At 40.9% G+C, this 142,778-nt stretch overlaps 6 protein-coding genes across 11 annotated transcripts; 4 read left to right on the top strand and 2 right to left on the bottom strand.

Moving 5' to 3' along the window:
• Positions 1-41,291: 41,291 nt before the first annotated feature.
• On the top strand, positions 41,292-48,481 carry FAM210B (family with sequence similarity 210 member B). Its single transcript, XM_074843258.1, has 3 exons — positions 41,292-41,492; positions 44,707-44,879; positions 46,340-48,481. Exons 1-3 carry the CDS (start codon positions 41,340-41,342, stop codon positions 46,554-46,556), a joined length of 543 nt encoding a protein of 180 aa, XP_074699359.1. The 5' UTR covers positions 41,292-41,339; the 3' UTR covers positions 46,557-48,481.
• A 485-nt stretch (positions 48,482-48,966) lies between these two features.
• On the bottom strand, positions 48,967-55,748 carry AURKA (aurora kinase A). Its single transcript, XM_074842882.1, has 9 exons — positions 55,635-55,748; positions 55,269-55,356; positions 53,862-54,144; positions 53,217-53,295; positions 52,326-52,517; positions 51,532-51,670; positions 51,063-51,211; positions 50,266-50,440; positions 48,967-49,668 (listed from the first exon to the last, which is right to left on the bottom strand). Exons 2-9 carry the CDS (start codon positions 55,320-55,322, stop codon positions 49,483-49,485), a joined length of 1,257 nt encoding a protein of 418 aa, XP_074698983.1. The 5' UTR covers positions 55,323-55,356; positions 55,635-55,748; the 3' UTR covers positions 48,967-49,482.
• A 190-nt stretch (positions 55,749-55,938) lies between these two features.
• Positions 55,939-65,469, top strand: CSTF1 (cleavage stimulation factor subunit 1). 2 transcript variants are annotated; one of them, XM_074842880.1, is made up of 7 exons: positions 55,939-57,026; positions 57,652-57,822; positions 58,562-58,757; positions 60,164-60,441; positions 61,241-61,438; positions 62,011-62,401; positions 63,898-65,469. In XM_074842880.1, exons 1-7 carry the CDS (start codon positions 56,907-56,909, stop codon positions 64,155-64,157), a joined length of 1,614 nt encoding a protein of 537 aa, XP_074698981.1. In that variant the 5' UTR covers positions 55,939-56,906; the 3' UTR covers positions 64,158-65,469. The 2 variants fall into 2 exon arrangements, with proteins under 2 accessions (XP_074698981.1, XP_074698982.1); XM_074842881.1 differs by lacking the exon at positions 57,652-57,822.
• A 2,105-nt stretch (positions 65,470-67,574) lies between these two features.
• On the top strand, positions 67,575-91,776 carry CASS4 (Cas scaffold protein family member 4). 4 transcript variants are annotated; one of them, XM_074843342.1, is made up of 7 exons: positions 67,575-67,977; positions 80,495-80,923; positions 84,102-84,206; positions 85,212-85,361; positions 87,177-88,502; positions 89,303-89,362; positions 90,078-91,776. In XM_074843342.1, exons 1-7 carry the CDS (start codon positions 67,933-67,935, stop codon positions 90,489-90,491), a joined length of 2,529 nt encoding a protein of 842 aa, XP_074699443.1. In that variant the 5' UTR covers positions 67,575-67,932; the 3' UTR covers positions 90,492-91,776. The 4 variants fall into 4 exon arrangements, with proteins under 4 accessions (XP_074699443.1, XP_074699446.1, XP_074699444.1 ...); XM_074843343.1 differs by lacking the exon at positions 67,575-67,977 and adding an exon at positions 71,425-71,586; XM_074843345.1 differs by lacking the exon at positions 89,303-89,362 and having other exon boundaries at positions 67,576-67,977.
• A 356-nt stretch (positions 91,777-92,132) lies between these two features.
• RTF2 (replication termination factor 2) lies at positions 92,133-120,089 on the top strand. Its single transcript, XM_074843507.1, has 9 exons — positions 92,133-92,276; positions 93,409-93,503; positions 93,607-93,700; positions 93,877-94,016; positions 95,293-95,371; positions 112,812-112,925; positions 115,986-116,040; positions 116,121-116,213; positions 118,618-120,089. Exons 1-9 carry the CDS (start codon positions 92,208-92,210, stop codon positions 118,800-118,802), a joined length of 924 nt encoding a protein of 307 aa, XP_074699608.1. The 5' UTR covers positions 92,133-92,207; the 3' UTR covers positions 118,803-120,089.
• On the bottom strand, positions 101,549-108,682 carry LOC141931416 (putative beta-1,3-galactosyl-O-glycosyl-glycoprotein beta-1,6-N-acetylglucosaminyltransferase 7). Of its 2 annotated transcripts, XM_074843505.1 has the most exons (5): positions 108,254-108,682; positions 105,678-105,805; positions 103,269-104,300; positions 102,701-102,796; positions 101,549-102,162 (listed from the first exon to the last, which is right to left on the bottom strand). In XM_074843505.1, exons 3-5 carry the CDS (start codon positions 104,242-104,244, stop codon positions 101,936-101,938), a joined length of 1,299 nt encoding a protein of 432 aa, XP_074699606.1. In that variant the 5' UTR covers positions 104,245-104,300; positions 105,678-105,805; positions 108,254-108,682; the 3' UTR covers positions 101,549-101,935. The 2 variants fall into 2 exon arrangements, with proteins under 2 accessions (XP_074699606.1, XP_074699607.1); XM_074843506.1 differs by lacking the exon at positions 105,678-105,805.
• Positions 120,090-142,778: the final 22,689 nt, after the last annotated feature.

The following is a 142,778-nucleotide window of genomic DNA, read 5'->3' as shown; positions in this document are numbered from 1 at the left end:
GACTATTATATCCTCGAATTTTTATTTTAGTTTTTTAAACTGGAATGCACTGATCAATGTACTATTTGGTATGTTAACAAAATAAGTCACAGAAATCTCCTTTTGATAAATTGTCACCAATGAGACCCATCCCTAGAAAATTTTGAAGACTACACAGATCTAAACATAAGGAATAAAATTCAAAACAGTTTGTATTTAGCCTTGTGTAAAAGCTGCATGGCTAAGTTAGGTACCTGGAAGAAATATGATGTGTATGGCAGATACGACTTCTATGCATTGGGAAATATATGGTTTAGTTCAGTCCATTTTTACTTAAAGAGCTATACACTGAGTTTGATGGATGGACACTCCTGCACTGGAAACAGGAAAGCATCATGCTGTTTGCAATCATTTTCAAACTCTGTGTGCAAGTTGATGGCATGTAAAGCACGTAAATTCAGCTACAATAATTTAGTCTTTGTCTCTGCTTTTTATAGGAACAAACCATGTAAGTGGCCTTCAAATAGCATATTGTAACTGAGCAAAGGCTGACACGATTTGTATATATTACAACATACGGGCAGTATCACAGACAGTGCCAGACAAAGAAAACACTAAGCCTAAAGTCTACTTAGCACCTTTGTGGTATCTCACTTTTAGGAGGGGCAGTAACCTGAAACCCTCAGGGTTGTCTATGCTTTCAAACAACTAAAAGATCTCATTTGACTGAAGATTTTTTTTTTTCTTCCCCTTCCCTTATTTGAGTGGAATTGCTAGGTTGCTGTTATTTCTGGGGTTCTCCTTTTGTCAGTTTAGTAACAGTTATCCAGACCAGAGCTTCCCAATCTACTCTGCCTCCAGTTCTGCATTCACACACTAGTCCTGGTACAACCCAGACTGATGGTGTTTCACTGCTACTGCCTCCAGAACCCAGCTCTGACTGTCCATGGGGAAGACATGTCCCACAGTTTGCAAATACTGACCCCTGTTTGACTGGGTTTTATTCTCAGCATCCTACAATCTGTGTAGGGGAGCAACCTAACTTCCCAATCCTATGGAGTGTATAATTTTCACGGGGCCAAGAAACATCTCTCCCTGTGCTCTGGTTATACTCTGCCCATCAGCCCAAACCAACGTCATGCTCCCTATTTCCCTTGTCCTCTGATCACATCCTAAATTCCCTAATTGAGTTCTCATTTCCTCCCATAATCCCATCTCCAGACTTCCACCTTCCCAACACTCCCACTGTTCCAACACTTACCTAATATCATAACTTTTAATTTAAAAAAAAAAAATAAACTAAAAAATCCAAGGTCACTGTGGAGCACATGACAGAACAGACACAGATGAATATTCTCCACATTTCAGGTCGAGATGAGAGAAAATCCCAACAACTGTCAAGTAAGCTAAACGTGAATGCTTTCAGCCTTATTTGTGTCTCACAAATTAATGTTCTGTCAGCTCAGCCTGTCTTACTTCTGCAACACCTGATGTGGCGCATTAAGATGAACTGAAACATCAGCATAGGAAACCACACAACTGGCCTTTCATGGTGTGAAAAGACTGTACCTACTTGTAAAAAACTCTACGTGTTGTCAGTGTTATGTATCTTTATACTCTGGAGCATGGTTTGCCATGATATTCTGCCTCAGGTTATTGTGTATTTAGCTTTTATTGCACCTGATGTCCTACTTATTTCTCTTTTTAAAAGTGATTTTAGATGAGACTGATTCATACTGTGCTTTGCCTTTAAGCAAAACATACATCTGTTGAATAAAACAATCTGAAGACATCACTTAGAATCATGTTTGCTTCTGTCAGAGCACCATGACATGTCAAACCACAATCCTGGTGGTCTGGTTCACAAAACTAGAAATAGAGTCTAACACCGGGCAAAAACCTCTTAATTCTACATTTTGTCCACAGAGCTACACAAAAATGAGCAAAAAAAGCCAGACTTCTCCATCCCACATGCAAACATGATAGAAAAAGAATCCATGAAATCCCTCAAAGATCTCTCACGCTTTCTGGCACCTGCCAGTGAAAGTACAGCTCCTCCCCACAGGTTACCCATGGAGACGGACAGTGGGTTTGTCCAGCCCCAGTTCCAGATTCCCAAATCTAACTCATACTTGGGAAATCTATGGTGCAGTCCTGTGCATGGAGCCAGGATGGTAGCCATCACAAGCCCATCTGTGATGGGAAGGGAAAGAAGAGTCATGGGACTGAACCCCATAATAGGAGGTAGGGAATGAACACTAATAGCTACAGCTCCAGGTGTGAAATGGAAGGGAGGGGAAGAACAGGACTGCACTCTAAGGAAATACCACTGCTATCAGTTGTGGGACTGATCTTAATGCTTCAGTGAGAAGGGAGTCCTGGAACTGGTGTGCAGCCATCCTCAGTCCTCAGTGACAGAGCTGAAGCTCAAGTCAGGACTCATTTAAGAGATATGCAAGGACTGGAACATCAGCAGAAGCCCCCCAAAACAGTATCATTTCCCAGCAGTGCACCCTATAGCTGTGTACATACAGCAGAACAAAGACTTCACAGCAACACATGCTAGTACAGGGCAGCAGTCCTTAACATATGCTAGTAACCAGAGCAACATTTGTACCTGCTGAGAATCTGCCTCTGTTTATAATGGCAGTGAAATTTGAATACTTTCAGAGTTGTTATTATTAAGGATAATGTAAAATCTGTAAGAAGAAATGTTTCTTCCTTGGTAAGAGTACTGGGCTGAACAAGACATATGCAGTTTCCCCCTAGACAGTATGAAAAATGGCAGACCGAGATAATACCCTTTTCATCTAAAGGTGCCATGTATATGGATTTATTGATTCAGCTTTTCTGCAAGAAAATCAGGCAGTTCATGAGCACTATAAGATTACAGCTCAAAGACTGGTTAGAAAACCCTCATATATTCAGACAAATATTTGAATTCACAGGAGCATGAGTTATCCTGCTATCTCAACACAGCATATTCTGCAAATTACAGCCAGATTTGTTTCTTTTATATAAAATTCATCACTGTGCATGCAATTTTCCCATCAATAAGGGTCTAAATATTTTATAATTTAAAGCATTTGGCCTAATGGCTACATAACAAAGACCAGGCACAGAATTATGCAGTCAACCAAGGTCAGCACAGAATTATGCAGTCAACCAAGGTCATCAGTAGGGCCATTAGTACAAATACCTTGATTACCTCTTCACTGAAATAAGATGCTTCTGTTTGTTGAAGCCTAGTTTGGGACCAGGGTTAGCTGTTTGCTTTGGTAGCTATACCTTAATCACATTAAGGTTATTTTGATGCTCACCAACAAAGGAATACTGCTTCACAACATACACTGGAAACCCCTTTACTGGGCAACCCAGCCCAATCTCAGTTCCACATCTCTGAGATAGTATGACAGAAACCAGGTAACCTGGGCACTGAGACACCCACCATGGGTACAGCAGATACAGCTGTTCCAGAACAGCTTCTTCCTTCCCATCTCCACCATCCAAGAACAGAGGCAGGCTGCACTCAGACCGATTGATATAAGATGATCCCTTCTGAATAAGGCATAGAAATTTGGAGAGCATTCAGTGGGCTACAGCATGCAGGGCAGGGGGGCTCACGTCGCTTGTATTAGCAATCTGAAGGTCAGCTCCAGATATCACTGTAAATTTTGCTACCAAGTCACAGTAGGGCTCTCTGGTGTTCCCTCTTCAGAAGAACTCTGGTTACAGGCGTGGATCTAACTTTTTATCACAACTATAACACAATGCCCACGTTCAATAAGCTTTCAGGTGGATGGCAGAGGAAAGAAACAGCCTTCAAAGAACACTACAAAGACTAATAAAACTTCCCATCCATATATATCTCTATGAAGAACATTCAGATAGTGCTGTTCTGCTCAGTTTTGAAGGTTAAAACTTAAAAGGTTAAAATACAGCCTTGTTTTTAAGTAGTTCAATTATTAATGTACATTAAGTGGACAGAGGCATAGAGGAAGGAAGGTAAAGCAGATTCTTAAGGCCAGAGCTACAGGTGAAGCCCATTTGCACAGGGGAAGCTCGCTGCACTGGGAGCAGCACAGCATCACAGCTGAACATTTCATTGTGTTCTTTCCTAGGCTGCCACATAATGAGGTCACAACTCAAGTCAGACTTTACACTGATGAATCAAAATAAGCTCTATCAGATTCACTCCAAATAGAAAAACATAGGTTTTGATGCTTTAAATCTGCTTGGAAAGCAAGCATTTTTTATTCTTCTTGTTTAAAATTAATTTTTCCAGAAAAAACAAGTGTAGGGAAGCTTGCTCCAAACCCACTTTTCATAACCATCCACCATCTTAACATCATCACAATCATTATGTATTTCATAAGCAATTTAAATTGTAGCACAGGACTATGCTCATTCATCTCTCATAATATACACCTGTTAGAGTCAACCTAAAATCACTGGGTAAGGTACCAACACAGGACCTTGCTACTGGCACCAGCGCTGACTGGAGCAAAAGGGCTATTTCCATCCCACTCACTGATTCAGTGCCATGCAAAGGAGCCCTAAACCCACCTGGTATGGGGAGGCTTGTACATCACAGGCAAAATGGAAATGGCTCTGAAACAGAAACCATAAAAACTGGAACACAGTAAATTTGATGTTTGTGCAATGCTGTGTTGGTCTAATGGGGCAGAAGTCCAGAAGAATATCCTTTACCAGGAAAACCAGAACCAGGACTTTTAGGACTTAAGATAAATTAATGTTCACATCATTCTGAAAACATTAATGACCAGATTAGACCTACTAGCTATTCTTACCCATTTAAATGGCTGCACAAGAAGAAGACATACCTCCTTTTTCTGAGATGGTGGTGGAAAGCTATTTATTACCTACTATTTTGTTGGTGTGAATGTTCGTAGTGCCACAGCTAAGTCTCTGCCCTAAGCAGTTATGAATTTCCAAGGGGTTTTTCTCTTGTTTTACACTTTTCATTTCTTTGTTTATGGAAAAAACACACAGCTTTTATTTCAGGCTATTCCTCTCTTGTGATTACAAACAAGGAAGGCACTGCTGAAGTGATATTTACTTAGAAAATCCATAAATCCACAATTCTACTGCTCAAACTGCCTCCATTGGTAATAAACACAGTCAGTATTCACCTAACTGATGCAATTTTAGTTTGTTCTTTATCTATTACTTATTCAAGGTCAGAAATGAACATTCTAGGAAAAAAATTAAAATATATAGAGCAGTCCTCATTCACTGTAATGGGTGTAATAAGCAGCACAACACTTTCAACACATTACTGATATAATCATGACGATTATAAGGATGCACATTGGGGGTAAGCAGCAATTGAACTACAAAGTTAGAGGCCAAACATGATGGACTTAAGACTACTCTCTGTTGACACATAAATATTACAACTAGGTATTAATTGATGTAACAAGAAATATGGTTTAAATTAACAGGATGAAGTCTTGGGTTTTTAAAATAAACACCCATACACTGGATCAGAAACACTTCCAGCTATTCAAATTCACTAACTTAACTTGAATTAGCCTTTAAGCACAGGTAAACCTACAGACAGCCTGAGAAACGAGTGTTTCTTTAGACTTACATATTCACAGAGGTACAAGAAACTAGGTGAGGCAAAACAACTGCAGACCTCCTGCCTATACACACCTGCTACTACACATGTTCCCCTTCAAGTTTGCTCACTCAACACAATCTCATTTTATACAAGCAGCCGGGTAGCAATTGCAGTGCCTCTCCACCTTCAAAAGCCATGCTACTGAAACAACCTACCCCAAAGGGGCCATTATACCAAGTGAGTTGATAATCAAGGCAGTGAAAAGGTACAGCTGGGAGAATCAGTCTAAAGAGTTATTTCCTATGATGAGAAAAGGCAGTGAGGGCCTATTAGCACTCATTTCATTAAGGGTTCATATTACACCTTAACAGAGTTTTGCATGAGCATTGGTGTGTATGACTTAAAGCATGCTGAGAAAAGCGTAATTCAGAATAAGTGCATTAAGAAACAGAGTACTTCCTCTGCCATTAGCATACAGCTGTGAGGGTCATCTCAGGATATCTTCAGCTCTAAGTGTATTTAATTCTTTTTCCCATTTTATAATACCTTATTGCATGGGGGTGAGTATTCCCAAAGGCTAATGTTGCAGGTGATGAAGTTCCTCTTCAGCAGTCACTGAAGAGGATGAGGTTCTTTTACTCACTGTTTAGAAAAGTCAAGATAGGGCAGGAACAACTTTCTTCAGTTGACAGGGACTGCTAAAACTTAGCACGCTAAATGTTTTTACCTAATTTCTAGTTTTGTCGAGGTAAGCAGCCACACAAGATTCTATATTCAGGAAAAAACAGAGAAGGAGCATGACTTTTTGAAATAACTTGCTTGGGGAACTAAGGAGTCTTTTCATCTCTACCTCAGTGAAAGACAGTGAATTTCTACCCAACCTTGAGACCTTGACCTTCACAAATTTGAAATGAAACAGTGGAAAATTTACAAAGTTGCATTTTTATGGAATGTGTATATGATGGAAAGGGTCAGGCAGAGGCATCTCTATCCCTTCTAGTTATGCCATCACCTCTGACATCATAGAGAAAATCTGGTTCTGAGACTGCCCAAAGCTGAGAGACCTGGAGCTATAGCACTGACAGCAGGCAGGAGTCCCAACATGCAACAAGCTAATTCCATGAGTCATTGCAATTCAGATTTTCATCACCAGCAGGATCAACACCTCTAAGAAAATAATAGGCAAAAAAAGAGAGGCAAGAGAAAGTTGGATGGGAAATTAAAGTCTGAACAGCTGTGCAAAACAGCTACTGGAGGCATGTAGTGACATTTGAGACATGAGAGGGGGCAAGATCTGAGGATGGATATCTTTGGTGTCTATCAGCAGATAGACACCAAACCATTAACTGTGCAATCAAGATTCTGCAGCTAATTAGTACAGACTTCATCTGTATTGTTGTTACTGTGTTAATTCACAAAGCCTACATGCTACTCCTGTCTTCAGCCTTTAAGAACAAAGCCCCTCTTCACAAAACACTTATCTCTCAAAATGAGGCTGAACTTATTCTTCATTTTGGCAAAACACCAGACCAATCCTTGTAGCCTTTTATTGCCTGTCTCTTCATTGCAGTCAATTATGTGACACCTGTGAAAAGATCTGCCTTTAGTAATCTTAAAACTGTACAGCATGTACTTGGAAATGTGCTCGAAATCAAGGACTCATAATTTAAAGCCCTCAAGTGGTATAAGGACAGTAAATAAAGACAATCTTTTGTTTTCAGATTTCTCTGCATGAAAGCAATTTAGGCAGACTTGGGAATTCAAAACTTCTGGTAAAACAAATCAGGAGGCAGGACTAAACATGAGGCATGCAGTAAACTTACCTTCATACATAAGAAAGCAACTAATTGATTTGCATATACAACTTGATGTACAAAAATTAAATAATAAAGTCATAATAAAGTGTACTGCACTATATTTTTATGATTATGTAATAGACCATCTATTTAATCAGAAAGGCATGTTATATAACACAAAGGTTGTTCTTTAACATATAAAGGTGCTCCTAAACTTAAAAGAAAGTGGTGTTATGTAGACTCTGTTACTATATTTACAGGTTTGTGGCCAGGTATGGTGGGGGGCTTAGTTCTTGGCTTTGTGACTACACAGCTTTTCATCTCCTTCTGAGTCAAGAATGCGTGATCAGTAACTGTGGCCGTGTATTCCACAAAAGCTACCACAGGCACCATTGACCACCTTCCTATCCCTCATTCGAGAAACCAGCTATGACACTTCTGTGCTACAGTTTCAGTAATGAAAAGCATTTGCATAAAGTCATGAAAGTTTAATGCTTAAACAAGCTTTAAAGGGTATTAATCATCTAGTTTTTCTAAGAGATCATGGGCAAAGTAAATCAACATGTGATGTAATTTATGGTGATGAGCCATGTAAATTGCATAAAGTTGGTGGGATGCAAAGAAGAAAGTTTGGGTAGGCCTGGTACAAGCTTTTGAATGTCTAAACAGATTGGGTATATGTTAATAAGTGAATACTGGGGGGGAGGTGTTTGGATTTTGATGGTGGTGGTGGTTAGTTTCATTTTGATTCACAAGCAAAAACTGTTTAGCCTAGAAAAAGATGGGGGGGTTAAGAAAAATGTATTCCCTGACCAGGTTGGTCCTGACATTTTTCATTCAGGAGTCAGAACATACCACACAGATAGTCTTGGGACAGAGGCCAGAGGTCTTCCCATTTTAAATAGATATCCATGAGCCCAGCCTGTTTCTTCTGAAAGACACAAATGTCTTTCTCAGTACCAAAATCATGGACGCAGGTGCTACTTAAAAGCACAGAACAAGGGAGAATACCAACTCCTGTATTATGCAATGACTGAACATTCAGTTCTAGGGGAGGGGAATAGCAAAGAGGGGCAGAACGTCCATCAGCAGACACCAAAGCAGTCTTAAAACAGATCTTAAAACAGACTCAAATGATAGCTGAACAGACAAATAATTCACCCTATTTCCTAAGTACTATTTGACACTACCTCCCTGTTTAATGCCATGCATAGCAAATGGGAACTTCACAGGATGAAGTCTAAACAAAAAAAACACAATAATCCACATATACAACTGGTGCAAACCTGCCATTTCTATAAATAAACCTATGACTGGTGGCTAGAGTTCATATGCTGGTGTGTCATTACTATTTGTGCAAAAAAAGCAGGTGCATGAACAGAAGTCTGAGAAACTTCATATAGGCTAATACACTTTGGAGAGTACAGAAGTAAACATTTAAAATCAACTTAGGTAAATGCAATTAGTCAATAAGACATGATATTGGATTATTTATGAAATCAAAGAAGTTCCCATTGATTACAATCAGACTAGATGAAGCAGGAAAAGGTGCACAGAGAATGTTAAATTTGGAACCATGTGTCTATTTGTATACGAAGTGACAGTTGCATATTTCAATATTAAAAAGCTTTTACTAATGAGCAATTGTTCTGCTAACTGCATTTAGATCAGAAAACACGGGCTTTTTTCTTCCGACTAAGCATGCTAAATTGAAACTGCAATCATATACAAGCATATACAACTGAGAGCACACACAAGTTGATCTGTGGGTGTAATAACAATGCAAACATTGTTTCCATCACTGATTCATATAACAGCCTTATTATGGATGATCTAGCATGCAATTTGATAATTCGATCATATTGTTATTGCCTAAAATGCATATATTCTTCTGTTGTTAAAAAACATATCTTAAAATTATAAACCAGATATGTCATAAATTCTGTTACAAAGTTAATAACTATGAAAACCTAAATTTTAAATCAAAAGCTAGAAGAAATGGGAATGACATTGAAACAAAAGCAAATTTTCATAGGGCAGTGACATTCTATGAAGAGAAAAAATATTGTATTTCTCTTTTTTTTCTTTCAGAATTTCTACAAGTAGGTAGTAACTAGTTACAAAATCTGTTGAAATGAAATCACACATACATGGAATCAGATGGTGCACAAATAAGTTACTAAATATTCTTTTTAAAAATGAATTCACCAAGTGGAAAAACATGATGTTCTCAGAGTGCCGATTCATCCTTTTCTTCTCTCATCTCATATAATATTAATTTAAACTGGTTTAGGTTAGATTTCTACCACCTCTGATTATTTATTGTGTAGTGTCACTAGGAGCTGACATGTCACTTTGACTTCACGTTGTAAAGATTTTTTTCTCTTGTATTAAAATAGCTTCTCTGCTGGCTTCCAAAGAAACTATGCCAGATGCACTTAGCAGGTTCATACACTTCCAAAGGCAATCACATAAACGAGACAAGGGAACACTTGCCTCCACCCAGTTCTGCTAGCAAGAAGACTTTATGTTATCTTACCCAGAAACAAGAGCTTCCAGCTGGTTTAATGGGAATTAGTCCTAACCTTTGCTGACTCACAAAGGGACAGAAAGAGAAAACCTCCAAGAGATATGGGAAAATTTTGCCCCGTAGCTTTGGCCTCTATATTTCGGTATTCTAATTTGTGTTAGCTAAAAACATACTGTACTTGTAAGGGCTAAATGACAATTAAGCCAACAATATCCTTTAAAACTTAAAGCCTATAAAATACAGACATTTAAGGCAACCAAGACCAAATAACAATGTTACTTAGAGTGCAATAACCACAATCTAGATTCCGTATGATAACATCAGTACAGTGAAAATCAATACACTTTCTGTTAATGAGACAGGGTAATCAAAGTGGAATTAATTATTTCTCAGATATGCTGGATTTTAAATATCATTTTTTGACCTAAGTGCAGCTCCTTACCACAGTCTAAGAGTAGTGAAATTACTGACAGTCAGAATGTACGAGAAGTATCCAAAACCAGCTCAACTATTATCTGAAAAGCAGGATGTGAAGAGATACTGAATATTGTACTGGACACTTTTGGTTTGCTTTGCTTAAGGAAAACTGGAGTACGAGGCTTTGTTTTTCCCTTGTCGCTGGCTTACAGACCAGAATACTACTTAATTGGTACTGTGGGCAGGAGCATCTTTTATGTACTTCCCTGCTGTTGGCCCCTCCTAAATGAACAGGATTTCTTATTTAGCCACTAAAACATGCTGCTTATAAGTTTTCATCTTTGAAGGTTCTGTAAAGCTGAGGGAAGAGATCGGAAAAGATGTAGGGGACCATTTCTTAATTAATGTCAAATAGTGAAGCTAGCAAAGTTGGCAGGGAGGATATTTAGTTCAGGGTACAGTATTTTCCAGATTGTAATAGCCAAGAGACAGCTCAGGAAACAGAATTTTCTGGGATAGCTGGAGCTGTGTGACAGTTTTGTGTCTTGTTTTCTTAAATGCTGTCCCTTTGGTAGTTCTCCTTAATTAAAATTTATTCTGATATACTGAAGTAATACTTTACTTCTAATGTGACAGTTACTCACAATTTGTTGTATAATTACTAATCAGAAAAGGCAAATAGCTTCCTAGGCATATGCACAAATATTGCTATTTAGAAAATTAATTCACTCATACACTACCCACTTTCTTGTTTTATTGGTAACTGGTAAGAGCAGAACATGTAACGCAAGGTTTTAACATTACTCTTCCTGAAGAGATAAGTACATTAAGACAGCTCTGTAAATGGTGATTGAAAGCTCTCCATGATCAAAACCACCACATCAAAGAACTTTGAGCAATCAGATTTTCTGAATAAAGAGGAAGATGGAATTAACTAAGAATACAGTTCACACATTGATATAGCAATGAATACAAGATCATTAAGCCATCTGCATAATGAGTGAGCATGTGTTAAAAGCAAAAAGTAGTTTTTGTAGGGGAGGAAAAGTCTAGAAACAAGCCATATCTTAATGACACATTCTCATTACGAAATAGATATTTGAAAAATATTGCTTAGCATGATCATGTTAATGTTGTAATAAATTCATTTTCAAAAATCTTTTTGTTTACACTGTGAATCCAACAGCACCTGCCCATCGTGTCAGCACCTATGTAATCAGACCCACATTGGCTGTACATTCATGGTGTCTAAGTAGCTAAAATGTGTACTTTCACATCCTACAGTTAGTAGCTCACAGTAAAAAATAGCAGTTTGTTAACATCTTTCCCATCATCATGAGTTTTATATGTATATTTAGATATGTATCTGTGCCTTTATACCTGTATGTGTACAAGCCATATATTCATTTTCTTTATGAAAGCACATTCACTGACAATTCACAGAAAATCTGGAATGAACTGGTTTTTGCAGTCATGTTTGTTCTTTGCATGTTTGAAAGTGTTATTTATTTGTGTTCCTTTAGTAAGAAGTTAAGCATCCTTGGTTCTGCTGCCTGGTTTACATCTAGATAGTTTGAATTAAAATGTGAAAAACAAATGAGATGATACACAGATTTACAATGGACATTTTAAGACAAACTGGCACAAAGCAATCTAGAATGTACTTAGAAAGATTAACCCTACTGATACAGAGAAATGATTACTTGTTTTAAGACTTATTTACTTATTTACTTATAGAAAACTGCTTAGCAACTTATTTCCTTACTTATAGCAAGTTATAGTATTACTTATAGTATTTTTTAATATTGCTAAGAATCCTGCTTTCCCAGACTGTTCTGTGGAATTTTACCAAGGACTACTGTGTCCATCAAAACAAAGCAGTTTACTGTGAAAATCTACCAAGAACTGCAGTGTTCAGCAAAATAATCATGTTTTTGTCCTTGAAGAACAGGTGTAGTCTAACTAGTTGGGCCTCAGTAATGAGTAAAGATAGCCATATACGGATGGTAGAAGTTTCATTGGTTCCATTAAATAAGATAGGATGAGTAAACCAGCTGAAAAATATTTTTTGTTGTTCAACAAATTAGCTAAGAGAATCTGCGCATGCTCCGAGGGAAAAACAAGGTGAGAAAGACTACGAGCCTTCCTCCCGAAGACGTCCCCAGGAGGCAATGCGCAGGTGCAAAGAGAACATAAACTGCTGACATCAGCCTTTCGAACTAACCCAGCCTTACTCATGCATATGTATGTTTGTGTTATGTAATCCGATGAATATGTATATCCACACTCTATAAGTTTTTGGTAAAAAGTGCTGTTGGTGTGCAAGCTTTGTGGAGAAATCCCCTTGCACCCCGGCGCCAGAGTAAACATACCAGCTTCATAACTCTATTCGAGTTGTAGAGGCTGTTTTCCGCGAATCACTACCTACTTCTTGTGGGAAGCTTAAACCTCAACAGTTCTCTTCTTGACCCTCTGTCAACTTAATCCAACTGCTGTTTCAATTTTTATCCTTATTTTGTGGAATTACAACATACAACAGTTCTAATGGAGAAATTAGAAAGCAAACGCAATTCCTTTTTTCATTTTTCTCCCTTTTAGTTACTCTGTGTATTTAAAGGGGCCAAATTTGTTCAGAGAGCTGGGAACACTGAGTTCTGGAAGAGTACAGGATCTTGACCATAAGCACCACAAAATGTGAACTGCTGAGTGTTCCCTGGGCAAATCCAGCCGAAGTCTGATTGCAAATCTAACTCAGCAGGTCAGCATTTCTGAAGAGCTCAACATCCTATTTTGGAATAACAAAAAAAGTGACAAGCCTTTCGAGCAGCTTGGCACTGCTCCACAGCAGAGCACAAACCTGCAGTTTAAGCTCAGCGGGGTGACTTGTGCAAGCTAGAGAAGGATGATCTGGCTTTCACTACACACTACATCTGCAGGTTTGCACATCTTTTCCCCAGATTGTCACAAATCAGGCCATCCACAGATGGCCACCATGAGCAGGTTGATGTTGTGAGCAGCTTGGTGTGCCACACCACGGGCAGGATCAGAGGCATTCAGCAAAAGCACTATCTTGCAGGAGTGCCTGAATTCAAACAGATCTAATCAGCAGTTCAGGCAGGGCTGCGTTCTCCACCTGGCCAGAAGTGTTTGTAGACAAAAACAATATGCTAGTGTTTCCCTGACAGTCATGCTAATAAACTGTGGAAGGAAATCAGCATTAGGAAGCAAAACAACATATAATTGCCATAGACAAGTACTGCAAAACAGCCAATTTGTCTGTGATTCAAATGAAAAATTACTATTACTCTGCCTTCATTTGCCATCTTCTGTATCAGAACCTGTTATTAATCATATTCCCAGTCCAGACTCCAGGAATAATACAGTTTAATACCCAGCAGGAAGTGGGTATGTTAACATAATAACCAAAGTGTATATATTTTGGATGATTAATTACTTTCTTTCAAGGGAGGAAGGTTATGGAGCCATCATGAATCATTGACAAAAAACTCAATTTTAAACAGTAAGGCACCATCATGGAAAAAGTCACTCAAGTGGAAAAAGATAGTCATTGGATGCAACAGTGTACATTAAATGATAATTAGAGAAGTTTCTTATTAAAAAAAAAAAAAGGCCACAAATCCAATACAAATTACAAATCAATTACCTCTTACTGTCAAGCACAGGAAAATTAAGGCTTTCTTGACACCATATTGTGAGATACTGGCAGGGGTTTTTCTATTCTGTATAAGCAAATGCTTCAAGCCCTGACTTATTACACTGGCCAGCTTCAGACCTCCAATAACAGTAATAAAAATGCTTGAGAATGTCACCTAATCCCAATAGGATGAATTATTAATTGAGGGGAAAATCCTAATCTGCTCTGGAAAAATTATCATGGTCGGTGTTCTTGTACCTCACTGCCAGGGGCCTCTCCATCCCATTGCCAAAGAACTCAATCTGTGGCTGCTCCATGCCTGAATCTGGGATTGACCTACACTGCTACAGAGCGTGGCAGGCAGCTGCCTGCCTTCTCACTCTGCCCGCACAGAGCAGCACAGCAAGTTCCATGAAGAAAAGAAAACTCTACCTATAAACAAGTTAGGCTCTGTGGTGACATGGACTCACATCAATGAACCACCTGCGACTGTCAAACTCTGAGAGAGCAAAAGACAGGAGCAAGAATTTAGAGAGAGACACATAAAACTAGGGTGTCATGATTCAAACCTGGCAACACTCCAGTATCGGGAGTCTTGCCATTTAGGATTTGCTGAGCCAGATTTTTCAAAAGAGATCAGCTCCCATCTAAGCATCTAAACAGCAAGTTCACTACTGAAAATGCTACCACTCCTAACAACTGTCAGTATGCTTCCCAGAGGGCTCAGTCTGCTGACTGCTTCTGGAAGCCTCACTGGAAGAAGCCCTCCCAGAAACACTGACCAGTGGGAGTGGGACCAGCTAGAAGACACTACAGCAGTACAAGTGGCCCATTTCCCTATAGACTCTTCTGAAACTGGCTGATAAAATGCAAGTATCTACAACTACTTTCTCAAAATAAAACTAAACTGCTTGCAGTTGATAGCCAAGTATGTTGAAGGAAGTGTCCATGGAGAATGAACGAGAGCAAAGACATTTTCAGTGCATCAGCATTTCTTAGACTCATCAGTAATTTGTTTTCATGCAGCTTTTACTCTCTTGGTTGATACCAATTGTACCTTTCCTGTACTTTTTTCAGGAAGCAAAGATTTGTGCATTGGTTGTCTCCTGGCTGCTCTTGTTTATAACATGCTGCCATAATTCCAGATTCATGCTTCTAATTCTACTGTTCTTGTTAGAAAAGGTGTTACTTTTTGACAATAGATGATCATTTTCTCTCTGGGGTGCTCCTGCAAAGCAAAAAAACAGATGCTGTGAGGCTCACGGTGTTGTTTCTGAACAAGAGGAAGAGGTCATCTAAGCACACTCCAATTTACTCAGACTGTGCCAACCTGATAACACTCTCACATCTCAGAGATGCTGTCACTTAAAGGTTTGCCATAATGCACTTGAAAGGGATTTTTTTTTTTCCAGATAATTAAAGGAAGAAAGACTGGAAAAATACTGCCATTTCTGTAGACAAAAGCAGACTTCATACACTGTTTCCCAAATTATAAGACACTTTTTAAAATAAACAACACAGAAGGACGTTGTGATTATTGCTGCCAACCAGTAATGTCTGAGAACAGTGTAGAATGGGGAAACCAGCAGAACTGTCAAGTGCATGGGCAAGATCTGACCTTCAGGACACTGGTAATTTAAAAGAGGAAGGCCTATGTCATAGACAGTGAATATTTACGCAGAATTTGTTCTAAGAGACCTGTTTTCCTCAATATCTTGTTCCAGCTTCCATTGCAGGACAAAGGCAAAAGCTACAATGAATTCAGGGGTTTGGAGGGGGGAGGTAGGTTTTGTGGTTTTGGTTTGGTGGTTGGATATTTTGCAACGCTCTCAATGACAATGACATTGTTTGGTAGACTGATCAGTTATAGATCAGCCCAATTTGATCATCAGTTTCCCCTAAAGGTTCAAGATAGCCCACTGCAAGAGGAGCTACAGGAGAGTTCCTGCTGCAGTAACTAGAGCAAGTAGAGAGGCACAAAGCAACAGGCCTCTCCAGCCCCTTCAGAAACTGAAGAATTAACCATTTTACTGGCCCTTCCCAAGGCTTTTGATTGTCTTTGACAACATGAACTCCAGCCTGACAGCTGTGGTTCCAACAGTTTATGTCCTATTTGGAAAGCACGACTGTTCCCAGTCTATCATTGATGGTGCAGCTCATGTCAAAGACGCAGCTCGTGTCATGCCATGATGCAGCTCATGTCAAAGACCAGCAGTTTTACATCAGGACTGGATACAGTTATAATACAGATAGGGACAGTAGCAGGCCACAGATCATGAGTGAGCATGACAAGCACATACACTGTCTTGTAGTAGAGTTCATAATGCTTCCCTTTCTTCTCACTCTGTTTCTTCTCACCCAGGAGATAAATTCATGTTTTATGAAGAGATTTCTATGCTACAGAGATAACATAACTACAGAGTAGAATAGTCAGAAGAGGCCAAAAATTCAAAGAACCATGAAGACTTGGTTCCCTTCTTTTCTAGGACCTACGGAAGCAAAATCCTGGAGTGTTTGTTTTGATTTGAACACCTCTACTATCAGTGGCAAAGACCTTTCTCCCAGCAGTTTCAGCAGTAGGAGGTAATTGAAGGACATAATATAGCACAGTGTTTGCAAGGAAAACTTGTTTTCAGATACCTGCTGAGCACCATAAATGCATTCGTTCTCGTTATGCTGATGCAGTCAGTCAAGCACAGACCTCCAACAGGGACTGTTCTGCTCACTGACAGGTGCTGAGGATGCTTTTATCATCTTTAAATATAACTCACTAGTGAACATTTCTGGTTTGCTGCAGTGCCAGAAGAACTTGATTTGGAGTGTCCACCTGGTGCCAGATTACACAGTTCATTACCAGCATGTAGGAAATAGAAACAAGCAAAGAAAAATCATTTGTGTAGATTGTTTTTCATTACAGTGAAAACATGATTCTTCATGGCAGCTTCAAGTCAAGTACTACTTCAATAATCATGGAAAAAACTAAAGATGGGTAAATATTTGCAGCCATTTAGTTCTGTTGCACAGCACAAGTAATTGACCTCCACAACAAGAAAATCAGATGGGTACTTGCAGTGCCAGGTGGAAGCAAAATATATTGAAGACATTCCAGTCTGACCAACTCTAGAACACCTCATTCATACTGCGCCAGAGATCGGTTGTGGTGGAGCTCTGGAATGTGTCCGGACCTATTTTGCAGACTACATCTAGGCAGTATGTGTGTCATTCTTCACCAAAGAAAAGGAGAGGTGGTTACATGTTTCCTATTGCTCTGAAAACCTTCCAGCTTCTCTTGCATCAGCAGAGGCCTCAACAAAAAAATAGCTTTGTGGCCTTGTCACTTATGTGAGTTCCCTCCTTTGAGGACTTAGAGGAGGACATGGAGGAATCCTTGTCCTCTTCTAGTGACAAGCCCCTCCACCATAAAGTGACACTATAGTGTATCACTTTACTGTATCAAGGCATAGCCATCAAAACTGAGGAATTTCTGTTATTTTGCTCAGACTTTCACTAACCTACAATCCTTAAGTACAACTTTCTGATGTCTTTCAGAATCACAAATACATTCTAAAAAAAAACCCTTTTCTGTTTTGTAGCATCTAAAGAATTTTTCATGTAAAAGTCAAGTACTAGGCCTTCCTGATGTCTTTTAGATGAATGGAAATGTTTCAGACAATAACGCTTTTTGTTTCCTGTGCAGATGACGTAGATGTTATGGCAGACTGCAATCTAAGCCACTTGCAGTATCCATTTAATGCTTTAATTTTTTCCATTATATGTAATTTGGGACTCCTGGGCAGGGAAGTAGGGAGTGCATGGACAACCAACATAGCTAAAAGCTTTGCAATTAGTCCAGTACATAGTTCAGTGCAATTAACATTAGAATGAGTTTGGATTTAGAGTTTTTTAAGCCAGTTTCTGAAACAGCATGTATTACTTGACTTTCAAAATAATTCATGCATTACAATAGTCCCAAAATTCCCATTGCAATGGGGAAACTCTGAAGTAGGTTTCTTTCCACTAGCATCAGTGGAATGATAGTTGCCCTGACACTGCCACAGAAAGTGTGGGGAGAAGAATGATTTTCTATTTGAAACCAAGGACAAGTTATGAGGCCCTTTCTCCCTCTAAAAGCCTCAGGGAATTAGGAAGTTTTACAAGAGAGATGAAGTAATAAAATGGAGACTTGTTAACGCCCAAACCCACTACCCTGTGCCACATACAGAGGTAAAAGTCTTAAGGAGAAAAGATGTTAATACATGCCAAGGTGAAACATAGATACACATCTGGGCACTCCCACCTGAGGTTTCCTTTGAAATGGCTCTGCATCCAGGATGCTGGCCACTGCTGGCAAGATAGCAAAGCTCCTTGTACAACATGTTGGAAAATTAAGTCCCTAAACAGAACTGTAGATTCTTCTACAGGAGCCCCGCACTTTCTAAGCTCACATAGAAATGATCAGACCATCTTTTTTCTCTTACTGAGGCTAACCAGTCCTGCTAAGAGTAACAAAAGTTATCAGCAAAACCTCTAAAGGTAATGCTAGATACTGTTTAAATATTCTGCATTATTAATGAGGGGGAGGAAATCACAGTTTCATTAAATGTCACGGCCCAGTTAGAAAAACAAAGCAATACACAAAGATACAACACTCACACTGCCTGCTGCAATAGCTCATAAAAGAACGTGCTGTGCCCTGATTCTGAGCATACCATGGGATCCATGTGAGTTTGTATAAACTGCCTTTTTTCTAACTTGTCATAGTGTCTGTTATTCTTTTTGCAATACAATTGATCATTTAGCTGCAGCTGATGCTCTGCTTTTATGTCCTGCCTCTGGCTGCCTCAGCCTTCTCTTTTCCCCACAGAGCATCCTTAATTAAATTACTCTGCAAAGGGATGGGGAGCTAGAGTCAGTGCACAGCTTGCATTTAGGCAAGGAGGAAGCCAGAAACAAAGGCTGGCTTGTCTGGGGAATGGCAACGCCCATGCAGTAGGCATGGGTCTTCCTGTGGGAGAAGACAGCCTACAGCCACAGAGTACCGGGCCATAACTAACCTGGGAGCAGGACTAGGCCTAAGATATCCAGACAAAATCAAAACACTATTTGCTTATCTGAAGCATTTTCTCCATATACAAGCAATGCAGTATTTAATCCATTTATTGGTTTATTTAACATGTTATTGCTGCTGGTAGTTAACACTTAAGCTAGTGGTTCACCAACAATGGAGTAGTTACTTGCTAAACATATTCCTCCTCCTTTTTTCCTACTGCATGTGCAAAGGTCAGACATGGAGTGTGGAAGGGAAAGCTAGCGTAGCTGCATCACTTTTCGGTAGTATATTGCTAGTGGGTACTCTGGACATCACAGCTGGAAATAAGAGAGCTCTGGCAAAGCTCAGAAACAATTAGCAATGTTTGAAGCATTTTGTCGGTGTTACAAATCAGAGTAGCACCAACCCAGTACAACAACAGTAACACGTAAAGCCACTGTCCTTTAAATCTGCAGCACTACCACAGGTAGACCACCCAGCATCACCTCTGGTAACCTGTCTCCTGTTAATAACACATGAAGCTCTATACGGCTCAAACAGCAGTTATGTACAAGAGCTGTCCTTTACCCATAACCATGTCTGCAAAGCTTTAGCTTAACAACTACAATCACAGTACTTACAACATGGGGCAGTGATTGGCTACCGTCCAAGCAAGTGACCAAGTGAGCTCTAATGCTCAGCCACAATTCCCATAATTCCTAATTTGTTCTTTTGACTGCTGTACTTCCATTTTTTTTATTATTACTTAGTAAACAAAGTGTTAACGAGCCTTATAAATGGATCTGGAAATGAAGAGCTGAGTCACCTCTTTAGATAAGACAAACACACTATGTGTTGGATTGGAGAGTCTTCTGGCACTCAGCTTCACCCTTTGTTCCCTACCAATCACATGGAGCCCTTATTCCTGTGATGGGGAGAGGATAAGAACCAGCAGGAGAGCCTTGTCAGCCTCGCCGCTTCTGTGGCAAGAGCCCACCACTTAGAGCTCTAGTTAATTCTGAAAGAACTTGTGCAATCTTTCCCATTATTTAGGAAATGGCCTCACGAATATGTCAGGTGCCTACTTCAGGAGAGACAGCAGTTACCAACTAGCAGAACATCAGTCTCAGGAAATGACACACATAATGGTAAATAAAAATCCTTGGAAAAGAATTTTTCCAGACTTGGTAAGGACCTGCTGGGAAAAGGCAGCTAATCAGGGTGACTGTTAGCATAAGCAAGTTCAAGTCTGCTAGTTCAACCCATTTATTGGGCTTCTGGATGCAAAGCTGAACTGATTTGCATTAACTTAAACTTCTTGAGTAATTCCCAGATTAACTCAGGAAGTTCAGTCCTATGACTTAAAATATCCTCTCCCACTCTCCTCCTCCTCCCACTTTCCAATAACTCTGTCCTTGCAAAGAATAGCACTGTATTGCTTGACCTTTAGTGGAAAGCTTCTCAGAATGGGACAGCTATGTAGATTTAAAAGGTTTCTGAATGAAATCAATCAGCATGAAGGAGATAAACGAGAATGAACTCATCAGCTTAATCAAAATAATAATTTAGCCACATTACAACTCAGACAGAAATAACGCCCAATATGTGAAGCAGTATATAATTAGACCTACTTCCAAGTAATATTGATGTTTCTAACAATCCAGTTAACATAACTGCTTAGTCATTTATGCATGTAAATGTAATGGTTCTATTCTCATTAATGAATTTTGAGAGGAAATTACAAAATATGTTAAAATGAATGACATACAAGGTAAAATATATATCATTGACTGCACGTTTACCAGCCTACATCAGAGCAGACACACGGTTTCAAGCAAGATAGGTCAACTCTTGCACATCTCAGCAACAGAGCTTTAGGACTCTTGCCTAACCTAGGAAAATGAATGGGGTTTAGCCCTCATTTGCACTGAGTGGAGTCTGAACTACCTGTTAATGGTTTAAGATTCCTGTTGAATCCTGAATAGGGTCAGGATTTCATATCAAACACCCCTTGCTGGTTTTCAGGGAAAATGGGATTAGATCTACAGAATATGATGTTTACAAAGGGTGTTCTAAAGAGCAATAAAAGAAATCCTGCATATTTTTAAAGAGCAGGGAAAAATAGAGGAGAAATAAATTAATCAGACCTAAGATGACTTCATCATACACGTAAAATAAACTTCACAATCTGATCATCATATAAAATTCATCACAATGAGGAAAAAAAACCCGGAAAAATAATTAAGCCAATGCGCATATCAGATTCTGAATCAAGCAATTTTGCTGGACTAAGCCTAGAATTGAAATTATCTTGTCTGTGTATGACTAAAGGTTACTGCTCTCACAATTCAAATGGAAAAATGTATTCATCAAAAACGTATCTATTAGCTTCACAATAGTAAGCACTCCGTGAATCCAAAGAAGTTTCTTAGGAACAGGTAATACTGAAGGCTTACCCAGAACTAGATAGCTGCCAATTTTCAGAAACAATTACTCAATTTGCTAGCAAACATTTCTTCCTTCAGTGCTTTGTAAGGAGAGGCTTGGTTGTACTCACACACTAATGTCTACATTTGCAACTCTATATACTTAGGTATTTTTAATTTTCTGGTAACTTGTCTTGATATAATTTTAGAGATTCTATTAAATATTTTATATAGCAACCCATTGTAAGTCAACCTCTGACATAATGTACTATTATTTCTTATACATATTTTTCTTCAGCTCAAAACCATTTCAATAAAGCTCTAAAAGCACTGGCAATGACAATACACTGTGTTGTGCATCACCATGGTAATGCTTCAGAAAATAGCTTTGATTTGGGGTCAGAAAGATCAAACATTATAATAGATTGAAAGTACAGAGTTCATCTTGATACAGCCTAAAACTACCATGCTCTAGCATGTTCTCAGTTTTTTAGGTCTGCGCAGAAGGCAAGATTCAGACAAGAAGAATGCTGATAGACGCTACATTCTGAAAGTCTAGGAGTAAGGGTAAGGTCCAGTTTCCCAGTTTGAGTCAACCTATATCAAAAAGCAGGATTATACTTCAAAAGAAGAAATTCTTATGGATCGATCATCTGTTACTTCTTGTATCTCTTAACCCTTCACTTAATCCTTAAACTGTCCAGCTGGACTACAGCAAGTGGTTACAGTAAAATCCATCCTACAGCTAAGTAAACTGAGATAACTGAGGTCAAACATTTCTCTCAAGACAGTGAAACCTGGAAGAGAACTTTGATTCATAAACCCATAAGCTCCCCGTGGAGAGGACTGCCCTGAGTCCTGGGGATCTGACATAATGCAAGTGGGTAGCTCACAGAGATGCTGTACCTACGGAGCTGGCACAGCACTCTCACCAGCTTCATGCTGTGTTTTAGCTAATAAGCCCTGACCCTGGGCTAGGACAGCTCAATCACCTGGCATTCAGGCAGCTTCATGTCCTGCAGCTCAGAAGAGCCTGGTGCAAATGATCCTGCACTTGCAGTTGGAGGGTTAACGTAACCAGAGATACGTCACATCTGTCTGTTCCTGTCGAAGCTGGTATGTCTTCAGTCCAGCATCCAGAATCCCACACTTGTACAAGTAGGATAGCTTTGGGATTGGATCTTCTGTAGGGCTGCCCTGCTCAACACACAGTCTCAACACCAAAGACAAGCCTTTATCCCTTAATTCCAATAAACCTCCAGCCTCCACTGGGCTTATCAGACAACATGGTAAAGTCTTCAAAGGATGTTCTTTCAGTGGGTACAATCTCTGCCCACAATTCAAACAGCAACAGCAAATAGTGTACTGTCACCTAATTGGGGATGAAATTAGGCATCTCAGTTTGAGGAGTGTTCATGATCCATGTTTTCACTCACTATAGATCCATACAGGATTATGATTTAGTCAGCTCTCCTGTGCTGGTATTTCTAGTCTCATTAGCTGTAACTCGAAATTGGGTGATTCACTGTCTTTACTACGGATCTATAGTGTATCTCAAGAAAGCTGCTCAGCCTTTGTTTGCTTCTCCATCTATAAAAGAGGGTTAAAGATTTTACCCAACTTTGAAAAGTGCTTTTGGAATTATAGGTGAGAAAAGCTATTAAGTGTTGGTAATAAGCAATGTTATTTTGGGAGAGGGCTGTGAAATGGTGCTTGCTTTGGATGTGAAAGTCATCTTCCTACCTTAGAAAATAACGTTATATTTGAAACTTTTGTTGATCAGTTCCTTTTTCTTTTTTAAAAAAAAAGGTAGTTTCGGGCTCGAAATAAAACATAGGGTTTGTTGATCAGGAGCAGTCTTGTTTTGCACAGTTCGCTTAGCATCATTTCCTCTCAGTTGCACTGGTGAGCCTCTCCACCTGGTGGAATGGAAGAGAGTGACGACTTTGGCTGGCTGCAGCACAGGAAATCTGGGCCCTTTCTATCTAACATTCAAGATCTGATGGAGAACGCTTACACCATTATTATCACAAGTTGCTTATCTGGCTACCTTCCAGAGTAATTGAGGGAAACACAACATAAAAAACTAGTGTATCTTGCAGACCTCTACATTAAGGAATTCATTTACTCTTGCTGCCAAATTAGCTAAGCAATTATATGGCAATACATCATACTATTAGAGGACTGCCAAGTTACTTGTATGACTGAAATGACACGATGCCCGATGTTCTGTGCGCACACTGACTGCAGCACCGTCATTTAGCAGCTATGTTTTCATTCTCTTCACCCACTCTTGTCACCTCTTGACTCAGTTCTCTCTGGATAGCCCCTGGCTGTTGTAAACAGCCCTGGTGTGGCCTTGGCAGAGCCTGGATGTGGTTTCTGGTCCCTTGAGTGCACTCTCCAGAGCAGATTCCAGACTGAATGCTTCTGCAATACAGCCCTCCAAATTTCCAAACCCATACAGATCTCCCCCAAGTTTTCAGCTGCATGGTTAATCTCAGTCCTAGAAAGGCGTAACAGCAAGAAAGTAGGTGTTTTAGTAGAGGGTGTTAGTTGAAAAATTTTGTATGTTGTTTTGTTGTGGGTTGTTGTTTTTTTTAATCACTGAAACATTCTAAAAAGGAAAGTACAAAAAAAAGATCCTGGTGGTGGTGTCAGGGTGGGTGGAAGAAATCCACAGATTTCTTTCTTCTTTCCTCCTCACCTCTCAGGGTAACTTCACCCCTTGATTCAAAGAAACAGTCATCATTTCAAGTTTAGCAAAATTCCTTCGTGCCTTCTCTCTCTGTGGCCATGGACTGGTCTCTCTTCATGGGAAGGATCCCTCTTCAAAACCTCTTCTGATTCTTCCCTGCCACCAGGGCACCAAACATCAATGTGTCCCAGGATTAAGAGGCTGTTGTTCTGTGCAGACAGGCTGGTAAGCAAGGAGTTACTGGCAGAAATTTCTCTCTAGTTAGTCACACAAGTGATTTTTAAGCACTTTTCCAGAACAGGCAACCTGCTGAGGTCATTTTTGTCATCACAGGGTACAAAAGTACAGACAGCACAGAAAATGGAGGAAGGGTACAAAAAATGGATGTGGACGAGTCAAGGAGTCATCATTTGACAGTTATATCCCACTTGTGCATTCTTTTATGGCAAATACATGAAGTGAGAAGAATCCTCTATGTTCATTTGGTACTGGGGTAGCCACCCTTAGAGAGCTAGTGCAAGTTTTCATCAATGCAAGATTAAAATCAAACACTATAGACAAAGAAACAAATAATCTACAAGTGATACAAGGGAGAATTATTCAGTAATATTTAACTTCAGACTGAGGGTGATTCAGATCCAGAACATGTAAAAGAGAGATGTCAAGTTCCTGGAAAAAAGCATCACATTACAATAATCACCGGTTCTTCCAAAAGCTTACAAAGTTTCTCATCAATGTATTCCTTTATAAATACAAAACTAACCAAGATGATAAGAATTGCCTTCAGCAGTATGTAAAGCTAGTTTTAAGAGCACTTTCCAGGCTACATTCTCATCCAGATACATCAGGTGAGACATGAAACTTCTCATCCAGACAAAGAGATGATTTATTCATTAATACTCTGTAAGACTATGACTTCATGGAAAATTAGGAGTTAATATGAGCTTTGCTGTGAAGAGAGTTGCAGGATCAGACACTCAACTTGTTTTCTCCCTCAAGATATTTTAGGTGCACAGAATATCAATACATAAACCACTTCTTCACCTTACTTCTTCCATTATAAATGAGTGGCTGTTTGTCTGGTTTCTGACAGGACAGGAAAGCTGACAAATCCATTAAAGAAAACATTTCTATGTAAAGCCAAAAGAGAAAGAAAGAAAAACCTTATTAGTGAGAAATCCTTGAAAAATAAATGTTAGGGTCCAAAGCAAAGCCACGTAAAGTCTAGTTATTTCCAATTAAAGCTATTGCGTTGGTCCACAGATTTTACTAACTGCACTCAGCACTCAGGCTACTAGCTCTCTCTGCTTCTTGGTTTACTGAGTGTTAAAACCCAAGAGATTTTACAAAACTTAAGTTCTAACATCAAACATCAGAAGATGGTCCATGCCATTTTAATCAGGATACAACTGATGAAACAGAAACAAAATTTAAAATCAATAGATGTCAATCCATGTTAGGTGAGCATCTGCTTATTTTAAACATTAAGAGAAGTCCAAGAAATTATAATTCCATAATTATTATTTTTGAAGGGAAAAAAGAGGAAAAGTCAGGTTAAAACTAACAGCCAGATGTACCAGCCTCAGCCTGCTACTTTGCACTTGGTTAATAAAGCAGCTGGAAAGCCCATCTAAATGCATGGTAAATAAGATTTCTTCTGGTTTGCTTTCACTGAGCAGTCCAAAGCAGACTGATTTTTTTTTTAAATTTTGAAAGTGTTCAATTAAAATACTTTAATCATTTCTACATGCAGTGCTTTCTGTTCTAGGAGATTGGGTTTTTGTCTTCAACTCACTGTATTTAAATATTTTCAGCTAAAGGCAGATTATCTGATAATGGATGAATCACCTCTAGGTCATTAGCAACTATATCTCCTAAAGTTCGCATGGAACTGCAACTGAATTTTAAAGGAAATTGATGTTTTTCTGCTTCACCTTCTGGGCCTCGTGGTAACAAGAGTGTGCATGTACTAAGCCAGGACCTCAACAGATAAAACACAGTGTGAAAGTGGCAGCTGCCTTCCACAGACGCTGGAGTCAAAAGCCTGAAAGTACAGTCAGGGTCCTGAGGCTCAGCCACTACCAGATAATTAGTCTTTCATTAAAGTTCAGGATCCGCATATTGAATCAATTCTCTGAAGCAGCTAGCCAGCAAGAAACTGTCCCACATCCCCATGTTAAAGCAGCAGGTTGAAAGTAACTCAGCGCTATAAACAGCCCAGAGCGCACATTATAAAGCCAACTTGTTTTTTTAAATAAGAATAAAATTTCATATGAATGAGGAAGCAACTAAGTTCATTTTACAATGGTGGACAAGTATTGTTTCTTTTTTTACAGAGCCCCAAATACTGCTATAAAGTACTTGCTCACCAATATAATTATTTTTATCTTACATGCTGTAAGAAATGTGCAAAAAGTCCCCAAATTCTTCTGAGGTACAATGAAATATCTGCCTAAAAACACACAGGAGTCTTACACTATAGTTTAAGAAAGAAAGTAAAGAAGAAATCTGAATCCTTTTGAAATCAGAGGACCAATCTGTTAATCAGACTTCTTCCCATAGTCACAGAAAAAAAACCCAGTATTCATTACAGGCTATTCATCTAGTTGCCAAGGATCTTAACCTTTGAGCATGGAAATGTGCAACCTTAAGGCAGATACGGGGATGGTAATGTTACAAATCTGTAATATTTATGAAACGTACAACTATATGTTTAGAAGAGGAAAATATTTGGCAGTCTTCCATGATCTTCAACAAATTTCCAGAAAGTTGAAGAACTTCCCTGCTGGACATTCTTGTACCCCACTAATATACAAATGCTCCAACTGCAGAACTAAAATATAAGGTTGGCACCTGGTAGTCTACAGCAGGAAATAACAAGCTAGATAAGGTGGGGGGTTTTAATTATCATGAAGTATTTTTCCTAATAATAAAGGTTCCTTCCTTCATTTAGAGCATTTCTATCTACAAAAATAACAGCATGCAATACAAGTCCTAATTTGTGAGCACATATGGTTGCCGCCTCAGAAATTCGGATGTTGATAACAACAAGTTAAAAGTAATGTAGGATCCAGAGGAAATTATTCCAAATTTTATCATCAGTCAGTTCCATTTAGAAGATTTCAGGAAATTATTTTTAAGCAATTTTTAAGCGCCAGTGGCTTATGCAAGAGCTCCTATTGTTAACCTAGATGGAAACCATTTTTCTAGCTAGCATTTTACATAATTTAGAAAAAAATCTATTGCCAAGCATGACTATACAGCTTAGAATTTCAATTTGATTGATATTGCTCACTGATTATCTCCTCATTCCTCTAAATAAAGATCTGAAAAGTTCCAAGGTTTTTTAAGCATCTCTTGCAGTATATGCTGAGTTTGCCACAAGGTCAGGCCCTAATTGCCCTGTTTGGCAACTTATACCAAGGCAAATGTTAGCATGTACTTCAAGGGTCATATTTTTATATCTGTTCCATTGTAAAAGGGAAACTCTGAAATGAGTGAGTTTTCCCTGGCCCAGTTCCAGGCTGATGGTGGTGCTCAACGCAGAGCAGTTCAAACGAGCAGACAGGAGATGCTGCCTGCATGGCTGGGCACATGGAAACTGGGCACAGCCAAAGCTGCACCTCTGCAAAGGCAGTCCTGCACATGCCCCCTCTGATGCCTGGGGAGAACACCCTATTCCAAGGGAAATAGCTGTAAGAGAATGGGGTATCATAAACTCAAGACTATTTCTTTCCAATCTCACATGTGTAAAGTTGCTTGTAGGTGGCTCAGAAAATGTATTAAGTTATTGATCTGGGGTCTATCAGCTCCTAAAAATTAGTGCCTGCCAATGGCGTGTGAAAAAGTCTATTCAGGTATCACAGCTGGATGACACTCTCACTAATGGTAAAAGATGGCTGACCTGGTTCATAATTAACAGTTTCTATTAGTTTCATCATATCCAGCACTGATGGAGATTTTGCACTAGAGCAACAGTGACCCAATTCAAAATGACACTGACAAGGCATTTTTCAGATCTTGTTGAATTAATCATTTACATCTTCTGTTAGCCCCTGTTCCCTAGAAGCCTGTAACAAGATTCTGCTTCTCGAATCGATTCCTCCCCCTGTTCCCACTCTCTTTTTTCCCTTCCTTGCACCCCGTGGTTACCCACTGTAAAAGCAGAGTTACTCAGGACTACACAGGCTGGTTTTCCCACTTTTTGTTCACTGTCGGTTTACATGCTGTTTTTTTATTCTAGGGTATCTGTGAGTGCTGAATGCCCTGGTTTGTTACTCCAGTGCCAGCTCCTCAACTTCAAAAAAGACCAAAGACTTTATCTTTTCTTTTCCTCCTAAATTCCTGACTTTATTCTGATAACAAAAAAGAAGGAAATAATCTGAACCAAGCCCGAGCTCTTTCTGTTCACTGAGAATTAAATACTAATATTAAATACTAGTTTAGGAAAGACTTCAGTGTTCATCAGTACAGTTCCTCTGCACATAAAGTGAAGATAGAGCAGAATTACAAATGTTCATGTAACTTCTGTCTGCACAGTGTTCACCTGTCACAAGTACTTGTAAATATTTCACCCCTAACAAAAGCAGAATTAAACGTCTCTGTGCACCATTGTGTCAGTGTGTGAACTAGCTTTTAGTATCAATTATTTTGGCATAAAAATCTACAAAAGATGTGCTCATTTTTCTTTCATTCTTGAAATAGCTTTTAATGCTATTCCCATGGAAACTGCTTACAACCACATGCCTAATGTTTGTGGATTCAAGCATTATCCAGGAACAACTCCAAATCCCAAGGGCCGCATTAAAAAGCTGAATTCATATGGACCATTGTCAGCAATTGATAAACACTGATGTTTATTTATTTCATCAGTCAATACAAAACAGAACTGCTTAACCCAGTGAAGTTTTTAGCAGACAATTGTATATTGTTAGATCTTTTTCTCCAGTACCATTACTTTGCTTGCAGTCCCGTCAGAGGCAGCTGAAGGCTTTTCTAATAATAGGCAAAATTAGGTTTTGTAACCCCAAAGATAAGAAATTCCTTATTTTCAAGCCAGCAAAATTCAGTTTCAGTTTGGCAGCAGCAGCTTCCCCAAAAGCATAGTCTCTTGGCTATCTCTGGTGCATGTTGCACCCATTAAAAATCTGATACTGCACAACTAAGAACAAAGCAGGTAGCACCATAGAAAGCTGATTGTTTCTGATTATTAGCAAAACCTTCAGATTTTCAAGGGTTCAATATGTCTGATCCCTAATAGAAGCAAAATGGTCTACCAATTTACCAAATATCTATTTTTCTTACTTAACGTATTTCTAGAAGGCAAATGACCTATTAGTATGTGGGGGATGATGTACCATGGAAACCTCTTGGGGTTTCCATAGGACTGAATCTGCTGTTATGGCAGACTGGTAATTAAGGCACAGATCACTCTTTGATTTACGTCGGTCTTAAACTATTGCAACACTATTCACTTTACTGCATCCAGCTAAACAGAGTGTTATCAGGCTGAGTTTCTTTGGGAGCTTTTACAATCGGGTTATTTTTCAAAACTCATCCAGGCTTCTGGAATAAGGGGATCTGTTCATAGACAGCTTTTCTTCTAACCTTCCCCTTCCATTTTTTTTTTCTTTCTTCTTTTCTTTGAATGCTTAATAACCTTTGTACAACATCCAAGATACTTATTGTTTTCCATTTTTCAGGTCTCCTTTCTGATTCTCCATTTAAATTCACATTGTTATATCTCCTTGTTCTTCTCTCCTGTTTTACAAACTCTGGGTTTACAACAGTATAATTAAGATTTTGCCTCAGTAACCTCAAGTGAGAAGTAGCCTATAATAAATACATAAACTTGCTAAATCCATGAATAATAAGTGAATTCTCATGTACTATCCCTTAGGATAACAACTAATGAAGAATGTCTTATTCATTATTAATAAGAAGTAATGAATAATGGGAAGTAATACAGCAGAATGGCTTTCTTCCCTCTTTCCCTAGTGTTGAGGATACCTTCTGAGCCCTCCTTCCTCCAGACTTGCTACTGTAAATTTTATACAGTGGCCTCCGAAAAAAAATATTTTGGCAACTGGATGCACATCTGAAAAACAAGTAAAGAACTTTCTGCAGCAGTAAAAAAACATTCAGCAATTTTGTCAATATTTGTCCATATTCCCAGCAGATATGCTCATACTTGGCAGCAGCTCCAAATTTTCTTAGAAGTCAGGTAACCACATTAGCATGGCATCAGGCCTGAAAGAATACAGCTTTTTCTCAGCAGAGCTCATTAGCTCAGCACAGAACAGAACAGTTACATGACTTCTGGTTATCTCAGAGCTCAAGCAGGTTGAGCTCCTATCAGTAAAAGTGCTGTAGGCCTTCTCAATAAAAAAAAAAAAATCCCACTCTGTTTTCTGTACCCACACAGGATGAGGCGCAATAAGCCTTTTTCCTAATGAGAACTAGGGAGTGATGAATGAGGACTGACTGGGGACTCAGTTATGTTTCCCTAATATAGCTCCTCAATGGCCCACAACATCTACTCCCTCTTTGTTCCAGGGGAGTTGGCTGCATGACTACTATTGAAGTAACCACTTTGCAATAGCGACTTTTCAGACATGGTTCAAACTGAACAATGAGTCATAAATGCATTGCACACGCCAGCTCCTAAAACTAGCCCAGCTGTGGAAAGTCAGCAGTGCCATCCATTGACTAAATTTTGTAAGGCATGTGCTTGGCAGGGGAGAAATCAGTGAGCAAGCAACATCCCTCCATGCTGCCTTCTTGCTATTGCAGATATTTTGCTGAAGAAAGTCTTTATACATTGGACTCTGGTCCCAAACAAGTTCCTACAATGCCTGCTCTCAAGCACCAGCTGCCAGACATGTTAAAAGACTTCACTCATACAGACAGAATATCTGCGTTCACACTTGTTGACTCGTGACAGATGGGTGCCAGCTAACTAGTGCCACAAGAAGAACATGACAAATTGCAGGGTGATCACATGCCCAGAGCCAAAGAACAGGCTCTTTTCTTTTCTCCCACTGAGATCATATAACAAGCACCACCATAATGCAAGATCAGAACCAGGTACAGTAACATGACACTAGTAATACAGCTAGTAACAGCGTGATCACATGCCCAGAGCCCAAGAGAAGGCTCCTTATTTTGTAAGATCTCAAAGCTGACAACCTTATCCAGAATGCCTCTATTTATACTGGTCCTACTTTACCAAATCACACTTGAAAATATGCAATAAATCTTTTCTAAGTGATAGGTTAGATGCTTTAAAATAATATTCCTCATTGTTAGGGATTGTTAAAGGTCAGCAGACCTAAAGGCTGCTTATAAGGCTGATTTGTAATCTACAATGCACTCCAGCTATGGGCTTATATTATAAACTACTTGCATCTTGTATCAATGCAAGTAATATTATTCTTATTTAAGGTTTGGTCATTCAAAGTAGTTACAATTTTAGGTGTATCTCAAACTGTGGCTGAAAAAAAGAGCAGAAGATGCCAAATGCAGGCACGCTCTCCTGCACCTGATCCTCTTCTGGTCTCAGGAAACCTACTGATGGAATTCTTCTGATGCACGAGCAGTGGTAAGGTACGAGCATGGGGACCTACCCTGCTGCAAGAGGCTCTCTTGTTGCACTGCTCCTGAGTGCTGGCTCTGTAGAGCAGGCAGGAGTTAAGGACCACCTTGGACCCTTTACCCATGCTTTTAAGAAGGTTCACAGGTTTTTTTCATTATGGCCAGTCACGTCAGAATCTCTTTGGCAAACTAAAGGTGTATATTCAAAAGCTGCAAGGTAAACCCACTGGCATGTATTATGAGTACAGACTGGGTGCGTCACTCACTTTGAAAGGATGTGTCCCACTGCAGCAGCATAACCAGCTGAAAGATGTGGGAACAATTTCCAGTAACCTCATACAGATAGGGGCTAATGACTGTGTTTAGAAATTCACATCAGCCTTTTCTGAGTACACTGCAGATTGAATATTGCATTGCGCTGAGTTGTTTGGCCAGAATCTCATTATGGCATTATGCAGTGAGAGGTAGGAAAGAGGGAATCTGGCCTTGACTGTTACTTATTTCGTCTAAATAGGCTGACAATTTGTTTTATAGCAATATTAGTAAGGAGCAAAGGGCAGGAAAATTTGCACTTGAGAATCTGAGTCATGGGCCGCTACAACAGAATATTACCAACTATTTACACAGCTTTTAAGCCTGAGGGGAAGAGGACAACTGGCTTTTTTATTTGTGAAAAGAATTTGAAATTGCTGAACATTTAGAAAAACAAACACAAAACATGTCTCTTGCCTAGTTTTTCCTAAATTCTCACGAAGCTAAATTATGATCAGTACAGCAGTGAGACAGAACAAAAAATAAATCTAAAGGAGTCTGTGCAGATTTGAAAGTCCATGGGAATCAGAAGAGGTATAAAACAGCTTGAGGAGGCAAAGCAGTTTAAACATTCAGCTTCCAAATTTGGCCCTATAATTTTCACTTCACAGAATAACCACTTTACCCATTTTAATAGCAGCAGACATTAAAAAGAATTCACTAAACAGCATCATTTTGCATTCTTCTCTGTGTTATATTCATGAGCACAAGGCACTGCACTTTCACTGGGCTAGCTGACTTCATCTGTTTTAAAAGTCTGATAGCTCTTTTCCAGAGATACAGGTCTAAAGCAGACAACTCTCCTCAGAGTGGGTTGCACTGAATGATAAATTAAACAGCCATCTGAAATCTTATCAGAATGCCAAACTCCAGGTACCTGAATGAACTGTTTGCCGTTCACTGCAAAATAAATATCAGTCTAAGGGTAGAAGATGGTAGCTTCTTCACAGACATGAGGAATGGAAACTTCGCTGGATACCAAAAAAGGTGACTTGAGTTAAATGTCTTCCAAACTGTGAGTGGGTACATGATAACGTGTCTCAAGGAACTAGCAGTGGTACAGCAGTTATTGCTGCTTCAAATGTAACCCAAGTTAATAGTTACTGAAAGGTGAAAACAGCCAGGGACTTCTATGAAGTAAGTTGTCTGTGTCCTCAGTGCAGCATTATTACACAGAGACAGGGCAAAAAGGCCAAGAGCTGTTTGGACACGGAGACTGAGTTACCCTCCACATTAGGGTGAAACACATTAGTGGGTGCCAAGGAAGCTGCTTCTGCTGTCACTCCCTGTAGTTTATCTGTTCTTTGAAAAAATAACCTTCCTGTTTTGCTAGGGCTATCAATCCCACACCTAGCAGGAGACATTGGATGTGATTTTCACTCACCCATCCAAATGGCTATACATCACACCATCCAAATGAAAAACCATCTCATCAGGAGATTACTGGAGAAGACTCTTGTGGAGTGTAGAATTAATGCCGCTGACTTGTTGTATCAACTAAGGCACAAAGATCCTGAAAAAAATATGCTTCCTCCATGAGAGGGACCTTCACTGCTCAACAGTGACAGTCTGCTCACTCACATGCATGCCAAGGATGGGCACATGAAATCAGCAGCAGGTCACAGAAATACAAGCAATATGGATGTTTTCACTTCTATTTTATGTTACACCCCTTTTTGCTCAACAAGACAAAGAGCAAGATATGCTTAGTAGGTGAAATTAATCTTTGTTGCAGAGGCTCCCACAAGTCATCACATAAGTTGCCAGAATAGCTTTTAGAAGGATTTGGAATGAAGTCATAGTCCTCCTTGCTCGGACAACCAGAGCTCTGCAGTGGAAGTTCCCACACATCTCCAGGGCACTGAAATGAAAGAGGGCCACACAGCCCAATTCTTCAAGGATCTGCAGGTAAATAACACAAATAATACCTTCTTTGCTGTCCTGTTTTGAGTTTTTTCTCACCGTAAATTCATCTCACAGGCAAAAATACCTGCACTGGCTTCCTTTGGATTTAGCTGTCCTAGCAGTGCAGACTTCTCCCATTTGAACCGAAGATACCAAGTTTTAATGATTTTCCACTGTTTTTGCTTGAGAAGGAAGATATCCCTGAAATCTAACTGTATGTACTCGAGCATTCATGACACAGAAATTTCCTACTAAATATGTTTATAAACTGCATATGGATTCCTCAAATAATAAACAGGCATTGTGTTATAGTTTGCACAGATACAAATTTTAATTCCAAGGAAATAAAATTTCCTAATACTCCTTTCCTGATACCATTTTAATTAATGCTAATCTTCTCAACTACCCACATTATCTCATCGTCATAATTTAAGCACCCTTGGAACATGATGTGAAAAAGCCAATATACTAAAGAACTAGACCACTTAAAGCTAGATCACATGCCAAACCCCTAATTTTCTGTAATATTAAAAAAAATTACCTTAGCTTCTTTTCTGAATGAGGTTCATGATCAGTTCCCAACTTCTTTCATTATATTTATGTACATGGCATTACTACATTTGTAATAATACTAAATGATACAGTGTGACAGTGTACTCCCCCCCAACCTGACTTTTATTTCTTGTAACCTTGCTTAAGTGATAACCAGCAGTGGCAGTCATAATGGCTGTGTCTGGTCATGATGGCTGCATCTGGCTCAAAGTGGATTCAGGGAAGACAGATAACAACACAGTAGCTGAGGGCTAGTTGAGCATGTGCCAACCGAAATATGGCTGGTATGCAAATATGACTATAAGTCAATCATCTTACTCCATAAATAGTGGACAGCCCAGGGCCCGTTGAGCTCTCCCGCACGGCAGCAGGCTGCATGCCAGGATCACCCCTCGAGTAGGGATGCCTCTCAAGATTACTCCTTGAGATTGAGAGAATCCTTATCGTGTCAGACACTCAGTAAGTGAATTGAGAATAAGAGCACTGAAACTTTGAAATCTTAGCTAAGTGATATAAAAGATTGATTGCACATATACAATCCTTTAGACATAAACCATTGACCAAGTCTGGGACTAAGTTTGGATCCAGCCACACCTAAACTCCCCTCTGAGAAGCAGTTTAGAACACAAGAGGGTCCTTTCTGAACCCTATGACTCAATAGGAGGGTCTCCCTGATAGTTTTGTCTGACCCTGTCCTCTGAGCAGTAAATAATCAAGCGTACCTTGCCATCAAACCTTGTTAAACCACTGTCACATTTACCATTGAACTTCATTAACTCACTACTTTATATCAATAAAATACATTGTTGCTTCTCTCTTGCCAGTGAAGTGCATGACTCCATCCATGACTTACAGCTTCCATCACACATAAACAATTGCCTCTCATTGTCATTCAGGAACCAATTCCTACTTGTCCATTAGAAAGCATCATATTTTGGAACTATCACATTCATGATCCCTGAATTATTTGTAGATGAAATGATTTGAAAAACATGTAATGAGTTTGCTCTCATGCAAGTTATAAAACTTAGAAGACTTCGAAGATTTCTTCATCATCAAAACATCACTGTACTTTGACTAAGACATTACTAAAGGTAAGCTGTTACTGAACTACTAATCACATTTATCGTTACAAATGAATTTAGCTCACTGCAGGGTCCCACAAGCATCAACGGCAGTACTTAACTTGCACTCTTGGCAAACCAAATATTGAACAATTCCGCAACATGGATTCCTAGTTACAGAAATTGCACGTTCCAGCATATTTCAGCTCTGTCACTGTTCCTACAGCGCTGTAAAACCAAGAAAGATTTTGACTTCAAAAATCAAATTATGGAAGGGAAAGTGTTATGTAAGGGGTTTATAATAAATATTTTGATGAAGGGTATCTCCTATGCTACTTCATTATAAATGTTTTGATAAAAGCACGACAAGCATTTCTGATAAATTATAAGAGAATGGTCATTATGGAAAAGTATTTGCCTCACGGGAATCCAAATGCATCTTCTGGTAACATTTTACTTACTGCCTCTTTGGCAATCTCTCATCTTAATTCCCAGCTTTACTCTTACTGACAATAAACAGTAACTATGCAATAATAACATGAATAACACAAAACCAGAGCAGCGCTGTCTGGCTGTTGGAAAATTACAAAAGGAAAATAATAGTAAATCTACACAGCAACAGGCTGAGAGATGAAGCAGTGGTTCAGACAGGACACAAAGGCAGTAGATCAAGTGCATCATCAATCTTACGTCTATTTTTAAATAATAGATCCCTAAGCCATCTCGATTTGGGGTTCACATCTCAACACACTGTGCTCTTGTTTCAGGATTGCTGAACACACTTTTGAGATCTGTAAATATTTTAGCATTTTGTAGCACCCATTTCTTCAGTTTATCTTATATTTAGTATAGATACCAAAACATTTCGATACCTGAGTGCTTGTGAGAAAATGAATGACAAAGAAGTACATTTATATAAGATAAATTATTAAAGTATTGCTTGAAAAATTGACATATTATAAAGACTGATATTCGAATTATCAAAGACCAATAGGACAATTTGAGTTAATTTTAGAAAAATGAAAATTACTAGTCAGTTCTGCTCACTAACAATAGCAATCATGTCTATTTACATGAAAGATAAAATCACTGTACAAATGTAACAGAGAAATTCAGTAACCAAAAAGTGAATCTCTCCTTCACATTGCACTGCTATTGTGCCCAGTCTGGTGGATGCAATGTCACGTCCTCCCATGGGATCTAGCATGTTAACAGCTAGTAAATACAAGTTCAAGGCAGTACCTTGTTAGGCCTAAAGTCTTGTTCTCCCACTCGTCCCACAAATTAGGTCAGCAAATGTGATGCCCATTACAAGAAGGGCCAGAAGGAGGATCTGGGGAACTACAGGCCTGTCAGTCTGACCTTGGTGCCGGGGAAGGTTATGGAGCAGATCATCTTGAGTGCCATCATGTGGCACGCACAGGACAACCAGGCAATCAAGTCCAGTCAGCATGGGTTTATGAAAGGCAGGTCCTGCTTGACTAACCTGATCTTCTACAGCAAGATAACCCACTTAGTGGATGTGGGAAAGGCTGTACATGTTGTTTACCTGGACTTTAGTAAAGCCTTTAACACCATTTCCCACAGCATTCTTCTGGAGAAACTGGTTGCTCATGGCTTGGACGGGTGTACTCTTGGCTGGGTAAAAAACTGGCTGATGGCTGAGCCCAAAGAATTGTGGTGAACGGAGTTAAATCCAGTTGGCAGCCAGTCACAAGTGGTGTTCCCCAGGGCTCAGTACTGGGGCCAGTTCTGTTTAATATTTTTATCAACGATCTGGAGGAGAAGATCGAGTGCAACCTCAGTAAGTTTGCAGATGACACCAAGTTGGGCCAGAGTGTTGATCTGCTTGAGGGTAGGGAGGCTCTGCAGAGGGATCTGGACAGGCTGGAGTGATGGGCCAAGGCTAATTGTATGAGGTTCAACAAGGCTGAATGTCAGGTCCTACATGTGGGTCACAACAACCCCATAAAATGCTACAGGCTTGGGGAAGAGTGGCAGGAAAGCTGCCTGGTGGAAAAGGAGCTGGGGGTGTTGGTCAGCAGCCGGTTGAATATGAGCCAGCAGTGTGCCCAGGTGGCCAAGAAGGCCAATAGCATCCTGGCTTGTATCAGAAATAGTGTGGCCAGCAGGACTAGGCAGTGATTGTCCCCCTGTACTCAGCACTGGTGGGGCTGTATCTCAAATACTGTGTTCTGTTCTGGGCCCCTCACTACAAGAAAGACATTGAGTGTGGCCAAAAAGGGCAACAAAGCTGGGGAAGGGTCTAGAGCACAAGTCCTGTGAGGAGCAGCTGAGGGGACCAGGGTTGTTTAGTCTGGAGAAGAGGAGGCTGAAGGGAGACCTCATTGCTCTCTACAATTACCTGAAAGGAGGTTGTAGCGAGGTGGGGGTTGGTCTCTTCTGCCAAGTAATAAGTGATAGGACAAGAGGAAATGGCCTCGAGTTGTGCCAGGGGAGGCTAAGACTGGATATTAGGAAACATTTCTTCACCAAAAGGGTTATCACGCATTGGAACAGGCTGCCCAGGGGAGTGGTTGAGTCCCCACATGGTGCTATTTAAATGACCTGTAGATGTGGTGCTTAGGGATATGGTTTAGTGGTGGAGTTAGTAGTGTTAGGTTAATGGTTGGACTCAATGATCTTAAGGGTCTTTTCCAACCTAAACAATTCTTTGAATTGCAAGTGAATTCTCAAGCTCATCGGTCTTCCCTTTAATTTCTTACTCGTCAAATTCCCTTTCAGCTGTACCATCGGGACTACTTGTACTTCCAGGTTTATAGGTAAGATTCTAGATGTACTGGCAATGCCTGAAGATTTCAGGCAGTAAATAACAACTTGCTGGAACTTGCAAATGGAAGATATAGTGGCATGCAAGGAATAAACATTGTACATATTACAGAGGGACCTGCATATCCAGGATAACACAAATGTGTGTCTGTGCAGAAGCATTTTCTTGAGCTGTCTTTGAAAATTGTACCTTTGTCTTAGTTAAAGTGAGCAGGATGGAGCTAATGTCTTTTTCCCTGCACTTGTAAACTATTTTCACATTAAGGTATCTTAAGCCCAGGTGTTTGCTTGCTTTTCAATGAGCATATATCATTTGATGTTTATCATATTATTCCTTCCTGCTTCTAAGCAAAATCTCCAACTGAGATTTTGGAGACAGCAGACAGTCAGACTGTACATATAAAACTGCCAGTCCTAATGCTTTTATGCCTCATTAACTGACCTCCTGCTCTCCTCTGCACTTGCCCAGGATTTCTAGATGTCCAGCAGCGGCATAACACATATGCCACAGGGGAGCAGCTCTGTGTTCTCTACCACGCAGTGGCTCTAAAGGGGTCTGCCAGACAAACACAGAGAAGTGTCCTGTGTATGTGTGCAGAGCCCAGTGGTGATCCGTGCCAGTGGAACTTGACTGACATCTCCTTTACTGAGACCAGAATTAACTCCTGGGATTTTTAATAATTCAGAAAAAAATCTACAAAATTGTAGTGTGCTACAATTAGAGCACTGCCATGTTAATATCATCTGTCTACTCAGCTGGTGCTGGTGTATAAATAGTCACAGAGAACACATTAACAAACTGCTTTGGAACAGTAAATATAATAAATACTTGAACATAATAAATAAGTGAAATTGTGTTCTCAGAAACTATTCTTCTACAAAGCATACAGAGAGAGAGTAGATTTATGAAGCAAGAACTAAAGGAAGTGTAACACCCTAGAATTGGCAGTGCTGTTTATTATGCCCAGAACAGACTCTATTTTAATGCATGCAAAGCTCTCTCCCTTTCTTCCTCCAAGATACTCCTCGAAACCCATCTGTTCTGTGGTGCATTGCACTTAACAAGAGCCACCCACCATGCCGTTTCAACATTGTACCATTCACTGTTGTCCTGTGCAGTTCCAGCTTGTGCTCCTAAACTGCAAGCTCTTCTGGAGGGAAAACCTCCTATTTATCTGACACAGTTCTCCTATTGTACTCAGCCCTGTATGCTTACATCACTGCAAAACCAACAATATCTCTGAAGAGGGAAGGCTTAGCAACTAGGAAAAGAGAAGCATTTTATTGCTGGAGCTTAGCGTTCAGATGCATTGTTTCAGTACATTAATATAGTTATGCAATATTTACCCTTGCCCCCTCAGTGAGCAGCCTTGTCTGTGATGGCAAGAAGCCACCACTTCAGAAAACTGCAGTGACTGCAATTATGAAAAGCCTTGGCATTGTGCAGGAGAGTGGTCAACTTGCAGATATTAAACTATGTTCAGGAGCATTAGCATCAAATTGTTGAAACACCACAAAAGGTCTGGAAATCACCACAGTTATGCACTGTTCCTGAAAATGAACCAATGCAGACAAATCTTTCCTACCAACCAAAGCCCTACTGGCTGAAATAGAGCTCCCCAGGGCACTGGGATTCACCTGCCAGGAATATCCCCCCCACAACATCTACAATTCTCCCACGGGGATGTTGCACTTCAATGGTATTTTTAATTCCTACTTTTTCTGTTGTGGTTTTAATATAGAAACGAGACGATAAATGCAAGACCTCAGTGTTTGTTGGAAGGCTTCTTGTCTCAGAGATGCTGTGAACCCTTTCGGACTGGAAAAGCTCTGTGTTTGCACTCTGCCCTGCACCATGAAGTCTTGGCAAATTACTGGAGCTCTTCAAGATAAAGTCAGTAATGACATAAACCACCTGTCCTGTGAGCCCATGCACTAGAACTGAACCTGCGATGACACTTTAACCACCTCTCCACTTTAACTTTGCAGACTTTGGGAGCACACTTGTATTGGGTTTGCGTGGCAAAGTTCTGTTAGCCAGGGGCTACAGGGGGGGCTTCTGTGAGAAGCTGCTACAAGCCTCCCCTATGTCTGATGGAGCCAATGCCAGGTGGCTCCAAGACAAACCTGCTGCTGGCCCAGGCCAACCCAATCAGAGACAGTGGTAGCATCTCCGTGATATTTAAGAAGGGGTAAAATAAAACCTATGCCACGGAAATTGCAGCCAGAGAGAGGAGTGAGAATATGTGAGAGAAACAGCCCTGCAGACACCCAGGTCAGTGCAGGAGGAGGGAGGTGCTGCGCCAGGCTCCAGAGCAGAGATTCCCCCCCAGCCCCTGGTGCAGCCCGCGGGGAGGCAGCTGTGTCCTGCACCCATGGAGCCCCATGATGGAGCAGAGACCCACCTGCAGCCCGGGGGGGACCCCACGCTGGAGCAGCGGGGTGCCCGAAGGAGGCTGTGACCTGTGGGAAGCCCGCGCTGGAGCAGGCTCCTGGCAGGAGCTGTGGGTCCGTGGAGAGAGGAGCCCACGCGGGAGCAGGTTTGCTGGCAGCACTTGTGACCCCGCGGGAGACCCGCGCTGGAGCAGTCTGTGCCTGAAGGGCTGCACCCGTGGGAGGGACCCACGCTGGGGCAGTTCGTGAAGAGCTGCAGCCCCGTGGGAAGGACTCACACTGGAGAAGTACAGGGAGGACTGGCTGCTGTGGGAAGGACCCACGCTGGGGCAGGGGAAGGGTGTGAAGAGCCCTCCCCCTGAGGAGGAAAGAGCAGCAGACGAGGTGCGAAGAACCGACCACGGCGGCAACACGCCGCCCTCCGCGCCTTTCTCCCCTCAGCCTAAAAGCGCGCAGCGCTCGCTCCCCCTCAGCGGCAGCAGCACCCGGCACCGCCCGCCCCGCCCGGCGCCCCCGGGGCCGCTGCCCCTTTAAGGAGGAGGCGGGTGCTCGGCTCGTCGGGCCTGGCCGCCCGCCCCGCCCGGCGCGCGGAGCCGGGGCTGCGCCGCTGGGATGTTCCGCCTGGTGCGGCTGGGCCCGCTGCGGCCGGGCCCGCTCGCCCCGGTCCCCCGCGCCGTGGGCTGCGCTCCCCGCCTCGCCTGGGCTGGCCTCAGCCCGCCGCTGCCCCCGGGAACGCTGCGATCCGCCGCCGGCAGCTCCGCCAAGGTATGTGCGCGGGGCGGGGGGCCGTGTGGGAGCCCCCCCGTGAGGCGCTGCGGGAGGGGGGCAGCGCGGCCTCAGGGCCCGCCTCTGGAGGGGGGGGGTCTTGGTGGGGAGCGGATCGCAGCTCTGGTTAAACCCCAACTTGGCCTGGCCTGGGAGTGTTTTCCAGCTTTTGGGGGTGTCTTTAAGATTAGGGGTTCAGCTGGCCGGCTGTGTGTATGTTTGCCCTGGGGACTGCAGGGTTTGAGCACTTCAGGGGAGTCATGAAGAACAAAAAAAAGTTTTCAGTAATTCACGCAGACCCAGAGAAGCCCGGGTGTTCCTGGCGGCGGTGCCGTGGGCTCCAGCCCCTGGCAGTGGCCGGCACGGGGGGGGCAGCCCTGCAGAGACGGCCCGTGCCTGGCTGCGCCTCTCGTTAGCCGAGACAGAAAATACCAACGTGCAAAATACCACGGCTAATAACGTGCTGCACTGGGCTTCCACCGTTCAGCTGACTTTTTTGGAGATGGGGAGAAAAAAATCATTCAATTCATTCATGCATTGTTCTGTTTTTAAATTTGAATTGGCAAATGAAGGCCTCACATGCAACTGTTTTTTACACTGCATTAGATGATTAAATCATGTTTATGCTGGGTTTTTGTAGGAGACGGGCTTAACACCTGTTTGTGCCAAGATTGTGAATGTGAGCTTTCCATACAAAGCTTCATTTACAGTTTAATTTCTACAGCTTAATTTTCAGGTTAATTTCTGCAGCCTCATCACAAAACATGATGTCTCAGATTTGTTTTCATACCTTAGTTCATCCAGAAGCTGAATCTTTGCCCAAATGATGTGAATAAAATTGGCTTTTTAGCAGAAATACTGTAGCAGAATTATGTGGAAAATGGGTACCTTGTTTCACACAATTGTGCGTTATTCAGGACATGACCACGCTGGGTATTCCAAATAACATCTGTTGAAGTGGTACTTCTTCAACATCTTGCATCAATACCATTCAGAAATTTCCTGGCATGTAAGCCTGAGAGCATGAGTGAATTGAAATGTATTTGGACGATGGGAACAAACTATTTTTCAGTCCTTATGATCTGTCTTGCAAGCGTGGCTGTAAGACCCAGAGTTCCTCTGAGGCTTATGTATCTCTATAGATTATCAGCTCCTGTTTTCATGACAGCTGTCTGACGAAAATCTTCATATTTGGCTCCTTAAATAGATAATGATCATCTTTGTTTGGATGAAAAATTCACTGTAAGCTATTAAATCTTAAAATACTATTCAAACCATGCTTGGCTTTTAAGAAAATCACACTGTTGAATAAATGAGTATTCTTGACTAAGCATGTGATGTTGATTGAATTGTTAGGATAGCTTTTGGCAGAAGGTATTATGAGACTATTTTGTTCAGTTTATTCAGCTAGTTCCATTCAATACCTCGGTATTTCAATTTTACAGACTGAGAGATAAAACAGCATTCTTCCCTCCTCCACCCTGACCCCCCTTTTCCTATAATAAAACTGAAGAGTAAGAGAATGAGTTCTTGAAACATGGTGAAGTAGCAGCCATGTAATACAGCCATGAATGGAATCTAATGACTTCTGGTGACTGAAAGTAATTAGATTATCTAATTATGAATCCATTCTTTTGCTTAATGAGCGTGCCTAAAAAATATATATGATCTCTTTTTTTCTTATTTACCTTCTAATATTAAAACTGCTTGGGTTTTAAGCAATAAAAAATTTCTTCTACTGGGCATTTTTCTTTCTAGGTCAAGTTTCAGATTCTGTTCAAATATTGCTTTGGCTCATGAGCAGAAAAAAACCCTAACATCCATTATGTTTGAAAGTTTTAAAAATACAAGAATCAGAATAAGTTGAGCTATACAATTCCCTAAGTATATATTTATGGATAAATGTGATTTCCTGTCAAAATGAAATACGAAATAACACAAATAACAATTAAAAAAGAGAAAAACAGGGGCATAGTTTTTTGGGTTTGGGGGGGGATGGTTGGTATAATTAAAATCACTGATTAAAACAAGTGCATCCTACTGTGAGTGTTGTAAGAAGAGCCTGTCTTGTATCCTAATTTACAATCTCGCCACGTCCAAGGATTAATCAAAAGTATTTTTCTTCTAATTTGCATACCTTGAAACCAATCCACAGTAGGACAAAGTGGTGCCAGGCACTCAGTAGCTGTACCTGTCCTGTGGGCAGCAGTGGCCTTTAGTCTAGCTGTCATATTGTCACAACTGCTGCTGAATTCAGCTGAAAAGAAAGGAGTCTTCTAATCTTTCCTGACACCTGCTTGCTAACTAGAGGAAAAATTCTGAGGTCTTTGTGGAGACGTTTTCTTTCTCCAGTGAGTATTTCTTCTATGGCAAGTATGAGGAGGTATCCAAAGGCTGTCTTATTACTAGCAGCATATATGCCCTTCTTTGCCTGCATTGCACTATCAGATTGCTTTGGGGTATATTTTAGTATGAAGTTCTGCACTTTAAATTTACCCAGATAAACAGCTGTCAATAAGTTTTGCTGTGATGAAAATTTTCAGTGAAGTTAGGCTATTTACACCGCCGCTGGTGTGGCTGTGTAGCTATTGTCTACACCATGGCAACAGTATTGATTGTTGCTGTCAACGGTAGCAGTTCCCTGGTTCTTCCTTTTTTCAGCTGATCTACAGAGCGTGATTTATAGGAACTTAAATGTTGGACCTCTTCTATCAGTAAGTTGTTTGTAAGCCAGCATCAGTGTAGTATTGTGTCAGCTTCCAGTGCCACCAGCTGCTTAGCCCCTGAACAGAAAGCTGTGTGGCAAGAATTCACTGTGTAAAGCTGAGCAGTGGGTGTAAGCAAAGACCTCTTTGGCACCTCAGTCTCGTCTCTCAGGCAGCTGTGTGGGTGTGCCTTAGCACACATTTGGATCAAAGGGAAGACTGGGACTGTAATAACTCCTCTTAATTATGAAACTTGCATTGTGTAAGAACTTGCACCAAGCTTGATGCAGCCCTTTGATATGAATAGATGGGAAAAGGGAGCTTGCATGGGCTCTGCCACAGGCATCTGCTCTCCCGATGTGAAAGAGCAAGTGGTTACTGTCTTCCCAAAGCATTCTGAACAGCACTGTATGCAAGCCACTTCCTTCATTATTTCAGATCGGTTCCACTGACTGGACTATGATATTGTGCTTAATCCTAATAAATACTTCTAATTGTTTTCTTTTTAGGATGCAGGTGGATCCCCTGAAAAGGCAGCCACAGATTCCAGTGGTGAAAACAAGAAACTCCACAAATCCCAGCAGCTGAAACAAGTTTTTAAAGAATATGGTGCTATAGGGGTTTCATTCCATGTTGGAATTTCATTAGTATCTCTAGGAATCTTCTACCTGGCTGTGTCAAGGTGAGGTTTGTACAGTTGTCTGTAGCCTCTAGGTAATGTTTTATCCAAGAAAAATATCTTGCCATTGTGCTTATTTCTGGAAGGAGACATGTACTCTGCCTGTTTTATCTAGACACAGTAATCTCCTGAATTTTGAGTATAGATGGATCCATAAATAGGTCTAATCTCCCATCAGGCGTGAGAGAAAATGGTCTTTTTTGCATAGGTTCACAATCCACAGTGGGCAGGTCAAAACAGAGTAGAGTAGAGACTGCACCAGAGTAACTAACCAGATAAGAGAATTTATTTTTGTTCTGCAGAGATATCTTTTGTTCTCAAACAGTAGTATGGTCTGTAGAGATAGAGCCATACAGAAGTGCTGGAGCCTAGAGATAAACTTATTTTTCTGGTTGTTGAACTCGGTTTCTGCAGTTTAAATGCAGAAGGCAACAGCCACTGAAACAGGATTAGATTGAAAAATAAAATATTAGATAACCATATAGGAGTCGGGCGGGAAATTCTGTATGTGGCTTCTGGTGGGAATGCATCAGTTCTAAGTATGTCTGTTGAGCATGAGGTATTTCAGCTGAGGTGACAGGGAAACATGTTGTTTCTCAAAACATTCCCTGCCACTTAGTCGTGACTTCAGTGGGAATATGTGAATGCCTGATTTCTCTTGTTTACTATGTTGTGGCACAGAGTGACCGTGAAAACTTTTTCCTTCGGGTATGATTTAACTGCCAGTTACCAGATACTGGCAAGTGAAGGGGGGAAAGTTACAGTAACAACTTCTTTTCCAAAAGTACTGCAAACGTAGGAACCTTGATGAAAGCTGCTATGTCTATAGAGAACTAAAATATTAATGGATTTAGTAGATAACGCTTGTTTGAAATCCATAATACTTCCTTCACTTGCTAGATTTTAGATACTTGTCATTTTAACAGCTTTGTACTCCTCTGTTAGAACACTAAGCCTAACAATAGGTTCAGTTATTTGGTTTGGTCGGTCTATATTTAGATGATAAAATTTATCAGGACACAGAATATGCTGTATTGTAAATTTTGTGAAGATGAATTTCCAACACAAATTCATAAATTTCTAACTTTTTAAAAATTCAGAAGTAGAGATATAGATTATTTAATCTCTGAAGGTTGAGCATGGGGCTGAGTATTCTCCATGCACATGCTGCAGCTGTGCAGTTGTAAAACTTAAGAACGTATTTGACTTCACAGGGAACTTATCAATTTAAGAAAAAAAAATGTGCATCTGAAAATACTGCATGTGTTGTGCTACAGAAGTAACTTCAGCTGTTACTGCTGAAATAAATAATTGTTCTTATTATTTAACAACATCCAATTTGAACATAAATTCCAGAGTTGGAAGTGTGCCATGTTAAATTCCCTGAAAAAAAGAACACTTTATATTTTTTAGTGTGCAACCTTAAAATAAACTACAGAAATCTTTGTTTTCTTTTTCTCCAGTGGTGTCGATATGACTGCAGTTCTCTTCAAACTTGGTTTCAGTGAATCATCGTTGCAATCTAAAATGGCTGCTGGTACAAGCACATTTGTGCTGGCATATGCTATTCACAAATTGTTTGCTCCAGTACGAATCAGCATTACTATAGTTTCTGTGCCATTTATTGTCCGATACTGCCGGAAGATTGGTGTCTTCAAACCTCCTGCCTCAAATCCATGATTCCTTACTGGTTTTTACTGTTTCTTAAATGCTCTATATCCATGTAGATTTTCAGATTGATAAATTTCTTTAAAAGACTTATTTGGATTCATGTTAATGCTGACCTCCTCTTGTATTTCTTGCTCTTTCAGGTAAATGTTACACTGTGAAAAGTGCTGTCCTTCTTTCCCTTTTGCCACCTCTTTAGAAAGACCTGGTGGTGCAAGTGGTAATATAAATGCTCTTTAGAACACACAGTTCTGGGTCTTTATAATCTAGCTTTTTGGGCTTGAATTCTTTTCTTGTCGAAATAAAGTGGCAGCATCAGTTTATTACTGTGTAGCTGAGAAACAGAGTAAGATTCTCTTCCTAATAGTCTGTGGAATAAACAATATCCTACTATGTGAATAGTTCTTTTGGTAAGTGTATATATTGGAATCTAGGGGGTAGGTGGGTGGGGGTTTTGTTATAGAAGGCATATATTATGACCCCAGTCTTCCAGTACAACACACATGCTGAACTAACTTAAGTGGGAGTACCCCATGCTTAATTATTGCACAGTGATAATTGTTTTAGCCAGAATAGGTGATGCACTGTTCTGAAACTACAGCTCCTTTGTGGTGCTTCCATGTTTCAAGATTTTATTGTCTGAAAGTGTGCTTTATTTATAGGTTAGGAACTGGCCTTAAAGTCCTTTTTTAAAATAGGTTTTTTTTTTATACCTATAGACTCAGAAGGAATCCTGAGTCTACTGAAATCAGTGTAACCAGAATTACCTCCTGTGTGAACATATTCCAAAGATCATAAAGTCAGAGGCAAGGTATCTGTGCATTTTTCATGTATTGAGATCTGGCTTTGTACTGGAAACACTTTTTTATCTGAAAACTAACCCTAGCAGTTTTCTGCTGCTGTGGATGAAAGTCAAATCTGCACCTGAAGTCCAGACACCACAATTCATAGCTTCTCAAGGGCAATTCCTGTGCTTTTGTCTGGCAGACTGCTGAATGTACCAATTAGAAGTGCTTTTCATGTCTTCAGTTGGACACTATTCCTATTAGAATGTAGTTGCACATCCATAAATTCACATACTGCTTTTCAGTTAACCTAAAGACTGGATCCCAAAACTAGATAGTCAGTGTAACATTCTGTGGTAAACCTGGGTTTTAGGACTGTACTTCTGTGAGATAGCTTGAGCCAGATCTGTCAGTCTTCTGGCCCTGTTCTTCCTTCCAGGGCTGCTCTTTTTACACTGTCTTACCCCAAGGTGGCTCTGACACAGATCTGTTCATACAGGAATATGTATAGCAGGAAGTTACCCTGGTGATCATGGGGTTTTTTGCTAAATTTTAGTGAATTAAGAGGAAGGAATCATGGGGTTAGGATGTGGGAGAGAACAAATAGTTTTGTTATGAGCAACCTATGAACTCCAACTCAACCCTACATGCCCTCTCTCTTCGTATCAGCTCAGAGTAGTGTTCTGTTACCACAGAGAATAAAAGAATTCCAGAATAGTCACAAGGCAGCCTTGTTTTCTTCATTTAATCAGTCATTTCTGATAATGTTTTATCTTAAAGTTAGCAGAAAAGGAATATTCAAACTTTCAAAAAAAAATCTTTCTGTAAAGCAGGAATCATTTAAAGCAAATGCACCTAAAAGTTATTAAAAAATCACCAGCACTAACTAGATATTTTCTTGCTGTAAAGAAAGTTTCATTTAAACTACAACCAGAATTCAGATAACCTATTAAGGTAAATATGGTTGTATAAACTACTGGCAACTTGCTAAATGAAGGTTTTTTGCAAAGTATATTTTAAATTAATTTGAGAATATATTTTGAATTCTAGAACCCTCAGTTTGTAAAAGGATCATTTTTTAAAATGGTTTGTAAAATAGTAAAGACAGTCTTAAAGTCTTATAATGAAAATACAATAAATTGCTTTCTCTTAGTTTGCTTGAAGTGTTTTATTGGAGAATAGTTGGCTTGTATGTTCTGTTGCTACATTTTAGGGAATAACATCTTATACCACCCAATGCTAAGATTAGTCCCTGTTACGCATCCCATTTGGTAACAATACTTTCCAGACCTTTCTCTTAGAAGTGCTTTCAAACCATGTTGTCTTTGAATAACTGCATTAAAAAAAGGAAGCAGCAGGCCTCAGTTTCAGTGGTTGTAGAAAACCCACAAGGTAGGTGGCAAAACAGTTGGCACTTACCTTGTAAACCTGTGCTGCAATTGTAGAATAGTAAGTGACCACACCTATGTTGTGGTAACCAGCACTTTGAGCAAGAATTTATACCAGCTTCCTTCAAGATAGGTGGGAAGTAAATTTTTTAGTGATCATAGACAAGGAGTCAAGCTGTAGCAATGGTAAAGACAAGCAGTTAGAGACAGCCTGGGAAAGTGATAATGCCGTAAGGAACATCACCATGCTGGGAGCAGTATATAACAAATTTTTATTTGAAAAGTAGATGCTCACATTTAAGACAAAATTGAGACAAAAATGCACACATCATTTTTAGGACACTTAAGAGAAATTCACCTCCCTCAGTTTGATTACACCACAGTTATGATACCCTTAGCAGCCCAGTCAGTTCAGAGGCGGGTATCTCCAGGATATTGCACTGCTCAATACGCTAGAACAACAGCTTCCTCTTGTTGGAACAAACCATTACCTGGACAGACCACATAAGAGCCTTGAACAGCTTAATACTTAGGTCAAACCTGGCCCACATGTAACTGGATTTCAAGTATATGAAATATTTCACAACTTCCAGCTAAAAAGGCCAATAATTTTACATTGCAATTAGAGTTTAAGAAGACAGCCAACCCAAAGATTTGCATTCTAATTGCCATCAGATTCCAAGAACTGCCTTTTCTATTGTAAGCATTACAGTAGTCACAGCACGAGACTCCTCTTGTTGATCCCACGAGGTTACCCTGCTAAGACTATGTTCTGGATGGGGCAGCAGCATCACTCTTTCTGCTGTTGGGCATCTTTGTAGAATTTGCTGTAATCCAGGGATGAAGAAGGACATCCTTCAGGGGCAATCGATGGAATGGGTTATGCTTCAGAAGCTTTGAAATTAAATCCCTCGCACCTTCTGTTACAAATGGAGGAAACCTGAATTCCACCTAAGGAAAAAGAAAGGCACTAATGATGCAAAATTTCTTTGGCAATAACTGAACTAGAAAGACAAAGGGCTCCACCCTCCAAGGTAGATCTAGAAAGGAAAGCTGTGTCAGCCTTGTGGGCTATGCAACTTACACCTATTGAGATGAGATAAGGTCACAATCCTGAACAAGGTTCACACTGCTTATAGAAGTTAAGCTAGTGTATTTTTCAATGTACTTCAAACAAGATTAGTTTGCTGGAACCTTTCTAGGATATGCAGCAGGAAAAGTTAAGCTTATATGTTTTTAGTAACACCCTGAATATTTAACATTTTATAAATGAGAAAAGGAAAGATGCGGAGATTAGTTGCTTTATGAAAGAGGTAGAAGTTCAGATGCAGGCAGAAACAGGGTAGACCCAAGGAAGTAAGGCAAGAATGCTACTGAATGACTGAAGACAGTTTTAGGGATCTAGTTTTATACATATCATTATGTCTTGCTACAGTTCTAGTTCCAATACATGCCCTTCTTCAAAATGACTATTTATGAAGCTTCAGTAACACAACAGAACTGAAAGGCAGCACAATTCAGCTAGTCCAAATAAGTGTTGGCACATACCCTGGAAATAGCTCTGTAGGTTTCCTGGTATGTTGCCGCTTCAAAAGGTGGTTTCCCTACAAGGAATTCATAGCACAGAACTCCCAGGCTCCAAATATCCACTTTTTCATCATGTGTTCTTCCCTCAATCATTTCAGGAGGCAGATAGTCAAGTGTCCCACAGAGAGTTGTTCTCCTGAAAAGACCAAGTTAATCATTTACTGATTATGGCAATTACAAGATCGATTCCAAGAGCCAGACAGAAGCTAATGCTGGCAATCATCTGTACCTTGGTGGAGTCTACCCTGGACAGAGTCAGCACCACCAGAATACCTGGTAAAGAAGTGCCAGCAGTAAATCTATTTGTGCTTTAAAGTATCTCAGTCACTGCATTCAGTCTTATCCTTCCTTTTTTCATCCCACTTGCTAGATCAAATACAGTCTTCTGTCAGGTGTGATTGAGACTAATTGAGGAAAAGTCTTAAGTATATTGTTAGTGTGATGTCTGAACACAAGTGCTGGTCTGTCATCTTAGGGACCACTATAACCCTGCAAGAGTGCACCAACCTTCTTCACTTATTTCAGGTTCAGCAAGTTTTGAACTGTACAAGTTGAAAAAATAGGATAACACTCCCTCTCTGCTACACCAGCTGACTATTAGACCCCCTTGCTGCAGTGGCCCAGTTCTTAAAGGATTTTTTCCCAGTATTTTAGGAAGTTCACATTTACCTCCATTCCATAACTATAACTGTGACAAGGAAGCCAACATTTTCACTACAGAAGTATTTCACTGCATAAGATACATCTTGCATTCTCACCTAGAAGATGGAGCATGCACAGACCATCCAAAGTCAGCAATTTTTAATTCTCCATTTGAGCCAAGCAGCAAGTTTTCTGGCTTGATGTCTCGGTGAATCACACTCTTTGAATGACAGTATGATAGGGCATCTGCTAGTTCCGTGATGTACTGTATTTAGAAGGAAAACAAATCTTTAAAGTATAAAGACATTGTTGCTTTAGCTTATCTGGCTACAGTATAGGCTTTTCTAGGCATAATTAGTAGTTTTAAGTTAGAGTAATTATTCCTCAATCCACTGAAGTCTATCAATACAGGCTCTGTCTGAAGTGACCAAGCACTTGCAATATTAAGCAATGCTGAACATAGTAGCATCTAAGGAATCTTGTTTTCACACAACAGAATACAGAACTTTTATCTGAAGAGCTAGCTTTATGCTGCTCATGTTCCAGATATGAAGAACAAGTAATGTATAAGGTAGAACAACCTACAGTAGCAGTTCTTTGCTCGTCAAACTTGGTGAGCTTCTGAAGTTCTTTGTAGACTTCTCCACGAGGTGCATACTCTAGAATAAGGTAGACTCTTGTAACATCATGGAAGTAGCCATATAATCTGAGAATGTTGGGGTGCCTGTAAAAGGATTTAAATATTCTTCTGAGTAAGGTATTTGTCCATGAAACTTTAATTCCCTGTTACTTCCTCCCCCCTTTCAAGGCAAGCATAGGAACTTCAACATCTTGTAAGCATTCCTTCAGCATTCACAACATTTCCATTAAGAGCGCTTCATAGTGGACAGATGATGTTTATCAAAGCAGCAACTAGCTAAGACTTTGGCCAATTCTTATCTTCTCGAACATACCTTTCTACAGCAGCTGGAAGAGTAATTACCAAAGGTGCCAATTTCTACGAGTCTTGGAATTTAAGCTTAAACACTTCAAACGCTCTCTGTGAAAACCAATTTCTTCAGCAAGTTGGGCTTATATTCAAGGAAGCAGAATACCAGAAACAAGCTCAGACTTGAGAAATTGCAGTTACCCACATAAATCCAAGCAGCAGACACGGGGGGTTTTTTTTAGTAATAGGAATATTTGTTACCAGATGTTACTTCATTGTAAGGTAGACAAAGGTAAATCTTGGTGCAGAAAGGCAAGAATCCTACCTAGCAATTTCAAGGTGTTGTGTTTAAAAAGAAACTCCTCTTCAACAGGGTATGTTATCATGAACAAGGTCACTCTGTTTATCTGAACATGAGCAAAGCAAAGTGTAACTGGTCACTAAACTTTACCTAAGGTGAGACTGTATTTCAACTTCTCTTCGTAGTTGATGTTCTACACCAGCTTCCTCAAGTTGTGTTTTAAAGAGCACTTTCAGTGCAAGAATAAATTTACTCTGCTTCTCACGTGCCAGGTACACATTTCCAAATTTTCCTTTCCCCAGAGGACGACCAATTTCAAAATCATCAAGAGACCATTGCCTTCTGCAAAAGGAAAGAGAAAGTTACAAAAGCAAATAGTTGTGTGGGCTTTGACTCCTAGGTTTACAATCTATAATTTTCCTGTTCAATAGGTACTTAGTGATCTGAACTAATTTTTAGTCTTTAAGAGAACACCAAGAGGATAAAATAGGTATTGAGGCTTTTCAAAAGAAAGTTCTGAAAGCTATGTTCTTCCTTTCTAAAAACTTATGCACAGAGACACTGACATCAACCACATTACTACAAAATCAAGACTATGTATACCAAGCCAGGCTCATTTCAATGCACTTAACACAGACATATTACTAGTGCGTGTCAGAACGGTTTAAGGTAGCCATACTACAAATCTAACTTCATCTTTAAACTCCAGTCTCTTGCATGTGTGAGGGAGGCTTTGTTTTCAAGCGTTCATCTTGGTATCGGAGCAGTGGCTATCGCTGTTCTCTCATGGGAAGAGCTATTACTCATTTAGCCAAAAAATTTTCTTTAGATTACAGGAAGTCCTTGTTCCTGAGAATTACCAGGTCAAAGTAAGCTTTCCTAGAGTTTCATATGTTGTCTCTGAAGTGTAGGGCCCCTGGTCTCCAAAACCAAGGGACTGAAGTAGCCTTCAGCTTAGCTGCAACTTAGTTGCAGCATGAAGTCCTAGAAGTAAGCCTAATCCAACAAAGTCAGCTAGAACAACTTAAGCTTAAAACTTACTTTTTAGTCTCTTCATTTTTCTTTTTAGCAGTCTCTTCATTTTTCTGTTTAGCGGTGCTTTCTGCTTCAGAATTTTTTGCTATGTATAGAGAAGTAGATCAACTTTATGAACCAGACCCATGAACACGATGCAAAAAATTCACATGGGAGCAAATCTAACCTCTGTGCAGTATCTGAAACAGTTCTCAATACATTTGACATTTTAAACAACCTAGCATAACTTATTATCGGCAAAGCAGCATAGCAGTTATCAGTGCTATCAAAATGTAATTTTAAAAGCTCCTGAAAATCAAAACAACCATTAAGCTTCCCCCCCAAAACCACTGTATTCTTGTGTATGAGATTAACATGAATACTGGAAAAACTGTGATGTATGAGTGCAAATTACATTAACTCACAGCTGACTAGTGAGCATCTGGAAATTTTTAAACACCTGTAAGGGCTCTGAATGGGTAATCCTGACAACAAGGATAGTGCAGTAACAGCAAAGCTGAAGCATGTGCTGCTATTCTGTTTCAAGGCACAACCAAGTACTTCCCTCCAGGGCTGTCCCACACCACCATCAGGTTTTACGCACTGCACTCTGCTCCATAGAACAGAAGCATCACAAGTGTATAAATACATGTACATCATCTTCAGAATTACCAGGTACTGGAGCCTGTTGAGGTTTTTCATTGTTCTTGCTTGGAACTTGAGGCCTAGCAGTCGCTTGGACCAAAAATTTTGGCCGGGGCTGCTGCGTTGTCTGGTTATTAGACAGTTTTTGGTTTGACAGTACAGGTTTTTGTGATTGCACAGGAACTCGCTGGGCAGAGTTTGAAGAACACAGAACACGTTGTGCTTGAACTCCACTGTTCAGTAACCGGCTCTGGGCAGAATGCTGAGACACAGGGACACGTTTCGGGCCATCCCCAATGGGATTAGCAACCTTCAAAAAGAAAAGATTACATATTACTTGTAGAATAGCATACTATAACCTTTCTGGCCCCATTCAGTAGAGCAGGAAAAAACACAAAGCACATTAACAGGAGATGTTAGGGTAGTCCTATCTTATGTTTTTATTCATAAAACATTTGTAAATTTCTACACTGACAAAAAGTTACCAGTTTTCTTCAGCAGCATGTTTATTTATAGCTAGCAGAAGAAATTTTCCATACACATCTTGAAGAACAAAGGTATTAGGACAGCAGATCCTTACTATAAAAACATACACTGCTTTGAGTCATTGCTTCCTTTAATGCTGTTCATCTCAATATACCTTGCAGTGCTACCGGAGTTCAGCAGAACAAAGCAAGGTTATTTAGAAAGGTTCAGCTATCTGCTTTTAATCTTTTGCTTCCAGTACCGGAAGGTAGTTTAGGCTTATATTTTAAGAAATCCTTTGTTGTTCTAGGCTACTTCACTACAGTTAAATTCAAATGCTAAAGATTAACTTCGCACATTTTTGACCCTCTAATGATACCTATGCAACAATCTGTACTTTTTTCCTTCCCCTAGGTATTATTTAGTCTCCTGGTTCAGTTCACTAAAAATAACATATTGACAGCTTGATTAAAAAGAGTCTTTGCTTAGGCTATTCTGAAACCTTACCAGGACCTATTTGGTTTTAAGTTAAAATAGTGAGAAAGTGCCTGTGTTTCTATATAGAAAAAAATATGTATCCAGGGTGATCTTGAGTACCACTGCACGAGCATTTCAATAGTGACATTAACACACTGCTTGCTTTTGGAAGCCATATCTGGAATAAGTTGACTACACACATTTGTTCTCTTTTTAAGGGATCTTATATTATACTTAACATATGAGGAGGATTTCCCAATTCGGGTATGACATACAACAAAAAAAAGCCAGGCCCAGGCACTGTTCTCTCCAACAGAAAGCTCCTGAAAGACTAAATTGGCAGTTATTTCCTGCACGTGGAAAACATTGTTTCACGACAGTTTTTCCCCTTTTTGCTCTTTAGTACATTTAATCGTTACCACAGACAGTTTGAAACCTGTAGCTCTTGCGTGATCAGGAGAAACGCGCCCACCAACTTAGTAAGTCCTTTACCTTTGTAGCACGACTGGGATATCCAGAATGGTTCTCTTTCATATTCTTGTCCATAGTGCCCGAAAAGAACAGCTACATATAGCTTAATCTGCAGACGATACGTAGCAAACAGGGGTCAGTTCCACAGAAAACACTATGTCTTGGATCTCTTCTCTACGACGCTCCCCGCCACCCACCCCGGAAGGCCCCGAAGCAGGGCCCGGAACGGCCTGGCCTGCCGTCCCGCCGCAGCTCACCGCCTCACGGCCCTACCCCGCAACCGCCAGCCTCCCCCCGGCCGGGCCCGTCCCTGTTTCTGCCAGCACCTCCGGCGGGCACGGTCCCCCGTACCGCGGCCCCACCCGCGCCCCTCCGCCGCCCGCTCACCCCCAGCCTCCGCTCCCTCCGGCTGCCGCGGCTGTTTGAATTCAAACCGCCCTCCCTTAAATCCCCTTTAAACTACCGCCGCTCGCCATTGGCCCCTCTCCCGCCGTCCGCGCCCGCTGATTGGCTCCTTCTCACCCGTCCCGCCCGCCGATTGGCTCTCCGCACGCTCCGCTCGTTGCGAGGCCGAGCCTCGTCGCCGCCAGCCTCTGGGGCGCATGCGCAACGGCGGCCTGCTGCGTATCCCGAGTAGGTCCAACCCGCCCGCCCCGAGGGCGGTGTTTGCGCTACATGCGTATTTTACGTACCGTCCCTCCGCCGCTGGCTCCTTCCGTACTCCAACTGCGTGGATCGGCGCCCCGCTTACACACTTTTCTCCGCAAAGTCTCTGCCTGGCCGGGTCTTCCGTTACGCAAACCGCGTACGCCCAGACCACCCACCTGTGGCAACGCTACAACTCCCATCCCTGCCGCGCAGCCACCGAGGCCTGGGAGCGTGCCGCCGCCGGCGGGGGGAAGGGCGTCAGGTTAGTCCCGCATCCTGCGAGGCACCAGCCGCTTCCCTCTCCTCCACACACCACCCGCCGACCCGGGCCGAGGGAGAGGCGGTGCTGCCACCTCGCGTGGAGCCGAGCGCGAGTGGGTCCGGGGGCCATTGTGTCCAACCGGCGAGGTAGGTGCCCCGGGTGTCAGCTCGCAGCCCCGCGGAGCGGGAGGACGGGCGGAGGGGTGAAGCAGGCCTCTGCCTCGCGTTCGCCTGGACGTGTGGCCCAGGGCAGCGCTCCACGTGCCGTCGGCTCTTGAGGACAAGTGCGAAGGGGACGCCTGCCTTGGCACAGCGCAGCGTGCCGGGGGACGCCTGGCCTGAGGTACCTTCGCCAGCCCGCGGACCCCTCGCGTCACGCCGGCCGTGGCCCGCAGCCCGTGGCAGCTTCCAAAACCGCACAGGTTCTCGAGGAGACGCTGAGCGGCAGCGGGACAACGCTGGCAGTGGACAATCAGTGAGTGCAGTTTGTGAGTAGCAGCGTAAAAGGAGCGTGAGGCTGCTGTGCCGTCTCGGTTGCCGGCTGCCTGCGTGGTCCTGCTCACGCCTGTGAGGGGACCTCGGCCGCTGAGTGACAAGCGGCAGCCAAAACTAGGTTCAGTACTTCGGGCCTTTGGAGAACTGTGATTGAAGGCAACTTTTAACTGTCTCTGCGGTGCTGAAAACAAGTGCGAAGGCGACCCTGGTGTGTGTGTTGGTGTTTACAAGTGGTACAGGATAGGTAAAAAGAAGATGTCAGGTCGTCGTGTCGCTGCAGCATGTGATAGACGTCAGCTGCCACGGGGCATGGGTAGCATGGCATCCCCCCTCCTTGACCCGCGTCCACTTCGACTGCCGTTTCTTGAGGCTGACGTGAGTAGGACTTTGGGAGGGGGGTGGTGTGCTCTTGGGACAGGCTCTCAGCCAGCTGAGAGACCGTGCAGTGTGGCAGTGTGGGTGCTTGCGACAGTGCTGCCCGAGCGGCTGAAATCGCCGGGCAGGCCTGCGGCGCTGAGCAGCAGTGCCAGCAACTTGTTATTTCACAGCCCGTTCACGTCCCCGTGACTGGGGATCCCGGTGTCTCAGCGGAAGGGGCGTTCCGGAGCTTTGCAGCTGGGACACTAAAGAACCCCGGCCCCCACCTCCCGCCATCGGCCACCCTCCCCTTAGGAGCCGGCCCCCCCGCCACTCCCCGGGCTGCCCGGCCAGCGGGGCCTGCCGCCCACAGCCCGCCCTGAGCGCGGCTCTGCCGGCCTCGGCCTCGGTCTCCCCGGACAGGGGAAGGGGGAGAGGGCCCCCCGGACGCCGCGGCGGTGGCCGTGCCTGCCCGCTCCGCCCGGCCCGGCCCGGCCCGGCGCTCCCCCCCCGCCCCCGCCCCTCCCGCCGCTCGGGGCTCCCTCGGCGCGTCACCAGTCACGTGACACAGCGGGACCTGCCAGTGCCCGGGCGCGCGCGCGAGGTGTCACGGTCATGTGATGCTGCAATTCTCTCCTTCAAGAGTCGCCTCCAATCGATTTGCGGGCGCTCGATGCAGCAGCCTTCGCGGAGGAGCATTCTTCGGTCCCGGCCGCCGCCGCCGCCTCCTCCCCTGCCGCCGCCGCCAATCGATGCGCTCAGGGCTCCGGTCGCCATTTTAGGGGGAGAGCGAGGGAGGCAGAAGGAAGGGTCGGTAGGTACCGGGGCCGCTCCGCGCTGTCCCTCGCGTTCGGCTCCGCTGCCGGGACCGGGTCTCGCCCTCCGCAGCGCCCGCCCGAAGCTGCCTGGTCCCCCTTGCCGCTGGAGGCCCGCGTTCTGTGGCCGCTGTGCTCCGGCTAAGCACTCCCCGCCCTCATTCAGTCCCTTTCCCCCACGCCCCCTCCCTGCCCGGTTATTGGTCCCCAGACCCGGTTACCGGGCTTGCAGCCCGGGGCTGGGAGGGGGTGTAGGGGCGGGTGACCGGCGTCTGCCGGCCGGGAGGAGGTGTGGGGAGGATGCGCTCTGCCGGGCTGGAAGGGAGGGAGCGGGTCGGGGCTGTGTGAGGCTGCCCAGCCGTCTGACTGCCCTGCACCTTCCACCGTAATCGCCTGCCGAGTGCCCGGGTCCGCCGGCGCTAGCGAGGCTGAGCGAGACATACTGACAGAATCATTTTGCTAACTAATGCCGCATTATTGCTGTCTTCTCTATTGCTCCTTAATACAGTTTGTGTTGTGTTTATTGGCGAGATTTTAATTTCTACAGCAAACAAGTGCAACAGGTTTTTCCTTCTGTTTTTTTTTTTGTCTTTCATTTTTATGTGTCTGATTCTTACCTAAAATATGGTGGTATTTGGTGTCTGCACTGAAATTCAGCTGGATGTGCTTTATTTAAAGGTTGTGGTTGTTTCATGCAACTCTCTTGTATTTGATTTTTTTTTTCTTTATTTATTTCAGGCCCCTCCAAGGCATTCCTTGCTCACAATGTATAGAACAAAAGTCAGTTTGAAAGACCGTCAGCAACTTTATAAACTGATAATTAGTCAGCTGCTATATGATGGATATATAAATATTGCCAATGGCTTGATAAATGAGATAAAACCACAATCAGTCTGTGCACCATCTGAACAACTGCTGCACCTAATTAAATTAGGTAAGCTGGAATAAAAAGCTACCATAAAAATCCAGTTTCTAAATCCCTGATTTAAATCCTTGTGAATTAAGAGGTTAGCGTTACTGAAAAGACATCTTTTATGCAAAGGTTATGTCTAGTAATAGCATAACTTTGTATATTTTCTTGAAGGGCATTCTAGCTCTGTGTTTCATCCTTTAGTATGTATTAAAAGCAAAACAGATCGCTGAGTGTTGTCAAAATCTGTTTGAATTTCTGTAACACATAAGAATACCTGCTCAGGGTCCTGGGTGACTGGCAACCTTCTAAAAATACTCTCCAGTAAATGGGATCACTGAGTCCACAGACGTAATAGGAAATTGACCTACACAGTTTTCTGCCAACTTTGGAAATATTTCTATATGATTCTTCTTGACAGATTGGAAAGGGAGCAATCCAAGCCCTTCCATTGGCAATCTTTGCTAGCCTTTATATATCAGTGTCAAGAAAATAAGCTTCACAGCGTAGGGTCTCAGCAAAGGTATTGCATATTCTCTCTGTGTATCTTTCTCTCTGAAAGTCTATCTGTGCCGCAGGATGTAGTCAGAATACCTGAGCTGCTGTTGAAACAAGCTGACTAAGTTACTGGAAGAGGTCTAGCTGTAACATCATGTCTTCTCTATATTGTAACTGAACTGGTTCTGCTGCCTGAACTAGTTGAGTTCCAAGGGTATAAATATGTGAAGCCTTGTGTCTGTTTGAAATAAGAATGCTAGACTTGTAATTTGTAGATGAAAGCAACAAAAACTTCTCGATTGTGTTTGATCGGTTGATGATCACCGTTGGGCACATAGCTGAAAAATTCTTGTGTCTGCCCTGTTACCACTTCCAGTGCTGAACTGTCTTTGTTCTGTAGATGCATCCTGGAAATAAAAAAAAATATATAAATCAAAATCTGCAGAGTGGGTGTGAAGAGGAGTAAAAATTTTAATTTGCAATGCTGGGATAGTTGTTTGTGAAGTAGGTTTTTTTCCTTCAGTGCAATAAAACAGAAAGGAAAAGAACCAGTAAATGCTTCAGTTAAATCTCATGTAATAGTGTTGGGCCTTGTTTCTCCCTCTGTGAAAAGCTGACTTAGAGGCCTGTCGATAGCTTCAGTAACTGATTGTCAGTGCATTTATCAGCACTTACTCTACGATATTTGCTGGTTGTATTTCCACAGTTCTGCTCTAGTGTAGCCAAAGTATCTCTCATTTCTCACGAGAATTACTGCTGTATAACTAAATCTGTTCTGCTAGCTTAGCTTTGTTCAACAGGGGCTGCCTCTCATGCCTCTCAACACCTGACTAATAGCTGGTCCAGAAGTCTGTAGCATAGATCTGGCCACAGTCTACCTGTCTAAGGAGAAGGTTAACCTGGTTTAAGTGCATCAACTTCTCTCTTTTCAGGAATGGAGAATGATGACAGTGCTGTTCAATATGCAATTGGACGGTCAGATACGGTAGCTCCAGGCACAGGAATTGACTTGGAATTTGATGCAGATGTACAGACCATGTCTCCTGAGGCTTCTGAATATGAGACTTGTTATGTCACATCTCATAAAGGACCGTGTCGTGTAGCTACATATAGCAGAGATGGACAGTTAATAGCTACAGGATCTGCTGATGCCTCAATAAAAATTCTTGATACAGAGAGAATGTTGGCCAAAAGTGCTATGCCTATTGAGGTAAAATATGACTTGAATCGTAACCACTTTGTGAATTCTTGAGGTGCTGTCAGTTTCATGCCATGTCTGTGCCTTGTGGCTGGCCCAGTGGGTTGGACTAAATATCTGTCTCACCGTATTTCCTACTCCAACAGCGGCTCATAAAGTACCCCTGAAGAAAAGGAAGAAGAAATAGGGCAAGTATACCTGTGTAACTTCCGGCAGCAGCCTAGAGAATTGAGCCAGAAATTGCTTCAAGTAGTTGCTGATAATTGCTATATTATATGAACACAGTTCATTTTTGAACTCACTCACACTTCTGGCTTCTACAGCCTCCAGTGGCTGTGTGTTTCAGAACTGTTTCACAGAATCCATATTTATTTGCTTCATTTTTTTCTCCAATACAGTTATCAGGTAGCAATTTAGAAGTGGGATTTTTTTTTTTTTTTTGCACAGAGTGCACACTAAATTCTCAGCAGTATCCTGCGTGAGTAAAAGTTGCAATTGGTACATTTAAGCCTTATGGCAATACAGTCTTTTGGTTTGGACTGTTTATGAAGGTGATATGTTTCCTTGCACCAGTTCTCTGCTACTGAAACTCGTTTGTCCTTGAGCAAGTCAGTTGACCTTTGTAAAGATACAGGGATCTTATAACAATATATAGTGGGCCTTCAAATAGTTAAGATAATAGTGATTATGTGCCTAGTCGTGTCAGAAACATAGCTGTTATTTGGCCACTTTGGCAAGCATAAAACCTACTTTTCCTGTCAAAAGCACATTCTGGTTTCTAACACTCTAACTTGTTGAATGTTCTTTGTAGGTCATGATGAATGAGACAGCACAGCAAAACATGGAAAATCACCCTGTTATTCGGACTCTCTATGATCACGTGGATGAAGTTACATGTTTAGCTTTTCATCCAACAGAACAGATCCTAGCATCTGGTTCAAGGGACTACACACTTAAATTGTTTGATTATTCAAAACCTTCTGCCAAAAGAGCCTTCAAATATATACAGGTTAGATACAATACCAGTTCAGAGCAACCAAAGCTTGAATGTATAAGTACTGAGGTATCAGTGAGCTGAGTTGTGATGAGTGGTTAGGTGTATGTAGGAGTATGCAGCTACAAAATTTGCAGACATTAAGGTAACTACGTATTAAGAATTTGTGCATAATGGATACCTATATTCTTTAAATCTGGTGCCTGTCTGCTTTTTGTTAGTCTAGACTAAATCTGAGTAACTTTGAAGTCAATTATATTATCTTTGTTTTTGAGGAGAGGGTGGCATTATGTGATGGTGGGCTTTGGGGGGTGTGACTGGCTGACAAAGCCTCCTGTCACTTCTGTGTGATATCCCGAAAATGAGTGGGCACTGCAGGCTGCTTTAGGACAAAAACTACAATACATTTAAAGGTAGCCTGTCATTTTAATCCTGTAGGAAGCATTTTCTATTTTGCAAAAACAGAACATTGTGCTAACTGATAATTTAACTAGTTTTTTCGCACTTTAATGCCACCAGAATTGACACTTGCATTTCAGATTTTTTTTTTTTTTCCTTACACCAATTATGTATTTTTGATCAAACAGGAAGCAGAGATGTTGCGCTCAATTTCTTTTCACCCTTCTGGAGATTTCATACTTGTTGGTACCCAGCACCCTACTTTACGACTGTATGATATCAATACTTTCCAGTGTTTTGTGTCTTGCAATCCTCAAGATCAGCACACTGATGCTATATGTTCAGTAAATTACAACGCAAGTGCAAACATGTATGTAACAGGAAGTAAGGATGGATGCATCAAACTGTGGGATGGTGTTTCAAATCGCTGTATCACTACTTTTGAGAAGGCACATGATGGAGCTGAAGTCTGTTCTGCTATTTTTTCCAAAAATTCAAAGTATATCTTGTCAAGTGGAAAAGACTCTGTGGCTAAACTATGGGAGATCTCCACTGGTCGAACACTGGTCAAATACACAGGTATGTGGCAGGTGACCTTCCAAGTACCTTTCAGTACCTTTTGCAGGTACTGAACCACAGCAGGGGTGGTAATATTGTCAAAAGAACAGTAATTCTTAAAGGCAACGGGCGACTGCTGCTTTGAGGATAAATCCCCCCAAATTATTGAAGACACTCAATGTAGACTAATTCCAGAAGAAAAGCTGTGATTCTTGTATGTCAGCCAGTGTAAACGTATTCAGTCAGAGTAGATTTTTGGAGACTTTTCTGACATGATTACTCCATTGCTTTGGAGTAAAGTTACCACTAAATTAGGGAAAAGTAAAAAGGAACACTGCCCTAAGGACTAGGACATCTGTGCAGAGGCTCTAGTTTATCTTTAGTGTTTAGAAACAGTAATTACTAAAATAGCATCATCGCTTTTCTTGCTGGTGATCATTTTGATTTTGTGACTTTCATTGCTAGACTAGGGGCACAGTTTAAACTGAAAGGTCAAAGCTAACACCTAATCTGTTTCTGGCTAGAGTCAGCTGCGTTCCTGCAGAGTACCTGCCCAGACAGGGGGAACTGAACCTACTTTGGGGCAGTTGTTTTAATGATTAGACTCTTGTGCAAAAGATGTCTCTACTGGCATATGGCAGTAGTATGAAAAATAGCTACAGCTGGTTTGTTTCTTTTTTTTTTTTTTTCTAATTTTTTTTCCAAGGATGCAATTGTGTGCAAGGTAGTCCTATTTGGAGCATGCAGACAATACCATGCTGTGATCTCAGCGGGGCTTAAGAAATGGTGAAGGATGTAAAAGCTTTGCATTTGATAGCAGCCATGTGACAGGGGAAGCTTTTGGGTCAAGCAGTAATGTGCTTAAGCATTAGGAGTCATAGTATGAAAGAGGAGAGGATATTGAAAATTTTTTATATCAGCTCTGGGGATGTGCAAGTTCCTTTTTTGTACGCTAGCTCTATTTTGCTCTCAACCAGCAGGGTGCAGCACCTCCCTGGTAAACTTCTCCAAAGTATCAGGTAATGTGCAGGTGTGTGCATCGCAAAGTAAATGTCTACGTATGAAACATATTTTATTTGAAGGGTATGGAGGGAAGGTATGGCTAAGGTGGGTCATATAATGTGCCACGTAATAGGTACATTAAAAACAAATTGTCATTGATAATGAGAATCTGTGTATTTGTGGTCCTTCCCCTTAGTTATAGCTGTAAGCCTCATACAAAAAGTAGAAGGCAAAAGTGCTCTTAAAGTTGAGTGGATGGACTCATACTGAGTGGTTGGACTTGATTGACATAGTTGGAGTAGTTAATCTTTCTGTCCTCTAAGAAATTTTAGAATATGTCATGTATATAACTACAAAAGATTATTCACCTGTCCTATGTGGAAGTGGTAGACTGAGAAAATACGGCTCCTTTGTAGACTGCAGAAATTTATACTTATGGGAGGTTTATTCTTAGGTCTTTGGAAACTTCCTAAAACTGATCCTATTTGGGTTAATACTTTGCTGCATATATTTAGGAGCTGGTTTGAGTGGACGACAAGTACACAGGACACAAGCTGTCTTCAACCACACAGAAGATTATGTGCTGCTTCCAGATGAAAGGACCATCAGTCTCTGCTGCTGGGATTCAAGAACTGCTGAACGGAGAAATCTTCTTTCTCTTGGGCACAACAGCATTGTCCGTTGTATTGTCCATTCTCCTACCAATCCTGGCTTCATGACCTGCAGTGACGACTACAGGGCTAGATTTTGGTACAGAAGGTCAACGACAGACTAAGGACAGCTCTATAAAACAGCGATTATCCAGATTCGTTATATCATCTTGTATTGATTGTACTGCCAACAGATGCCTAGATGAAAGCCGTGCTGTGTCTGGTTTTTAATTCTGTCAAACATGGCAGATAAATATCAAAATACTGAGACTTAAGTTTTGCCCCACGCTAATTTTTTTAATAGTGTGTGCGGCATTAATTTTTGTAAGTCATCTCTAATTGTACTCAAGGAGTGTGTGGGGGGGAGAATAAAATGATCCTTGCAGGAAGGATTAAACTTGTTCTCCTGTCTTTCTAAATCCTGCGAAAGATAATGTGACTGTATCTTGCTCAAACTGGGCAGTATGAGCCAGTTTTGCTCTGCATTGTATCTGTGCAATCCCACTGAAGTCTGTTTAAAGAATGGATTACACAAGTAACAGCAGAACTTGGCAAATATTTTAATGAAGCCTTAAGCTGCCTTCGGTTCTGGTTTATTCTTTGTAAAGCTCTGTTTTGTATCTTTTAGTCTGGGGGTTTTTTGGTGGAATTTTTTTTTTTTTTTTAATTGGCCAAGTGGACCTTCAATTCTGAGCCAGTCTTGTGCCATAAGAATTTGAAACAGGATTTTAAACTATTTAGATGAATGCAAGAAATATGGTGTTCTAGTTCTGGTATTAAAGCTCAGACTTGAAATCTTGTCTTCTTTTGAATTTATCTTAAGTGGGACCTCAAAGTGAATTCATAGTATTTTCAAGGAGTATCCACATTGCAACTGTAAAATGTGACAGTGCATGTGAAAATGAGAATAATTTTGCCATAGAGACCTTTAGTATCCTCTCAGAGAAACTGTTGTGCATATTAATTTCTATATATGTACCTCAGAAATGTCACTTTGCTTTATTTTATTGAGGAATTTTCATTCTATGTCTGTTACACAGAACTTGAATTACATTTTTTTTAATTATTCAAAAATCCAGACTCACCATTTCTCCTCCCTGTTATCTCTAATAGTCCAAGTTTCCCAGACCTCATCCTATTCAACAGAAGTGCAGATCATTAAGAAACTGTGCTTAAACCTTCTGTAAGTTTGAAAACTCACTACTTACTTTTACAGATAGTTGCCTGTGCATCCTTATAGAGTGCTCTTGGGCTTCACATTTGGGAGGATTCCTGTAGTCAGAAATTCAGCACTTGATTTCATGAGGATTTTTAAATGTAAGATTGTTCTCACTGCCGGATTAACTTTCCGCTACCACTGATGAAATGTCTTGTCAAGGGCTCATGAAGGTGCCGGATTTGTCTGTATTTAAATAAAGATTACCTTTTAAAAAGTTATTTAATATATAAAGAAGGAAATGCATTAGTTTTCTTTTCTGTATAACAAAAGGAGAAATTAACAATATTGGAAGGCTGTGTCTTTGGGGACATGTTAAATCTTGATGAATTTGTTTGTTGTGTTACATCTGAATTGGATACAACTATAGATTTACAGTATAGAATGTGGGATTTTTTTTTTAACTTAGAGAATTAAATTTAATTTTCTCTTAGAAGCTACTGCTACGCAAAACATTTCTTCGGCTTAGCAATCCTCTTCACTTTGCCTCTGCCTCCCTTCAAGTTTCTAAAATTTTAGAAACGTAGGAGGCATGAGATGGCAGTTTTGGTGGAGGGATGAGGAGAACCAGAGCTTGGTGGGAGGGAAAAGGGAAGTCCTGACACACAGTTATTAATGCGTGCTGTACTCGCTCTGCTATTACAGCCAGCCTGCTAAATTGATAGCAGTGGCAATTTTTTTTTAGAGTGCCACAGTTTTTTCAATTCTGTTAAAGAAGCTGTCCATAAGTAACACATTTGCTACTGGTGTTTGGACTCTTGTATTTTTAAAACACTGTGTTTTATGTATTAAGCTACTGCTGTGGTTGATAAGTTCACAGTATGCTAGCTTTTGCCTCAAGCTTCCTTAATTCTGTGGTCTTTTAACTTGCAGTGTAGAAATAGTTTTATTCTCTTAACGCAAAAGCATCCTGACGTTGGCACCTACCTTTCTTTTCACACTATATCGTCTTGCTTGAGGCTGGAAGTTTGGGGGGGTTTCTGTTTAAGAAATAAGGGCTGGAAGAAACAACTTATCCTATTTAGGTAGATAATGCAACCCTGGAGTGAAATAGTTTAGTTTGGTACTACACCATCCCAGTGGTACTCTGGTAGTTGAAGGTGGTTGATTGGGGACAAGCAGGAGAGGAGGCAAGGCAGCTACATGGCATTCAGAGCAAGCAGGCGTGGAAGCACAGTAACGAGGGGCCAGAGCTGCATCTTGGAGAACAGGGTTGTGCACACACGTAGCATCCTGTTAGATCTGCGTTTGACTGAAGGGGAATACATCTTTTCACCGTGCAAGTTTTGAAGTACCTAAGTAAACATTTTCCATGTGATCATGCTTACTGCTACAGTCAGAGAAGCTTCACACCTAGAAGCTGTATTTGATCAATTAAAATTCCTGTGTAGCCGCCTGCTCTTCTCAAGTTTCGCAGTCTGTACCTCTCGGTAGCTACACCCCAGCAAGCTGCTCTGCTCAGAGCAGCACGGTCATACTCAGGATTTACCACCTTACGAAAGTCCATCACCTGTCTAGAGTCCATTGTATCCATCTGGCATGCCTGGCCTCGGAAGAAGCTGTCACAGAAACATGGCAAGGTGATGCCACAGCTAACACGTTAGGCCAACGAGCCATGCTGACGTGAAAGCAAAGCAACTTTGGAGACAAATCATAATTACAGTTTTGTATCTTTCAGCCTTCAGCATTCCTGCTGAACTTGGCAGTCAGTAACTAGCACATGACTAGGGAAAGTCTTTCCTAAAAGGCCACTTGTGGAATTATTTGCTTATTTGCCACCCATTGAAACAGATTTCAAGCTTTCTACTTAAGAGGGGGTACTGGTCTGGGATAAATATTTCTCATTTCCTGGACACAGAAGCTGTGTTTCCGCCAGAGATGCCCCGTGAGACTGAATCCCAGGAAAAACTGAAGTATAGTAAAGGAAAAGTGGTTAAGATAATTGTAGTTCAGGTTAGGAAGTTCTCCGCGTGGCTGTAAGGGACCCTTCAAACACGCTGAGTACAACTGCTCTACTCACTGCACAGGATATTGCTGGACAGCCCACGCATCTCCTTGTGTACATGTTTAAGCCTTGGTGCAGCCAGAAGTCACCTTCCACACAGCATTCACCCCCAGGTATGGATGATAATACATCAGGTTTTCGCAAAGCCCCTTTTTAACAAAAAGTTATATTGGTGCCTTAAAAGTTGAGACTTTGAAAGGCATGAAAAATGTTGGCTTCGTAATCCTGAATGGATATGATTGTGGCAGTCTTATTTCTATCAAGCACTGTGCAGCCCCTTGTGGTACGTAGTATTCTTGTATTCGTTACATTTCTAAAAGAGGAAATACAGGAACATGTAGCAAAACAGAAGGGTGAGACTTCTGACTGCGGTTAATTGCGACAAGCTGGTGACAGAGAGATCAAGGAAAATTCCACTTGCAGACAGACTTTTTTCTCCTCACTTTCAGACACCAATAGGGTTTTTCAGTTTTTCATTCCGTCCTTTTTAATCTCACCTGTTGTCACAGAAATTATCTTTCATGAGAATCTTTTCTACAAACTCCTAAATGCTTTTCGGGGTAGAGCTGTCGATGTGCTTTCTTGAGACATAGTTACTAACACACCGTGGCTGTGCAAAGCTGAAGTCTCTTCATCCTGCCATAATTATCTGTATTGCTCAAAGTGACGCTGCTGGAGAATGACAACAATGGATAAAAACATAAGAATCAACAGAACTGCCAAGGTATGTGTGGTTTTTTGAGTATAGCATATAAACAATTAAGAAAAAAAGTGTCCTAGCATAGGGTTTGATGTTTAAATTCAGCATGATGGTTTAAATTGGTGATGTTGCAAATGCTTGGTGTTCCCGTCTCAATGCTCATGTACCTAATGTCTCCCTGCGCTTTTTGTTGTGACAAAACTATTAGCTGGAAGAAATGTCCTCTTTGGGAGGACTCTGAATAAAGCAGGATCCCCAGATAGCAAATACCTGTGAATAAACACATTTGTGAAATAATAAATATATAATTTCAAGGTTCCACCCGTCTCACTGCTATCCTGTAGTAACATTACACATGGTTGTATTGTCAAAGACTTTCACTGACAGTCTAGGTGACCCGTTGCATGACAGATAATTTCCCTATGTTACATGTAAAACAGAAGAACTTTTGAAGTACTATATTTGTTTCTTTTGAAAGACTGGACCTAGTTTATAAGGTTTTTTACATTTATTTGTGTATTCATATTGCATCTAGTATAATTTTATATATATACATAGATAAAAAAACCTGCTACAGCTATACAGGTTAGAGAATGCTGAAGTCTTGGTTCAGAGTCAGTGCCTTGATTGTCCTACTGTCTGCAAGTCTAATAAGCAGTGTAATGGGATTATTATTTTCATCCTGGATTATGATCTCAGTGTTTACTGTAAATAAACTGCCTCCAGGAAATTTGATACAAAATATAGTGTGTGGGGGGGAACCTTAGTACAAGTTCCATGAGTCATTCTTTTGCACTCAAAATTTTCCATGGAGGCATATAAAGATAAGAGACTATTTTCATGTTCAGTCATCAGCAATTGATGCAAGACATTTTTAATTTCCATAAAGAGAAGATATTTTCTATTCCCAGGTATGATATTTTCAGTTTTGTTAAATGGGTTGCCAATGGCTAAGTAAATGTAATGGCAGCAAGCTGATTTCCTGTTCTGCTGTGAGATCTTTAGACACAGCCACAGCACCCAGTCAAATTCAGCTCAGTAACAACTGAAAGTCAAATTTATTATATAAATTTATTACATACATTTGCATAATTTATGAACTGTTCATAAGGTTCCTACTACCCTAGCATTACTGTTTATTATAATAGTTGAGTGTTATACTATATATGCAAACAGTAAGGATGTGGTTTTTCTACTGTCTGGACTTCTTGAAGCACCATGTGCCAACCATCGGTAGCTTTACTGTGACAGGTAACGCTTTGCAGTTATCACTGTGCCCCAACTATTCCACCTTCACAAGGAAAACTGTTTCTGAAAATGAATTCAGAATATGAGCACAGCCTGAGAAAAGATGTTACTTCTTCCTTGTTGCATATACACCTGCGACACAGTCTGCACAGGAAACATTGCACCTCTTGGTGCAATTTAAAACACAGTTAGCATGACGGGCTGTGCTTGGGAAATAGTTCTCATACTGTTTGACAACATTTTCTGTGCTGTTGCCAAAGGAAAAATAGGAGCATTTTTTAAACAGACATTAAGTTGATCTGAAGTTTGTCTGTCCTTCCAAAATGCCCAGTTCATATATTCCCATCTTGTCCACAAACAAGTGCATGAAGAACAATGAGAGATTTGTTTCTGTAACCATCTCTGCACCCCAGGGATGTGTGCACCCACAGTCCTGTGGCTCTAGGCTGCCTGCTGTCACCCCCCAGTTGCCATCTCAAACACCGGGGAGCAAATACATGTTTCAAAATAGGATTTGCCAGAGCTAATATATTGAGCAAGGAGTTACTTAAATAGCCAAGAGGAATTACTGGAGAGAACGATGAAGTCCTCATTTTCCTGGGCCTCAAACAATAAATTTGGGGCTATTCTCAGGGATGCAGTCAGGTGGAAGTGGACTCGATGCCCAGCTTTCCTGGGGAAATCTTAAAACTTTAGTTCTGTCATGGGCAAAAGACCCAGGGAATTTTCACCTCATTTAATTTATTGCCAGTTAACACAAACTTCTAATCAGGGATTTGGGTGATTGAGAAAGAATAAACCATAAACAATGAAGCAAGCACTTAAGTAAACACCCTTTCTCCCCCTTCCTAGTCTCAACTTGTCTTATTTTCGTGCAGGGTACACTCAGTCCACCCCAGTACCTTCAAGGAGGTGATGATGGCACAGGAGGTTGGGGCTGGGGGAAAAGCTCTCTGGCTGCTGCTGCTGCTTCGTGATTATTGCCCATTTTCTTCCAAGTCTCTGTCCCTGCCCTGGCGTGGGACACCCAGGGTCTGCGAAGGGTGTCCCTACCCCGGCGTGGCAGGCATCCTGTCTGGGATTAATTTAAGAGAACATTTAATTGTATTTGAAAGTAGTTTTGTGGCTGCAAGTTGTGGCTTTGTTGCTTGTATTTCTGGATCATTTCAAATGCTGGTAGCACCTGAAAAATTCCAGGGTAGCAAGTGAATGGCTGATCTTTATCATCTGTGTGGAGTGTTCAAACTAGTAAAACTGCTGGTTGTAATATTAAAAAAAAAAAAAAAAAAGAGAGAGAGAGAAAAACCCCGAAGGCATTCAAAGGAGCTGCTTGGTGCCAGGAGTTCTTTCCCATTTGAACAACTGCATTAGCTGCTTGTCTGCTCCTAGTCCCACCCCAGAGGTGTAGATTTTGTTGAGAAAGCATTTTCAATTCAGCATTTTATCTTCAAGATTGCTTTTCTAGTTACATGATTGTGGGTTTGGGAGTGAGTGTCTAATTTTGCCTTAAAGCTACCATGGAAAGAGGAAGGAAAAGACACTTGCCAGAGAAAAGGCAGTGTTGTACAGAGGCAAAACCAGCACAAGTTTGCAAACCCCAAGATATTCACAAGTACAAAGCGGTAAAACCTGTGCATTTGCTTAAGCATAACCTGGGCAGAGCTGTTGCTGAGTAAATAGCAACTACAAACAATTTTAAATAATGCTATTATTTAATAATAGTAAAGTTTTTTTTTAAATAATCAAAGAAACAAAATCCTTCAGCTGAGTTAATGTTTAGCTTTCCTCCTCAGGTTTTCTGCCTCTGAAGCGAGATTATTTTGCAGGGATTACTACAACTACAAAGGAGATCTGTTTCTAGAGACCTGAACATGAAAATTTCAAAGAATAACAAACCACTTTTAAGTACAAAAAAAAAGGAGTAAAAAAATGGTGCCACAAAAGGTGGAAAATGCACTTCAAAATACAATCCTCGCTTTCTGGCTCTGCCCCACTGCCCTGCGTTTTCCTGTTAAGAAGAGGCAGTTGCAAAGCAGAACAGGCATTTCCCCGGGGGTGTCTGCAGGAGGGACATCTGTCTGTCCTCCACCAGGCCCTCATTAGCATCAGCAGCTGCAGGCCAATTGCACCCTGGAGATAATTTTGCTATGTAATTAGCTCCCTTCGTTCCCAATAGCTGCTCTGCTCTGGGGCTCCCAGTAAAGGGAGCAGGAGGTGGAAGGAGGCTGGGCGTTTGCTCTTCAGGCTTCTAGCCAGACTCTCCAGTGCTCCTGCCTCATCTACTGATCTGGGCTTGGAGAGAAAGGGCTGGGGGAGATCACATCCTGCTCCTCAGGTGATGGAGTAACAGGGAAATAAATAGGTGACAACAAAATGAAGGTCAATGTAAGTACTAGATCATCTTATTTCTGTTGCAGTTAATTTAATGGCTTTACCTACTCCGTGTGTAGAGGAAACGTATGTAGTGTAAAATCTGTATCTGCCAGGGTCCCTTTTTCAGAGCATGCTGTTGATTTTATTTGTACATTATTAACAGAGCACATGGTCTTAATTTTAAAAATATAATCTGAGTTAAACTGAAAAAAATGCTCTATCAAGAACAGTAGCGTGGTTTTGTACTATGCATATTAGGCAATAATATGCTTTATTAAAAGAGTTAACCACAATTGACCCTGGCTGGCTGTTAGGATATCTCTTACCCCATATTTTCTTGGAAATAAGGAGCTTAAATGATTAACACTTGAGCTGTACATTATCTCAAAAAAGATGATGTTTTTTGCACTAATTACTAGAAAACGGGTAATGGAAATGTTTAACAACTTGAGTCACTCTCTGATGAAGAAAACGTCAGTAATTTCAGTATGAGTCTGTGAAAGCCTGTGCGCTCTAGGATGATGATTGACCACGTCCTGGAGGTCTTTACAAAGAGAACTGAAGCTCAGAGGAGGAAAGGAGTGGTGGCAGTGTTCATTTTTAGGAAATACGGCTTTCCTCTGGGAGGAGCGGGGGAGTAAGTGGATGGATCAAATAAATTTTATAGTCATATGTTAATGTTTTTGCCCAGACTTCTGCGTACAGACACATAGCATTAGCTTGCTTTGTGCTAAGCAGAATTTCTTTGGCTGTGGCACGAATTGAATCTGTCAGCCTGGCGTTACAGCTGATGTCTGGCAGCTGGGACTCGGGGCCGGGTCTGCGTGGTCCCATGTCCCTGGATTGATGGCAGGGAAGGGGCAGCTGCTGCTCGGGAGTCGTGATGCTCGCTAGTGATCAGGGCGGGTGAAGCACCATCCGCTCCTCTTCCCAAAGGAATATTAAAATTTCAGATAAACGCAACTTGGTCCAAAAGAGCGGTCTTGAAAAAGAATTAGTGTTTTGGGACGGGTAACGGCAATGAGAGAGCTGGAGGGAAGCTTGGGAGTTGTGGCGTTGCTGCTGAACCAGAGCACACCCACCCCCAACCTCTGCGGTGCTGTCACCTTGCCACGTCCAGGGAATTCCAGAAGCTGGGCCACAGGTCAGATGGGATGCAGGGGCCACATCCTGCCATGTTTGTGCACCCAGGAGCAAGAATATACAGCAGTCACTGCAAGTGAACCAATCTGCTCCTGACAACCTGTCCTGGGAATTTCTTGCCTGTTCCCTGGGCAGGCAGGGGAAGGAGAGCAAGGACCCAGCTCTCCCGACTCTCTGTGAAGCGTCTATTGCTTAGGAGGCAGAAGGAGAAAGCTTGTAGTCGCCGCAGCTTTCCACGTCTTTAAATCCATGTTTGGAAATAAGTGTTGTAGTAAAATACAGCAAAGATGCTAAAAGGTTTAGAAAAGCCAAAAAAGTAATTTGGTGTATATGGGGAAAAAAACTTTGGCTAGCAGGAGGAACCAAAACCCAGAAATACCTATTTTCTTTAAATATCAGGAAATGGTAGTTTATTTTTCCTTTAACTTGGGCCACACATGTGAAAATGCTATGGATGGGAGTGAAATCCTGATCGCACTGAAAATAGTGGGAGTTTCTGCTGGTTTTAACACAGCTAGGATTTGATTAACCACATTTGTGGAGAAAAGTAACAGAACCAGCTTGTAATTCCCACCCCTACATCACTGTCTAATGTGGAGCTGCACAATTTCCATCTAAGTGGTTCTGCCTGGTTTTAAAACTGGTTGTTCTTTATGAAAAACTGATTTGACCATTCAGAGTTTAAAACCTGAATGATTAGCACCCAGTTCCACCTTACAAAAACCAATTAACACTTTGAATAGGCAATAAAAGCGAGTCCTGATATCCATTCCTTGTTGAAGCTTGTACAAAAAGATGTGAAATTTTTGTACAACCAGAACACTGATTTTCCAAAATATGCAGACAAAACAAAAAATACCATAGAAGGACCTTCTGCAAGTCACAGAAACGGTTGCACATAATGGGATGTGCAAGTCCCATGGCTAGAAGGAAGGCACATGCACGTAGATGAAGGATCCGAGTATTTAAGATAGTCTTTCTTCTGTGTATGTTGACCATGTGAACTCTGTCTCTTGTTAACTGACTGAGCAAAACTTAAACTGGCTCAGCTTGGCCTGCTATTTAAAAGGGACTCCTCTGAGAAGCATTTTCCCAGCTAACGGGGCAACAGAGAATGTTTATTTCTTCAGCTTTGTTGGGAGGTGAAGAGATTAACTGGGAACAGTTCCGTAAACATGTCAGAGGGTGTCATTGATGCATGAGCATAACTTCAGCAAACACAGCCCACTGCATTTAGTAGTATCTTTTCCTTCTCCTCGAGTATTTTAAGTCCAATTTTCCTGCAGTAATAGTACTTACAGATATTTTCTAATGTGCAAAATGCAGCTGAAAAATATTTATCTTCATCCACAAAAACTCCCATGATTAAAACTACCTTTTTAGATAGTTTTTTTAAGAAGCAAATTTAAGACAGAAGATAAAAAATACTGGGGTTTTTTATTTGAAATGCTGTGAAGTACTACAGTACCTCTGTATCATGTGAAATAGTATGTAGTAGTGAATTGACATTTCCAAACACAAACTTGAGTGGGAAGGGAGGGTAGAGAAATTATTTTGGCAGGCTTGGAGGCAAGATGCTCAAATTATCACTTGATAACATGAAGGATTTTTCTAGCAACATTTCCATATATTTTATAAGGATGGGTTTTTTTCCTGTTGCATAGTACTATAGACTGAGGATAAGCACTGGGATAGGAGAGGGATCAGGAGATCTTAGTAATAGTGGGGGGTTTTTTGCCTTAGATATTTATTGTGTATATAGAGCACAGATGTCAGTCTGAGTACTGCCATTTTGAGGTTATAGAATTTTATATTATAGAATTGTACAATTTTATGTAATTACCAGCTTTACTGACTCTTAATTAAAATTTTCCCTCTCTTCGTTAATAAACATGAGTTAACAGCTTTCATTCCAAAGACTCCCAAGGGCTGTTAGGCTTTATGGTGGGAGCGTTGCTGGATAAAGATATGAAAACAATAAAGATGTAAAAAGTCTGATTTGTAGGGAGAGTTACTATCTTAACATCTGATCTACAATCCAATAAAAGGAGACACACTTCCAGCTACACATAAACTTGTCTTCAAACCTAAGTTAACTGAACCTGTGTTACCAGAGGTTTTGTGCTGTAAATCTATTCAGTATGGTTGGCTCAATATATGTGAGTAACTTGCATTGCTGTAACGAGGTCAGGGACTCAAGGTATGGGGAAGAATAGTGTCTCAGGAAGAGGCTGCAGAGGGTGCAACCTCTGTTTTCTAGGTCTGTGCTCTGTCATCGTCTTGGTAAAATCTGCTCAGTGAGAGACGAGCAACAGTGCTGTCTGATGAGGTGCTTTCTCATGGGGCTATGAACTGGCTTTTAAGATGTTCTTTGTCTTAGATTTTTTTTTTTTTCAGGGCTGCTGGTGGGGAAGGAGCAACAAATGTCAAAGAAGGAAAAACACTTTGATCTCATCTGTGTTGCTTTAGTACTTATTACATGTTGGTTATTGTAAGGACACATTAACAAGATCGCATAAAATAACAAAGAACTGTACACAGCTGGCCCTAGATGGCATTTTGTGGATGATAGTGTTAGACAGCCAGTTTCCGCTTCTCTGGTAATAAAGAAAAAATGCAGATCCCATTAGCCCCAAAGCACAGCTTCCTCCTAGCTAAGCATCCCATAAGGTCTCTGTGATCCTGGGAATGCAGTATTTGTTTATAGCTAATGGCAGGTCAGAGCTCCTTCTGCTTACATGATAGAAAGGGGCTGCCACAGTGATTCTTTACGTATGTCCTAGAAAGTGTAGATAGGGCCCAATTTCTGACAAATGGCCCCACGTTAGATGAGCCAGAGCCTGTACTACAAATAACCTCACTCCATGTAACTGGAGAGAGACTTGGTAGACCTTAGCTATCTGTGCTGTTGGATCAGGCGCTCACCTGCCATAAACCTGCAACTTTTGTCTATAAAATTGTTCCTACTGTTATTGGGATCACAATCATTTGGCTGGGATGAGTTCTCTTAAAAGTGTCTCAGAAAAAGAGATTTCTTTGGAAAGCAAATTGGAAGAGATTTGATATCCAGTGGCTTCTCAGTAATTCTGTTTTTTAACATGAGCAGATGGAGCCCGTAGGATGCTGAGCTGTGGAGCTGGCTATGGGCTGGATGCCAGTAAGGAAAAGGGCACAGACGGGAGAGTGGCGGTTCCTTACCCAACCTCACAGTGCTCTGGTTTACTCAGCATGGCCCATACCCTCCTCATACAAGTATTGCTAGGGGTTTAATTTCAGTGGAACGTGGCTATAACTCATCTAGCTTTCATAACTGACCCAGCTCAGTGGCTCCAGCAGGTTTTTTCAAGCGCTGTGGGGTTCGGTATCACCTCAAACTCCACTACAAAATCAGCTACCCTATAGCAAGTTCTTTTCTGCCAGAACTACAGCACTTCCCAGTACCAAAGCTAGCTAGTTCAATGCTTGCTTGTATGTATATCCTATAAAATAGCTAAACACATCAGCACATGCTATGCTTAGAGTTCGTTACTGTTTGTTTTACCAGTATTAGGCTGATCTTCAACATCTGCGTCAGCATCCTGGGCTAATGCTTGTTGAATCCACAGCTGGGACTCCTAAAAATTAATGAAGCTTATATGAACAGTATTGCCTACATTCCTGTGGTAATAACACTGTAAAAAGAAATGCTTCAGTCTCTTCCACACCAGCCCTGGTGCAGCCAGGTCCTGAGAGACTGGGTGAGCAACCAGAATGCTTGGAAAGGAAACAAGAAATAAAGGGGACACTAGTCCTGTAAATAGAGGAGCAAAGGAGAACACAGAGTAAAATCTAAAGGCAGACCTGTTTGACCTTTTGTTTTTACACCTTGTGAAAATATTCCTTCTCTGTTTTTGTGGAGATAAGAATTGAGCAGAAATCAGTTACTTCAGTGGTGTGGTGCTGCTTGTATTGGTTTTTTTCAATGTATTGCTGTGGCTTTCTACCAGACTGTGGGAACTGCAAATACACAGAAGAGTCTGTTCAGGGAAGGTGTTGGTAGGGATGTCTTGTTTTGTCTTGGTGGTTTGGATATATTTTTTTTTCCCCATCCTCATACTGCACTGCAACAAGAGGCTGTCCTTGAAAGTTTTGCCTGGGACCTTCCTGTAGTTTGCTTGCTAGTTACAAATTACTAATATACTCTGTGTTACACATGTTTCTACCTTTTATAAATTCCTTCAGAGACAAGTTCCAAGTCAAAAGGATGAGAAATCTTAATTAAAATACCTTCCTAAGTTTCTATATCCTTTTTAAAATGCATTAAGAAGTGTTACCAAGGGCTGCTAGCCATCTAGATCACTAATGCCTTTCACTGTCACCTGGAATTGTATCTGTACCAGTGGCTGGTCTATTATGTCAGTGATGGGCTGGAACTCTTGAAAGAAAATATTGAAAAATTTGAATTATGTTGCTGTGCACTTATGCAATACTGGAACCGAGTGGATGGAAAAGATTTGCTCTCCAACCCCATAGCATTGGCTGTGTGTCCTGAAACTTGAAATTTAATTTAGCACTGCCTTACATGGAAGAACCTTTTCTTTTTTCTTTTTTTCCCTCTCCTGTTTGAGAGCTCTGCTGACTTGCAGAGTCTGACAACCTTCCAATTCATTCATGTTCTATAGTCTGGAGGTTGGGGCCTGTCTCCATCACTTCTCTATTTAAGGTCTTAAATTTTTAAATTCCAGCCCTGTGGATGGGATATTGGATGATCTATGAACAGATTTGTTCTAGCTAGGTCAGGTTTCCAAGTGTCCTATGATTTTTTTTTTTTTTTTCTTTTTTAATCCTCTGCTTGGCTTGCAACTGAGATGATTTCAGAGGTTCCTGGGTATTCATATCACCTATAGATGTGAGCCCACATGCCCTAATTTGAGCTCCATAATTCGGGGACCACCTTTCAAAATTTGAACCACAGTGTTCTGCTTTGAATTGGTATCTCTCTGTGGGCTACTGGCCCTTGGACGTTTGCACAGCTTTTTTGGCAAAACCAAAGGAATGTGTGCTGCAATTCAAGCAAAGAGACCCCTCAGTTGTAAAGGTTTGGGACTTCCATGGTATGAGTTTAAATTTTAACTTTTTATTCAGTGTGGGTGCCCCTGAATATACACATCTGACTTTGTCAAATTAAATGTTGGTCAGTTGAGTTTTGACAACCTTTCTGTGGAATAGCTTGGCTGTTGAAGGAGCTTAGACCTCCCTGTTGCTTTCTCTGACTTGGCTGTTCTCTCGCTTCACTTGTTTTGCAGCAAAGCAGACCTAGCAATGTCTAGGCAAAGAGATGAGAGAATAGTTGGAATTATTTCTCCTGCAAATACCTGCTGCAGTCATGTTTGAATGTTGTGAATAGGAAGAGTATCTCCTCACTCTGCATAACGTAGTTTGTACCCTACAGTTAGGATTTGTAGAAATCCTCACTGATGTGTACAGGCCAAATTCTAACCTAGTGAAAATCAGTGTATTTACTCCAAAACAAATGAGATTTAAAAATAGATTTGTGTAGTTTCATACATTGGTTGATTAAAAAATTAGGCCCAACAATGTGTCTAGTTTCCCCAAGAAAGACTTAGCTGGGGGAATGTTGACATTTAGATGCCTTTTAAAACCACACAGTGAACCAAATTTTCCTCTTACTCGTGTTGGTGCAACTAGGAAGGACAGTCTTGTCTAATGCACTAGACAGGGGCTCAGTTCCTGAGTTCAAGCTTCCTGGCTCTGCCACTGATTTCCTGAGTGTGCGTGGATAAGGCTCTTCACATTTCAGTTGCCTGTTTGCAAAAGGGGGAGTGTTCCTCTGCCCATCCTCTTCAGGTCTGAAGAAGAGGGTCTGTCCTTCAGTGTGTCTGTACAGCATCTGGCAACATGGGATCAAATGTTAAGCCAGATCTAGAAGTGTTGCTGATGAATAATAGGAAAATTAGGGTTTCCTCTACTTTTTTTTTTTTTTTTAAATTGCAACACATGTGAAGCCCAAGCCCACCCCAGGCTGTACTCTGTGGTGGGATTCCTGGAGGCCTGACTTCAACACAGGTGGCTCAGAGCATTTGGCATTGTCCAAATAGAAAGCGAACTCCCACGTTCAAGGCAAGAAGGGCAAGAAGACTGTTTTAACCAGACTAGGACATGAGGTAAATGGGACTGTTGTCCATCTCTGGCAGCTGCTGATGGACAAGCCGGTGTATCATAAAAAGGCCATTGTTCGTGGCCACCCTAACAACAGGCCATTTTCATCAGCTGAGCTGACAAATTGGTTTTCTTCTGCTGCAACTTCAAGCCAGCTGTTGCTTTATAGCAAATGCCTTGGACAGAAATACAAGGCATCATGTTTCCTATTTGGGTACTATCTCTTTGGACATTACTTGCACTTTCTGATAAGAAACTAGTACTGAAACAGAGTCAGTGTCCCACTGACTGGGAAGCAGTCAGTCTTATTTTAAAGCTGAAAGCAAATGGTATCTTGTACTGAAAAATACTATGACCACAGCTCTCTACCTTTTGCACAAATGCCTCGGGTGAATAAAGCTACCTGCTGCTCCTACTTTTCATTCTTTTTAACTGTCATCTTGTAATGAGTAAGCAAATACCCAAAAGGAATATGCAAAAAATGAAATGCAGTGACCTACACACGATTGCCAGAAATTTATAGACTTCAGCTGAGACAGGTAGGGTTGCCCTGTAGTGAAGAAGCTGGCAAATATGAATATTTGCTATCTCACAGATTTTCTGTGATCTTGGGAAAGTAGTTTGCTCTGTTCTTCCTTGGTTTTCTGTCAAAAAAAAAAAATTACAATAAGAGCACTCCGTGAAGATGCTGAAAGATATACTGGAGACAGAAGTATTCAGATACAGGTGATGGAGAGAAGAAACACAGACACTGTTTCAGGTATGCTTACCTGAAGATAAGCTCACAAATGCACAGACCTGCTATGAAGACTTACCAGCCAGGGGAGCTATTTGTTTGGTGTCAATGTGTGCATAATCAGTTTTTTTCCTGAGCTAATGTGTCACATAGATCATTAGCCTGGGATTCTCCGAATCAGTAAGATCCAACTCTCCAGTCTGGGGTGGACATGGACACAGCTAGCTGGAGTCTGAGTCTTCACAAGTACTGCAGCCCACTGCTGCTCTTCAGCAGTATTTCTGCCGCTGGTGTTACACTGGACACTTACTAACTCCCTTATGTTACTGAGAGGTCTGTCTTTATAAGGCTCTGAGACAAGAAAATGTTTAGAGGAAAATAAACAAGGTTGGGTGTTTGGTTTTTTTTCCAGTAAGAAATAATTAGCCTTTTTCATGTACATTTGAAGTTCTCTGATAAATTGGGTAGCAGGCGGGAAGACATGAGTTTGATTTTTTTGGATGGTTGATGCATTTTCTCTGCAGCTTCTGACAAAGAATTCACAGAATGCCAATGGGAAAAACACCTATTTTTCATATAGTGATGTTCATAAGTAATAAGTCTAAGTAATGAATATTAGTAGCGCTCTTCAAGAGCCTTGGGGGGAAAAGGTGGTGAAGAAATACATTGTAGTACTGTTATTATCTGTTTCTTTACCGCACTGAACATAGCAGAGACAGGCTACAAACATTTAACTCTCTGAAACCGATGCTCTGAGAAATGTTTGAGAACAGGTGTACTTGAATTAAATTGAAATTATGGTGGAAATAAACACCAAACTGGAAACCAGGTACCACTTTCGTTTGTGTAACAGTGCAACACCGGTGTTTTTCCTCTCTGCAGAATACCTTGGCAAAGGCACTGTACGACAACAAAGCGGAGTGCTCAGATGAGCTGGCCTTCCGCAAAGGAGACATCCTGACGGTTCTGGACCAAAACGTCATTGGCAGTGAGGGCTGGTGGAAATGCTCCCTCCACGGCAGGCAGGGCCTGGCCCCCGCTAACCGCCTCCAGCTCCTCACCGCCTCTCAGGCTGTCCTGCTGCCTCCTTCCACCCGGGGTGACTCCACAGAGTCGCCAGTGGCCCAACAAAACATCTACCAGGTTCCTTCTGTCCCCAAGTCTACTGTCTTGTCATCTACCTATGAGAAGATGGAGGGGTGGGTTAAATCTCCAGCCAGGGTCTCTACCCTGTCTGCCCAAGGAGTATATCAGGTACCAGCCTTGGCTGCACAGCTGCTCAGTGAAAGGACCCAAAGCTCAACAAACCAGGTAAGAATATAAGCAGCTGTAAAAGTAACAAATTTTGTTATTAAAACAATCATTGGAAGTGAGAAAATAATAAAGGCTATTGGCCTGAGCGTTTCAGTGGAATTTGCAGCAAAGCCATTCAAATAAATGGTGTTTAGGAAACTCCCATCAATTCTACTACAGTTTATAGCATGTGAGAAATGCTGCTCTGGGCAACAGATGAGTCTCTATATTCTGTAGTCCCTCACTTCTTTTGACAGTTTATAGCAGCTGTAAAATAGGGCAGGAAGTAAAGAATACACCATTTGTTTAGAAGAATCTAGAAATTATTTACAAACCTACCCTAAAGTTAAAATAAGACACAGAATTTTCTCCTCTGATGGTCTACAGCATGTGTCTATCCAGAGTCCTCTGGGCACATGTGGGGTCTTTGCACCCGTCTGCACAGGAAGATGGTTTGTAATTAAAAAAAAAAAAAAAACAACACCACATAAACACCCTTTGTTGTGTGATTGCTGCCTTTGGTTTAGTTTCTACTATTTCCAGCACCTCAACAAGCTCAGAGTGCTGCTGCCTCTCTCTTCTGCTACTCAAGGTTGTCACTGCACTTGCACAAAGTAGCAGCACATACTGTAGACATGCTGGAGGGCACAGGACTTGGATGGGTGGCCTGAATCAATTTCTCTCCCAGCCTGTTTTTGCTGCTGCTGAGAAGTGACCAGGGTGTAAGGGATGAGAGCAGCCACCAGTTCCCCCAGTTACTGAGGGGAGTTGTAAACCAAGATTGCCAAGGGTTTTATTGCAGCTGCCTGGCCTAGCTTCTTCTTTCTCCCCACTCCTTGCATTGGGCGTTCAAATGGACCATGTGTGTGGAACATCTAATTTGACTAAATGTTGCATCAAGTGTCTTAACATCAGAAAGCTTGTGCTTTCTTCAGCATAAAATAAATGAGGAATCTTTTATAATAAAAGGTAAATAGATCAGATGGAGAGGGAGTTCAGGTACAAGTTGTTGTTCAGTCCTGTGAGCTCTTCAGCCCTGGGTGGCTCTTTATTCCGTGAATGAAAATCACGTTAGAAATGTTAATTGGAAAAGGAAAGAAATTCAGCCCTGAACGATATAGCCCTTAGGCTGATTTAATGGCCATTAGATTTATGGGGCTCAGTTGGCCACCTTTCCTTTCACTGTGTTGAAAGGCAAGCTACGGAAACTGAGGTGCTGGTTCCTTCTGTGTGGCAAACGGGTGTTGGAAAACAGACAAACTTGGTCCACCTCTGGTGACTGAATTTTCAGTGCTGCAGCTGCACATTCAGCCTTTGTGTACAGTTAGCATAACTGCAAGCTCAAACTGAGTAATAGCTACAAAAGACCCTTTTGCACTTGCTGTGATCTGATTTCTCCACATTCCTAACCCTAAAGGTGGCATTTGCAAATTGAATGAGATTGATACAAATTTTCCATGCTGTGCCAGCAAATCAGGCTGACGATGTCATCTGTTATTCTTTATGTGAATGAATGGCCCAACAGAAGAGCTCCTTGGCTATTTCTGTCTCTGTTATTTCATGAGTTTATATACCTAAGCCTTGTTTACTCTAACAGAGAAAGGGGGAAGAAGAAGAAGAAAAAAAAAAAAGTCCTAGCCTGCTTCTATTATTTAAAAGTTCAGATTTGCCTGAGCTGCCTTGTGCACAACATCACAGCTGTTGCTGCACCAGCTGTACCACGGTGGTCACAACCCGTAGGCAGATGCACAGGGAGGCTCAGGGGGAACAGCCTGTGCGAGTGCAGGACGAACCGCAGCGCTCCGGACCGCCCTGTGTAGATCCTGTGGGACAACTGGCAAAGATCCTGGCATACTCAGCTGTCCTCTGAGCAGCTGGGTAAAGCCACTGTAAGTCTTTGAGGGAGCTGATTGAAAGCAATAAAACAAAATCCCTCAAAACCTGTGTGCTTTCACCCCATAGAAAAGCCTCCTCACTTCTGCCTAATACACAGGGCACCTTCTTGCTTTACTGTGACTGAAAGTACTTTAAAAAACAGTAAGGTATGATGTTCAGTGACTCTACTTTTTGCTGTATACTGAGTAAGATTTGTCCATCTGAAAACAGACCTGGGCTAAGGATGGCTTTCTTGATACCCCTTACTTTTTACTCTTTCTGCTCAGGAAAGTCCCTTCTTTTCTGCCTCCGTTACAAGCAAGATAGCTCATATCGCAGAGTAGTAAGGGGATTGGTGTCTACTCCTCATTCCCTTTCTTCAGATGAGAGCTAAAATCTTTCACAAAGACAAAGCAAGCAGTGTAAATCAGGAGTCTTGTTCCTCTACCATATTTCCCCTAAATTCAGTCACTACAACACTCGCACTATCTCCAATTCTAAGTAATTTACTGTAATACAGTGGTGTTTCTGTGGGCCAGTAGTTTACAATACTCCATTTATAAACCAGCTGCAGAGAGACAGGCTAAACCCATGCTAAATGAACAAAACTCCATGGTTTTAGGGTTGATTTTTTTTAAAAAAGTTCTCTCCCAACATTCATATTTTGGCATCTTAATTGTCCCACACATCTGGTCATAGCTCTTAAAATTATGTTTTAAGCAAACAGGAGAATTAGTCTGTAATTGACCTAAATAATGTAACTCCCACGTTGGTCTTCTCTGTTTACAGAGCAGGACAGGACATCAGGGTAATTATGTTTATTCCTACCAAATAAGTCAGTACAGAATAATACCATAGCTACAGAATAACGTACCTTAGCCTGTACCTTTTTGCTGCTCTTACTCCCACTAAATATGGCTCTGTGAGACTGGAGAAGTAGAAATTCCCCCACCTTCATTTTTTAGTGGTTCTGCTTTTGGGTAGTCTAAAGATTTAAGTGATAACTGAAGCTGGATTTTCTCCAAATCTTTTCCCTCCCTTGGTTAGTAAGGCGAATCATCTTTGATTTGTATGTGCCAATTCTTATCTTATCTGAAATAAAGCAGAAACGCAGGCAAAGGAGAATTATAGGGAAAAAGTACCATGCCTTCTTGTAAGGTTAGTTCTGGTCTCTCACCATCAGTGAAAAGCTGAAAGGTTTTTAATCACTTGAAAGTGATTACTCCAGTGGTGACCTATTCAACTAATTGAGTTTTCAAAGATGTCCTGAGCTTACTGCTCACTGCACGTTTCTCATTATTGGTTTTTCTCCCCCTCTAAGTACCTGCTTACTCTCCCAAGAGCATGCCGAGCTTCAGTCCCAAATATCAGGAGCGAGGTGTATGATGTCCCTTCCACACAGCGCCGGGAGTCCTTGCTCACACAGGTGAGTCCTGCCATGGTCCCCCCTCTGCAGCCAGGACCCTGTAGGACCTTAAAATAGACTTTAAGGTAAATTCTATTGTTTCCCTCTTTGATTTTTGTAAAACTTGGCAGAAAATCGTATATTTTTAGGGAAGTTCAAAACCTAAAGCACTTCTCTTTTGAATTTTTTAGACATTTAGAGAAGCATGTCTAAAATTTGGTACGTTTCTAATAAACACTTTCAGTTTTACCATTACTGACTTCCAGGGCACAGATGAATTCTCGGTATCAGAGTGTCAACCACTCTGCCTTGGTTTATCGATCAGGAAATGTGCTTTGTCTCTGTGTCATTCTATCAGGAAGGTTTCAAGATGTTTACAGAAGAGTCACTAATGCACGTACAAAAAGAAACTAAATGTCCTGGGCAACAAAAGGCAAGGGATTAGATCATGTAGCCATGATGCACTCAGGGTAAGGGCAACATGTTGACTGCATTTCCCGCTGAAGTGTCCTGTTGCACGATCTTGCTCTTGCTGCCCTGGGGAGAGCGAATGTCACCACGTTTCCTCTACGTCTCACTGCAGCCTGTGCAGGTCACCAGGATGGGACAGATGCCAGGCCCCAGCCCATCACCTAACACATGAAGGTGTGTGTGGGACTGGAGCACGTCCACGGAGCCTCCCTGTGCACCTTACACTCCCTGGCAGCACCTGACAGTGCATGGCTGAGCCCGCTCTAATTCATTTATTACCAAGTTATCCACAAGCGTCTTTGTGTTACCCACTTTGTCCAAGGGGGTGATCCCTGCTCGGACCAAAGCCAGGCGTGTAGATGCGGTTGCCTAGTGCCCCCCCGTGCAGTGCTGCGGACAGGCACTCCAGCAGCTCTCAGCAGGCTGTTTGACCCACGCTGTCCAAACTAGGAGCTACGCAGTCTGTGACCTGAAAGCCTTTGATTCCACCGAAGTCTTCAGTGGGGTCTAAAAAGGATTGAAGTCAACCTGTTTTTTTTTTTCCCCTTTGACCAGAGTGGTGCCACTCCGCCCACTGCGCGAAAGGGCTCTGTGCTGGTCAGATCCCCCGAGTGTTTCCAGGAAGAGCAGAAGCAGCTTTACAACATCCCATCCAGCTCAGAAAAAGCGGGAGCTGTTATCCAGAAAGCCTCACCAGTGGGCAACGTAAGTAAGATTTGTTGAATACAAGAGAATAATCTCTCATTGCTATGATGTTGGGCATGTGTGCTGAACCTCCCTCAAGGTGATCACGGGGATAAGACCAGCACATCTTCAGCGCAGTACTTTGTCCTTCATATTAAAGAGACAAATACAACCTGTCTCCTGGATAGTTAGGGTACCGACTAGGACTAGGGCTACCACTGCGTTTGCATTTGCTTTTTAGACTGCAGGCAACAAGATCTCTTGCCTGAACTCCTTTTTATGACAGTGTGAAAAGCAAACTCAATACCCTACATTCTTGAATGACCCTTTGTAATATTTAAGCAGATAGAAACTAACTGTCCCCACTCCATCGAGCACTCTCCTGCTACCTTTCTGGGAGTGAAGCACACCTGGCTTTGGGGGGGTCAGGCTTTCCATCTCTTCCCCACTGTTTGACAAGTACCATCCTTGAAGAAGGGGTTGATCTGAAATTTCACAACAAAGAAAATGCCTTGATGGAAACTCTTTATTAGTTGAGTGCCAAATATTTCAGGTTTCCTGAATGGTTTTAGGATCCAAGAGAATTTTGACAGACTCCTTATCACACTGGCCCAGGACTGAGGTGCTGGATCTCAGGGCAGACCGTCCCAGCACAGGAAATCTGAGGCTTCCTGGTTTTGTGGATTTAAAGAGAAGTGCTGTAGGTTCACCGCTGCCTCACGACTGGAGCAGCCAGTCTTGCACAGAGCCTGTTCAGCAGTGACAGTAAGACTGGTGCTACCCAGAACTGGGGTGCTGGCAGATGAGCAATTGCTGACTGAAGCTGGTATTCCCAACATCGTCATGCCTGTTAGCAATTGTACCAACCAGCTGCAACAGCCTGGGAACAGATTTCCTTTCAGAGACAGGGTTTATCGTTGCTTCCAAAATCAAATTTTCTTAGAATTCTTTGTTCATGGGCAGTTTAGAAAATTCTGGCTTTGGTCTGAAACACCCTTGTCTGGGCTCTCCTTCTCACACATATTTTCTGCAAATGGGGAAGCTGACCTGGCCGGTTCTTTCTAAAATTTTTGTTACACAGCAGTAACTTCAGTTGTTTCTTGTTGCTGCACACTCCTGTAGTTCCTTGGACTCCCTCATGCTTGTGCCTCATGCTTGTAAGGCATCCAGATGCTGCAGAAAGTGCCTATTGGTATTAGTCTGGATTTTCTTACACAAGAAGTGGTCCTGCCTTCACATTTTCCAGCTTAGACTTCAGCTGTACATACGCATATTTTTAAGACATTGGGCAAGACTTGCATCCATCTTAGCAAACCTGTATCAAGTTAAAATTTAAACTCATTGCAGTTATTTGAGAATAGTCTGTGGTGTCTGTTGGTGATTTATTTTTTTGTCAGGGTATGCATATGAATGGGGGTGGGGATAATGCAAAATCAAATGTTTTCTTCTGCAGAGGCTAATAAAATCTTACCTCCTTCATTCTGTAAAACTGAGTGCTTAACATTGGCTACTAATAAACTGGCATTTCACTTTTCTTGTAGCCATTCCAGAAAACTATGAGTTTCCCACCCCAAAGGAGCCAGAGAGAGCCTACAGATCTCATTGGCTGGGGACATTGCTGTATGATTTAATCACCTGTGCTCAAAATATTTTAACCTTCATATGTGCAGCTTGTGCATTTTAGAAAGAAAATAAAAAATACAGGCTAGCCTTTTTGTGGTGCAGTTCCATTGACATTACTGGAGTTGCATACATTTACATGCTCTGAGAATTCAGTTTTATTTTTCCTTTCTTGTTTAAAGCCCCAGTTTATAAATCCTGTGTGCTCTGTTGCAGTTATATGATGTCCCTCCCAAAAGAGAAACTGATGTTTCAGAAAATGCATCTTGGAAAAAGTGCTGGGACCATTACAATACCTTGCCAAATCCTCGAAAGTCAGAATGGATTTATGATATTCCAGTATCACCTGAAAAAACAGGATTAAAACAAAACCCTTCTGGCCATTCCGTGGAGAACCAGGTGCTGTACGATATACCACCAGCCAGATACAAGGCGCTAACCACAAATACTGAAGCCAAAGTTGTAAATCCACAATTATATGATATTCCACCAACACAACGGAAATTAACATTTCCAGATATCCATCTTTATGATGTTCCATCCTCACGGGACATGCTCCTTTTGCCACAAAATGGTAGCTGTGATGTACCCCCTAGTCTCCTGACGCCAAAGACTGAGACTCAGATCTCTGAAGAGAATGTTTATGATATTCCAAAAGGTTTGCCCACCGCTGTGCAGTCCAAGAAAGAGATGGAAAAAGCCAGCGATATTTCTGGAGACCAAGCATACAGTGCTCCTCCAGAGCTCTCAAGATTAAAATTAGAACAAGACAGATTATCTGTTTCTAGTGTGGATAGCAGCACGCTCTCCACATCCTCAGACTCTTCTGCTGAGTCTTTTTCTTTGTCATCATCAGAAGAGCCTGTCAAAGAAATTAAACTGGACCTTGATGTAGCAATAGAGACACTGACTAGATTGCAGCACAGTGTATCCAGCTCAGTTGCAAGTTTAATGATCTTTGTGAGTAGTAAATGGAGATTACAAGAACACCTAGAGAAAAGCATTGAAGAAATCCGTAGAGCAGTTGATCATATAAAAGTATCACTGGGAGAATTCTTGGCCTTTGCTCAAGCCATAAAGGTAAATGCCTCTTACCTCACTGATAACAACCTTCAGACCAGAATTAAAAAACAGCTAGAAATCCTTATGAACTCATTCAAAATTTTGACAGAAACAAGAGAAGCTCTAAACAGCTGCAACTGGTCACTAGAGGCTTTGGTCCTCAGGAAACCTCAGAACAACCCAGATGATCTTGATCGCTTTGTTATGGTAGCCCGCACGATTCCGGATGATATCAAGAGGTTTGTATCCATCATAATTGCCAATGGAAAGCTTCTCTTCAAAAAGAATGAGAAGGAACAAGAAATGAAGCAATCAAAAGCGAATCCAGAACACAAAATGGCAAAACAAATCACAGTGCCAAGAAGAACAGAAATAGATTCACTTCAAAGAAATAGTCCTGATAAACACAACCAAACTCAGGTCTCTTCTGAAAAACCAAAAGAAAATGTCACTGAGGACTGTGATTATGTTCAGCTACAGGTCAGTATAACTGGATTTTACTATCTATATTCTTGATCATTTGCAGATGTTAAGCTGTTGGCACTATTTTACCTTTGCACTAGTGGCAAATTCCAGACTTCATGTGAATTCAGGATCTTGTTAGAGTGCTAGGTGGCACATGTAGAATGATCAGTAATTTTAAGTAATAAAAAGAACTGGCATTTGAGAATTTACCCAGCCAGCCAGCACTGAGAAAAAAACTTTAGCTTGCCCATTTAAATTAATTTGAGAGGCAGCTTTTAGCTGGTGGTTAGCAATTTGTTTCTTTTCTTTTGACTATTAGTTCTCTTCTTGCCAGTACTGTTTGTTTGACTCTGACACAACTATACAAGAAATGTTAACTTTCTAATTTGAGGTGTATTGGAAAGCATGCTTTCATAGAAAATTTTCATTTAACAAATTAAACTCTTACTGTGAATTATCAAATCTGTTAGAATAATTTTGGATGTTTGTTAGAATCATTCTCCTTAGAATTACTGAAGGTCTACTAAGAATATAACTTTCTTGGTTTCACAAAGAAATGCTGGCTTGTCCTTAAAATTTAGAAAATGTTTTGTTTTGTTGATGTTGGTTTCAGTCTTAGATCTTGTAGGATCAGGCAATAAATTTTTAGTAGGAAAAAACCTACAGTTGCTTCTCATAAATGTACCATTGTTGTCTGTAACATGAAGGCTGCATGGCAAGGAGTTGTTTTCTCCTGAAATAACAGAAAAACACATTTATATTTCAATATTTTATGTAAACCATTTCAACTTTGCTTTCATTTTGATTTGTAACAGGCACAGAAAATCATTTCAGGGAAAGAAGTAGCAAAGAAGAGTACAGATTCAAAACCAAAGGTATTTCTGATTTTGAAAACTATTACTTATGAGGACTTCTAGTCCCTGATTTCTGTGCTTGCTAAAATTCAAAATAATTTGCATTTGGACACACATATCTGTACATAGGGATCTATTTGTTCTCTCATAGTTCATTTTTGCAGAACTAGTTCTTAGAATTACTGCTGAAAACCCGTGCAAAACAATTATTTTCCTGAACCACTCTAGTTTAAAGTAGTACTATTTATTTGCTTGCCTTTGTGTATCATGTGGGATAAGGCTGTGAGAGTTAGTATTTCAAAATATATTGTCAGGCAGTAGTATAAGGATTGATTCTTTTGTTATTGTAGTTTTAATCATTCATAATCCTCATGAAGTCAGCACTATTAAAGATCAAGTCTGAATGTTCTGTACTATCTGAAAGCTTGAAGTCCAGACTCTATAAAGGATTCATGTTTAGCTACAGCACTTTGCATGCTATCCATTATTGAAATTGTGTTTAGTGACATTTGTTTAGGGAAAAAAGGCAATCAGGAGAAAATACCACTTTGAAGTCCATTATTTATGGAAAGAGAAATTATTGTAAAAGAATCATGGGCTGGGGCAATTTGGAGGCTATTAACTAACAAAACTCCCTGTAAGTGAAGAAACATGTGAAGAATAGAGGGTAGAGTAAATAAAGAGACAATCAGTGTGCCACCAACCTGAGTCTGATTTTTTTTTAACCTTTTTCCAGGTTTTGCCATCTGCAAAAAAGACTGTAATTCAAAGCAAGCAGGACTCTGCAAAGAAAATCACTCTCCCAGAACACTGTAAGCTGTGTTTCAGTGCACTTCACAAGGCAATTGGTGTATTTACTAATAGTCTGAGCAATAACCAGCCACCCGAAGTCTTCATATCCCACAGCAAATTGATCATTATGGTGGGACAAAAGTTAGTGGATTCCCTCTGCCAGGAAACTCAAGAAAGAGATGCTCGGAATGACATTCTCCACAGCAGCAGCCGGTTTTGCAGCCTCTTGAAGAATCTGGCTCTCGCCACAAAAAATGCTGCAATACAATATCCAAATGCAAATGCTATGAGGGAACTTCAGGATCAAACTGAGGAGCTGTCTAAGTACACACAGCAGTTTAGAGCAATGATGGAATGAAAGACACTTTGCTGTTTTTACAAATTCTCCATTGTTGCTCCTTTGGCACATGGCAGCCAAGGGGGGGTAGAAGCAGCTCGGTGACACCAACTTGCAGTCACCTCTAAGAACTGGGCAGTTCCCTGAGTGCTGGGGCACTTTTAGCAGGTGAAGATCCCCACAACAGCAGATGTGGAAGAGGATTTGTAGAATTAAATCAGTACTTTCTTCTCCATTGTTCAGATCCTGCCTGGAAATGTCATCTTAGTAGCTGGGCAGGAATGTTTGCTGTGTATTAGAGCAAAATTATTTTATTATCTGGCTGATTTCTTATTCTTTAATTTCTATAAAGGTCAGAGAAATTTTTTTTTTCTATTCAGGTATGTAAAGTTTCTCTTTAAATTTTGCTGCACAGTGTGCTGTAACTTATGATATCCCATCGTCAATTGTTTCCTGAGGACTTTACTCAAAATTTGCAATTACCTTTTTTTTTTAAACAGCTGCAAAGCTAATTTTTTGTTTTAATTTAGAAATGTGATGAATGTATTATGAGACAAAATCTGGCAGGTACTACATGTAGCCTTAGATGTTAATGGGAAATGCTCCGGCTGGTACCTGAGCACAGAGGAAAACTGACTTGGAGGAGTCCTGGCTCTGAAAATCTGCGAGAAGCACACCTCGGTCGTCCTCTGTCGCAGCCTGAAGCTGTTCAGAGCATTGCTCCAACTGAAACAGAATTTATTTTAGTCACTAAATACGCAGAGGCTTTGGACAAGCTCTTCCTACCAACTGGAAAGGTGACCTTATTTCTTGCTGGGCCCCCAGAGCACCAGCGCCGTGAGGCTGCTCAGGCCCTTACCGCCCTGGGTCTGGGTAGCTCGTTAACTTTATCCCCAGATTTGCTGGACCTGAAATACAACAAATGAAGGCCCTGTAACCACACAGGTGTATTGTTTGTACGCCTGTGTTACTTGTATTTTTTCTAATTAATTTATTTTAAAGTTTTTATATGAAATTTCAAAGTCTAGCCTTTCTTGGCAGCGCTGTACCTGTGTCTTTGCCCTGAAAATGGACAATTAGGTTTGAGTAGTTACAGCTGACCTGCACTGCACCAGTGCCCACGCGCCTGTGGCTGAGGAAACACCACCTCCCTCATCTTCCTGTTTTATTTTTACTTTGGCAGTCACCATGTTTTATACCGTTATTTAAACGTTGATATTTGTAAATATTACTGTTTGCACAGTTAAATGCAGTAACTGCATTTCACGTTGGCTTTGTACGTTTTGTATTAAACTCACTCCTGGAACTACCGAGTGTTTGTCACTTGCCATCGCCCCCTCCCGCCTCAACTGCCCGGGGAAGGGCGAGAGGCGCCGCCTCAGCGGGAAGCAGCCCGCGGCCCAACCCGGGAGCGCCTCATTTGGCCATAAATCCCCCAAAGTGGGTGTCCTGGGGCGGGGTTTCCTCACAAAAAAGAAAAAAAAAGGGGAACCCTGCTCCGCTGCAGCGGGGCCGGGTGCAGGAGAGGCGGCGGCTCCTCCCGCCGCGCGCAGTGGTACGTTCCGCGCCCCTCCGGCACCGGCCAGATGGAGCCGCTCGCTGTAGCCACGCCCCCAGCCCGTTGGTTGCCATGGAGCCGCGATGACGCGCTCAGGGCACACCGGACGTCCCTCCCTCCCCCGGAAGTGTGCACCCTGCGGCGGAAGTGGGCCCGGAAGTAGCGCTGCGGGGAGCGAGATGGGATGCGATGGCGGCACCATCCCCAAGCGACACGAGCTGGTCAAGGGGCCCCGCAAAATCGAGAAGGTTGGAGGGGGCTGCGTGAGGGCGGCGGGGAGCGCGGCAGGGGGCTGTCGGACCGGCTTCGTGAGCCTGGGCCCTCACTGTGGGCCTCGGCCCGGCGGAGAGAGGCCCCACAGAGGCCTGGTCAGTCCTGCCCGTCCCGGAGTGCCTGTGAGCCGGGCGTGGCGCTTCTGGTGCTGGCAGGGTGGAGGAGAGCGCCCTTTTGTGCGACACTGGGCCGGTCTGCTGGTACCGCTTCAGGGTGACTACCTGGCGCTGGTGGCAGCTACAGTGGAGATCCCTTTGTCTTCTGGAGGGCTTTTTGGCCATAAGTCATGCTGCTGAACGCATGGGCTTTGGGGGCCTTTTTCACCTTAGGGATATGGTGTCCGCTGACAACACTTTATAGATTGTTTAATAGTGTGACCAGATCATTGTCTATTTCTGGATTCTATTTGCTTGCATTCTGAACGTTGCTTGGGCTCTCTTTTTAGGATATTTTAGGATAATAGATATAGAGGGACATCATATGTGTTGATAGGTGGATGAAGATTGGGAAAAATATCACAGAAAGTGTCAGAAAACTTAGGGAAATTACACTCGCTGATGTAAAATAAATAAATAAAATATTTTTCCTCCCCACACCAAACTATCAGAGTAGCTGTGAACCTTAGCCTTTCTTTTATGGCCTAACGTGTCATAAAATTTATGTTTTTAAATTGGATGTTCAGTCCTGACATCCACAAATTAGCTTTTCTTATTATCTTGTTCCTTACAGGGAGTGGAACTGAGAGTTGACCCAAGCAGGGGCAAGACGTAGAACTAGAGAGAAAAAGTTAGTGGAGAGCATATGAAGAACAAAAAAGAATGAAGAGGGAAGGGCACAAGTGGAAGTGGCAAAAAATAAGAAAATTGAGTTAGGAAGATAGGTCCCAAGTCCCATGATGTAGAAATCTGTTCAATAGGTAGAGGTAGATCCTCAAACTGGTCATGAATTTTGCTAGAAGGTTTTACTAAATTGGATGTGATGCAGAAAGTAGGCTTGGCGAGATACCCAGGGATTTGATTAATGCTTCAAGTATTACTTGATTTTATGTTTAAATAATTTGTAAATTTAAAAGCCATTTTAAAATCATGAGTATGTTTTTTTCTTCAGGTTGACAAAAGTGCTGAGTTGGTGGCAAGATGGTACTACTGTGCTCTGAGTCAAGAGAAGTTATGTCGGCCAATTGTAGCCTGTGAGCTAGGCAGGTATGAATGTTTCTATATAGACCATTATATTAAAAGGTACTAATCTATAAATAAAAGAATGTTATGAGAATCAAACATGACTACTAAAAATTTTATGTTACAGGTTGTATAACAAAGATGCCATCATTGAATTTTTGTTGGACAAATCATCTGATAAAACTCCTATGGAAGCTGCATCACATATCAAGAGCATTAAGGTAAACAGGTGCCATGAAAGTTAAAACATGTTACAAAACCTCAATTTACTTGTGTTCTCAGTATATACTAAAAATATTAAAAATAAAAAAACACAGTGAAAAAAAATCTTAGGGAAGGTTATCGTGGCTCAAAAATCATTAGTAAACAGCTTAAGGTTTGTGTTTTTATTTTGCAGAATGTAACAGAACTAAACCTTGCAGATAATCCAGCTTGGAGTGGTGATAAAGAGAGTATAAAAGGTGACAAATACGATGACCTCCAGTCTGCACGCTTTATATGCCCTGTGGTGGGATTGGAAATGAATGGAAGACATAGGTCAGTAAGTTTCTGGATTTTGTTTTTAGAAGTGAGTACTATGCTAAACTGAATATAGAGCAAGTAAAAATGTTTGAGTCAATAATGTTGCGACTCCTGTACTTACTCAAGCCTTTGTGGGGAATATTTGTCCTGTCGGAGGAAGTTTGGGAGAATACTAAGTGTCCTTTCATTTCACATTCAAGAGGAAGGATAAAAAGTTAACCCTCTCCTAAATGAATTTATATGTATAATAAAGGAGGAGAGGGCAGTGTTTGCAGAGAAAAAGTGACTAAAAGTTGTTTGGGGGCTAACCCACGGGAGATTGGTATGGGCAAGCAGAGGGATATTGGATGAGACCTCTCTTTGTGTCACATCAAGCAATTCTACCTCTCCCTGTGTTAGGATCAGAATAGAAATGGATTGTATGTCTATTCTAATCCTGCAATAGTATCTGTTTTTATTGGGCTGAAGAGGGGCATTTCTTTGCATCCTGGTTTGGGCAAATTAGCCCAAAACCCTGCATGTTAACCCTGATGAGTGAGGCCAGGTTCACAGCTTGATAGTTGCAAAGTATTTCTTCTTCCTGAGAGTAACTAGCCAGGAGGTACTCAGGTGGAATTAAAGAGAGAACCTGGAAAGTAAACCCATTTTTATCAGAGCCAGTTTACTATTTTTTAATTCAGTTGAGTGTGATAGAGAAGAGGGGATTAACAGTAGCTCTCAGGAAAGGGGGTCACATGAACTGCATGCATAATTGTTTCTCACAGTCTTGCAGGAATCTTCCATGTGGACAGGAGAGACATGGGAGGACAGACCTTGGCTAGGGTCACTTGTGAGAGCTTGAGTCAGAGTAAAGTGAAACCAGTAAGCTTGGTGGAAGGTGGAACCGTTCAAATAGGATAACTCTGTAATAAAACAGATAGTAGTGGTGATTCCAGAGAAGCCTGTGTATACCTGTAGCAAAGGTACAACAACATCTCAGGAGTTTGTTTTACTAAGATCCCCTTGAGAGATTGTCATATACCTATGCTGAATTATACGGAGAATGAAATAACAAAGTGAGTGTTGTGGTTTAATGTACCCAATATTTTTCATTCAGTTCTTAACATTGTGCAAATTAGTAAGTGTCTACTTAAAGGTGCCAATACCTTGATTAGCTGCAAAAATTTATAAAGTTAGCTGTGTCCTGCTAGGCCATTGTAGTGTTGCTTCTGTGTTAAATAAGAACTACACATATATCTTTGAGATGCAGGGTTTCTTAAAAATGACTGTATGTCTTGTCTTTTGTTTGAAGGTTTTGCTTCTTGAGAAACTGTGGCTGTGTGTTCTCTGAACGTGCTCTCAAGGAAATTAAATCAGAAGTTTGTCACAAGGTGAGTTTTTCTTCAGCTTTAGTAGCAGTGGAGTCATACATGACCTCCACAGATAGAGATACAGATATAGGTAATGCCTGTGTGTACATATATACAATTGCATTCATATCCACTGTTGTGAAGTAGGTTTTTTTATCTGGATATGCAAATTGAAATGGAACTTGTAAAAGTTCTGGTTTATGATGGCCTGAAGTAATTCTATATGGCCTTTTTAAATAAAAATGTATTTCTAAGTAGGTATAAAAATGAACATTTTTGTTCTCAGAGACAGTTTGATTTTGCAATAACTACTTTAGAAATTCAATGTTTTCAAATATTTGGTTATAACTTCTGTTTAAGAAAGGGTGATCAGTTTTGGTTTGGGGTTTTGGGTGTTTGGTTTGGTTGGGGATTTTTTTCCTGAATGCACGTGGTTTATGTTTTATCAGTGTCCGCTTTATGTGTTTAAACTGATTACATTTTTAGGTTATGTTTTGATCACTGTATTTTTAAAGGACATTTGCTGTTGTATTTTTGGGCAACTCTTCATAGAATTTTCAGCAATTACATGAATTATTGTAGAAAATACTGACTGCATTTCATTTTACAGTGCTAGTTTGATCTCATTATATTGGTTTCTTTGTAGTTAGGGGCAATGATAAAAGTTTTTCTATCACTGCTTTTATTATCAGTGAGATTTATGGTGATAGTTGCCACATTTAGGCAGAGTTATGTTTCAGCAAACACTCTGGTATTTGATAAAACAACAGTATATTTTTATGAAACAAGACCTGTGAAGGAAAAACTTTCTTGGTAAGTTGTTGCAGGTGATGTGGAATATTGTTAGTTGGGTTTAGCCTCATATTGCTGCATTCAATGCTAATTTTCTTCTATAGAATACTGGTTTAGTTCTAATAGCTCAGCTTTCCTGTTGGCAGATACTAATTTATTTTTAATGAGGTTTTTTGTTTGTCTCTAAAATTTTGCTGATAGATGGATGTAACTTGATAAATGCAGGAATGAGATGTTTTGTCTATGGCTTGGTCAGTCTGATAATCTTATAAAAACTAAATTAATCCCATGTTTTCAGGATTTTTTCATAATCAGTATTTATCATAGCAACTGTTTCCACATTCGTGTGAATTCTTCACAATATTCAGAAGGATGCTTCTAGAAATCATGAAGTGAATATAATATAATCTAGTTGGTGCACAAAGACCATGGTAACCAGCTGGGAGCACATGTTTGAGTACATGTTTCCTCTGATTCAGGTCAAAGAGCAATTTGGTAGATCTTTGGATGCATGCTGATAATATTCTCATTCTGCATTCAGAATCAAGAAGGGGACCAGAACTCTTCTAAATAAGATGACAGGGAACTGGTTGCCACGCTTTCTGGTAGCTAACAGTTTGTTTATATCCAAAGCATTAATTAGCAGCATTCCCCCAACACATTCTACCTTTATGCAGCAATGGGGCATACAGTAAAATGAACTAGAACTAATGAAGAAGGAAAAAAAATTAAGTATTGTACATATGCTCTGATTAGAAATTGTTTATTAATAAATAGAATCCTCCTCTGGTACATGTTATTTCAAAACGCAAAAAATATCTGAAGTATAGAATGTTTGAATGCTGTGGATTGCCATACTATACTATTTCTATTACATTTATAATATGTATTTATACTATTTCTACTGGTGCTAACTGCTGTATTTTAAGAATTACAGTATGGTTTTTGAACCAAAATCCAACCTATGGGATCCATGTGGGCCACAGCATTTTTTTCATGGCACTGCCAACTTCTGTCTGCCAGTACGTGCCCAGATGCCCAACCCTGTGTGCCCCCGCCACGTCTGTGCGGAGGCATTGTTGTGTGACTTCAGAGAGTGACATGATGAGAGTAGTTCAAAAAGAATAATCCTGTATTTGCTTGTTTATGCTGTGTATTCAGTCTCTTTTTTTCAGCTAGCAGAATTTGTGTTTTCACATCATCCCAGGGGATGAGGTTTATAGCATGGATAGACTGGAGAAGTGTCAGTCTAGGAGCTGTGTGGCAGTTCTCTTCTGCAGTACTGTGAAATTCAAGAAAGCTCTTTCAAAACAAGCTATTCTTGTGCATTAATTTTGCCTGTGAGCCTACAGAGCATTCTTGATAGTCTGCTAAATTGTAAACAGCAACGGTTTCCCAAAGGACTTTGTCAAACAGATGCTATAATGATGCAGTGAAAAGATTCACCAGAGAATACAGATATTCAGCAGACCAAACAACAGTTCTGCAGTCCTCACCTTCAAACTCATATACTTTAAACTAGATCATCTGAACTAGATAATGAACATGTATTTACATGCCACAAGATGCATATCACAAAATGTTGTGCTTCATGAACTGTAGGAAATTACTTTTCTGTGCTCAGAGCAGAGTTTTGCTTCCTTTCCAGGCCTTCTAGCTTGGCTCATGGGAATGCTTACCACTTTGTGGGAAGTCCCATGGACAGCTGTCTCACTGCTCAGTTTTCTTCTAATTTTTTTCTGTGGCAGCTCATACAAGAAATAGAACAATCTGTTTGTCCAGTGATAGGCAGATCTTGAAATAAGTGTTTAGGAAAAAAATGAATGCATATGCAGATTTCATCTAATTCAAGGAAATGGAAAATGCCAAGATGAAGAATTCAGCGTTCCTTGCTTTATCTCAACAGTATTTGCTGTAGTACTAGATTTGAAAGGCTTTATGGAGTCTAGGTACAGGGAGGGTGAAGCAGTCATTCTGCAAGAGTTCTTTTTCAAAAAAACATATTTTGCCGCAATAGAAACTTTACATGAAGAGCTGACAATGTTAAATACATCTGCTTTTACTGGAATTGTTAAAAAGGCTATTGGTGCTAGGGAAGGGGGCAAGAATGTGAAAGGAAACTGTCATGGATGGAGGACTTTTAGTAAGGCAGCTGTAAAGTGACTTACCTCCCTTGGAAGTAAACTGTTCTTTCTTGCTTCACATCTTAAGTAGCAGTACACTGAAGGAGTCAAGTTAAAAAAATAACATTAAAATGTGAAAACTTGTAAGGTAAACAAACAGACACTATAGCAGTATTGAGAGAGAGAGAGGTTGTCTCTTATTGCCTGCATGGTAAGTGCTTTGAACTGTCTTGCCAAAATATAAAACTCCCTGGCCAGAGATTTTATTGAAACAGCAGTGAGAATATTTTAGTGGTGGTTTAGTGGGGAGCAAGCTTGTTAGATGAAGTGCTTGGGATGAATTTTGAAGCTTCTAACTATTTAGACTGAAAAGAGCTGAAAAAGAGCTTTGTCTAAAGCAGAGCAACTTACAAATACAAATAAAGCTTATAATACCTTTGTACACAGAAGTGTATTTTGTTTGAGCCATATTTTTGAGGTTTTGTATAGTGAGAAGGGAAAATTTAAACTATCAGTACTAAGTCACATGCTAAAATGTTCAGGATAGGACTCAATCAGCAGGAAGAGAAACAACTTTGCTTCCAGATAATGGAGTTTGGTGATTTGTATTCTGTAGCAGAAGCCCTGAAGATCAGGAGGTTTCTGCTTCCTCCTGCTTCCTGTTCTGGAAGAATATGTGACATGAAAACCGTCAGTTTAAAATTTGCACTTTTGAATAGGATGTTCTCATTCATTGTTGTGATCGATTCTCCAACAGACTACTAAAATTAAAAGAACAAGAAAGACTGTTTCTACTCACTGTTCTTGTATTTGGTGGGATCTTGAAGATTGTAGATTAGTGCTAAGCTGTGTTGGTCTGTAGGTTTTGGTGGGGCCCAAAGTAATTGGAACTTCTAACTGGCTTCCTGATTCTTGCATGGGCAATCTTTGGTGCCTTCTTGTTTGGAAGTCTGCCATTTGACAAAAATGATGGTTTTGGAAATGATGGAATAAAATAATTATCTAGCAGTGTATAGTGTCTCTTTACCTCACTTTTAGTGGATTGAAAAAGGCACCACTGCCAGTTTTTGATATTGACTCTTCTGTCTAAGTAGTTACTATTGGTGTAATAGTATGCTAGATGTAGTTTGGAGACAGCATAGTGGTTATTGAATCTGTGGTGGAAGTCCTTCTGGGAGTTCAGGCAGTCGCTCTGGAAGTTAAGGACAAGATTACATTTTAAAATGTAATTTCTTGTATCACTTTAAAATTTATTTTGCAATTGTTTTCAGAGTCAACAGGCTAATACACACTTGAAACAGTACCCTAACTAGTAAAGTCTGACATATAAAACACTTAATCAAATGTTTAACTTGGATATAGAGCTACTGAACATGTGCCTCAGGCTTTTTGAAACAGAAATTATGCATACATCTTCCAGATACAGAGTTAATGTGTGTGCAGTATGTTATAGAGCAAAGTGTTTCCTTGGACAAGGTCACATTGACACTATATGCTCTTAGATCAGCGGTCACCAAAAGTTCATAAACATTGGTTGCTGAGACCTAAAAGTTGTGATCGATCTACTCATAACATAATGCATACAGAACTTAATGAACACTTTTTTGTGTGTTTAAATGCTCTCAGCTTTCACAGTTTTATTACTTATTTTTTTACCATTATTAGAAGTAGAAAAATCTTTCAATAATATAATGTACTTCTGGCCACTCAGAATAACAAGTAGAATACTGTTTCTTAATGACTGAGAATGGGTTGGTTTAATTACGATTTTCCTGGGAGTTTTACACATATAAACACTTTGTTTAAAATACTAAATCCTTTAAGGAAGAAAGATCGCGCTTCAATGATATTCCTGGATTGACATGGGTAAAGTCATACCTAAATTATATTTTAAGAGGGATTTTTGTGCAAATATTTTTTTTCCCAGTTTGAGTAGTTCAGTTTCTGCAAAACAAGCCCATGCTATATAGTGCCTTGCTATTGAATTTATTATTTTAATTCAATTCAGAAGTGATACACAACAGTTGTTCTTTGTGATGGTGACAAAAGGTGAAAGCAAGATACTGGATTTGCTGGAGTGACAGTAAAAAGATATGTTCCATTCACGTTTTAAAAGACAACATGAAGTGGATAAGTGCTGGCAGTGCCCTGCAGTGGACTGGGTGTGGTTTGGAGAGAAATTAATTATGAATATTGCTATGATTAATAAATGCCAGAGACCCATTAGTTTCAGTAATGGTTTTCAGAGGGACTCTCAACAAGCTCAACATGTTGCATGGCTGCCTTTTTTTTCCTTTATTTCCTTCCATAAAAAAGCATCTCCCACAATATTTAGCCACAAGATAAATCCTGAATTATACATGAAACTGAGTACAGGCCTTAGGGTTGAGTTTGTAAGTTTCTGTAAATAAATAGGGAACAGATGGTCTTTCTTTAGGTTAAAGTTCATTTGAAAGAAATTACGATTCCAAGAAACTCATGTGGGAAAATGAGCACTACAGGAACCTGGGAATAAGTTTGTAATAAGCAACTTTCATGTTCTATTGTTGGATTGTTTTGTTGATTCATTTGATTTTTTGGAAGAATGTTTAATCTGAAAGTCAGTTTTCTTATAAAAACAGTGATATTTTAGGTACATGTTGAAACTTACATCTAAATTGCTCCTAGACATTTATTTATAATTTGTAGTTTCTAAACAAGTAAGCTTGTAAATTTAAAGAGTCCTGAAGAGGAAGAAGCAGCTCTTGCCTGGAAAAGGGCTGGATTCTTGTTCTTTTTTTATTACTGTTCCCTGGTTTTGCCTGTGTTGTGTGTTGAAAGCCACTTCCTTACCAGCAAGTGCTGCATTTGGTCTGCAGAGGGTTTGAGAAATGAGATGCTTGTGCTGGTGCTGCTAGGTGTTAACTCCAATCGCTGCACACTGTTGCAAGGTTCAGGGAAGTCAGGTACACTGGGATTGAAAGTTGGCTTCTCAGTTTTCCTTTGTTCCTTGGCCCTAAACTCCTGCAGAGACTCAGAAACAGGGACTTAAAGGTGAACATACATTGCAGGATCCCTGCTACTGTTACTGGCACACACACCCTTTTCATTAGGAGCAAAGCCTGGGTCGTGCAAGAGTGATGTTGCCATGCAAACAATGAAATTAGAGATGCAGCTGGCCATGGGGAGAAACAAAAAAAGGACAGTGAAATGGACTGTATCTGAAACTGGTTTTCACTTGCTTATCTACAAGCTCTCGTATTTTAGTGTGAACATCGTTATTCAAAATAATTCATAAGACATACAGTAGACATGACTTTAATTAGCTTGTGCTCTTCATACTTTTATCTTTGTTCAGTCATTGCTTCCATTTTATTATTTTCATACCAATTAGTCCTTTTTTTGGCTGCAGACATGAGGAATATGTATTTTTCCAGTTAAATAAGTCACTTAAAGGATTCTGAAATTCCCCCATCTCTTCAGTAAGTTATAGATTTAAACATGTCATTTTCTTTGAGAATTAACCCATTAGCAGTTGTTGCTCTTTATCTTACTGTAATAAATAAATTTCACTGGCAGACTGGTAGTACAGTATTGTGCTTACCCTCATGCTGTAATGCACAAAGTGGAGTCTATGGCTAAAAATGTTAATGGTTTCTGTTAGTATTTTGAACATTTGTTTAGATGTTAGTTAAACATTCAGCTTCATGTTGAAGTAGTTCTCTTCCTGAAAACGCCAGTGATCTTCAATGGGGACTTCTGCCTGGAGCAGTACTTTAAGCCTGTAGCGTCTCTCTAGGCAGTCCATAACAAGTGGATATGTTGCAGGCTCAAATTTGTTGGCAAACAAATGAGGTGACTCAATAATCCACTGTAAATCCCCTAGTCCGTAGACACAAATGTCTCTGATGTAATGACCTGCAAAGACAAATTGAAGGTATCTGAAAGTAGCAGAAAGCTGAACAGACTCATTTTTTAAAAAATAGTGTCACTCTCATGCAGTACTTCACTGTGCTGGGTTTATACAGTTACATATTTTAAACATTTTTTGTGTGCTTTCCGTGTGGTCAGCACTTTTTTCCTTTTTTATTATTGTTCAAATTGAAAAGATTTAACCTAATGCTGATGAAAATATCTAACAAACATGCTTGTCAAGTAAACCCCTTACTCTTCACTGAAAACTGATCAGTCAAGTTAATGCATTGGTAATTGGAGGTTGAAAGAATGGTTATCAGTACGTGGGTACTGTGACAATCTTTGCAGGAATATATCAGAAGCTGTTTAGATTGGATACAGAGGAGTAATTTAGTAGGGTGGCTTTCTGTTTTATTTGGTACTTCCAAAATAAAATATATATGACCACCGAGGCGCATTTAATAGCTAGTTTAAAGTGTAATACGTAATTTGCAGTGGATGCTAGTCAGAAGTTTGAGTTCATGATCAAAATCCACGTTACCTTTGCAGCCTTTGTGTATGGTTCCATCTTGATCTTTCCATTTAATGGCTCGTATGTTTCCTTCCCAGTCTGCATTGGGTGTAGCCCCTGGAGCATCTTTAAAAACATAAGGTTCTGGTAAGATTTCTTTCTAATTATTACAGGGAAAATTCTCACTGCTGAAGACTTTTTAAATGTAGCCACATTAAGTATTTATCTACAGATATTTATATCATGAGAACAGACAATTCTCAGTTTTACTGCTTTTTTTTTATTCCTTGAGAGCATGAGCTTTCATGTAGCAAAAAAAAATTACTCTTTTAATCAACATTTTTCTAGCCTTGTAGCTAATGGTCTGCACCATAAGTAGTACTTTTCTGGAATCAAGCTTTCGTTTCTCAGCCATCGGGAGATGTGACTTCTTGAAAGGGCAGCATCAAGGCTGGAGAAATTACCATATTTATGCAACGCAACTCAATTAAGTGATACTGTTAGGCTCTGAATTGGGGCTCACCAGCTCTCCATGTCAGAGACCTTACAATGCTGTTGGTCCAGGGGTTATTCATAGTAGAAATAAGATACGTCTTACCATTTAAACGGTTCAGTGTGACCCAGTAGTGTTCGTCCGGACTGTACGTGTCTCTTGACCATTCAAGCAAATCTTTTGCACGTGCATCAGTCAATGTAAACTCTACAAATTCTTTAGTAAGTATGTAATAGGCACTACCAAAATATATTGTCAAATTATATGGAGGTTTAGCTTTTATATTCTTTGTTGGATACACATATGACATTCCAGAACGTACATATTCTCTGTAACTAACCTGTGTCCTGTGTTTCATATGAAGTGGTTGGACTACCCCGGGAGTCATATTTTTACCATTCCATTTACTTTTGATGTATTGTATGATGTCTTTATTTGTTTTAATGGGATAATCTTGACCACATAGATTAATAACGTAATTCCACTGAATTTTGGAATGAACTAGATCTCTCATGCAATTAATATCAGCTTGTAATCTTGAAAATCCTGCATAAACAACATTTTCTCTTTTTGAGGAAATAAAAATATTTTCAAAGCAATTAACGATGTTTTGTACAGCAGCTTTATAATCTTTTGGTGACTTTTCATCAATATGTATGCAGTAAATATTCTGAGGCATATAAATAGCTCTTAGCAGCTTTACAAACATTTCTAGCTCCTTGTGAATTGTGATAATGTATGCCAATGAGAAATTTCCTTCTTCATCTGAGAGTGGTCTTGTGATAAAATGCAGAGTCTTCAAAACCATGGAGCAGTTGCATGAAGTCTGAATGCAGCTGAGTGTTTTAGGTTGATAGATATTCTGACAGAAGTTTCCAATTGTAAAGGCAGCAGTTTTCCCCACAAAAAGAGCTGAACAAAGTTCATCTGGGTAAAAACCACACTCTACTATATTTTCATTAAATTTTTGCTCATTGGGCTCTTCAGAAAGTGTATCCTTTAGGTAGATAAAAGTGTAGATGAACATACAGACAGCAATGCACACTAAAAATCCTGATTTTGTTGCATCAAGTGGGTTCATCTTTTATTTTCCAGATACTGTCTTCTCATCATAGTTTAATTAAGCGTTCAGATTATCTGAAAGGAAAAGGGAGATAAAGACAGGGAGACAACCTTTTTGAATTTTTTTTTTTAATAGATGACATGTTAGTGATGCATTTATAAATGTTGAGTACTCTTTCCAGTTACTAGGAGGAACTCTGTCCATGCTCATGCTGCAGTGTACTCAGCCACTGGAAATGTACTTGCAGAGCCATGAAGCAGGCTTTCTAGGACAAACAAAATTATCCAAAGAACTCAGAATGACTTTGTACACTGTATTACTTGAGCAAGGGGTGGGGGGGGGGGGCTAGTCCATCGGATAGAAGTTTCTTCTACTTTGAGGCAATGTATGTGTCAGTAGGTGAGTCCAGTGCTTGGTCAACGTCTAGTTTTGGAACAGGGAAGATGTGTGAGCACTGTGTGCTAAGGGACAGCTGCTGCTGAGATTTCTTTAAGGCCTGGGAAACCTTAAGTTCTGACAGAGGACCAGAATTCAGTAAATTAAATAAGCAGAAAAACTGTTAAACAAAACGTAATCCACAAAATACACTGGTTTTTATCCTTATAAAGTCAGGAAGTGTTTCTGAGTGTTTGAGAGATTTTTTTTTTTTTTTTTTTTTTTTTCCCCCTTCTGACATCTTTGTATTAGTGCTTTGGAAAACAGAACATGTGGACAATGCTCATTTCTTATTTTTAGCATATGTGCATATCCTGAGATAAGTACACTGCTGCTGGTATTAGCATTCAGAGATAACTGTGTAATTTACATCAGTATTGGCACAGGAGTTTTTCCATTGTGATTTTTTTTTTTTTCTTATGTATACGTCGTTGAAAAGTCAGCAGAATGAGTGCAACAGTCCTGAATCCCACAGCAATTATATTAAGTCTTTATCCTTGAAGCATTTGGTATGTAACATCCTAGAAAAAATACTAGGGCTAGGGGAAGGCTCCATCAACTGCCATTAAGCTTAATAGTTAGATTAAGAAAGGTTTTACTTTAAAGCTAATTATTTTTCTTATTTTTGTTTCAATTAATTTGTTTTTAACAAAATTTGTATTTCACCTTCAAATATTTCGCACTTTCTATCTGTCAACATCACAGTGTATTTGGTTTTACATAGGAACAGAGAAAAAGCATATTTTTGTAAAGGTAGCTTCTTTATAGGAATGCTATTGTGATTAGAAGGCTCTAGGTTTTCATTAGAAAACTTTTTTAATGAAAACTCAGTATACATCTGTCTTAGAAGCTTGAAAATAAAGAGGGCATTGTAGTTAAAGTACAAATGAGGCATAGAATTTAAACGGCATTAAGAGTACAGAATTTGAACCAAGAGAATGGGTACTTTATATTACCACAATTTAAAAATCTTATTAGGCCTTTGGGAAAGAATGTATTTATCTTATTGTCCTTACTGGTATGCACTGGATTTCATGCAGGAAGAATGCCGCTTTTCCTCTTAGCATTCCAAAAAGTGGTGTTGTATGTTAGGTGGAGGGGTCATCCATTTTGCTTGTATGTTCTGTCAGCAGTGCTCTTCAGTCTGCATTGAATGCATAGGCCAAAGAAAAACATTAGGAAATCAGATCCCAGGAGAGTATTTTTTTGTCACAGCTCCTAAGGGATACATTTACTGGGTAAACAAGCTTGATGTGAGTCTTTCATCCATTCGAACGAAAAACTTCAGCAAATCAAATCCATGTCAAGCTTTCAATACTGTGCAGAAAGGAGGAGAAAAGGAACGCCACTGAAAGGTGAAAGCCAGGGTTTTCGCAGTAAAAATGAAATACGCCAGTGCTGTAGCCTGCTACCAGCTGACTACCAGGGCTGAGAATAGATTTGCATGAGGGCCATTATGTACCCAATAGCAGAAGCTGGGGAGAGGGAGTGTCTGTTAGGGAAGCACTGATTTTTGCGGACCTAGAGTCGGAAAAACTTTTTTATTCTGGCTGAATAATTACAGGAGGAACATTGAGGTTGCTCTGAATCAGTAAATGTGATGAGATCTCAATGGTACGTCACAGGGAAGGTTCATTCTGGACACAAGAATTACACTGAAGACACTGGGCAGCTCTAGAAATGTTTGGGACTTTATACGTGCACACTTGTCAGGTTTTTTCCTTAAATACATCTTTGTGGATAGGTTGCAAAGGATAGTTCCCTAGGGAACCAAGCTATAACCTGTTCGTTTCATACACTTAAATTTTTATTACCCTTCAAATAATAGCTTCCAGGGATGTTTCAGGTTGTTAAGTGTTTACTATGGATTTTTCCTATTGAACTCTGTGGCATCTAGAAGCTATATTTTATATGGCAGCATAAAAGTATACAAACGCCCCATTATCAGATAAGAAGAAACAATTCCTTCTGCAGTGTTAACATGTTTCTGGGGAATGACTAAATGATGAAACCTTGCCTATGAGAAGAGAATTTAACATCTTTCAGCTTCAGGGTATATTATAGAATGAAAGCACTGACTTCCTGTTAGTGTTTTACCAGATTTAGAGCTACGGTTGCAGCTGTTAGTCCCATCGTGTATGAAATTTGCCACTTAGAAGAATCCTCTAGCCCCTGTGCTCTTGTCTGCTATCAAGTACTATGCTACTGTATTTTCTCCTGCCCTTGAAGAGCAAGATGTCATACTGTTGAGAAGATCCACTGTCCAGGCATACCCCAGTCTGTGACTATCTTAGCTTTTAGTTTTATTATGCAAGAGTGCCATTACAGGTATTTATTGTTATCAGAATGGCTCTCTGAAACTGAACCTTTTCTGTGGGTAGGTTTTCTAAATTTGGAGGATGCGGTTGTCTTAATTTTCAGAAGTGCTGAGAGTAGTGTTTGACATTCTTCAAAGATCAACCTGCTTGCAGGGATTTTCAAGCAGCTTTGTGGCTTCTTTTATGGATATTAACAGAAAATTGTTGTAAGCCTAAGCTCCTCCATCTCAGTTAAAAAGATAAACTCTAGAGAAAACTGGAATTATGTTCATGCCTGAAAACAAGCCTGTGAAATATCATCTCAGTTCATCAAGACCCCATTAGCTGTATACTTTGCTGTGTATTTCATAGTAACAAATCATTTCACAATTCACTGTTTCTTCCTGCAGTAGGATTTTGGACTGCATCATTGCACCTCTAAATATTCTATTTTGTCTGTACTCTTTGTATTTGCTTAATATTAAAGTTTAGATAAAATTTAGTTTGTATGACCTGGGAATATTCCATCTTCTAATAAAATGGTTAAAAGACATTAACTCCTTATTTCCAAATCTTTTCATGTCTGTTTTTTTGTCTGAAAGGTGTTTATGCAGGCATTAGTGTAGACATTTTGTAAACAAGTGAATGCTAATTCAGTCTTTTAAAAACTTAATATTAAAATCAGCGCTTTTAACTGCTTTTTGCTTTGCTTTGCTTTTTGCTTAAGCCTGGGTAATGATGCCGATTCTGCTTCTGTGTTGTGACAGGCATCAAGTAAAAGAAAAAATTTCCTTGTCAAACCCAATGCCGTAGAAATTTTAAAGCGTTCTTACTTTAAAATATTGCATTGGCATTTACTGATACATATTCAACAGATCTGTGGAGGTTTAACTGTTCATCTTTGCTATTTTTTGTCTGGTTTTCCTGTCAAAGTTTTTTTCCTTGTGTATTTGACCTCAACAGTCTAAAACAAATACTATGAAAGCTATTTAAACCCTTAAGTTATAGGGCTGTAAAAAAATTAAGTTGCTTGCAACAGAACATAACAACTATTCATAAGTATTGTGATTTTTATAATACAAACAACAATAGTAATGACCTCCAGCCTGCTGTACATCTATGACAAAGTAAAAAAGAGAAAAATTAACCTTATTGCAGATTTGAGTATTTTTTTAAGTTAAATGGACTTTCTGAAGTGAAAATACTTGTTACTTTACAAAAATGAAAACGTGTTATGTTTTAATAAAGGCAAAGCAAAAACCTGAAGTCCTACAATCTAATTTATTCAGTCTTACCTTGTACAAAATTAGCCAGGAGACGGCAGCATAATAAAAATAAATAGAGAGTCCCATTGTCCTTCAGCAGAATTCAGACAGCATTCTTCATTCTGTTGCTTGTGTGGAGATCTCGTGTAAGTGAAAGGGGTTAAATATTAACGTGAATGTTTTCATTTAGGACTTCATCTGGCTTCCCGCAATGCTTAGCATATTTATTCTGCAGTAGTGCTGTTTGGCTTCAGAAATGTCCTCTGCTTCACAATAATGAGAGAAAACTTGAGCTTCTCCAAATTCTGTTGCCACTCTTTCTGAGACAGCCTTTAAAGGACTGAAATCAGACTTTCAAATATGTAGAGTACATTGCTGATGATTATAAATAGTATTGCTTTACCTCAGAGGCTTTAACCTCTGCACTGCTAAGGCAGCATGCTGGATGATGAGAACTGGAAAGGAAAGGAACCCTCTCCTCCTCCTCCTCCAGTTCTTAACTGTTTGCCTGCTGAAACTTTCCAATTTGCAGCAAGTAAGAATAGCAAAGAATTGCCTCTGGTCATTTTTAATAGCTGGCAGCTTAAAAGATAATCAATGAAATACCTCCTGAAACTGGATGTTTACTGTGCTACTACTTTTATAAAGGTTCTTGGGGTTTTTAATAAGTGAAAAGTTAGCAGCGTAAATTTACTGGAATTAGGAAGCTTTGGGGTTCTAGAAACAAGTAAGAAGGCTCATATATTTTCGACACATTCAGATAAAAATAGCATCTTGGTCAGAAATACATAGAAAGAAAACCTCAAAGTAAACTAAGGCACAGCTGCAGGTATGACTGATAAAAAATTATCACTGACTTTAAAGGAAACTCTCTAAATAGAGGCTTCTGATTGGGCAGTGGGTTTTTTAGTAGGTGCTACAACTACTGAAAGTTCACATTCTGTGAATTAGTATGTAGGAGACTTTCCACTCTTTACTGTTTGACCCCTTGTATGTCTGAGTAGGGTGGCAATGTCAAAAATTGTGTTCATCAAATCTTACACTACTGAACTTCTAATGAATAAATCTCTGGAAGGGTATCTCAAAACATGTTTTTAGTTAACTGTTACAAGAGACGATAATCTTTAATACATGAACTTGTGCAGCTGGTAAATGAACAGTGATATGGTCCTTGGTTGAATAGGATGTCTGTTCAATCCTTTTTCTGAGTACTACCCTGTTTAAAGAGGGACAGTCAGGTTGTGGTCATATAGGTTCCATAATCTGGTGGGAATTGTTTTGGAAAAGTATTCCATGTCTATGCATTTCCTAGTAATGGTCATATTTGGGTGGACTGCAGGAATTAGCTTACTATTTATAATTTGGGAAAGAGGTATCAGGTTTCCCATAAGACATTAAACTGTAACATTGATGGAAACATTTAGATATGAAAACATATTTGCCTGTTGTTTATTTGTATTGTATCATGACTGGAGTAGTCTTAGATGCTGCACAAAAAAAAAAGTCACTGTCAAAAGCAGTTTACAGCAAGAAGTAAGGTACAGCCATTGTCTTACATAGCTGAAACTTATTAAGAAACTGTAAATGTTAGAATTCAGGCAATCACATTAAACTAAGATTTCATTATTACTAAAAAAAACCTCTTGTATTTTATTCTCAAAAATAAGAAACTATCCTACCATATTAAAATTACTTGAAATTCGGAAGGTCTTCATTATTTGAAAAAGTAATTTCTCTATTTCTTTAACTAGTTTAAGTTTAAAAGATTATGCCTAAACAAACGTCTTTTACAGCACATAATACCTTTATTGTTCTTATCGTTTTAAGTCTTCGGGTTGTTTTTTGGTTTTTTGTAAAGTTGACTTTTTGTGTGTGTGTATGTACGTACCCATGGGGTGTGTAGGGTATGTAAATTTACAAGTATCAGACTTTGAAGACTTTTTGATCATACCTGCACACCCTTTGAATAATTGCTTTCATACAAGCATGTTAAGCCATTTAGATATAAACAGTTTTGAACACGCTTTTATAATTGGACCCTGAAAGGGCTTTTAGACAAAAATTATGCTGCTTGGTCAGCATCTACTTCAGTTAATGTCCAGCTCTTCTTCAATTACAGATTGAATCTTGCATTCAGATCTGCAAGCTGCTGTTGTAATGCTTTTGTCCATTTCAGAATAGTTTTCAAGTTCAATCTCATTTAGGAATGTCTTCTATTCGAGATGCTGCAAAAACATCAAGGAACTGCAGCAAGTACCTTCATATCTATTTAAAGTCCCAATACAAACAAGGTACAGCAAGGGAGACCGTGTGATATCATAAAGCAAACATCTGCCCCAGAAGACCTTAATCTGAAGGAACAATCTTTCTGAATTTGCAAGACTGAAATTGCTTTCTGCTTTTTATCTCGACATTTTAAAATGTCGAGATAAAAATCTTTTCATTTTTTTTTTGCATGAAGCGATAGTGAGCTTTTTAAAAAAAATCAGAATTAAAGCGTTGCATCCAACAGTACTGACAATTAAAAAATGTTTGAACATGTATGATGCAACAACAAATCATACCCACTGGAGTTAGTGAAAGCTGGGAAGGTGGAGTTGGTTCTATGCCTATAACTTGCTGCACTTAAGTATGTTTGGAAGGGTATGGTCTCTGTAATATAATCTGGCTGTTGTCATGGCAAAAAATTATCTGTTTCAGTGAATGGAAGGAGGACACTGTTTTTTATTTCCCTGTTTCTTGTAAATACTTCTCATTTCAGAACAGTTCCACCTGTGTTTTCCAGATGGGAACCTGGATTTGCTTGCTTTTTCAAAAGGCAACATTTATTGAATTTAGAGTCCTTTGATATAAACTTTTACTTGGAGAAAATGTCCGCTTATTTTTGTATGCTTAACAGAATATGTTTTTTAAAATTATTGCAGAAATTACTTTTTAAATCACTAGCCTGTAGGGGGGTGCCAGTCTTTCATGCTGTATTCAGAAAACACCCCACTAGAAATGTATGTGTAGGGCTGCTTTAGAATCAAGACTGCTGCCAGTCGCTCCTCCCTCAGTATGAAGACTGATTGTCTGTCTTGGTTTTCTAGACTTCTCACTCGCAAGTGTCTGAGATCATACCAAGCTGGTATTTCTAACACTAGCTCATTGAGTAGCAATGGGAAAATTTGGGCTACTCACCCATTTCTTGTGTGTGACTTACTATTCTGCCGGACTTACGTAATATGCATCTCTGTAGCCCTTGCTTCTCCTTCATAATCTCTCTGACCACTTGTGTTCAGGTTCATTTTTTAAACTGTGTTCATCACTTGAGCAGACTCTAGTCAAAGTACTGTCCCATATGTCCTTTCATTTGTTTAATTCCTACTGCAAATGCATGAGTAACCTTTCTAAACATTTGTTTAGAAAACAGAAGAGTAATGACAGAGGCAGGATTATAAACTAATCTTGCAGATTAACAGAAAGCTTCTGGATTTAACAAAATGACAAAAAAAAATGGAAATTGAGATCTTAGGAAACATCATAATCAATGTGCTGACTTCACCAAATGATTGAAAAAGTGCACAGTGAAACATCTGTGTCTTCAACCAGAAAACAAATGTGGAATCACATGAAGCACATTACATGCATTATCCAGATTAATTTATAAATATACTTTGAAACTTTAATAAATCAGATGAAGGACAATGAGATGGCAAGGCTGGGTTAATGAATAATGCTGCTTTTGTGACTCCTTTTTATCCCCATAGTAATGTAAAAAATTTAAAAAACAATTTTTTAAAAATCCCAAACAAAACAAGTTTTTCTGTCTGGCTGTTGGAGGGAAAAATTCCCTGGGGTGTCTGTACTACATGTAGAGGAATAACACCTTTGGTGGTGTCCCTAGTCAGTGTAAAGGAACTGCTTCTAAGTTGAAAGACAGATTCTAGAGCAGAAGGGCATAATGCTTAGATTTTAATCAAATGCATTCATGACTAAAAACAATCAGAAAGTACTTTAATGTTTTGGGGTTTAGCTGTGGGGTTCAGAAAAATCAGTGGATTCTAGTTAGGACTACTTTGTTTAATCTAGTCACTGTACATTTTATGCTAGTAAAACAAGGTACCCATGAACAGAAAATACACAATGGGACCTTTTCTTTAAAGAAAAAAAATAATTAGTTAAGAGTGTTGTTTATAAGGGACTGATAGTGAAATAAATATGCAATTTCCATAGCCCTATTGCATGGAATAGGGCTTTGAAGAAGAACAAAATATTTAAATATTTCTGAAATTCTTTTAGAATTTGCTGTGCAGACTGGTATGTGAGCTGCTTTTAAATGTATTTATCAAAAGTTCATGATTCACTAGTAAGATGAGTATTTACTCTCCTTTCTGTGAAGAGGGATGCTGTCAGTGAGAAGATGTATTATACTGTATTAAAAGAAAAAGAACTATTGGAAAAGACGTAGCAGCAAGGGGAAGGATTGGAGAGCTCCTTGGAGAGCTTAAACACAGTATTAATTCTAACAAAGGTTCACCAGCATAAAGATCTTGAAAAAAACACTAGTTTTGTCCTTTTTTTTTTTTTTTTTTTTTTATTCCTGAAGTGTGGTGTTCCCTTTCAAGAGGAAGATGTGATTATCCTTAATGGTAATAAAGAAGATGTGGAAGTATTGAAGAAGAGGATGGAGGATAGAAGACTTAAAAGTAAATTAGAAAAGGTAATATTTTTATACATTGTTTAAAACAAAATTGAAAGAATTCTTGTCTATAATGCAATTTGCTCTTAGATTGCATAGCTTTGTCTGCTAATCTTTATACAGACGGAAGGATTTGCTCAGTAAGCTCTGTTATACGTCGATGTTACTTCAAAAGTAATGAGATTGTGTGCATATTTTGTTAATAACATATTGAAGTTGTATGTACTGAAGCTTTCTTTTGACTAGCAGGCAGTGCATAGTGCTCTGAAAATCACAGAATTCAATGCTATGGGTAAAATGGACAGCATGCCACCTATACTTTAGGTTTTTCTTCGAACAAAGAGCTTGTATTAGTTAATTCTAGTAATGAACAAAATCTTCCCTGTATTTCATGTAATTCCTGATAGCAGGTTATTAGTTTTTTGATCTCCAAGCATCATCTACTGGCCACTGTCAGAAACACAATATTGGGATATGTAGATTCCTAGTCTGAATCCGTAAGAACGCTGTTTGGAAATTTTGTCATGTTTTGTGATTCTTACAGACCTGAGTGATTACTGGCAATCATACTGTTGAGGTCTTTGCCTTTTTTTTTTTTTTTTTTAAATCTGACCAGGCAAAATGCCATGGAAATAAAGTCACTGCAGCTCTACTATATACTTATATACTCTACTGTATACTACTACTCTGTGAAGTAGTAGTAGTTCTGTGGTACTGCGCGTGGGACTTTTTTTCAGCATTGCTATTTTTTTCTGAACTGGCATTGCTATTTTGGAGGATGACAAAGCAAGCAAAAACTTTAGTGTTGACTCAGTCCAGAGTGTACCCAGATTTAGTTGAATCTCAAGAGCATGAATCATCATTGTCTGACACTTTCAGCAACTGAGACTTTAGATGAAGGTTGATCGTCTCACCCCTATTACTGCACAAGATTTTGTCTTCCTGTAGGATTAGATGTCATACAAATGTTTTCCTAGACTGTTTTGAAACAAATACTTGGTTACTTACCAGTGAGCATATGATTCCTTCTCATCATAGTGTCTTTATTCGTCTGCACCCATACAGCATCACTGGGCCTGTGCAATACAACAAGAGACCCATAGAAATCCTGCTATTCTGTTTCCTCTCTGTTCATAGCCTCTGTGCTTAGTGCCCTATAGCTTCTGGCTGTAAATCTCATGCTGTTTTTTCCGGTTTTTTATTTTGCAGGGTGTTCAGTACTTTGTAATTAAATGCTTGAAAGAATTTTACAGATCTTTTTATGATAGAATATTGTAGATCTCGGTAGATGAGTCATCAGCCCCAAAAGTAGTGGTCGATTGCACTCTATTTCCATTAGGAGGGTGGCCCCAACAAAGCATCTCTAGCTTTGGTTCAATAATCTGAAATAGTCTGAAAGCTGGTGCTGTCCCCAATTTCTGCGCAACAAAGTACCCAAGTGTGCTGAGCAATTCTGTCTCTGACGGTGTCAGCACAGTCGCTTGTGGTGGCAGACAAAAGGAAATCATGCTTTGGTCTTTGGGGTCTATATGCTTTGGGTCAATATGAAAATATTTTTTGTTTGTTTAGTGGTGACTTGCAATACAGGCAGGTACAGCATTTGCAAATCTCTCAGCAGGCATCTTGCATTTATCCTCAAGTTCTGATCTGGTTTTGCAATACTACTTTGCCTTTCTGCACCAGCTGATCTTTTTGCAGCTAGAACTAGTCTTTGCTATCACTGGCACCATTTGCTCTAATCTGAGATCTGTGAGCTCCAGTCCCAGTATCAGAAGACAGTTTCTAGCTTGGGGTCTGATGGCACTGCTGTTCAGACCTCTGCATCAGCCTCTTCCTTCAGCTAGGGGAGCAGTCTGAGTGGACCTACTGTATTTGGAGCAGGAAGCACAAACTCCCTTTCTTTATACCCATGAGACAAAACATAAGGAAGATGCAGCTAGCACTAGTATAAAAAATTATTCAAGCTCAACTGTCATATGTGCCCATAATGAAATATGTATAATATATATTTATTATGTATAATATATATGCATACATATATTTACAAACATCTCATAATGCAGATGCCAGATACTGGGAGGTAACTTTGCTTTGTAAATCCACCCATAAAAAAGGAGGAAGCACCGTGAAAAGAGGTTTTTCCTGTACACTGAAGAACACCAGGAGAGCCAAGTTTTGCCTTTAGAATAGTAACCCTCTGCCACCACCTTCTGGCTAAGCTTTGCAGCAACATGTGGTATGGCATTTTTTTCTCAAGCATTAATCATGTTTGAGAGCACGGGTTCTCCTAATTTTTGCAACACATTTAAATATATTTATTTTCTTTGATCTTGTGTAGCTTTTTCGAAATACGTACACCATTCTGAATGTATACAGAGTCATTTTTTGTGATAATAACGCCAATGACTGTTCTAATATATCTTTTCTTTTTCAGCTTGGCATTTATATAATCAAAGCCACTAATGGGATTCTAGTTGCTATTGTTTGGGTTTTTTGTGTTTTTTAATCTGGACAAACATAAATTAACTTGGAAAATCTGGTCCACAGATGTTTTTAAAATATTTAGATTAACTATTTGCGTCTTTTGTTCCCAAGCAATCCTGCCACAAAGAGCCCAGTTATTGAAAGTTACCCAGGAGGGATATTTTTTACTAACTAAATAAAATTAAGTGGATATGAGAGGCAGGATTATTCTGAAATTTTTTTTATTGAAAAATGTCTTTATTGATTAGAGTTAACTGTGTCCTGTTTAATGTCGTGCAATTTACTGACCTGCCATGTGGGTTCGGAGTATCATGATAACACACACACCCTCTGCACAGTATACAAACCAAAATACCATATCCAGACAGTTTGGTTTTGGCCTGCACGATTTTCTTTTAAGGTAACTTCAGGGTTCCCAAGGTTGTTATTTTTTCATATAGAAATAATAGGAAAAGTGTAGATCAATATTGTGGAAGGAAGAGTTCCACTGTGTAAGACGTTAAAATGCACTAAATGAAATTGTGTATCTATCACATATATGTTGGGAATTGTATATCCTTTCAGTACATTACCAGATTTCTGTTTGTGTTGTTTCAGAAGTCAAAGAAATGTAAGCCAGCAGAATCAGCTTCTCAGCAAGATACCGCTGAAGGTAATGTCACAGCTACAAATAATGTGTAGCCTTCTGACTCAAGAAGCAGATTCGTGATTTAATTTTTTTTAATTTCCTAGATTGTCCAGGTCCATCAAAGGCTAAGAATGGAAAGGATTGTATCAATTCCAGTTCGGGGGAAAAGAGGCAGATTATCTTCACCAAAAGTTCAGGTTGGTGTTGATTCTTAGACTAAAATGCAAAAACTGTGGACAAATAGTTCTGCTTTGAAAAATATTGTAGGAGAGATCCTTCTCCAGCTTTTTGTACTGTAGGTTTCGGAAGCTACCCTCTCACTTCCTTTTTTCTCAGTAATAAAAGGTCAATTTCTGCCTTCAAGGGAGCCATAATGTTGTGGCTCACTTTTTCAAAGAACCCCCTCTTTCAAAAGTCTGTCCTAAAAGGCTGCCTTTTCAAGCTGGAGTAGGAGGCTGCATTATGAACATGCACAAATCTCATTGTTCAACAGAAACTGTAGTCTATTTAACTTTTTCCTAAAACAGAGCTTTGCTTTTCAATCTGCAAAACTGACTCTACTGAAAGTGTGTGAGGGCTTCTGTTTGCCCGTTTTTCCTTATGCTACCCAGTCACTTTCTCAAAATACGTAAAACAGGGTCTCTGCTCACACTTGTGAGTGACAAGTGCTGTAGTCATGCAGATAACTAATAAAAATAATAAACACTTTTCACCACATTGCATTTTTTTCACTGTGAAACAAGCCAGATTTGCTTTTTTATGTCATTCCAATATTACTTTAAGTTGGTGTGAACCAACTTGAATGAGAGAGAGTCTTACTCACCCAGTGATATAGTTGAGGGTTTGGTATATCTGTTTTATTGGCTAGGAGGCAGTGTGAGGAGAATTAGTGGTTGTTTTCCTGAAGTACAAGTGGTCAAGAAATCTGTTATGGCAGTTTATTTCAGTGAAGTGTATTAAAATTTCCCAAGCTGATGACTTGACTTTGAGTCCTCCATTTTAGCTGCTAATTTGCTGTGTGTCACTGGGACCAGTGGAGTATAACTTCAGGATGTACTGATGTAGCTACAGAAGTCATGCAGCTATGAGTAAACCTGTCAGTCCTTTAGTTCAGAGGATAGGGCCCTTTAGGTGATACATATTATGTTACTTAATGTCTCCAATTCATACTGGTATTTTTATACCGAACTGTAAGAATGGGTACATTTTTAAAGTCAGTCTGAGGTTTCTGTACGAAGTATTCAATCATGTACATTACAGCCACAGAAAAAATCAGTATAATTTATCTGAAGAATCTGAGAATAGTTAAATGATGAACTGCAGATAAACTGTGTGAGAAGCTGGGAGAATTTCCATCAGAAATTACTTACCTGCCCCCTACTGTCTGTTTTTGTAAAGGATAGACTTTTAAAAATATTTAATTCCAGATGATTTTAATTGCTCTTGGATGTTCAGGAACCTAGTAATTCTAATAATGTTTGATGTATTTTTTTTTCCAAGAGTGTAAAAAAAAAAAAAATACGCCTTTTGAAATATCAGGTCATTGGTTTATGTTTCTGACAGCAGTTATATTGACCAACAAGAGATTAAGAGCAGAGAAGGAAAATAAAGGAATATCCATGGACTGAGGACTGCCAGTAGCATAGGAATTAATTTGTGAACATGGCACCCTAAGGTTTCTGGACTTGCAGCATACATACTCATTCTTTCAAATCCAGTGTTTGGTAATTCTTTCCAGACAACTATTGGTGCCATTAAAAGCAGCATTCTCCAAATATAAAAAGGGACTGATGTGTGATGATTTAGGATTGTACATATAATTCCTATGACTACATGCAGAAATCAGTTAAGTGCATTTTCAGACAGGCTCCCCACTAGCTATTTACATGCCGTTGTGCCGGAGTTAAACTAAATATGTAGAGTTTCTGCAGACTTCTATGTATTAATTTCTTTGCAGAAGAGACTTGGCACGTGTTTTTTAAAATACTGTCCTTCAACTCTGGAGAAGATTAAATAGTTGTTAAGAAAGGGGTGGGGTTTTGTAGCAGTAGATATAATACACTGAGAGCGATGGTATCAGAAACAGAGGGATGGGCATTTTCCTATCCCAAATATAAAATGATGCAGACCATTGTTATTGGTCATAAATGACTCTGGAAAGAATAAAGGGAGGAGATAGATTCTCTGAGGACAGTATGTCACAAGTTTAGCTTTTGTCATTTGGTAGCTAATTTCTAAACAGTACTTCAGGGTGGTGGAATACTTTCATGTTTCTTTCTTAAGACTAGAGTTCAGAGCCATTTTTCACTTAGAGGAATAAATGTTGTCAATACTGAATTACAGTGCAAGGGATTTACACAAGTAGGAAAGAATGCCCCTCTCCAAGATTTCTAAATGTATTTTGAGCATAAATTCTAAAAGCTAGGAACATGTTTGCTGTTGAGTACTATTATGGGATATATTTGCAATAGCCTTGAAAAAATGTATATTCTTCATCTCTGTACACATTATTTTTAAATACTCTTTTCTGTCTTTATTTAAATACTTTTATCAGTTGTAAGCTGTTATGCATGCTTCATTCTTTTCCCTTTTCTCTGTCAGATAATGGAAATTCATCTGTACCAGGAAAAGTCAATAAGGCTTCTTCTACTACTACGAAGAGATCCATTGCAGACAGTGAGGAGAAATCTGAGGCATACAAATCTATTTTTACATCACACAGCTCAGCAAAACGTTCAAAGGAAGAGTGTTCCAATTGGGTTACTCACACAGCATACTATTTCTGAAACGATGAGCCTGATTGTAACATTCATTACTGCTTTCCTTCCCTAAGGCTTTTTCTGTACAACTCTTGATACAGAACTTCTGTTGTAATCTGATGTTATCTGAAATTACTCAGTTTGTAAGTTGTTTATAAACTTGTGAATAACTAATGAACTTGTGTTAGTTGCAACTTCTGCTAAATAGGAAATAGATCACCAGAATCCATGTTGTATCAGCAGACCTCATTCTGAAATGATTGGTTATTTGCACAAAAAATTTTCTTTTCTTCTCCCAGCAGGATGCTGTCATTCTCAGTCGCACTAGCCAGTGTCCTCAGTAGTGGGAGTGAGGGCAGAAGGATCTGCCTACTCTCCTCTTGTATTGATATTTGCCACAACTGTAATGATAGTTTTTAATGTATTAGTACAGAAATTCAAACTTTTTGAAACTTTTTGACAGTAAAAAGAGCAATAATGCTTTTCTTTTGTACTAGCTCACTGGGCCCTCAGTAGAACTATGTTTCTTTAAAGGTTCTGTAGGTATTTTCAAGTAATTTACCTCTTGATGGAATATTTGAAAGCATAATCACAAAAATGTTTGTACAACATTCTTCTTGTACATATTGTTGTAGCCTGGTTTTAATAACAGAGTATTCACTTGTAAATCATTATCTATGGAGATGACCCTGTAACGTAAGGCTGGTTTTCCCCAAAAGGGTTTTGGGGGTTTTCTTTGTGGGTGTGTGTGTTAAAGTTAGAAGTATCAGGTCTGAGCTTGCTTTCTTCTGCTGGAGGATCAGAATACAGTGGAACAAAAGTATGACTTTCCTTTTCTGCTGAAAAAGTAAGGTTCTGTGTATGTCTCTGAGGAGCAATTTGCCATTTTGAATTCAGCAGCTTACATGAAAATACGAGCATTTGCACAGGGTGAGAGAAAAATGAGTGGTGACAGAATAGAAGCAAGCAGATCTTAACTGGCTTTTTAGGGAGAAATGGTTGGGCACCAGTGTCCTGCGAGTCAAACCTATTGGTGGCTAATGGAGGGAACCCTGCAAGGCTGGAGCTGGCTTCTGAGAATGTTTCTCTTTCACTTTGCAGGCAAATGAATTGTGCTGCATTCACAGCATCTGTAGTACACGTTGTTTATTTTCTGACATAAAATTCTTATCAGCAAACAACTATTTGACTGTTAATTGCTTGTTACAGAAAGATGCTAAGCATAGTATGTTACTCAGTTTTGGTTTTATATTTATGCTTTTTATTCCTGTGATGTTGATTTAAATAAAACTTCCTCTTGCCATGTGACCATAACACTTCATGTTCAGTTGACAAGTGCTTATTTTGTCAGTGATGGAATAGAATAACTTTTTATGGGCTTTCCTTTGGCCCCTTTAGTCACGTTTTTGTCAAATGCAGGAGTCCTTTTAAAATGTTAACGTTCCATAGCAATGAATTAGTGGCTGAATATTTTAATCCAATAGTATCTACATGAAATTAAGAGGGAGGGATGGAAGCTTTTCACCTTCCTCTCTTCCTCTTTTAAAATTAAAATGTTTTATAATCTTGGCCAAACTAACCAGAACAGAAATACAGAAAGTAAGAGGCTTTTAAAACCACTGCATGATGTTACATTGTTACCTTTGTGCGTGAAAATGATTAATTATCCTCGTAATTTATTTTTAAAGTGTCCCCATTTATAATTGGCAATAGTTAATTGGGGATTCAAATACTGTGTTTATATTTGCATAGGTGGTCTCCATGACTGAAGCATGTTGAATGAAACTGCTAGAATTTTATTATTATTTTGATAGCTATAATTAAAAATTAGCTTGTTGTAGAATTTATATGGTGGTAAGCATTTTTGTTTTCTAAAGATGTGAATGAATATATACATCACATCAAACAGTTTGAGGTTTACTTGAGCTTCCAGGAAGCACCCGGCCACATTTTGTATGCATGTCTAGTAATCAGCTTTGTTCTCCCTGTTCCGTATTCTTTCCCTCTTTGTTATTATCCTTTATTATTTGTTAGTTACAGATAATGAAATTACTGCACTAAAAGATATACTATAATAGGCCCTTTATTTGCAGTCTAATTCTGTTTTGACAATACATGTTAAAGTCGTATGAGTGTTTTATAGGAGTGCATTTTTCTTCTATTTAAATCAGTTATAAATCCTCAGGGGAATTAACTTAATGCTTTTGATTTAGCTATTACTTAGTTAAAGAATACAAGAAAACATAAAATGCAGGTTTGCTTCCCTTTTCTTGATAATACGTCAGGGAAAGTCCAGCCTGCTACCTTGATAACAGGTTTTCCTGCTCATTGGGGCATAATAGTGACTTTTTTTTTTTAATCTGACCTGCTCCTCTATTAAAATAAGTTCATGACTACCGTGCTTTGGTTAATGTAGAGATTCTTCATATACACATGGGTTTATTATCTGGAATTGATAGTTCATGCTACGCCACTTTGTTAGGATTTTGTTTGGTAGTTGACCATCTTAACTTTAAGTGTTCTTTAAATGTTTATGGTTTATAGAAGTGTTGTCAGTGACTGATGAGGTCTTTTCCTTCCTTTACAAAAAACAGCTGTGAAGGAATGTGATATATTGTTGGCATGTGATGCAATTCATCGCCACAATTGACTTTTGTTAATGTAAAATAGAGGAGCAAAAAACTGAGACTTCTGTTGTTGGCAGGCTGGGTTAGGCAGTTGAGACTGGAACGTTGACTTGGCAGGTTTTAATAGATTCAAGCGAATAGTTTGCTGGAGGATGTTTGCTTTGTTGTGGTTTGCTTTTTGTGGGGGAGGGCCATTTAATTTTCTTTTAATGTAGGTGAATTGAATGTTGGTGAAAGTTGAAGACTGCAGAAGTCTTAGAATCTGAAACCTATATTTTTTGAGATGCCACATAAGTCTCCCACAGCATTGCATCCATGTGTCTCTGTTCTGGGGAGTTCACAGAACAGTTAGTTCTGTTTCCATGATGTTCAAGCCTTGGCCTCTCTTCTGAAGAGCTTAAAAAAGGATCCAATTAGTGTCAATTGTATAATACGGGTATTTTTTTTTTTTTGTCATGTGGAACCTGCCCACTGGGAACTGGACTGAAATTCATCAACTTCCTTCACATAGCCCAATAATCAAATGCTGGTCGTGAAACCTGGCCCAGAATGCACTAGTGAAAAGGGACTGTAAAGCTGTGTATCCTGATTTACAGTCCTGTGAACTGTCTGTCTTCCTGCACACTTGCAGCGCGTTCAGTCCTTCTGATATCGGCACCTCTAAAACTGAAAACCTGAGGGTGTTCACACATTCAGACTCGGCAGCGACCAGCCTGGTACCGGTGTTCAATACCGCAGCTTTATTCCCTAGTCACACCAAATCAGATGTGATATTTCTGTTTCACGTGATATCAAAAAACTACCTTTTCCCCTTGTCCCAGTGATCCACAACAGCATCTGTCGCCGCAGAGGCTGTGGAGCAGCTCCGCTGCGCTGCTGCCGCTGATAAAGCAGCCTGTGCTGGCCCGAGCCCGCTGCTGATCTGGGCAGAGGACCGGAGGTGCTGACGCTGTGGCTGTTCGTCTTCGCAGAGGACAGTGAACCTTGCACGCCTTGACCCTGCACACTTACCATCCTGGAGCTGACAAAGGTGGGTTTGGGGTGGGTTGTTCTTTCCTGGCTCCTGCACACCACAGTAAAAGGTGACTTCCCTCCTTTACTCCCTAACCTCTAGTACCTCCAGTCTTTGCACATCTGATCTCGCCATACTGCCGCCGCCATCGGCTCCTTCCCGTGTGTTTTTACAAGCAGTTAGGCTGGAGGTACGTGCTGATCAACCTGCTGGCAGGTAGCGCCCAAGCTCTGCAGCCTGTCCCTCTGTAAGGCCATTGCTGTTGGAGGTCTTGTCTCTCAGGCCATTTTTTCCACCAGACCCCCAAAACCAGCGTGTCTTCAGGGGTTTTATATCTCTGTGAATCTTAGTTGAAATTAAACAATGTTTTATAACGTTGCTGGTACAAGTGAGGGTGTAGCAGCCTTGAATCTCTAGAAAATTCGACTAAAATCCTTCAGACAAAAAGCAGTACCCCCAACAGCCATCAGGAAGGCAGAGTTGAAGCAGAGGGACGTGTAGTACCTGTTCTGGAAAGACGGGAATTTAGTGACATCCTGCTGGTAACTCTGTAGTTAGCCAATAGTAAACTTCAAGGGACAGAGTTCATTTGGTAAGGATATGCTAAATTTTATTTCCTTTGACTATTTTTTAAGAAGTAATCGTAGAATTATCTTCTCCCTAATGGGAATAAAGTTTAAGAGGCATACAGTGGGAAAATTCATGTGGTTTGCTAAGATGGTTGGGAGATTTTATTGGAATCTCAGAACTTCTCTGCTTCAGTCTCCAACTTCCATGCCATGAGATCATCACATGCCTGTCAAATTGACCAAAGAAAGCTTAAAGTTCCCTTTAAAACATGATGCTTGTTAGATTAAAATATTTCTTATTAATGTCCTATTCTTAGCTAAACTGAACGAACACAATTGTCTTTAAGTGTCCTGTCTTGCTTGCTTTGCAGCCTAGACGCCAGTTGCAGTTGGTATATTTTGCTCCAGATTCAGAACTGCAGTGACCCTGCCAAATAGTTTCTTAGTTGCATTTAAAAATAAAAGGGCTGTTTATACGTTACAATCCACAGAGGGTCTGAAATCAGTATGTCCTAAAATGAATACAAATCATAGACAAAAAGTGTTTTGTTGGAAGGCTTCACAAATATGGAACTGATTACTGCTAGACAGCGCAGATTTCCTTCTGTAAGATGGAACTGATATAATTCCTTCCTGACAGCTAGAAATGATAATTGAGTTGTTTTTTTCTGTGTTTTAAGCTTTACCAACCTTCAAAATGAGCAAGAGGGATGGAATCCTAATCCATCTGCAACTGATGGGAATTCTGCCTATAAACCAGGATTTTAATCTAAATACCCATCCAACTGCCCAGTTACTGTGGAGGTACTGCTAGCAATTTCAGAGCTGTGGTTTTGTCAAGCACTTAACTTCATGTGGATGAAAAATCTCTTGCAGGTCAGTAACAGAATTCAATTTGCAGACTGACCACAGATCTTTTTTGGTTAAGAACCAATTTCACTATGACATTGACTAAATTTTTTTTTTTTTTTTTTTAAATGTTGCACTACCAGCTCTTTGTAGCACATCCAGCAGAACTCCACCTTTGTGTAGTATTCATGACATCTCTAAGAGGTTTTCTCAAAAGTTAAGGGAGTGGCTTGGTGAAAAACAACCCTTCCCCTTGCAGAGGCATTCATCTGTCAGACTGCACTACTACTTTTTCCACCCACTTCTTCCCTTGTTTCTTCTCATTTGCCTCCTCCTTTCTGCTGCCTACAGAAATCAGACAGTGCTTTGCTTGATGATGATCAGGAGAGCAGGGAATAGAGAATGATCAGGGTGATTGATGCTCTGGTTTTGCAGCCCTGATTGCTCTTTGGGGCTGATTTGCATTTATTATGCAGCCAAGACAGGCTGCCTCACCCAGCTGAACTTTCTCCATCTTCCAGGCCACGTCCTGAATTTGATGGCAGTTTGGGTCAGGACAGGCTTGGAGCTTGTTGCTGTACAGATTACTGTTTTGCTCTCTGTGTGGCAGTTTTTAAAGAGCAGAGTTGTATCCACAGTGGAGAACATCAAGATGTCCAATCTCTTTCTTTTCCATGTTACTGGTAGGAAGGTGTTTCCCTCTTCCTTCTGTGATCTTGGATGGATGTTCAACCTTTCACTTCCTTCTCTCCCATGTAAATTATTTCCCCACTGTATGAGGATGTCCTAAGACTTGATTATTAGGTTTGGAGGACAGAAGATATCCATATCAGGGTACAGTGTAATTTGTAAACAGACGACAAGGAATGCTTTTCTGTGGGCTGTCAAAGGCTGACTTGACTCTGGAAAGAAATATGTTGTTAGCCTGGAATAGAAAGAATTTGACAGTGTAAGTTTTCCTAACAGTCATGCATGTCACATTTTTATGCCATGAGTTTCCTCTTTTTTAATTAAAAGTAATTCTGAGGAATCACTTAGTATCCACTTCTATTGGATTAGCATTGAAAGGGCTGCACTGAACGGGATGGGTGTAGCTTTCTTCAACTTGCCTACAAAGCTTAAGAAATGCAAAGCAGCTTATTGCTCAATTATGCTGACTTTAGCAACTAGGTAGGACAAATTAAAAAAAGAAAAAGGGAATATCTAGTCTCAACCTGGGTATTTAATGTGTCCCAAAATGTGCTGAACTCTTTAGTCTAAATGGGCTCTTTAGTGTGGTGTCAAATAAGTTAAAAAGCAAGGGAGCTTTACAAAGCTTCCTTCATTGTTTAAACTTGTTTAACTCATGTTAAGGCTAATGTACATTTATTCAGACTGACAAAGTGCTGAATTTACACAACAGGGATAGTAATAATTAGGTCAGATACTTTTCAAATGGCATGGGGGGGGTGGGAATACTTGACTCTTTTATGCTTATGAATGGAAATGATTATTAGCACTGGCCGAGGCCAACCGCAGTATCTGCATATGCTCTTCTCACCCCCCAGCGACTCCCCTTCCCGGTCCAGTGCTGAGAGTGCCACGTCCCAGCTCCCATCCCGTCTGTTCGAGCAGCCGCTGCCAGTCAGGCTTTGCATCACATGTTACTTGTGAGAACAGGGTATTCCTAATGTGATTACATGTCTTTTTAGTAAGCCCGTAACTGTCCTTTGAAGCCGTCTTTCCTCTGCCCTGCTGGGATCTGACTGAGACCAATAAATTACGCTAACAAAGATGAAAACTCAGTCATTAGAACTGCGTTGTCTGTTCAAGTCCACTTAAGACTACCTAGTTCTTGTATATTATTGTAAATGTTTCCCTTAACTATTAACATCCCTACGGTTGGGAGGTGAGATGAGGTGTCTGTACCTTGCACCTTTCTCAGAGATATTGGGTGCTGGTGGCTCCTAGGACAGAATCCTGGATTAGTTAGTCCATGGAGTTGATCCAGCACAGCAGGACTTGTTTCTCCAAGAACGTTTTTTCTTGGCTTTCCTAATATTTGAACAAGCACTCTTGTTTAATTCAGTGAAACAGAATCTGCTTGCATTTGAATTGTGGTCAGCAGCGGGCATGCTGGGCTGGTTGGATCTCTTAAACTGTAGCCATTTACTTCCCTATTGAGATTTAAGCTACTCATAGCTCATTTGGTTTGCATGTTTCCATTCTTTAAGGAATCATTAAACAGTCTCAAACATACCCGTCGGACTGGCTGCAGCGGCTGCCGCCAGCTGCGCAGGGCAAGGTCGATAGGCAGAACCATGCGAGCGCTCCCGTGCTTAAAAACCGCAGGAAAGAGCTGGAATTTGGCTCAACGGGTGAAGATTTAGTGTCACCCGCACCAACTACCTGAGAACAAGTGCCTGTAAATGCATACGAGGGCGTGCTCCTGGCGAACGCAGCCTCCAGAGCAGCGAGCGGGCGAGGCGCGTCCGTGGCATCCCCGGGCGGGGGATCGGGTGCTGTAAATGCATCGACGTCCAACTGAAGGACGAGCTGCTGAGCTGAAACTGCAGTAGGCTGGGTCGCTAAACTGCATCTATTCCTTAAGATTTTTTTTTTAATTTTTTTTTTTTTTTTAATTCCTCCCCGCTCTTTGGCTTTGGGCCAAAACACGGCAGCGACTAAACCCGAGCTGCACTTGGCCGCACTGGCCATGCGGTGGCACCAGAAGTCCAGCCCGGAGACAGGCGGGGGCTGAACCCGGGACCTGCGGCGGTGCCCAAGGCGCGAAGCTGCTCAGCCCGGCCCAGCCAGGCCAGGCCCAGCCAGGCCCGGCCCAGCGCCCCGTGTGACATCTCGGCAAATCCAAAGCTGAACTCCTTCCCCTCTGAACGCGCTTGTTCGCTTTCTCTGCTGCCCAGAGTTTCTGAAACTCCCTGTGCTGTAAATATCTTCATTTTTCAAGCTTAATAAATGGCTGTAGATAATAACAGCACGGCTGAAGCTTTCCCTTCTGTCACCTACAGAAATGTGCACTAATTTCCCCATGTAACAGTAAGCAGATGATGTTACAGCATTGCACAGGGGTCCAGCTGCTGCATACGATCTGGGTAACAGACGTTTGCTGCAGTGTCTGCCCTGAAGACTCTGTGATCACAGAAGAAATCTACTGTCTCCGTTGTCCTTTCTTTCTTTCTCAGTTGTTTTCATACATGTGTAGTTTGTATGCACTTGATATCAGGGAATGCATCATAATTATGAGTGGAGAAATACTAATAGTAATAAAGAGACGGACTGGAAAAAGAGGGAAACCATCTCTAGAGTGAGAAGACAGTGGAGAGACAGTGCCCGTCTTTTAATAAGATGACTCTCAAGTGAAAACAGCAGGATTTATTTGACTGTTTAATACACTGATTTTTCAAAGAGGGTTGGTCAGAAAATAAAGGTTTTGTTCCACAGAAAATTCCAGTGCTTCAGAACTTGTTTCCATTCCAGATCAGAATTAAAAGTGCAAACTACTCCCCAAAGTAATGTTCTGTAAAATTGTTGATTTGGCATAGTTGAGCTGGGCCCATTGCTTGAATTATTCCAGCTATGTTCAAATATTTTCTTTCTTAAAAACAAGCTACTCATAGAATTAACATTTAATATATCTTAAATTTGAAATTAAATAAAATATTTGGTTCTGTCACCCCCAAAACCACTGCAAATAGCTGCATGTTTGGGATTTAAATCCTATTTTCTGACATCTGTATCACATTGAAACATTTTCAGCAGCTCTCCTTGCAATGTTGTTTAGTATTCCACATCTGATTTGGAGAGATCCTCAAGTCAAGTTGCCCGTAGTTGGAATTTTAAAAACAAAAGAGGGAAAGAAAAACTTGTCTTCTATTTTAGGGTCTTGCAGTACTGGAAATGCAAACAATGCAGAGTGAATATTTAACTAGTGCATGAGAATCTAAAAAAGTGGAAAGCAAATGCAATGCAGCAGTCTATTTGCCTTGTTCAACTAGAGCAGCATTAAGACATTAAAAATAGATTTACAGATTTCATAATATGATTGCAACATTCACACAGGTTGGGATTTTTAATTTAACTTTGAACTGGATAATGCAGATTGCATAGAGACCAGAATGGACTATATTCTAATGGGAGAATTTGCCTTATGCAGGATTAACATATCAAAGGCAGAGAAGGATTTTTTGAGAAGATGGCACAATGATCTGGCTTGCTTGCCAGGTTGACATCCTACTCAAGCTGTTGGTTGGCATCGTCGCACGGTTTCAGACCATTTCAGGCAGTAGGGCATTAGGGAGGCACTTGCTCTGCTTTTACCATGTTCTGTCATGTTGACCACATGTGACATAACCTGTCATGGTACAGTCTGGCAAATTTTGCTTCTATCTTCTCTTGGAGTTAGAGGCCTGAGCAAACTTCAGCTAAGTGGCGGCACAGCGCAATCCTGGAAGGGCAGTTCTCCAGCAGCTGCAGTCCTGATGGCAGTCACGTTGCCACTGAAAGCAGACTGCATTTTTGCTGGGACTGCCCATACCTCTCACAGTCAGTGGTGATTAGCTTCCATTCCCATCGTTGAAGGTTGTTTTGTGTTCGCTCAAACTACAGACATTTGCATCTGGAAGCAATGCTTGATGTGAACCTCTTGTATTTGAGTACGTGTTATCAGTCTGCTTTGGAAATGGGCTTCAGCTGCATTGATTTAGCAGGAAAGTAGGAGTGTGTGTATCTCGGGGAGATGAGGAGCACTTGCAGCTCTGGTAGAGGTGCTCACCATCAGCGCAGTTCTGGGTCAAACTTTGGGAAGTTTGTAGAATTTGCTGTTACCAGAAGCTGGGCTGTGTCTTTGAGAGGTTCCAGCACCCAGCACTGAGTTACTTTAAAAAAAAAACACTAACAACCAAATCTAAGAAAACCCAGTGTTTTAGCACTGTTGGCTGGGCGAGTCAGTAGATGTCATCCTCTCATGTTTCTTTCCTAACAGCTGCCATTGTGCTCTGACGCAGGTGTAGTTGATAATGTTGGCTTGAATGCTGGTCTAAAAAATATTGCTAGAAAATGAATTCGAGGCAGGTAGGTATCCAAAGAACTTGTATCACTAACAAGGTTAGATAGTTAAGGTACAGATTTTGGAAGTACAGTGGAAAAGGCGAACAGCAGAAAGGACATAGGCAGGTCCTTAGGAGCAACTGCTGGTGTGATGGAGGGACAGCCCGTGTCGCTGTCAGTTTACCTCTGCACTGGACACTCCTCTTGGGGTCACACTCATCAGTGCAGCTGTGCCAGAGACAGACTGCTTCTCCACTGCCAAACAACCAGAATAATGAAATCTTTTGCTGTTTCACTCCGGAAGATCAGACAAACTACCACCACCTGTACTTAGAAAGGCAGGACACAACTCTGAGCCCCCCTGCACATGCAAATGTGTAATTTTGAAAGTTCTGTGTCACACAGTATTTTGCACCCCAACGCAAGGACATCAGATGGGGCCATACCTCCTGCTGCCTCCTGAGAAAGTATATTCATTGGTGCAGCCCCTATCCACGTTGCAGCAGTATGTCTTATTGTGAAAACGCTCCTCTGAGATTTGTCTCTCTGATAAAAGGTTCTCCTTGACAGCTGAACTCTCAGTATCACATTAGCTTTTTCCTAGTAGAAGTGGAAGCAGTGTATCTACAAGTATCAATAGCCCTGTACCCCTCTGCACAAAGCCATTGCAACCCTCCGCTGGTGTGGTAAGCTTTGCGTGCTTTTCTAGGATGGTGGCATTTCATGATCACAAGGATTATCCTTGTTCTTCAACAATGTCAGAAAATGGTCCATATGAAAAAAACAGTGATGGGATGAACAAAAGAATTATGAAAACTATATAATTTTGTCTGAGAAGTCTGATGCCTTCTGGGAAGTATCATATAATACCCAGCATGAAATATCCCATCAAACAAGGACAGCACAGACGTGAAGCAATGTTGAGCAAGAAGTTTGACCAGAGCACCGATTATTGATTTCAAAACATCCCAGCGCTATGTGGCCACAACAATCCGAGACAAAATTGGAGTAGTCAGAGAGAATCAAAGTGGTGCAGACATGCTGCTCACACAATGACTGTTGAAGATCACTTAATGCAGATATGCAACAGCTGCAACAAGCTTCATGCAGAGACATGCCTTTATATTTAATTTAAGTATAGGCATTGGCACTCGCAGGGGAGGGAATGCTGTCTGAAAGTAATAGTGTGTCTTCTGCATCTGGAACAAGAATTCATATTGAATCATATCAAAAGTGAAGGAGTGGTGAGCAGCTTCAGTACAGGGACTTGGATTGAGGATTGTCTATGACCTGGACTATCTCCTTACATCTTCAGAAATGAAAAATGAGGTTATTTGTAAGCTTGTGTTGCTGGTGTCGGCGTGATAGTTGTCCTGAGGATAAGGATGCTGCGATTTGCCAGAGCACAAATTAAGCCATTGCTTTTACACTTGGCCTTTTTTTAATCTACACTGCTGCATTCCAGCCAGCTACAGCAGCCTCTGGGGCTCATGGGCTATTTCCAAGTGACCTGTGCATGATAACAAAGAAAAATAAACTCTTATTCACTATGTGGTGATCCCTAGCATCTGCTGGAAAGTGTCTGGAGATCACCAAAATTAAACATGCTGAGAACTGGCCTCCATTAATAGTTAGTCAGATAGACCAAAACCAGCAAATACCTATTTGTGTGTTCTAGATGGAGTTTGAACAGTTGTTGTCTGAAGGGCACAGACAATTCTCCAGTGTGGTCATTTTTAACACCAAAACGTTGGATTTTGATGGCACAGCAAAACTGTCAAGAAACAGATTATGCCACAAAATACATCTGAAATGTCACTTTGAAAGTCATTGTGGTTTTATGTGATTTCTTTGCCTTGTTTCTTCTAAACCAGAAGCCATCTGGCTGAGGAATCTGGTCTGTCTTCCTGTGATATTGACAGGGCTGAGGTCCACCACTATGTTGGGTAAGATTCGTGATAGTATTTACAACTAAAACTTGCTGATTTTATCTGCTCATCTTTTAAAGTTACACTGTGTTTAATGACAGGTCTTTTTCCTGAAATGAAGTTTCAAATTTATCTGAAACAAAGCAGCAAGTGCTTGAGAAATAGGTTCATTCCTCTCTATTAGCTCTGGGTTCAAGATTTGGAGATTATTGAAACTATCTTCACTAACTCAGCTTGGAGCATTCCTGTAGGAATGATCTGGGGATGTAGAAAGCATCTGAGGATATTTCCTTTCATCTGCAGGTATTGCAATAGTCTGCAATGATGTTTTCTCCTTTTGGGCAAAAGTTAAACATTAATTTATAACACGATTGCATTAAGTTTTCAGAACTGTGCTGCAAAAAATAATCAATGTTGCTCTGATCTTACTTGCCTTGAGATTACAGGCAAATAACACCCCACTGATATAGTTAAACTTTCCATAGCAAGGTTGGATGATATACTGAGCTCCGTGTATTTTTATTAAGCTTCTCTGAAATGATTTTCAAAGGATGAAAACCCAGGCTTAGCTAGCTATAGAGTTTAATGGAGCCAAACTGTTACCCATAGTCTTTAAAGAACATGCTGTAACCTTTTTGCTAAACAATCTGCTCTGCTGTTACCAAGTTTTACCCAATATTCAAATGAAACTTACTCCTTTTCAACCTCTGCCAAGCTGAGGTTATTAAGAAAGAGATACAAATTAAAAGGATTAAAAATGCAGCTCTAATTAAACACATATGAGCAGTTAAGAGTCGGCTCTGCCCTGGTTATCTGTGCACATAGAAATATCACACACAACTTAAAACAGTCATAGACTCCATTAAGTGCTTGCTAAAGGCACCACCAAACAATGTAATAATATGCTGTGCCTTTCTCTAGAGCTTTTTCTATGTAGGTCCTAAAATGTTTTAAAAAATTAGATGAGCCATTGCTATCCTCACTTGAAAAGGAGAAGAAGGTGAGGCAGAGAGCAAGGAGAGGAGCATTCTTGCTTGCTTGCATCCTCAACAAACTTGATGTGGCCTTCCTCGATGGAGAAGAACTCCTGGTTGTAGCCAGAAGCTGTGGCAGTGGCATGAGACAGCATGGGGATGGCTTGCCTTTCCAAGCAGGTCTGATGTTTCTTTTCAGAAGAATGTAAAGTGCAACGAAAACATATCAAGCAATTTTGGCTTTCTATGACAGAAGTGAGTTGGTATCTCTTAATAAGTATCTAAACAAGCCCTTGAAGACACATAATCACAAAACAGCATGTGCGATCACAGCTCGGCATTTTAAAGGATTAGAGGGGGATTAAGACGTTTGTAAATTCCTCACCAACCTTTTGTAGAGACAGGATGGAATATTTTTTAAAGAATTCACAAGCAGCAACTGTCTGTTAAAAGCCTTTATTCCCCTGATTTGTGCTGGGTGTGGATCGCTTTATGATTTTTTTTTAAAAGGTAGCATAACATAGCTCATCAATGTAGGCTGCATATAAATCCTGCATTGTATGATTCCTAATAAGTTTCAAGGGCTTTAAGCTCCTCATGAAGAATGGGAAAACGTCCTTGCACCAGACTATAACAAGTCCTTTCATTCTGCTGCTGGTGTTGTTGGTTTAACACATCCACCCAAGGGACTAATATCACCTAGGGAAAAAAAGTGAGTGAATTTTGATCCCCAAGAAGTGTTCCAGAAAAAGCCACTTGTATTCTAGTACTTCTGAGGCCAACATATCACAATTGGCTTGAAAAATCACACTAAATAATCAAGGTTCACCAGACAGGATAACAGGACTTACCTGCTTTTTCTAGGAATGGGAGATGAAGCTGGACAGGAAAGGAGAGGAACACCCTGACTCACGCCCGCATCCAGGTGAGATGATCTGACGGATCATTTGGATACGGTGCATATTAAACAGGGCTGTTCAGAGCATCCCTCAGGCAAAAAGGAATAGGAAATACTATGGAAAAAAAAATGTTTGCTTGGTGGGTTAATTTTTCAGTATTATTTTTGGCTACTGGTTGGTGGGAGATGTTCTAGGGAGAGTTGTCCAATTGTCCACAGGTAGGAAGCAGCTGCGGTACCCGGTGCTAAGCTGCTTGTTTTGTAATGGACTTTCTCTGTGTTCATATCTCTTCCTTTGTCCAAGATGGTAGCTTGGTTTGGGAGCATGGAATTGCAGCTAAGGCTGTAGGCCAAAGCTGACAATGCTGTAGATCCTTGGGTTGTCATCTTCTCACCAAGGCTGTTGAGGAGTTTTTGTGCTGCCCAACTCTACCTGCTTCTAGCAAGGTGCAGTAATCCTTGCCTATTTGTAGATCTGCCAAGGATAGGTCAACCAAAAAAACCTGCGAACTTTGAGCTGAGCTTTTAGGTAATTTTATTTTTTTCCCCAAAAAGTCTGAACGTTCAAAGGTCTGAGCCTGACAATTACCTCTATATCATTATGTTACCACTGTTTCTTTAGCCAAAAGCTAATCTTCACCATGAAGGCTACTTTGGGTTAAGGATGTGAATTTAAAACACCCTATCTACTCCTTAATAGCCTGTGTATGACCACTTACTACTACTAGTCTGAAGAGGTCTCAGAGCGGTCACTTGTGGAGGTCCTCAGGAACTGGCAAACCTTTCTGGCCAACTCCATATGTGAGCAAAACAGATGCAGCAGCTCTGCCTTTAACAATTGCACATATTCTCATAAACTGTTCTCATTTGTTTTATTTTTACTGTCTGTGTTTACCAAGGTACAATCATAAGGGGATTTACCTAGAAAAATTTGAAGAAATATATTCAGGATTTGGAGGAGGGAGGGAGAGTCCCCCAGCCGCAGTGTCAGACTTCTGTCCCTTTGCGGTTGTATGAGCTGGTGACTCCGGTATCAATACAAGTGACTGGGCCACCACCCAGGCAGCAACAGCATCCTCCCTGCCAGGAAAAGAGGGGGGGGTTCCCACTCCGTGTCAGTTTGACTGGTTCTTTGCTCCTTTCTGGCTCTTCATTCGCTTCTAAGTATACTTAGAGTGGTGTACATTTGCCAGATTCTGGGTGGATAAGTAGGGCATGGGGATGTTGATTTTTGTTGCTACTTGTCCTTCAGACCTGGCCCGAGAGTTCTGGCCCAGGGCCAGGCTGAAGAGGTTAATGCGTTGCTGGCAACCCTCTAACCAGAGGTAGTTTGCACTCAGGTGCTTCTCTCTGTAGAAACACAAACACATTATTTCATATGGTCACCCCTTAGGAAATACAGTAATTCACATTAGTTTAATTAACCCCGAGAAGCCATTGTACTGAAATACAGCCACCTGTAAGGGAGAGCAGAGCAAGCACCAGGGTTAAGTGGGAGAAAGGTCCCAATTTTAAACCAGAAGAGTAGGTGTAAATCTTCCCTTTAGAAGTGGGGAGGGATTAGTACACACAGGCCCAGCAGGAGCCCAGTTTATTGCTAATTGTGTCTTCACATTTTAGCCGTATTAAAAAAAAAATAAATCCTTGAATATTTAATGTCCCATTTCTTCATGACCACAGAGATTAATTGGGATGAAAGTAACTGGAAGAGAGGGGCAGAGCCCAGAACACCACAGGGAGCTGCAGCCTGAGCCTGGGTTCAGGTAAGGCACAGGTACCTGCCCCTTCCCTGCTGGGTTGTACAATGGAGAGCACTCACCACCTGAAAAGGTGAGGGGTTTGCTCTCCTTGGCCTGCTCTTCTCCTCCTCCTCCATGTTTTAATAATTCCTGGGTGACTGATACTGACCTCGAGGTCAGGAGTCTCCAGTTAACAGCCAGGAAATGCCCTTCTCATTGGTCATTATTGCCTAATTAACAACTTGAAATATTTCACAATCATGTCAATGACACAAGATGGCCATTTTAGGGGTGGGGGCTGCAGAGCACTTGGCAGCATTTGCATGTGAAAGCCTGGCAGTGAGATGCAGAGGGGAGTGCATGCCTGGGTGCTGCTGCTGCTCCCACCCTCCGGGCTCCGGAGTGGTGCCTCCAGACCCACTTACACCGAGAAGAAAGTTGATCACAAATACAATGTCTAGAAATGGCTGGGTTTAAGGTCAGGTATTTCCTACCGGTGCCACACTGTCAGAAAGAGCTTATAAAGCTGGGAATAGTGAGAAGGGCTCGGATCAGCCCATTCCCTCCCTGTTACAGGTTCTGGCCTCAAACAATGAATCCTTGGCTTGAGTCAACACCAGGCTGGGCTGAGCCAAGGGGTCTTCTTAGCCTGGCAGGGGCCGAGAGAGAGCAGGAGCAACTCCTGGTCCTTCACCCACCCACATCTGTCAGTCAGGACAGTCTGCCACTAATGATGTGCCTTATATATATAAAAAACCATACAATATCTCTTGTGAAGGACCCTCCTTAACCAAGGGGTTTTACAGTGTTTGTGGCATGTTGAAAGGTTTGTTAAAAAAGCTGAGATTTAGAAACAGCCTCCCTCTCCACCTGACAAGGAAGGCAATGGGAGAGGGAAGTGCTTTCTATCGTCCTGGGTGGCTGACGTGGAAAAGCAATGCAGAAACTGCTGTGGAGCAAGAAGGCTTGACGGCTGGGTCTAGCTGCTGCGTGTCTGGTCTCCATGGGAGCCCTCCCCCAGCCACTTTAAGTCACTAATCTGGCAGAAAATTCACACAACAGAAGCAATGCATGGAGGGGTCCAACAGATGCCAGGAGCTGGATCCTGCTGCTGGGAGCCCAAAAAAAGGAGAAGGAAGAGAAGAAAGAGAAAGTTCCTCTGCTTTTGGCACTGGTGAGCTGCACTGGTGCAGCTGCCTGCAGAAGAGCAGCCTGAAGCTACATTCGCTATGAGTGAATCTGGACACTGCCCCAGTGTCCAGCATCATGCACCTGATGAGCACCAGGAGCGTAAGAACACATTTATCTCTGCTGAGATGGAGCACATGGTGTAGCACAATGCTTTGTCCTGCTATAGTACACCCTTCACCACTACCCCAGCCAATTCACTCCTTAAAAATTACAATAAAATTGAACCAACAGAGGGAATTTGCTTCAATGTGGACATGGAATTGCTCATCTGGCACCCAGATGCCTTCAGACTGGACTTGGCATCTTCTGGCAGCACAGCCTTACATGGAGAATTAATATGGAGCAGCTAACTTCATAGCATTGTAATTTAACGTTAACTTCCATCTGCAGGCACTGAGAGTGTGGTGGTGATGTATTAATGGCAGTATAAATGTATCTCATGTGCCTATATAATGAATATACCTTATACAGCTGTTCCTGGTGAAGCCATCGTGAAGACACCAGAGCAGATGAGCCTGGTCTGAGAGCTCGGTAACCGGCCTGTTCCTTGTGAAGCAGGATCATGAGATGTGTGAATGTACTCCCATGTTACACCACCAAATTAAAGGGGTTAAGTCAAAGATGAATACACTGAAAAAGCACTTACTACTATAAATTATGCAAAAAATAATACGGATTAAATACAACTGAACCTTTTTTAATGCATTTTGCCATTTTAATTTGGTGTTTTGGGGATGCTTGGGCTGTAGTCAATGTCACTGTTTTCTTTGGAGAACCAAAGTCGTTTTATTTGTGTTAATTGTGCACCTGCAAGAAGAGAAAAAATAATAGAAATAAAAGTAGACTGTCACTGTAGTGTGGCAGGACAGGAAGAACAGTGCAAATCTTCAGTTAAAGATTTTCTGTTGAGAGTGTGCTTCTGAAGGGTCACAGAGCTGATCAGCAAGGAGCATAACCCAGGCATCCTGACACCCCCATTCCTGCTCTATCCATCACAGTGATACGTAAACCTTGAATAAATCCCTGGGTATTCCTGGGTCATGTTTGCTTTTTCTTAGACTAGTTTCCCAGCTAATGCTTTCAGAAACAGGTTTGAAACAAACATTTCCATATTTATGTTCCTATTAACATAGATACATTAAAAAACTTAATGAGCTTATGTAACAAATTGCTACATTACATTGTTAACAATTCAAGAGAGGATCTGTACTTAGGTAGATAAGAATGGCATTTGCAATGGCACCAGCTCTGGTAAAATTACAAGGAGCATCAATTGCATGTTGCAGGTAGACTGTCCTGAGACTGGAGCCTAAAGGTCTCTGGCATGGTCCGGTCCTGCCGGCGAGGTGTGTGCCACAACCCACTTGCAGAGCTTAAACAGGGTGATACAGCCAGGGTGATAAATCCAGGGGCTTTCCATGTCTGAGGGATGAGATGAGGTTGTGGTCCTCTGATGCAGAGCTGGCATCACCTCTTGCCATCACAGCCTTCCTGTGTTGAGCAAGACCCTTTGGGCATGTCTGCAGAGACTGGAGCTTTCTCTGTGCGTGCTCTGAACTGGCTCGATGTGTCAGCGGGTTTGGGAGGCCGCCAGCCGTTGCTCTGCCGGAGCCAGTGTGCCTGCTCTGGTAGGGAAGGGGTGTCTCAGGCGCTGCGAGGGCTTCTGGAGCTCCCAGATCACATCTGTCCAGCCTGGGGCAGGGGCAGGGCAGCTGGAGGTGTTTGTAGCTTGTAGATATGCTTTACATTTCCATGTTTCCTGCTTCCTCACTATAAACAAGGAAATACTGAGTGCCCAAACTTTTGGGACAGGAAGACAGCATGCTGAGTATGTGTGTAGGTAGTGTAGAGCTGGCGGAGACCAGCAGAGCATGGCAAACATTCAGCCGGTCTGAGACTGCTGGAGATGTAAATTCTCCCCTGCTTGTCTGCAGACATGGTCCTCACTACTGACCAGGCTTATGGGCACAACACTCTCTCCAGAGAGGCTGAGGCATGGCTTTTAGGAAGGAGGGCTCAGGATTTAAAAAAGCAAGTACTGAAACCCTTCCCTTCCCCAAGTAGTGCTAACAGTTTTATATAGACAAGTCAGTAGACTGGGCTCTTTTGCCCAGTCTTCGAGGAAGCCACCACTGGTGAGCAGCTGTGGCAGCAGAACTCATCCCTCCCTCCCATCCGTTGCAAAGCCTTCCTGTGACTATTCACATGCCACCATTACCAAGCAGGGCCAGGTTTGGGCTCAAGAAGGCACTGCAGGCTTGATGAAGTTTGGCCTGCTTTGCTGGAAGAAGCCACAGGCGTAAGCAGCAAGCGGTGCCCTGGGCATGGACAGGAGCCTCAGTGCTCCAAGGGCACTGGGGGCTCTGGGGAGCTTAGGCCTCGGGGCCATGTTGTGCTGGCCACTGTGTGGCTGTGGTGGCTTTATATGCTGCCTGGGAAAGAGCAGACGATACCTAACCCACCAAAACAACCCTGTGCCTTGGAAACCTGGGAACAAACTTGAACTGGTGAAGAGATGTGTGCTGTTTGCGGTGATGTTGCTCTGAGCGGCTCCTAACCACGCTACAACAGATTTACAGTCTTGCTGAAACGCAAGCGAGGATTCCTTTGGCAAAACTATGCTGGGATAAGCCACGCTGACAGAAGAGCACTTTAGCTGGTGTATTCTGTGTTTACACAAGAGGAGTGTTTTATCGGTCTAGCTATACTGGCAAATGTCCCCTCAGGCTAGTTAGTCTTCTCTCTGCAGCTTTGCTGTGTAGCTGTATGGGCAGACTCTCCAAGCAGAGATGCATGTGGCACTCGGTGAGGGGACTTGGGAGAGACCCTCGCAGTGCCTGCACGGGGCAGTTTGCCCGGCTCGCCCCGGGGCAGGCACTGCCCAACAGCCTGGACGCAGGCTGGAGCTCCGGTCATTCTGGCGGCACACCGGCACACACCCTCGGTGTGGACATGGCGCGCTCTGGGGTAACCTGTAATTTGCATGGGTGCAGCTTGACCTGGTTTGAGCCCATGTCTGCCGCTGGATTTGCATCTGTTCAGCTGAGCTGGTTTTGTTTTGCTGCTGTGATTGTTTTCAATTCTAATGCAGCCCAGCACAAGGAAGTCGCGGCCTCCTTCCTCTCCTCTCAGCATCAGGGCTGGCTTTCAAAGGCAACCATCTGTCTTGCACCAATATGACTCTCAATTGTAAAAACTGTCTTCCCTTCCCTCCAAATTCCCTCTCATTCCTCAACAGACCCTTGCCCCATGGCTCCGCAAAGCAAAACTTTACTCCCCCAAGCCCCACAGGGAGGGAGCAGCTCTTCTCACATCCCCTGCTAGGCTGTCCAAGGCCATGCTCCCAGGGTCATTAGTCTCAGCTCTCTGGACCACTAAGTCACCTAACAGCGTAAATTTAATCTGGATCAGACGTGGACCGACGGTTGCCTTTCTGCTGAGTTAGTCAAAGCACATGGTTAGGGTCAGGTTTGGAGTCACCATTTTTGTAAATTTGTTTTGGTGACGGGATGATGGTCCACATCTGGCTGCAATGGTGTGGGCAAAAGACGTTTTATGCAGCATAAAACTGCTGGTACCAAGTTAACATCAACGTCTTTTTTAATATCCCTGTATTGTTAGTGTGAATTTATGCCGACTTAGCGCTTTCCAGTGACAGATTTTTATACTAGTAGTAGGAAAGGTAAAGCTGGATGGACTGTATTGCCTGGTGGCATCTGGGCTGTGGCTCCTAAATCCCACAGGACAGGAACTGTGGGCTCTTTCCTGAAACAGCTATGTCAGAGGTTGGAAATCCAGCAAATACCTTTGTTACACCACTTAAATGTCTCCGCACTGATACGTACTGGGCACTTTTCACTGCTCTGGCAGGTAGAAATGTAGCACAAGCAAAGAGAGCTGGGCATCAGCCACGGAGAGCCATAGCTGCCTGATCACAGCGGTGCTCCTGTGCAAGACTCTGTTAATAACAGCAGTGATGGGAAATCTTGGAGCATGGGTGCATGTGCACATGTAGGGAGGAAAAGGGGAGATGGAGGGAAAAGCTGGAAGCCCCAGAATGAAGATGACTGACAGGCTGCCTGAATTCAGATTTGAACTGAAGCACCCTGGATCGTTTTGCCTCCATTTGATTAATGTGATTAATGAATAGTGAAAATTGCAGGGGTTTAGTACAAAAAAAAAAAAAAATCTGGACATTCCAAGTCTGCATCCTTCTGCAATTGTACCTTCATGCAATTAGCTCAGCATAAATAAGAGGTTTCTACGTAGTTCATATTCTTACACCTCAGAGTATCTCCTTTGTGCCTTTGCAGCAGTAGTGCTGCATGAAGTTTTGCAAGAAATTTTGCATGGAAAAAATAGAGCTATAAAAAAAAATCTAACCCTGTCTATATCGGGTACAGTAACCACGCAACATCATCCTGGACTCCTGTTTCTGCCGATACACCTGTGAAATCAAGTCCTTGGGGACGCAGCTTGGAGCAGGTTTGGAATAATTTGAAGGTATTTGCTGGCACCCGGTATTTTACAATGCTGACAGCCCTTCACTGGTGCCTTATTAGTGTGATTATAAATGACAGAGTGCATTAGGTCTAGAGTTCTGACTGATGTAATTTTTGCCAGCAGTTCAATTCCACCCCCCCCAGCTCTGCTTCATCTTGCCAGGTAATGGTGTTGCAGCTCACCAGCGTATCAGCAATGGAGAAACACCACGAAGGAGGAAACGGAAACGTCATGCCACCAAATCCTCTGTATTTTCCAATTAAGCAAACACCTGTGGTAATCTATTAACAGGGACATGGAAGGGAAGAGAGTGTCCTTGTGCTCTTCTTGGCTGCTAAGTGATAAAAAGGCCAAAGGGTTTGGCAGTCTTGTATTTGTCTTTAAAATTTTTGTCCCTCCAAGCTTTTCCCCCATATGTGATACATTTCAGATTTTGTCCAACCGAGCTTTGATGAAGGACTTGGGGAAAGACTGGCTATTTAGAAGGATTAGGAGTTTTCAAGAAATTGAACTATGGAACTAAAAGAGTAACTGAATTTGTTTTCTTTAATTATTTAAATTGCCTAGAGGCAAAATACTCAGCTTCAACTCACATGACCCATTTCCCTGACATTGAGGTCAGTTTACTGATTTCATCACCCCTTTAAGATGACTGAAGAGTGAAAGGTAACTAGAAATAAAGCAACTAGAAATAAAGCATCTGACTGTTCTGAAATTCCTTTCCTACTGTACGGTACTGCCTGCATTTTTTTTGAACTCTTTATATTCAGAAGTGTTTGGATAATTTATCTATCAGGATTTTAAACTTGTGCTTGTGTGTGTATGTATGTATGCACATGGAGAAGTGGATATTTTAAAAAATACCCTTAACAGACCTGATGAATCCCCTGAAGGTGCACAGGCTGCAGGACCCAAGGCTGGGGATGCAAAAGACCTTCTGTACCTGGTGCCCATCTCTGTCAGTGGAGGAACCTTCCCCAAACCATCGCTGTTGTGCCCCAGCAGTTGTTTTCTTAAAACATGGTGCATCATTTAAGGTATCATATAGGCTGCATATACCATGAAAGCAGAGGAAAGGATAAAGAGAGCATCTCATGGCAGATGTTTTTACAGTGCAAGTATAGGTCAGTGACAATGCTCGCTCCTTTTCTTAAAAGGGCAAAAGGAATGGGAGGTTCATACTGAAGGATATGTATTAGCTACAGCCTGAATTGGGCTGAGCAATGTTTTTTCAGCTCATTTCTGTGTCTGTATTTGGAAGATTTGCTTTTCTGCTGATTTAGCCTATGGGATTCTTTCTTTTTGTGGTACTGGATCTTTTTTTTTTTTTTTTTCCTTATTGTAGTATAAGGAATTAACTGTAGGAATGTATGATCCACCAAGACTTTATTTTTTAAAGTATGAATTACATATATTGTACCAAGAGTCTGTTTATCTTTTTCCTTTCAGAAAAGAGCCTAACTAAATATATGAATCCTGATTTCACATTTAGCATTGTGGTGTTTTGACTGTTTTTGATTTTTGATCTTGGGGTTTTTTTTTGATGTGGAGTCTGCTTCCTGCACGAACGAACTGAGTTCAATTACACACAGTCCAGCAACGACATCCTTTGGAGCAACACTCTGACTAATGGACATAAAATGGGAGGAAGAAAAAAAATCAGAGCATCTCTCCAGAATGGAGCGATCACACCACTGCAGTCAAAATGTCAGAGCCCTGAGGATCATTGGGCAGAGCTGCAAGGGTCTTGGGGACCAACTCTCCCATTTCTCCCATGGTCCCACCTGATAAGAATCCAGCTCTCACCAGCCCTGGAACTGTTACTCTTGTTTTATGAATGAGGAGACCGAGGTAAATGCAGCTGCAGTCACATTTGCGGCCATTCCCCGCCTGAAGAACAGGGACAGGCTGGGAATTTGGGTCTTCCTCACCCCTGTCCCATGCTATGGCTGCAGGCAGGCTCATGTGAGCTCCCTCCCTCCCTCCCTCCCTCCCAGGTATCTGTCTCCTGCTGCCAACCATCCAGCTCGACAAAACTTCATGTGTACAAAAGCCAGAGAAACTCCTTGCAGGAGCCCGAGGCAGCTGCTGAACCTCTGTCACATGCTATGCAGCATCTAACCCAGGGCCCGAAAGTGCCTGGTGTCAGTCTGTCACTTCTGCCTGTGAATTGCTCTCTGCTGCAGGCTCACGGCAGGCTGTGGCCAGGGGACTCCACTGCTCCAGCTCCATTGGGAAGGAGCAGGAAGAAAACATAGCTGGGACCGTGTTTATTAAGCAAATTAATAGGTTGGGAAAAAACTAGCCGCGGTGTGGGCACACTTTCTTCCTGCCTCCTGCAGAAGCAGGGGCTGGGACCTGGGCAGGTGATGAGTGTTCGACGGAACAATCTGCTCCCTGCTCCCCGTCTTCGCTTTCTCTGCTGGGGGACAAGCTGCGGGTGGGGGCTGACTGGGGCCGGCACACTCACAGCCCTCGACGGGGCGCCTGCTCCCCCATTGCACCTCAAATACGGGTGTAATATTGGTGTGGGTGCCCAGAGCCCCGCTGGAGTTCGGCCTTGCCACCCCCCGGGGGTGCGGGAGCCTCGGGGGAGGCGGTGGCCGCCCGGACCGCCGCCGGGACGGTGCGACTGGGCCAGCGCCTCCCGAGCGGCCGCTGCCCTCC

Source organism: Strix aluco, chromosome 17 (genome assembly GCF_031877795.1).
Source record: "Strix aluco isolate bStrAlu1 chromosome 17, bStrAlu1.hap1, whole genome shotgun sequence".
In the NCBI taxonomy this organism is placed as follows: Eukaryota; Metazoa; Chordata; class Aves; order Strigiformes; family Strigidae; genus Strix; species Strix aluco.
Note: the sequence above shows the minus strand (reverse complement) of the source record. Positions and strands in the feature narration are given on the sequence as shown.

Coding starts and splice junctions, on each gene's coding strand:
- FAM210B (XM_074843258.1), top strand. CDS start 41,340: ATGTTCCGCCTGGTGCGGCTGGGCCCGCTGCGGCCGGGCCCGCTCGCC. Junction 41,493..44,706: donor CCGCCGGCAGCTCCGCCAAG/GTATGTGCGCGG, acceptor TTTTCTTTTTAG/GATGCAGGTGGATCCCCTGA. Junction 44,880..46,339: donor TTCTACCTGGCTGTGTCAAG/GTGAGGTTTGTA, acceptor CTTTTTCTCCAG/TGGTGTCGATATGACTGCAG.
- AURKA (XM_074842882.1), bottom strand. CDS start 55,322: ATGGACAAGAATATGAAAGAGAACCATTCTGGATATCCCAGTCGTGCT. Junction 52,518..53,216: donor AAAAATGAAGAGACTAAAAA/GTAAGTTTTAAG, acceptor TTCCTTTTGCAG/AAGGCAATGGTCTCTTGATG. Junction 50,441..51,062: donor GTGCATGCTCCATCTTCTAG/GTGAGAATGCAA, acceptor TGGTCTTTTCAG/GAGAACAACTCTCTGTGGGA.
- CSTF1 (XM_074842880.1), top strand. CDS start 56,907: ATGTCAGGTCGTCGTGTCGCTGCAGCATGTGATAGACGTCAGCTGCCA. Junction 57,027..57,651: donor TGCCGTTTCTTGAGGCTGAC/GTGAGTAGGACT, acceptor CTCTCCTTCAAG/AGTCGCCTCCAATCGATTTG. Junction 62,402..63,897: donor AACACTGGTCAAATACACAG/GTATGTGGCAGG, acceptor GCATATATTTAG/GAGCTGGTTTGAGTGGACGA.
- CASS4 (XM_074843342.1), top strand. CDS start 67,933: ATGACAACAATGGATAAAAACATAAGAATCAACAGAACTGCCAAG. Junction 67,978..80,494: donor GAATCAACAGAACTGCCAAG/GTATGTGTGGTT, acceptor TCCTCTCTGCAG/AATACCTTGGCAAAGGCACT. Junction 84,207..85,211: donor GGGAGTCCTTGCTCACACAG/GTGAGTCCTGCC, acceptor CCCTTTGACCAG/AGTGGTGCCACTCCGCCCAC.
- RTF2 (XM_074843507.1), top strand. CDS start 92,208: ATGGGATGCGATGGCGGCACCATCCCCAAGCGACACGAGCTGGTCAAG. Junction 95,372..112,811: donor AATCAGAAGTTTGTCACAAG/GTGAGTTTTTCT, acceptor TTATTCCTGAAG/TGTGGTGTTCCCTTTCAAGA. Junction 112,926..115,985: donor TTAAAAGTAAATTAGAAAAG/GTAATATTTTTA, acceptor GTGTTGTTTCAG/AAGTCAAAGAAATGTAAGCC.
- LOC141931416 (XM_074843505.1), bottom strand. CDS start 104,244: ATGAACCCACTTGATGCAACAAAATCAGGATTTTTAGTGTGCATTGCT. Junction 102,797..103,268: donor CACACTGAACCGTTTAAATG/GTAAGACGTATC, acceptor ATGTTTTTAAAG/ATGCTCCAGGGGCTACACCC. Junction 102,163..102,700: donor CATACACAAAGGCTGCAAAG/GTAACGTGGATT, acceptor TTGTCTTTGCAG/GTCATTACATCAGAGACATT.